Genomic DNA, 144,179 nt, shown 5'->3' with positions numbered 1-144,179 from the left:
AAAATAAGGTGTACCTTTAATTWAAAAAATTGCCGCCAGACTCACTAAAATACATACAGAGAACAGGTTTAAAATATAGCGATCAATGAAAGAAAGCCATTGAAATATATGCATATTCGTCTCCGTTTTATCACCAACTGGTAGATTTAAAAATACTCTGATCTTCTAGATTATTTAGGCACATTTTAGGGTTAGGAATGATTGTATGAATCATAAAAAACAGGGTTGGGGAGCCTTATGAAATATATTGATGAATAAAAAATATAGTGGAAAAGTTGAAAGTTCTATGCATGAAACATTGGAATGTGAAAAGTGTACAACAGGGTTTGAACAATAGTCCTATGAATCTATCCTAATKCTCACTAATCATGGAACTGTATGACAATGTGAACCGCTTTGTGTGAACTGAGTTCTATAATAATTCAAATAGGCTACATGTCCCAAATTAACATTAGCCTAATATGATCCACTATTGCTAACAACAACCCWCAGGAACAACTACACGGACGAGTCAGAGGAAAAAAAGTTTTWAAAAATWATAAATTATGCAAAATGTAGGCTACAAATTGAAGGAAACTAACACTAAAGTGACAGTTATAAATGTGTGTGGGTATTACTGAAGGTGGTTAATATTTAACATGATAAAAAAAAAATCTATAAAACGGAGAAAAGCCAAAGTCTCCAAATTTCATCCCTGCAAATTATAAGGGCATACAATTACATTTCTGAATAATGGCACAGCTATTAATAAAGGGGCTGCTATACATGTCATATTTATATGATTTTCAGTTTGCTTCTACATGACTGGTTTCACGTTCGTCTCCAGGGATCATAAGGACAAATAATCTAAAACTATTGCTATGTGTATTTACAATCCCCTTCAAACAAATTACTAATTTACCTACAGTTGAAGTCAGAAGTTTACATACACCTTAGCTAAATACATTTAAACTCAGTTTTTCACAAATCCTGAGATTTAATCCTCATAAGAATTCCCTGTCTTTAGATCATTTAGGATAACCACTTTATTTGAAGAATGTGAAATGTCAGAATAAGAGTAGAGAGAATGATTTATTTCAGCTTTTATTTCTTTCAACACATTCCCAGTGGTCAGAAGTTTATAAAACTCAATTATTTTCGGTAGCATTGCCTTTAAATTGTTAACTTGGGTCAAACTTTTCGGGTAGCCTTCCACAAGCTTCCCACAATAAGTTGGGTGAATTTTTGGCCCATTCCTCCTGACAGAGCTGATGTAACTGAGTCAGGTTTGTAGACCTGCTTGCTCGCACACGCTTTTTCAGTTCTGCCCACAGATTTTCTATAGGGTTGAGGTCAGGGCTTTGTGATGGCCACTCCAATACCTTGACTTTGCTGTCCTTAAGCCATTTTGCCACAACTTTGGAAGTATGCTTGGGTCAAATCAAATCAAATTTTATTTGTCACATACACATGGTTAGCAGGTGTTAATGCGAGTGTAGCGAAATGCTTGTGCTTCTAGTTCTGACAATGCAGTAATAACCAACGAGTAACCTAACAATTCCACAACTACTACCTTATACACACAAGTGTAAAGGGATAAAGAATATGTACATAAAGATATGAATAAGTGATGGTACAGAACGGCATAGGCAAGATGCAGTAGATGGTATCGAGTACAGTATATACATATGAGATGAGTAATATAGGGTATGTAAAACATAAAAGTGGCATTGTTTAAAGTGGCTAGTTACTTTTTTTGATCAATTCCCATCAATTTCCGTTATTAAAGTGAGCTGGAGTTGAGTCAGTATGTTGGCAGCAGCCACTCAATGTTAGTGGTGGCTGTTTAACAGTCAGATGGCCTTGAGATAGAAGCTGTTTTTCAGTCTCTCGGTCCCTGCTTTGATGCACCTGTACTGACCTCGCCTTCTGGATGATAGCGGGGTGAACAGGCAGTGGCTCGGGTGGTTGTTGTCCTTGATGATCTTTATGGCCTTCCTGTGACATCGGGTAGTGTAGGTGTCCTGGAGGCAGGTAGTTTGCCCCCAATGATGCGTTGTGCAGACCTCACTACCCTCTGGAGAGCCTTCCGGTTGTGGGCGGAGCAGTTGCCGTACCAGGCGGTGATACAGCCCGACAGGATGCTCTCGATTGTGTATCTGTAGAAGTTGAGTGCTTTTTGGTGACACGCCGAATTTCTTCAGCCTCCTGAGGTTGAAGAGGCGCTGCTGCGCCTTCTTCACAACGCTGTTTTGTGGGGTGGACCAATTCAGTTTGTCGGTGATGTGTACGCCGAGGAGCTTAAAACTTACTACCCTCTCCACTACTGTCCCGTCGATGTGGATAGGGGGGTGCTCCTCTACTGTTTCCTGAAGTCCACAACATCTCCTTTGTTTTGTTGACTGTTGAGTGTGAGGTTTATTTTCCGACACCACACTCCGAGGGCTCTCACCTCCTCCCTGTAGGCCGTCTCGTCGTTGTTGGTATTCAAGCCTACCACTGTAGTGTCGTCCGCAAACTTGATGATTGAGTTGGAGGCGTGCATGGCCACGCAGTCGTGGGTGAACAGGGAGTACAGGAGAGAGCTGAGAACGCACCCTTGTGGGGCCCCAGTGTTGAGATCAGCGGGGTGGAGATGTTGTTTCTTACCCTCACCACCTGGGGCGGCCCCGTCAGGAAGTCCAATACCCAGTTGCACAGGGCGGGTCGAGACCCAGGGTCTCGAGCTTGATGACGAGATTGGAGGGTACTATTGTGTTAAATGCTGAGCTGTAGTCGATGAACAGCATTCTCACATAGGTATTCCTCTTGTCCAGATGGGTTAGGGCAGTGTGCAGTGTGGTTGCGATTGCGTCGTCTGTGGACCTATTGGGGCGGTAAGCAAATTGGTGTGGTCTAGGGTGTCAGGTCGGGTGGAGGTGATATGGTCCTTGACTAGACTCTCAAAGCACTTCATGATGACGGAAGTGAGTGCTATGGGGCGGTAGTCGTTTAGCTCAGTTACCTTAGCTTTCTTGGGAACAGGAACAATGGTGGCCCTCTTGAAGCATGTGGGAACAGCAGACTGGGATAAGGTTGATTGAATATGTCCGTAAACACAACAGCCAGCTGGTCTGCTCATGCTCTGAGGACGCGGCTGAGGATGCCGTCTGGGCCTGCAGCCTTGCGAGGGTTAACATGTTTCAATGTTTTACTCACGTCGGCTGCAGTGAAGGAGTCCGCAGGTTTTGGTAGCGGGCCGTGTCAGTGGCACTGTATTGTCCTCAAAGCGAGCAAAGAAGTTATATAGTCTGTCTGGGAGCAAGACATCCTGGTCCGCGACGGGGCTGGTTTTCTTTTTGTAATCCGTGATTGACTGTAGACCCTGCCACATACCTCTTGTGTCTGAGCCGTTGAATTGCAACTCTACTTTYTCTCTACACTGACGCTTAGCTTGTTTGATTGCCTTGGAGGGAATAGCTACACTGTTTGTATTCGGTKATGTTTCCGGTCACCTTGCCCTGGTTAAAAGCAGTGGTTCGTGCTTTCAGTTTCGCGCAAATGCTGCAATCAATCCACGGTTTCTGGTTTGGGAATGTTTTTATAGTTGCTGTGGGTACGACATCGCCGATGCACTTTCTAATGAACTCGCTCACCGAATCAGCGTATTCGTCAATGTTGTTGTTGGACGCAATGCGTAACATATCCCAWWCCACGTGATCAAAGCAGTCTTGAAGCGTGGAATCAGATTGGTCGGACCAGCGTTGAACAGAKCTGAGCGCGGGAGCTTCTTGTTTTAGTTTCTGTCTGTTGGCTGGAAGCAACAAAATGGAGTCATGGTCAGCTTTTCTGAAAGGAGGGTGGGGGAYGGKCTTATATGCYTCGCGGAAGTTAGAATAACAATGATCCAGGGTTTTACCAGCCCTGGTTGCGCAATCGATATGCTGATAGAATTTAGGGAGTCTTGTTTTCAGATTAGCCTTGTTAAAATCCCCACCTACAATGAATGCAGCCTCAGGATATGTGGTTTCCAGTTTACATAGAGTCAAATAAAGTTAATTCAGGGCCATCGATGTGTCTGCTTGGGGGGAATATATACGGCTGTGATTATAATCGTAGATAATTCCCTTGGTAGATAATGCGGTCGACATTTGATTGTGAGGAATTCTAAGTCAGGTGAACAGAAGGACTTGAGTTCCTGTATGTTGTTATGATCACACCACGTCTCGTTAATCATAAGGCATACCCCCCCGCCCCTCTTACCAGAAAGATGCTTGTTTCTGTCGGCGCGATGCGTGAAGAAACCAGCTGGCTGCACCGAATCCGATAGCGTCTCTCGAGTGAGCCATGTTTCCGTGAAGCAAAGACTGTTACAGTCTCTGATGTCTCTCTGGAAGGCAACCCTTGCTCGGATTTCATCAACCTTGTAGTCAAGAGARTGGACATTYGCGAGTAGTATGCTCGAGTGGAGCGCGATGTGCCCGTCTCCGGAGCCTGACGTTGTTTASGTTCGCCGTCTGGGATCAGATCCATTGACCTGGGTGGAAGGCAAAACACAGGATCCGCTTCGGGAAAGTCATATTCCTGGTCGTAATGATGGTGAGTTGACGTTGCTCTTATATTCAGTAGTTCCTCCCGACTGTATYTAATAAAACCTAAGATTACCTGGGGTACCAATGTAAGAAATAACACGTAAAAAAACAAAATACTGCATAGTTTCCTAGGAACGCGAAGCGAGGTGGCCATCTCTGTCGGCGCCGGAGAACTGGGTCTGGGTCATTGTCCATTTTGAAGACCCATTTGCGACCAAGCTTTAACTTCCTAACTGATGTCTTGAGATGCTGCGTCAATATATCCACAATTTTCCTGCCTCATGCCATCTATTTGGTGAAGTGCACGAGTCCCTCCTGCAGCAAAGCACCCCCACAACAAGATGCTGCTACCCCCGTGCTTCACGGTTGGGATGGTGTATTCGGCTTGCAAGCCTCTCCCTTTTCCCTCCAAACGTGACGATGGTTATTAACGCCAAACAGTCCTATTTTTGTTACATCAGACCAGAGGACATTTCTTCAAAAAGTATATATATTTGTCCCCATGCGAGTTGCAAACCGTAGTCTGGCTTTTTTTAAGGCGGTTTTGGAGCAGTGGCTTCTTCCTTGCTGAGCGGCCTTTCAGGTTATATCAATATAGGACTCATTTTACTGTGGATATAGATACTTTTGAACCTGTTTCCTCCAGCATCTTCACAATGTCCTTTGCTGTTGTTCTGGGATAGATTTTTTTCATTTTGAACCAAAGTACGTTCATCTCCAGGAGACAGAACGTGTCTCTTTCCTGAGCAGTATGACGGATGCGTGGTCCCATGGTGTTTATACTTYCGTACTAAGTGGTACCTTCAGGTYTTTGGAAATTGCTCCCAAGGATGAACCAGACTTGTGGTCTATAATTGTTTCTGTGGTCTTGGCTGATTTATTTTAATTTTCCCATGATGTCAAGCAGAGCCARTGAGTTTGAAGGTATGCCTTGAAATACATCCACAAGTACACCTCCATTTAACTCAAATMATGTCAGTTTGCCTATCAGAAGCTTCTAAAGCCATGACATCCTTTTCTGCAATTTCCCAAGCTGTTTAAAGGCACAGTCCACTTAGCGTATGTAAACTTCTGACCCACTGGAATTGTGATACAGTGAATTATAAGCAAAATAATTTGTCTAAACAATTGTTGGAAAAATGACTTGTGTCATGAACAAAGTAGATGTCCTAACCGACTTAAGACATTTGTGGACTAATTGAAAAATGACTTTAATGACTCCAACCTAAGTGTATGTAAACTTCCGACTTCAACTGTAGCTCTTATCAATAGCATTTACTAATTACAGTGCATGGAGATTGAGCCGGTTCGTGACAAAGTTTGTAACAGAAAGGGAGACAACGTGGAGATAAAAAAATAACAAAATATATTTATAAACTAAACTATTAACAATGGTGTGTGTAGTCAGTAGTGTAAGTGAGTGGTTGCATGCATAAATGTAATAATGATGATACATCATCAGTATGCAATCGTCGGGACCAGGAACATCTTCCTCCTCATGCACGGACCTAGCCTGGAGTACAGATAGAAGTTCACGCACCCTATGTCCAAACAAGGTCATTTGGACTGAAACCCGTACTCTCCTGTGAAACCTCCCTAGTGGCTAACAGTAACCAAGGCAACAGTTCCTCTGATGGAAAGCGAATGAACTTGTCTACATTACACACCATAGTCAGAAGTAATTACAACAAAATCTCGGTCTTCCCCTCTGCTGAACACACCAGACCACAAGAGAAGTGACAATCACACTGGGCACCAAAGAAGAGAGATGAGATATATGGAGCTTCCCCAAAACCTACAGTAACTCAACCCTGGTCTTTGTGCAGATCTGCAGTGGGTAATTACACACTGTAGCCAGCTGGCAAGGAAATAAACRACCCAGCACACTGGCAGATTCTCCCTAGCCACGGACGTGCCGCCAAGACAGCTGCTCAGTCCAGACACCACACAAAAATAACAAACAAAATAACCATGCCCAACATATTCCAAAATGCCTAACATCGGAAAAAGGCTATAGCTCCAGGTAGTACGTGTCACTACCTTCCCCAAATCTCCCAKTGAGGTACACAGCCGACTGTACTCACCTCCTCAGACCGATGTCCCAACCGTGAGTAGATCAAGAGTCTCCAGCCTGGGCAAGGGCTTGGAAACTAACCAAACTACGCTCTCCAATGCAGTACACAACCAACTATCCACCACAGTGGTAACTTTACCAAACAAAAAAGGTAACCAATACTGGGCACAAAACATTACAACTCAAACAAGATGTAACAAAAAATGCAAAAAAAGCACCTACAGAGTTGAACATTAACTCCACATTTTCTCCCAAACACAATACCTTCAAGATCCCGGATGAGCCCCCAATTGTTACGAACAGGCTCAAAGTTCATAACAAAAAGGGAGACAACATGGAGATAAGAAATAACAAAATATATTTATTAACTAAAGTAAACTAAATACAATTAACAATGGTGTGTGTAGTCAGTAATGTAAGTGAGTGGTTGCATGCATAAATGTGATAATGATGGTTGTTGAAAGGTGCCAACGAAAACAGCCACGACCAAAATCTATCAGTGTCTGCATGGAGAGAGTCTACCCAATGAATMGGGAAGAGATGCATTTATCCTGGGACACACCCGAGCCCAGGTGTGTCCKWTTTCGCTGACGACCCTCCTGGCTCCGCCCACCGACATCCTATTAAGGAAAACAAGAGCAAAGAGAAAGTATTCGGCAGACAGAGTGGGAGGGTCATCACAGAGATTCTATTGGAAAAAATAAAGTAGATGCTTATTCATGGTTTCCTCGCGCGTAAAGGTGGTCGAATTATGAAGTCAAAGTCCGAATATGCCATAACACCTTCATTTATTCATTTGATCTCCACCCCAAACAAAGAGCGAATGAATATCATGCTATTCTCATGCTTAAAGTCAAGGTCAGAATACGCATAGAGAGAAAAGGGCATAAAAATGCTTAACTCAGGTCGGATTTCCCCCCTATATGATTACATAAGGATACATTTTTTTATTGTATTTATTTAACCTTTATTTAACTAGGCAAGTCAGTTAAGAACAAATTCTTATTTACAATGACGGCCTACCCAGGCCAAACCCTAACCTGGACAACGCTGGGCCAATTGTGCACCGCCCTATGGGACTCCCAGTCACGGCCTGTGGTGATACAGCCTGGAATCGAACCAGGGTCTGTAGTGACGCTTTTAACACTGAGATGCAGTGCCTTAGATCGCTGCGACACTAGGCATATGTCGTGGGTGACTACTTCACAGGAGAGCTGTCTGTCTATTTGAGGTGGTCCGTATGTCTAGGTAATCCTGTCTAATGATGCTTTTTTTATGTATTATGTATTAAAACTACATAAATGTTGCTCTCTACTTTTTGGAGGACTGAGTTTTGAAATCAGTGGAATTCGAGTATGATAGCTAAGCAGATGGAGAAAACACCTGTCTCCGGATTACATCTTCAAACTAAGGGAAACGATGGCATCCGACAGGAGACGCATTCAACCATGAATGATGTATGTGGGTAAGATAGTCTAGCTAGCTACATTTTCAAATAWTACACATTTCAAATTTTGACAGAAAGAGCCATTTGCTTGGCTAGCTATAGCCTAATGTTAGCAAGCTATCATTGAACCTGATYGGTTAGCTACCTGCAGATTCATGCAGGGTAGTAACGTCATGAGTTGTGATTATGGTTCATTGTTTACCTAGCTAGCTTTTGTTAGCTGGCTGGCTCACTAGCTAACGTTACATGTGTGACCTTATTATTCATATCTCAGAGCCATTTGCTTAGCTAGCAATAGCCTAATATTAGCTAGCTAACATTGAAACTGGTTGGTTAGCTACCTGCAGATTCATGCAGGGTAGTAACATGATGAGTTGGGATTATGGTTCATTGTTTAGCTACTTGTCTAGCTACCTAGCTACTTGTCTTAACAAAAGACTCCACTATGCAAGTAACTATTTCCGGTGAATTCGTAAATTCATTCATTCTATTCCGTTTTCAGAGCAKTCTCGTTTTAGTGTGCCAGAGAGCGRAGAATAATTGATGGATTTACGAATCCTCAACACCTGTTGAATATGGCCGTGGAATATGGTCGGTGTTAGTAAACGTCAGTAAACTCATCAGCGTCTGGTGTGCGCTCTGAACACGAAATGCACTGAAGTTACGAACTGACAATCTGACAGCACAGTTGCAGTCAGCAATGCTCTGGATAACWTAACAGCCTAACCAGCTCTGCTAGGGAGAGTAATGTTCAGTGAGCTGTTCTCTCTCACTTAGATGTCTGGAAGTAGCTAGCAAGTTAGCTTGGGTGCTTGACTGCTGTTTTTAGTACATTCAGATCAACCCTTAGGAGGGTGTGAGTATGCTGAATGGGTGTAGAAAAAGAAGGGCTCTCCAATAGTAGGCCCAAAACATTCAAATACTATTTTCTCAAAAGTGAGTTACAAGTTTATCAACTTTCAAAGAAAAATTACTTTTCCATTGTTCCTCAACTGTACAGTCGTGGCCAAAAGTTTTGAGAATGAAACGAATATMAATTTCCACAAAGTTTGCTGCTTKAGTGTCTTWAGATATTTTTGTCAAATGTTACTATGAAATACTGAAGTATAATTACTCTTTGCATCAACATGAGGTTGATGCAAAGAGTCAATATTTTCAGTGTTGACCATTCTTTTTCAAGACCTCTGCAATCCGCCCTGGCATGCTGTCAAGTAACTTCTGGGTCACATCCTGACTGATGGCAGCCCATTCTTGCATAATCAATGCTTGGAGTTTGTCAGAATTTGTGGGTTTTTGTTTGTCCACCCGCCTCTTGTGGATTGACCGCAAGTTTGGCCATGGACCCAAAATATCAATGTTTTGTTCCCTGAGCCACTTAGTTGTCACTTTTTCCTTATGGCAAGGTGCTCCATCATGCTGGAAAGGGCATTTGTCACCAAACTGTTCCTGGATGGTTGGAGAAGTTGCTCTCGGAGGATGTGTTGGTACCATTCTTTATTCATGGCTGTGTTCTTCGGCAAAATTGTGATGGAGCCCACTCCCTTGGCTGAGAAGCAACTCCACACATTAATGTTCTCAGTATGCTTTACTGTTGGCATGACACAGGACTGATGGTAGCGCTCACCTTGTCTCTCCGGACAAGCTGTTTTCCGGATGCCGCAAACAATCGGAAAGTTGATTCATCAGAGAAAATTACCTTACCCCAGTCCTCAGCAGTCCAATCCCTGTACCTTTTGCAGAATATCAGTCTGTCCCTGATGTTTTTCCTGGAGAGAAGTGCATCTTTGCTGCCCTTCTTGACACCAGGCCATCCTCCAAAGTCTTTGCCTCACTGTGCGTGCAGATGCACTCACACCTGCCTGCTGCCATTCCTGAGCAAGCTCTGTACTCGTGGTGCTTCGATCCCGCAGCCGAATCAACTTTAGGAACGGTCCTGGCGCTTGCTGACTTTCTTGGCGGCCTGAAGCCTTCTTCACAACAATTAAACACTCTCCTTGAAGTTCTTATGATCCGATAAATGGTTGATTTAGGTGCAATCTTACTGGCAGCAATATCCTTGCCTGTGAAGCCCTTTTTGTGCAAAGCAATGATGACGGCACATGTTTCCTTGCAGGTAACCATGATTGACAGAGGAAAAACAATGATTCCAAGCACCACCCTCCTTTTGAAGCTTACAGTCTGTTATTCGAACTCAATCAGCATGACAGAGTGATCTCCAGGCTTGTCCTCGTCAACACTCAGACCTTGTAATGTGAGAATCAATGACATGATGTCAGCTGGTCCTTTTGTGGCAGGGCTGAAATGCAGTGGAAATGTTTTTGGGGGATTCAGTTCATTTGCATGGCAAAGAGGGACTTTGCAATTAATCGCAATTAATCTGATCACTCTTCATAACATTCTGGAGTATATGCAAATTGCCATCATACAAACTGAGMCAGCAGACTTTGTGAAAATTAATATTTGTGTCATTCTCAAAACATTTGGCCACGACTGTATGATATACCATTTTGTAGCTCTGAGTCTCTACTTGTATCCAATGTAGAAAACACTATTTCAAATTTTGCTACATGAGACCGATTTGAGCCGGTCGGTCACATATGTGTATTAAAGTTGTAAAAAGTTAAGTATTTGGTCCTAGCACGCAATGACAACAGGCTTGTGGCTGTACACACTTCTTGGATGCGTTTGTTGTTTGCTTTGATTGTMWTTCAGATTATTTTGTGTCCAATAGAAATGAATGGTAAATAATGTATTGTGTCATTTTGGAGTTACTTTTAAGGTAAATAAGAATATCATATGTTTCTAAACACTGCTACATTAATGTGGATGCTAARGTGATTATGAATCGTGAATAATGATGAGTGAGAAAGTTACAGACACAGAAATATCATACCCCAAGACATGCTAACCTCTCATCATCTACTATGCTAACATATGGAATTGTTTTAAGATGGTCATACCAAGGATCATTTAGCTATTTGATTTAGAATTTTAGGTATTATTTTAATTACTGATGAAACATTGAATTTGGCCTTACTGCTATTAGCCCAAAGAAATGCACGGAATAACAGATTCAGACATGGAAAAACAGATTAGTGTATTGCCCAAGTTGTTCGTATGCTACAGACAAAAGTTAATAAACAACGCTTGCAAAAAATTGCAAAAATAGATAAGATTCTGCAACCATGGAGGGGTAAATACTTGTCTATTTATGGAAAAATCACACTGATTAACTCTTTGGTGCTATCACAGTTTACTTACTTACTAATGGTGCTGCCTACTCCAGACAACTCGATTTTTAAATCACATGAGCAAAGAATATTTCATTTTATTGGAATGCTAAACCAGACAKAATTTAATGTGCCAATTTATATAATGAATATGATTTTGGGGGGCTGCAATTATTAAATATGAAAACCTTAAACCTCTCACTTAAAGCTTCACTCATACATAAGTTATACTTAAAATCAAAATGGTTCTCAAGTAGATTATTAAGAAAGGCTCATCCCTTGTTAAGAAATMGCCTTTTTTCCTTTATACAGATTACAACTTCTCGTTTCCGACTAATTGAAAATGACATTTTGTTTAAAGTATGACCCTTTCTTAAACAAGCCATACAAAGCTGGTTACAATATCATTTTTATCCTCCAGAAATATAGAATAATTATTACAACAAAAATGACGGTTAAACTTTTTCTTGTATATTTATTAATGACACTATGAGTAGAAACAGTGGAGTTATATGACATATGCAGCTATGGAAAATATTTGGGAATATCTGCTCAATCCACATTTATATCCAACTGATTGCAGCATTACCATAAAAATGGAGGAGGCATGTGGAAGAGGGAAAAGGTAGGGTTGTTTGTCTGCCATATATTGAAGTAACAAATTGGCTGAAAAGAATTGGCAAAAATAGAAAAATATACCAGTTTCATTTGAAAACAAAAATGTTGAGAGCCACGCCATAAAGGTTGCAAAATAAATTGGAAGAGATGTTCGATGTACCGATTCCATGGCACGTGGTTTATGAACTGATACAAAAAACAAAACTTGATTCAACACCGATTTAAATTATTATACAAATTTCTTACCACAAACATAATGCTATATATATGGGGAATACAACAATCTCAGCTCTGTAGATGTTGCTGCAAAGAGAGAATCACTGGATKATTTTTTCTGATATTGCCCCTATGTAGCTTGTTTCTGGTCACAGGTTCAAAAATGGTTAAAAAAATCACAACATTCATTTAAAATGAACCTTACAAATAGCAGTGTTGGGTGATTTGTAAATTCATGGTCAGTAAATAAATATATATTTTTTAAATATATTTTTTWAAACAACGCTGTACCTTGGATTGGGACGCAGCTCATTAAAAAACTCATATCTTTATCTTAAAAGACAGAAGGGGGACTTTATTATGCTAATTAGATTTCCATGAAGTGCGGACATCGACTCTAGGTTAACAACATTTATAGATCGCTGCCAGCCTGGATGTGCCTGCTGCCTGCAGACTCATACCTCACACTTATGGGAGACTGGAGAGAGAAGAGGAGAGATTGAGAAACAGAGAGAATGAAACAGAGAAACAGAGAGAGAGACAGACAAATATGTCATATCAATAAAACATTTTGAATTTAATTTAAATTGGGGCAGGGGGGACAAGAGAGAAGATGAAAGATAGAAAGGGAGAAAAAAAGACCATATATTTCTGTCCCTTCTTCTCCTCTCATCCCACTGCCCATTGGCTGAACGATGGCTCTCAATAGGTTATGTGATGCTAGAGTTATCACAGTGATTGATAGTGCCCCTGAGGAATCAATAGCATGCATACCTCAGAGAGGAGAATGCTTCATATCTCAGTGACAATAAATCAAATCAAATCAAAGTTTATTGGTCACATACACAGTTTAGTAGGTGTTATAGCGGTACATGCAAAATGCTGATGTTTTTAGCTCCTAACAATGCAGTCAAATGTCAAGCAATTAAAATTTWAAGACAAAACAAAAGACAAGCAATCAAGAATGGTGGGAGGAATCCAATTAGCAACCCAAATAGCATTGTAGCAGTATCAAAATGCAATGTATATATWTGTACACCGGGGGAATTTACAGTGCCTTGTAAAAGTATTCATCCCCCTTGCCGTTTTTCCTATTTTGTTGCATTACAAACTGTAATTGAAAAATATTTTTATTTGGATTRCATGTAATGGACATACACAAAATAGTCCAAATTGATGAAGTGAAACTTAAAAAATAACGTGTTTCAAAGAATAAAAATAAATAATTTTAAAACGGAAAAGCGGTGCGTGCATATGTATTCACCCCCTTTGCTATGAAGTCCCTAAATAAGATCTGGTGCAAGATCTGGTGTGACCTTCAGACGTCACATAATTCGTTAAATAAAGTCCACCTGTGTGCAATCAAAGTGTCACATGATCTGTCACATGATGTCAGTATATATACACCTGTTCTGAAAGGCCCCAGAGTCTGCAACACCACTAAGCAAGGGGCACTGCCAAGCACGTGGCACCATGAAGACCAAGGAGCTCTCCAAACAGGTCAGGGAGAAAGTTGTGGAGAAGTACAGATAAGTGTTGGGTTCAAAAAAATATCCGAAACTTTAAACATCCCACGGAGCACCATTAAATCCATTATAAAAAAAATGAAAGAATATGGCACCACAACGAACCTGCCAAGAGAGTGCTGCCCACCAAAACTCAAGGACCAGGCAAGGATGGCATTAGTCAGAGAGGCAACAAAGAGACCAATGATAAAGAGCTACAAAGCTCCACAGCGGAGTTGGTAGTATCTGTCCATAGGACCACTTTAAGCCGTACACTCCACAGAGTTGGGCTTTACGGAAGAGTGGCCAGAAAAAAGCCATTGCTTAAAGATAAAATAAAGCAAACACGTTTGTTTTCGCCAAAAGGCATGTGGGAGACTCCCCAAATATATGTAAGAAGGTACTCATGTCAGATGAGACAAAAATGTTGATTCTTGTCCGTCAAGGAAAACGTTATGTCTGGGGAAAACCCAACACCTCTCATCACCCAGAGAATACCATCCCCACAGTGAACTATGGTGGTGGCAGTATCATGCTGTGGGGATGTTTTTCATCGGCAGGGACTGGGAAACTGGTCAGAATTGAAGAATAATGGATGGCGCTAAATACAGGGAAATTCTTGAGGGCAACCGTGTTTCAGTCTTCCAGAGATTTAGAATGGGACGGAGGTTTACCTTCCAGCAGGACAACACTCGAGTGGTTTAAGGGAAACCTTTAAATGTCTTGGAATGGCCTAGTCAAAGCCCAGAGCTCAATCCAATGAGAATATGTGGTATGACTTAACGATTGCTGTACACCAGCGGAACCCATCCAACTTGAAGGAGCTGGAGCAGTTTTGCCTTGAAGACTGTAATTGCTGCATAAATAGTTATGCACACTCAAGTTCTCAATTTTTTTTCTTATTTCTTGTTTGTTTCATTATAAAAAATATTTTGCATCTTCAAAGTGGTACATGTTGTATACATCAAATGATACAAACCCACAAAAAATATATTTTAATTCCAGGTTGTAAGGCAACAAAATAGAAAAATGCCAAGGGGGTGAATACTTTTGCAAGCCGTTGTACACAATATAAACTAAGATTGTACAGCAGTAGATAGAATATAGATATAGAATAAGCTATGTCGGGGATATAGTATTTTAAATACACAGTGGACCCAGTGTTTCAATGTCTCTATAACAAGGGACAGCAGCATAGGCTGTGAGTGCATGTGTGAGTGTGTGTCTAAGATGCACCTGTACTGTCGCTGTCTGTCGGACGGTAGCCAAGTGAACAGTCCGTGGCTTGGGTGACAGGTCCTTGATGATCTTCTTGATCATCCTTTGACACCGCTGCACCGGTGCGTAGCCCTGGATTTCTAGCCCTACTATATTATTGTTGGATCTGATTTTAATAGCTAACATTTCAATGGCCATGATGAATAGATWRGCCGACAGTGGACAGCCTTGTTTTATTCTTCTGCGAAGTAGCCATTATTTTACGATACATAACTTTAATGGCCCATTCTATGAGAGATTCTCGTAAATTTAAATAGTTCACTCATTTATATATAATTTCTAGTCATACTTTATCAAAAGCCTTTTCAAAATCTGCTATGAATACCAGATCTGGTGTCCTAGATTTTTCAAAGTGTTCTATTGTTTCAAGTAATTAGATTATCTCCAATATATCTTCCATMTAAAAAATCTGTCTAATCAGGATGAATAATATCCGTTAACACCTTTTAACTCCTATCTGCTATGCATTTCGATAGGATTTTTGCATCAAAACACTGAAGTGTAAGGGGACTCCAGTTTTTTAGGTGGACTGGATCTTTGAACTTACCACCTGGATCCTGTTTTAGTAATAGTAAAATCAGACCTTCTTGCTGAGTACCTGGTTTTTACAGGAGTGGTTAAAACATGCTAATAGTAGACCTTTTAGTACAGCAACAAAAAATATATATACAGTACCAGTCAAAAGTTTAGACATAGCTACTCATACATTGCAGAATAATAGTGAAGACATCAAAACTATGAAATAACATGTTGTAACCAAAAAATAGTTAATCAAATCAAAATATATTTTGAATTTAAGATTCTTCAAAGGAGCCACCCATTGCCTTGATGACAGCTTTGCACACTCTTGGCATTCTCTCAACCACCTTCATGAGGTAATCAGTCAACTGGAACACATTTTGTTCAACAGGTGTMCCTTGTGAAAAGTACATTTGTGAAATTTCTGAGCCAATCAGTTGTGTTGTGACAAGGTAGGGGTGGTATACAGAAGATAGCCCTATTTGGTAAAAGACCAAGTCCATATTATGGCAAGAACAGTTCAAATAATCAAAGAAATGACCAAACCACAGTCCATCATTATTTTAAGACATGAAGGTCAGTCAATCCGGAACATTTCAAGAACTTTGAACATTTCTTCAAGTGCAGTTGCAAAAACGATCAAGCGCTATGATGAAACTGACTCTCCTGAGGACCGCCACAGAAAATGAAGACCCAGAGTTACCTATGCTGCAGAGAATACGTTCATTAGAGTTAACTGCACCTCAGATTGAAGCCCAAATAAATTATTCACAGATTTCAAGTAACAGACACTCAACATTAACTGTTCAGAGGATACTGCGTGAATCAGGCCATCATGGTCGAATTGCTGCAAACAAACCTACCTCTAAAGGACACCAATAATAAGAAGAGACTTGCTTGGGCCAAGAAACACAAACAATGGACATTAGACCAGTAGAAATCTGTCCTTTGGTCTGATGAGTCCAAATTTGAGATTTTTGGTTCCAACTGCTGTGTCTTTGTGAGACGCAGAGTAGGTGAATGGATGATCTCCACATGTGTGGTTCCCACCGTGAGGCATGGAGGAGGAAGTGTGATGGTGTGGGGGTGCTTTTCTGGTGACACTGTCTGTGATTTATTTAGAATTCAAGGCACACTTAACCAGCATGGCTAACACAGCATTCTGTAGCCATACACCATCCAATCTGATTTGCGCTTAGTGGGACTATCATTTGTTTTTCAACAGGACAATTACCCAAAACACACATCCAGGCTGTGTAAGGACTATTTGACCAAGGAGAGTGATGGTGCTGCATTAGATGACCTGGCCTCCACAATCACCCGAACTCAACCCAACTGAGATGGTTTGGGATGAGTTGGACCGCAGAGTGAAGGAAAAGCAGCCAACAAGTGCTCAGCATATGATGAAACTCCTTCAAGACTGTTGGAAAAGCATTCCTCATGAAGCAAAGTGTGGCTACTTCTAAGAATCTCAAATATATTTTGATTTGTTTAACACTTTTTGGTTACATGATTCCAAATGTGTTATTTCATAGTTTTGATGTCTTCACTATWATTCTACAATGTAGAAAATAGTAAAAATAAAGAAAAACCKTTGAATGAGTAGGTATGTCCAAACTTTTGACTGCTACTGTACCCCAGCTGGTATGCCATCTAGCCCTGGAGTTCTCCCTTGCCTKATTGCTTTAATTTCATCAATAAGTGCTGTTAATTTTACACTATTATTAGGAAAACAATTATTGGAGTTAACTTCTGTTAGTGGAAATGGAGGAGACTGAAAAGAGAACATGTGCTTAAAGTATTTGTCTTCCACATATAATATGGTAAACCAAGGTACTGAGCTTAGTGATGAGCTTGGAGGGCACTATGGTGTTAAAAGCTAAGCTGTAGTTGATGAACAGCAGTCTCACATATGTGTTCCTCTTGTCCAGGTGGGATAGGGCAGTGTTCAGTGCAACGGCGATTGCGGCGTCCATGGATTTGTTCGGGTGGTATGCAAATTGTAGTGGATCGGGGGCGTTGGTATGGTGGATGTGAACTACCCACAGTCTCTGACGTCCAACAAGCCATACAGGGTGATGCTTCTCAAACTGCACTGCCTCTTCTGATCAAGAGAGTCAAATCAATCAGTCAAAGGGCTCAAAATACAGTACTTGGACGCATATAAAGTATTGAAGAGTTATGGAAAGGTGGTACAAATTGTCTGCCACACAGAATCCATCTGAGAGATATGGGATCAGGGAGCCACTGCATGTCAATTTGTTTTAATAGCGGTTGAAGGAGATTTTTTATCCATGGCTGGCAATAAGATTTTCACTATCGTTTGAATCATTTGCAGACTGTTAGTGTTTACAGGTCTGATTGAATGATTGATGACCTTGCCTGCCCAACCTGGTCCCTGCCTGAGTAGATCTCTCTTTCCTCTGTAATTGGTGAGATACGGCATGCAAAGCAAAGTCAATTAAATGATTGGGTGACAGGGTGGGTAATCTGCCAGCCAGCAAATGCACATCCAGCCCACTACCTTGGTCACTCATTTGACCTTTTATTTATCTTAACTTCAAAAGTTGCAAAGATAAAAAAATAATTAACACGCTGCTATCTTTCCTTTCAATTATCCACATATTGCATGATGCAGGTTCTCATCATGCTAWCTGATGATGATGATTAATGCCTCCTGAATTAAATAATTACCCTTCCAGCTCCCTGCCGTTTGTTATTGTGTTTATTTTACCAATTTTTTAACCAGGGACTGAATATCATAGTGGTTCTGTAGTCTGTACATTTCCATGTGATGAGAAAGAAAGGGTAGAATGAATGGTGGAATAGTACTCAAGGGGGAAATTCGTAATACCAGGAGAGTGCTAGCCTGAGGTTACTTTAATGATAGCAGTCCTTTTYCCTTTAAGTATCACAGTCCAATGAATAATTTTGTTCAAGAACGGATAACATTTGATGTTTTCGGAGCAATCAGTTGGAGAGTCTCCAAAGTAAAATATAGCTGGTATTCAATGTCTCACAAAAGTTTTTGAAAATGACTTGATTTTCTTCATACCAACAATGGAGGAACCCCTCATAAAAAATGCAATAAAGTAACTAGGTCAACATTTGGTTGGACATTTTATGTGCAAATTGACAGCTTTTCTTATACTTCAAGCTAACTAATTAGATTCAGCCAGACAAAAGTCTTATTTGCTCACAATGCTTCTGAAAACCACCCAACTTCTAGCCGCCACAGACTTTCATAGACAGCCAACAGCAAACAGTGGCAGTGTCAAAAGCCATGATGCCCATATTAATCATACAATTTTTGGAAAGAGAAGGCTGCGTAAACAAAATTAACCAAGCAGCTGAGCTGAGAGGGCCTAGCAAATGTCCGTCCCACTAACATCAAGGCATTAGCATGAAAATAAACAGAACTAGGGGGCAATTTTCCCTCTCTGGCGCTCCATGGCTTTCTGAGGGCTGAGCATCTGAGTCTGTGTTAATTAACTTGGCATTAGCAGCTTTTGGGTTTTGTTTAGCGCTGAGCTCACGGGAGTGTTTTAGAACTGTTAAATCAGGGCTGAGGAACATGGGAACGCTCGTGTCGGATTCAGGAAGAATTAGAGCCTGTGGAACCCCAGGAGAACCAGCCTATCCTGGAACTTCTCTGTAATTTAGTATGGCTGTCAATCAGAGATTCTAAAGGGCTCCTGAAGACGTCGCCTAGCCTCTATCAGGGAGAAAACAACAATGCCGGGGGTCGAGAGTACCTCTGGTGCAGTGCTTTCGCCTACTCTCTAAAGCTTTAAGAAAACCGGTGTCCAACTCATACAAGCTCCAAGTTCTGACGATTTGCTGATAAAACTGGGAGAGGTAGACATAATGTTATTCAAAGATTAGCATTTCAGGCTACCAGTTATACAGGTTATTTCATATTCACAAAATAAGCATTGACAAAATAAGCATGCCTTCCTTTGAATAAGCTTTCACAGCCAAATTGCAAGTTGTTGATTTAACTCCAGAGACAATAGAGGATGAAAATACCAAGGAGTGTGATTGCAATTAGAGTTTCATTATTTGTGTCCTATTCACACTGTATTCACTTAAGATAACTGTTTTTTAATCAAAACTCTGAATGGGGCATGTCTGTTATTCACAGATTGAAAACACAGTAGTGAACAGGGGGAAAAAACAATCCCAGTAATCAGACATAAGTGTACATTAGTGCATAGGACAATGGTGCCCATTTCCATTCTCCCTTTTCAGCCTAACTACTAAGGGCTTCAAAGGTCCAGCTTTTCACATAAACTGTTAAAAGGCATGTGGCTGGGTTATCAGAACCATCTTGCTTTTAATTATTTCAAATTCAATGCCGAATCTTTAAACTACAACTTTCCATTGCAATAGTTAATAGGGAAGGTAGAAGTAGGCATTGCACTCAATGGGAAAGACCCAACACCAAACCCACCATTGCTGAGACAGCTTAAGTAGTGGTAGGTCTAATAAATGGATTGACGGTGCAGAGAAGCTACGTACATTTGTTATGTCTTCTACATGGCCAATCACTGAAGCCTACTGTCACAGATTACTGAGCTAAAGATGTGTCTGAAACTGGCAGTAAATAACATTTTAAGGGGGCAATATATTTTGCTGAGTCATGCTGTTTTATCTCCAGTATGCTCCTCCCAAACCTGTCACAGAGCATTCTTTCTAGCTTGCCTGAATAATCCCTGTCAGCTTGCGGCACATGGAACTGTCACAGGCGTGGCCATGAAAGAAACAAAGTGACAGGGATAACGTGGGCCAGGTCACTTCTCATGCCTTCACATGTCCCCTTCTCTTACTTCTTCAAACCAGAGCTTGTTGGTGAATGATATGTCCAAGACATGGTCCATGCATGACTCAAAGCTTGTCCCCTTTTTGTCTGCTTCTTCAAACCAATATGTAGGGAAGGTGAATCGGTGTAATACAGTGCATTTAGAAAGTATTCAGACAATTTACTTTTTCACATGTTGTTGCCTTACAGCCTTATTCTAAAATTGATTACATTATTATTTTTCCTCATCAATCTGCACAAAATACCCCAAAATGACAAGCAAAAAAAGGTTTGTAGAAATTGTAGCAAATTTACAGAAAATCAAAACAGAAATATCTTATGTACATGAGTATTCAGACCCTTTGCTATGAGACTCGAAATTGACCTCAGGTGCATCGTGTTTCCATTGATCATCCGTGAAATGTTTCCAACATTTACAACTTGATTGGAGTCCACCTGTGGTAAATTCAATTGATTGGATATGATTTGGAAAGGAGCACACCTGTCTATATGGTTCCACAGTTGACAATACATGTCAGAGCAAAAACCAAACCATGAGGTCGAAGGGATTGTCCGTAGAGCTCCGAGATAGGATTGTGTCAAGAAACAGATCTGGGAAAGGGTACCAAAAAAGTTCTGCATAGTTGAAGATCCCCGAGAACACAGTGGCCTATATCATTCATAAATGGAACCACCAAGACTCTTCCTAGAGCTGGCCGCCCGGCCAAACTGAGCAATCGGGGGAGAAGGGCCTTGGTCAGGGAGGTGACTAAGAACCTGATGGTTGTTCTGATAGGGCTCTAGAGTTCCTCTGTGGAGATGGGATAATCTTCCAAAAGGACAACCATCTCCGCAGCACTTCACCAATCAGAACTTGATGGTAGAGTGGCCAGACGGAAGCCAGTCCTCAGTAAAAGCCACGTGACAGCCCGCTTGTAGTTTGCCAAAAGGTACCTAAAGGACTCTCAGACCATGAGAAACAAGATTCTCTGGTCTGATGAAACCAAGATTGAACTCTATGGCCTGAATGCCAAGCATCACGTCTGTAAAAAAAAAAAAAATGTTTTTGCTTTGTCATTATAGGGTATTGTGTGTAGATTGATGAGGGAAAAAATTATTTAATCCATTTAAGACTAAGGCTATAACGTAACAACATTTTGAAAAAGTCAAGGGGTCTGAATACTTTCCGAAATCACTCTATACTCATGTGATGTAACCTTGCTGAGACCTGAAGATTAGCTCTCAGCTTACCTTTTACCTCCCAGCTAGCCTTGAGCTAACACAGTCTTTAGGTGTGCAGACAACCCAGAATTTAACCCTGATCAGTCACAAGTGCTTTCTGTTTGTATGGAACATATCCTTGAGATACAAACACGGTCCTGAAGAATGTCAAAACTAGCTAATTGAAGTGTGAAGCGTTTTCCTTTGTTGCACTTCACAATAACATTAGTCTGCCTTTTTGTAATGGACTACAACAACATATGTTTGTTAGGTTGTGCAAACGCCCACAGTTCCAAAAATGGATTTTATGTGCAACCCCACTAAGACACAAGCTCTAACTGTACTATATGAGTGGTCCGTAGGCAGTCTTCACTTTCATCAGTGTGGTCGGTCAGCCTCAGCCTCCTAGTGCTGTAATAGCTTGTTGCTGCCTTCTACTTTATCTCCTGTATATCACTGATGATGGATTTGTAATGGAAGAGCTGGGCCTCTCTCGCTCACAGCACTACATCACTGTTTACAAATCTCCTGCCTATCTGCTCTGCTAGTATCAATGATGGCACACCTCCCGAGCAGAAAAAGGTACAAAACATACAATGTTCCATTCCCACCTGGGTCTGTCCTTTAGCAGCGTGCCACACAGTGTTGACAGAAGGGTAGAGCCTGATAATATCTAGAAGATACATCCATTCATCTTCTAGGCTTTTGGCACAAATCCTCTCCACAAAACACATTAACAAGGAAAATATGAGAGAGCAAATACACTGTCAAACCTTCCAAATGCACCTGAAAAGATAACCAAAGTACTTTGAATTGTTCTTATTTGTTTGAGTTTCTCAAAATAAGTAAATTCTCAACACACAAAAACTTCAATAAGCTTTGATAAGCCTCACAGAGGTGTGCTTATGAAATGCTAAATGAAAAGGGAGGACAATGCCATGAAAAGGAAAGGACATTATCTCTGTGAGATTCTGAATGTGATCTGTGCATACTGAGGGGTAGACAAAGCAGCTTACCTTTCTCATCCGCTCTGCAGTGGCTTATCAATCCTACAATCCCCCTGAATTAGCAGACATACTGCTAAGCACGGAGTCTCCTCTACCATGAAGATTCCCTCAAGCAAAGACCTTGATCACCGTTATTGTAAATAAGAAGTTGTTCTTAACTAACTTGCCTAATTAAATAAAGGTTAAATAAAATAAAAATATGTATAATTWAAAAAAAATCACTTTCACCACTGTTGTTGTTTCAAATCAAACAGCCAGTTATTAAGCCAGCGAGAAACTGTTTCTAGATACAAGTTCTATTTCTCTTCCCTGTTGTGGTCGTGATCTGGTTTGATAGATGTCGTAATAGGGAACTAGTTTGATGTTTATGGTCTAATAGTTAATGTAATGACAGTTTTGATTGGGACATTGGGGAACACAACTGCAATTTCACAATGAAGAATTGAAGAAAGGTTGTGTTTATTTGAGGCTAAAAAGTATTTTAACATTAAATATAAGAATAGCAACACCTCCAAAATAATGAAAATATCCCATGACACCTCAAATCCATAATGGTGTACTTAAAGGTATTCAAGGGTACTTCCTGATTTTGGCCTCGTTTGGAAGATTGCTCATTAAGAAATGCTAGCGGCCATGACTGAAGCCAAATGAGAGTTGTCTTGGGGGTGTGGTAGCTACTGTTCTTTGTCCCTCCTGAGTCACCGTAGCAACAACATAGCCACTTTCTCAAAATATTCACTTCCTTAGAAGAGTCTGAATTGATCTAAGATAATCAAGAAATCTGTCATTAATTTAGACGTTTTTGCCGAGGTCTTAGTTGCACAATTTTACATCTAGCTAAGGTGTTTCCTGCAGTATTTCTCAAGTAAAACAATGTGAATGAAGAACTAATCAGTGCACTGCAGACTTTCTATCAAGTCGGGAAAGTCTGGCTGCGCACTCAGGACTGATTTCTGAGAACAATAACATGTCTACAACTTCATCATCTGCAAGCTGTCAAACTACCATAAGAAGTTAAAAAAGCACAAGATGCACATGGTTTATCAGTGCCCAAAGTCACTTGCTCGCTAGCTAAGTTCCAACTCTTTGTTTGTCAATGAAGTTAGCAAGTAGTAGCTAGATGGCACATTGAGCAGGAAGACCACAATCAGCTTATCAAGTCATTGGAGACGTGTTTGCTTCGGTGCCGTTGTAGTTTTTTTTACAACTTTCTCACTCTCTATTACGAGAGTGCATCTACAGTTGAATTCGGAAGTTTACATACACTTAGGATGGAGTCATTAAAACTCATTTTTTTACCACTCCACAAATTTCTTGTTAACAAACATAAGTTTTGGCAAGTCGGTTAGGACATCTACTTTGTGCATGACACAAGTAATTTTTCCAACAATTGTTTACAGACYGATTATTTCACTATTAAATCAATGCATCACAATTCCAGTGGGTCAGAAGTTTACATACACTCAGTTGACTGCCTTTAAACAGCTTGGAACATTCCAGAAAATGATGTCATGGCTTTAGAAGCTTCTGATGGGCTAATTGACATCATTTGAGTCAATTGGAGGTGTACATGTGGATGTYTTTCAAGGCCTACTTTCAAACTCAGTGCCTCTTTGCTTGACATCATYGAAAAATAAATCAGCAAAGACCTCAGAAAACAATTGTAGACCTCCACAAGTCTGGTTCATCCTTGGGTGAAATTTCCAAACGCCTGAAGGTACCACGTTCATCTGTACAAACAATAGTACTCAAGTATAAACACCATGGGACCACGCAGCCGTCATACCGCTCAGGAAGGAGACACATTCTGTCTCCTAGAGATGAACGTACTTTGGTGCGAAAATCCCAGAACAACAACAAAGGACCTTGTGAAGATGCTGGAGGAAAATGGTACAAAAGTATCAATATCCACAGTAAAACGAGTCCTAAATGGACATAACTTGAAAGGCCGCTCAGCAAGGAAGAAGCCACTGCTTCAAAACTGCCATAAAAAAAGCCAGACTACAGTTTGCAACTGCACATACTTTTTGGAGAAATGTCCTCTGGTCTGAGGAAAGAAAAATAGAACTGTTTGGCCATAATGACCATCATTATGTTTGGAGGAAAAAGGGGGAGGCTTGCAAGCCAAAGAACACCATCCCAACCGTGAAGCACGGGGGTGGCAGCATCATGTTGTGGGAGTGCATTGCTGCAGGAGGGACTGGTGCACTTCACAAAATAGGTGGCATCATGAGGAAGGAGAATTATGTGGATATATTGAAGCAACATCTCAAGACATCAGTCAGGAAGTTAAAGCTTGGTCGCAAATGGGTCTTCCATATGGACAATGACCCCAAGCATACTTCCAAAGTTGTGGCAAAATGGCTTAAGGACAACAAAGTCAAGGTATTGGAGTGGCCATCAAAGCCCTGACCTCAATCCTATAGAAAKTTTGTGGGCAGAACAMAAAAAGRYTGTGCGAGCAAMGAGGCCTACAAACCTGACTCAGTTACACCAGCTCTGTCAGGAGGAATGGGCCAAAATTCACCCAACTTATTGTGGGAAACTTGTGMAAGGCTATGCGAAATGTTTGACCCAAGGTAAACAATTTAAAGGCAATGCTACCAAATACTAATTGAGTGTATGTAAACTTCTGGAAATGTGATGGAATTGTGAACAACTGAGTTCAAATYTATTTGGCTAAGGTGTATGTAAACCTCCGACTTCAACTGTATCTGGCAGTGTTTCATAGGGAACAATGTTACAAAACTGGTCGCGGGGGGACACAAGATACTCTCAAATGGGTTTTGGAATATTGATCAAGTCTTGTTCAAGTCCGTTCCAGCATTCTCTGTGGCTGTCATCTCATCTAGCAATGAGGTAGCGGTAATAATCCTTTGACCCTCTTCATGTTAATAGGAACAACTTGTTGCCTCTCTGGTAAAATCCATGGTGTGAGTTGTAAAATGTCTCAAACACAAAACAATTACTGTGGAGCTGCTTCCTCTAAGCACTACTGAAGTTCTGTGATTAACTTGTAGAAAAAAAGAAGGAAGGGAGATGCTGCTAAGGTACACAATAGTAGGTTTTGGTAGACAGAAGGTGCTCTTTGGTAAAAGGGGAAATTGGTCATCAAAAAGAAAGTAGGACCAAYGCACTCTTCATATAATTAATGAAAAGGTCTTTATTTGAATGGCATGTTCAATGGAAACAAAGATGAAAAACTTTGACGTGTAAAAACTCTGACGAGTACAAAGATAGGATAATACAATGTCCTCTTTTGAACAGCCTTTTCCAATCAACCCTGGTTTGAAGAGGGAGTGGTTACAGAATTCATTGGACAACAACTAGTAAGCATTACTATACGCATTCAAAAGTGAAATAATGTAGATATGTTATCAAAATGTAAATAAAATCTAGAAGCATCAGAACCCCTAGAAAGATAGTCCCTTGAATATGACTGGGCTGGATGCCACCAGTTGGAACATACCTCGACTCTGGAGCAAATCACAACTTTTTTAACATGCATGGGACTAAGAAGGTACAAGCATTCATTTTCAGAATCTCATTATCTGCTGATGTTTTCCAACACATCATTCAGCAGGTGCTCCATGGAATCCCAGCAGTGAAAAACTTCAGTGATTGCATTCTTGTGTTTGGGACCTCAGCCGAAGCTCACAACTGGAAGCCATCTTCCAAAGGCTTCATGAGATCAACCTGACAATCGACAAAGACACGTGTGAGTATCAAAAAACATCTTTGGAGATCTATGGCTAAAACTTKTCTCAAGATGGCATCTCAGCAGACCCCAAGAAGCTTGAGGCGATAAGCTACATGTCACTTCCTCAAAACCCGAGTGAAGTTCTCAGCTTTAGCTCACACTTTAAGCTTCTGAAACACTGCCCAGAAGTCACCTGCAGATGAAGAGGATGATTAAGAGGATGATGAGAAGGAATCTCAAATTGACCCTCAAGTTCATCACCCACCTCCTGCTCGTCCTGAAGACATCCCACTAGCAGCAAGAAGATATCATCAAAGACAAAATGGAAGAGCTCCTCACAGGCTGATAGCTGATGTTAAAAATAAAAAACWATTAATTGAACTGRTGAGAAATAACATTTTATTTGAATACAGTTTAAAAAGAAAATGTATAWTTATGTTTGTTTAAAGTAACAGAAGAAAACAAATACCGTAAGACATGTTAAGCATTGTGGAATGAAAGTGTATTAATACATGCATAGAGAATGTTTGAAAAAAAGCATGTTTATTTTCTAAAAGAAAAGGAGGGATGTAATGTAACACGACCCCTTTAAGAACGCCACATTCAGTATCCGCGAGTGAAAGTTATAAACAGCCTTCAGTATTCCTACCCCAAAAAATGTGCCCAATGACAAACAACATTGCTGTTCAGATGAATTCATAATACAAATGTAAAGGAGTTAGATGTTGCAGATACCCAGTATTGCAATAGTTCAGAGGTGTGCATTTTCAAAATAGTTGAGAACTTTTTCCTTTTCCCAAAGGTGTGAATCAATGGATAAGCTCACGCCATAATCGATAAAGGGGTAACGGAGGTGACTGCTTACATTTGAATACATTATCTATACCCCACTACTAGATAGAAAAGAAAACAACATGGTAGGCGATAGAATGAATCTCTATGAGGCTTGGTGTGTTCCTCATATAGCCTGTTTTAAATGTAGCAGAGATAACCGCCGGCCTGATAGTATTCTGCAAAGTGATAACCAGAGAAATGGAGCTCAAAAGAAGGAGCTCTTAGTCGAAGCACCCCTGGATTCATCTTCCACCAGGTCCCATGGAATGGAGTTATCTGAATCAACAGTCCTCAACTGTTCGTGGAAGGATATTGAAGGAGGCCGAGGTCAAATTACATGGGGATTCAGGTGGCATTAGACTTCAGAGAGAGTTTCCAGACTCTGGGAGAGACGATCTTCAGGGCCTTTAGTACTCAGAAAGAGGCTGAAGAGACTGACAGCTGTGGCAATGGGAAGGATGAGAGAGAAAAAGATTGAAAATCATAGGGTACATCATAGTTTGCTGCAGTCAAAAAATTGCCAAAAATTGAACAATGTTGTATCTTTTTCCCAGTCCTTAACGTTTTCTACAGCAAACATTAAGACAGAACAGGAAGAGCTGTTCCTGCAGCTGCACGACACTTGGCTAAGATGACTCTCTCCCGACTCTCTTCTGTCCCGACTATTCTGTTCTGTGATTGAGACTGTGGTTAAGGTGTGAATTAGTCACCCACCCCAGCCTGTGCCAGACCCAGACTGTAGAGTAGGAAACACACTGGGCTGTCTTGCCACCGCCACCATGGTCCCTCAGAGGAGATCCATTTCAGGAACACCACTCATTAATATGCTAATGGTGCCCATTTCAGCTTGATGCTAAAATTAATGGAATTACAATATTTAGTGGGTCAGAGATGAGAGAYGATGAGAGTCACATTTAAAATAGAGAGCACTTTATATTTTTGTTATGGTGCAAAGTAATTTTTKCTAGGAAAAAGCATGATTATGTGATTTTCATCTCTACAGTAACAGCACTGTGCAAGGGTAGACTTTTTCAGTTTTCTTCGAATGTATTCTGGGAACTTATTTTCTCTCCAGTACATTGGAGTATATTGTATCCAGATCTAGCATATGGCAAGTAATACAGTCTGCAACAACATTGCACTTGACTATTCTATCATTAGTTACCAGGTACATGCACAGATAGGGGTCTACCTGTGCTGAGCACAAGCTCATTTGCCCTCCCACTTACCAAGTGTCATTTTGGGCGGTGGTATATTTTTTGTATACAGTTTTTGTCATTGTTGTACTGAACCCACTGCCTGCAAGTCGTCCCGATGTCAATTTCACCACCCTCCACCACCACCCCGTCCGTTGGTTGCACATGTTGGTCTGCCCTCTACGGAGAATGCTCACGTTACCCCCGGTATCCAAACATACATGGCTTGAGATGCGGTCGAGTGTGTGTAGCTAGCTACCTAGTTTAAATATCAACAGTACTGCCACAGCAGCATAACATTTGATAAACACTTGAGAAACACTTGATTTACATCATCAATTTTCAGTCTGGTTGGCTGATACAGACAGCAAAGAGAGACAGAAAGACATAGAGAGGAGTGGCTGCATCAATGACCCTCCGACTCAACTCCATCCCTTCTTCAGTCGGGAGTTGTACATGCGTGTCACTGCAGCAGCAACTCAGGTAGTCTAGACTCCAGCTAACCACCATATACTAAAATATCCACACAAGCCACTAACCCGCTAGCCATATATCATGAGTTAGAAGATTATGAATATTAAATTATGAAGTTATAATTTAAGAGCATTGAAGATAAATCACAATCATTGGAGAAAAAAAATCGAACTCAAAGATCAGCTGATAGCCCACCCTCTTTTCCCGATGTAAATCATGTCTTTAAGAGGCGCTGTAATAACGGCTTAGATTCAATCAGATCAACSGGCGATGGCATCGCAGATGTTTTGGCGGTGTTGGAGGTGGAACTGCGCTGGAGCAATCAAATCGGTGAGCAGCTGCTCTTGCGATCATTGTCTTGAAGCCACACCCGCCCCACTCACTTTAGAAGTACAGAACAAGAAAGTGTAGGCTATATAGAAATAATTAGGCTCAAATAGAAAAATCATTAAATGAAATAATGAGGATTTCTATCATCCTAATGGAGGTGTAGATTACATCTCACATTCCAGCGTTTGAACTTGTAAACAGGCTTCATGGGATTTCTGTTAAAGGGCAAATCCACCACTTTTCAACACCATTGTCATTATCTCCAGCACAATAACAGTGTCAACATGTGAAAAGGGCACATTTCTACGTTTTGTAGAAAAAAAATATGAAGTTAAAAAGTTCTACCCGATGACATCATCAAAAGTTAAAACATTTTAAAAACAGTSATTTTCAAACACTATGAGATTCGCGATGATGTGGGGAGCAAGAAAATACACCCCCTTGGCTAGAACCCCGTGGCAGGTTTTGAAAATCACRGTTTTTACTTTTAATCCTACCCTGTGATGTCACAGAGAAGCATTTTTTAGGACCTTTCTTATCTTTTTAACCACGGATCATAGAAATGCGCTGTTCTCACATATGTAGGCACTGTTTTGGTGCTGTATATGATGAATATGAAGTTGAAAAGTGGCGGAATTCACTTTAATGCAACTCTGTGCAGCCAATGGCAATTTCCGCTTTAGGTATAATGCTGGAAGCCATTTGGGGATTTGAGAGCTCTAATGCAGTTCCAACTCAGACACCGTCAAAACAATCACTATGCGGAGGTCGGCTATAGCGTATCTGATTAAATAGAGCCATKGCTTGCTTACAATTTGTGATGAATGTGTTGTTGCAGAAATAAATAGGCCTATGCTCTAAAATGTTAACATTTTCACTACAGAGGCATTTGATATGTTATGAATTTCGAGATATGTATATATTKTTTTAAGCTGGGAAATGGGGGGCTACATCCTTGAAAGGTCTGGCACGGATCTGTTAGTAACCCTATACAAACCATGTAATAACTAAACAACACCCATGGGCCAAGGCATTTTTCTGAGTGGTGTGTAGGCGTGGATCTATATTGTGGAAATGGAAATCAAATTTTATTTGTCACATGCGCCCCGAATACAACAGGTGTAGACCTTAACATGAAATGTTTACTTACAAGGCCTTAACCAACAATGCAGTTTAAGAAATAGAACTAAGATAATATTTACTAAATAAACTAAAGTCAAAATAAAATAAAAAAGTAAATATAAAGTATAATAACATAACGATAACGAGGTTATATACAGYGGGTTCTGGCTAGGGCCGGTCCTGATTGATGAGTTAATTTCCAGGTGAACAAAAGGAGAACAGATGTTGATCAAATCAGTCAAAATAATTTTGATTTTTAATTACAAGTTGCAACAGGGAGACAACCTCCAGCATAGAAGCATAGAAAAGTATAATTTGCCTTCTCTAAGCAGGCTCTTATATTCTGTAAACACCAGCTGAGAGGCATGTATGAAGTCGCAAAATCATCTGCTACAGTGTCACAGAATAAAATAACATAAAGTGTCCTCAGTCCTTGGGCATCCTAATAAAATCGAAATCCAGTCTGGAGTCAGTCACTATAACAGATATGAGAACAGTCCATAACATTCAATATTAAGTCTAGTGACCATCAACCCGTAAACAAATGAGTGCACTTATTTGTGTGTATCCCAAATAGAACACTGGAAATCATATCCCGACTACAATAGTATACCATATTAATAGTGTAAACATTACAATTATCATCATKTGTGGTTACTTCTGTGTATGCCTACAGCATGTGTGTTTCATTGATTTGTATTGTGTTTTTTGTATTGTGTTTTTTGGGGGCCCCAGAAAGAGAGTAACAGCTAATGGAGCAAACAGATGAGTGCCAATTATGTCACATCTGCTCCTGCAACGCCCTCTACTGCTCATCCTGTGTCTCCTTGACCTGCCGCCACTCCCCCAGTGCTCTCTCCATCTCCCTCTTTATCTGTGTGTGTGTGATTGTGTGGGCGGAGACAGGTGTCCGGGAGTCAGAGCAGATCCCCACCGACTGCAACTTGTTCCATAATCAAGACCTCTACAAATACTCAGTCCTGCCACTTCCACACTGCCAGATCGTAATTTCTGCTCCGTCAGTCTACGCTTCTAGCCGTTTGTTACTATTAGATCCTGTTATCCTGTTATGCCTGTTTTCCTTGCCTGAAGCTATTTTCCTCTCCGCTACAGTTCCGCCCGCTCTGACTCTGGTCCCTGTCTCCAGTTCCACGTCTTGTCATCCTGCTACTCTGTCCTGGATTCCCCACTCTACTACTCCCTTGGATTCCTCTCCGGACCTGCTTACCCTGTCCCAACCCCTCTCGCTCCAGCCTCAACCTCCTCACATGGTTTCCTGCAACCCACTCAAGCTTCCCCTGGCCTGCACTCCGTCTGCTCCCTGTGTTTCAATAAATACCTTGGTTACTTCATCCCAGTCCCCTCGTCTGAGTCTGCTCTTGGGATCCCCTGTTCCACTCCACGTAACAAATAATCAGAGTAAAGAGTGCTTTATGTCGGAGTATTATTGATAAGCAACTATACCCTTGATGAAGTCTACTACAGAAAACCCTATGGAAATGATCCAACGGTTATTCGTTAAGGTTTTTAAATATGTTTTTCCTCACCGTGGACACCTCACATGTTATAGCACTGAGGAACAGCTCCCACACTGGGGAAACAACACTAATAGAGCCTTATGGAAATTATGGCAAGTTGAAGAGTTATTCATTGAGGTTGATGGAAATCAAAGATGGAGTCTACAAGTCACTGTAGTCATTGGAGTTACTCATTATTTAGAGGAAATTCAGCACCATGGACAGCTCCCATACCATATAACTGCGGAAACGTCTACTTGTTCCAATACACTACAAACACACTTTCTTTCTTTCTTCCATTGAAGACACCACAAAGCTGACCATATTGGGTGGAGATGGAGACCTTATTATAATAATGTAAGCCATTTAGCAGACGCTTTTATCCAAAGCGACTTAGTCATGCTTGCATACATATTACATTTGGGTGGCCCTGGGAATCGAACCCGTGCTCTACCAWCTGAGCATTGGTATGTTAATTATTCCAACAAGGTTCATGTTGATTGTAGTTGGCACACTATTGCACACAAAGGAAATAATATATATGGACCAAGGGATAGGATGCAGATGAGTTTAGGTTCTTAAACTCAGGTCTCTAAGCTTATGCAGTTGCATATGATCACTGCTAACTGAAATGCTGATGCATGTGTGTTGATGTACTCCTTCATATTCACTGTTAAATGCCAGCATTCATTCATTGTCTGGACTCTCAGTTGGTGCTGTTAGCTGCCTTTGCAGTGTTGTGATGCATGGCTAATGCACAGACATATGGGGGCTGAAGACAAGGGAGAAGAGAAGCAGGCACTGAACCGTCCTTAGCTCCCATCCCCTGCTCAGACAGACAGAGCTAAGTATGACACTAAGACAGGTATGAAAACTAAACTAATGGCTGTCTCACAGACAGTGTGCTTTAGCCTACAGGTATTTATTTTGGTGAGATACATTCGCTTTTTCCTCAAATGTAGCCTATTTATCTGCCCCTCCTGAAAGATCACATCAGTAAAATGAACAATAGATTTAAAACGTCATGAGAAAATAAAGACTTAAATATCCTCAGACAATAAACCTAGAAATCCATAGCTGTAGGCAATTTCACTGTGATAAGGGAGCCGCTGTCTCCAAAGCGCGTGTTACCATTCGCGCCACATCAACGGTGACGGTCTTAAGTATATCCTCCTTTCGTAGCTATTACAGAGGGCTACTTGTGTTTTAAACATGTGACTGGGTGAGAAAGGTGGTAAAAGGGAGAGAGGAGAGCTAAAAAAAAAACGTGTCTGCTGTTTCACCTATTGAAATTTGGCTCTCCCACTCTCAGACGGCGCTGCGGAGTAGGCGGGTCAAGCAGAGCCCGGTGCTGGCGTGGACTTTATAAAATAATATTTAACCACTGGCCAGAGATACTTAAACATCCGGTGAAGCAATACCCAACTGCATTCCTCCGTAGTTGCCTTGCTGCCAGTCGCCCACTGGTGTTTCTAACCCAAGGCGCGCACGCATTACCCACCAAGCGGAATTGCGCCCGCTCTCTCCGTGTATACTTTAATTTAGTAATTATCCCCGGAAAGGTCAAAAGCTCTGCTTCCAGGAAGGTTCAAGTATTCCCGGATAATCGTACCTCTATGAAAAGCTTTTTTCTACCGAACTTCCTCAGTGGATCGAAGCGATAGGAACGAATGCTAAGGCGCAGCGCAGCCAGACTTGTCGAATAATTTTCCTACTATTACTCATCGGATGTTGTGGAGTTTTTGTGGGTCTCGTCCAATTCATAACTCATTCACACCGATGAACGTTTTGGCAGTTCTATGGACATATCCGCTGATTCAGCAAGATAATGGGAGACGCTGAGTTGAACTTTGTCTGCTGTTCTGAATCGCGGTGAGTTGAGATATCCATATTTTATAAGACCTATTGTTAGTAAGCCTGGAAAGAGCTTAGTTTTTTGTTACGTAATGGTTTGCATTTTCCTAAAATTGCATGAACACTGTCACGCAATGTAGGGACAGATTGGTTAGACCTATAACTGAATGCCAGAAGTAGCCAAACCTTGAAAATAGCATGATGTCCTCTCTTTACACACACACACAAACAGTGCCACCTCTGCCTATAGCCAGACTACGTGCTGCACTTAGGGCCCCGGTGGCGATAGTTGGCCACCGGCTAAAACGTTCATAAAAAGAAACTTACCGTTGAGAGATAGCAGAATACACAACGTGCCATTTCAAAAGTCTGTATCTTGTTATGTCAGTCACTGACATAACGAGGTGTCTAGAGATGGTTCTACTCACACACCATCTGTCTCCTTGCACACAGGCGGACATACACAACATTGGTATGCACCTTTACATGCACGCACACTGATCTCCCTTCTATTTTTCACTCCCTCCCTGGCACCAAGTCTATATCCCTGAGGGTGTATTGACTTGCCTGCAGAGCAGAGCAAAGCAGAGCTGGGGATCAGATCTCTAACACTGATGTGGTGTGAGCAAGTCTGCCAAGTGCTAGCCAGTCAGTCAGGCAGAACCAGCAGCTTCCAGTCATGCACAAACAATTTTCCCTCTGATTTCATAATTATACACTTCACCCTCAAGCTTTTCAAAACCTGCCTTGATTCCCATGGCTTTGAAAGCAGGGAAAGAATGTCATGAAAGCCAAGCACCCTCAATCCACAAACAACACTGTAAATGTTGCTCCTAAATCAAAATATAATAACTTGGCATTGATAAATTGAATGAACCCAGTAAAGCACAATGACATAACGTTATACATTTGTGCTGCTCTTGAATAGGGGATATTGTTGTCATTGTGGATTTAAGGGTATTTCAATTTATTTAAATGGTTTATATAGTCAATTTGATCCCTTTCAGATAATTATACTGCATACCAAATACTTTATACTATTGCATATCTAGCTTGCACTAATCCTGACTTGATGTGACATAAATCAATGTTTGGTAAATATACCAAAATAATAGACATTCACTCATCTGGCAGTTGTCAAAAAGACAATGGTCGGCGAATCTTGTTTCAAAGAAATTAAATGATGTATCTTGGCCTGTGGAGAGACTATGAAAATGATGAGTGAACTTGGTTAATGCATGAGTCATATCTGAAGATATTGTAGAGATAGATCTATATGATGGAGATGTATTGATGTCTCTGGTTAAGGCTCCATTGAGTGAACTTATGTCAGCTTTGGTTTATCACTACAATTGGACGGAGTCAGTGCTGTCATAGTCTATGAGTCTCTCACATTAGCTGTTAGCAAAGAGAGCCCCAGAGTCAAAACWTGGGAGGATTTTTAGCACTAAGTGCTAAAGCCTCTGTATGTACAGTATGTGACCTGCAAGGGAATGGACTCTATGAACCATGCCCCCTCTTTAGAACGTACCACGTTAATGTGTTTGTGTGTGTGAGTGCGTATGAATATGTGTTCATATAACTTCTCGTTAAAATTGGTGCAGGCCCAGCTCCCTAAAGGGTTCAATCTCTTGTTCCTTTGTGGAGGCAATGGGGTAATTTATCTCCAGAGACTGTATAAAGAGTGAGTCCATTGCCACGGCCAGACTTAAGAGCTGAATGCTGCATTCATGTCCTGTGGTGTATAGTGAGAGAGCTTGGTGGCCCAGCTGTACCCCGTCAACATTATATACAGTGCCTTGCAAAAGTATTCATCCCCCTGGGCGTTTTTCCTATTATGTTGCATTAAAACCTGTAATTTAAATGTATTTTGGGGGGGGATTTCATGTAATGGACATACACAAAATAGTCCAAATTGGTGAAGTGGTCTGAAAAAKKCCGGAAAAGTGGTGCATGCATGTGGTGTAACCACGCCAGCCCAGGACCTCGACATCCAGCTTCTTCACCTGGGGGATCGTTTGAGGGGGGGTGCTGAGGAGTATTTCTTTCTGTAATAACGCCCTTTTGTGCGGAACAACTCATTCTGATTGGCTGGGCCTGGCTCCCTAGTGGGTGGGCCTGGTTCCCAAGTGGTTGAGCCTATAACCTCCCAGGCCCACCTATGGCTGCAACCCTGCACAGCCATGTGAAATCCATAGATCAGGGCCTACTGAATTTAATTAAATTGGCTGATTTCCTTATATGAACTGCAACTAAGTAAAATCTTTTATATTGTTGCATGTTCATGTTTTTAATTTATGTTTTTGTTCAGTATAGCATTTGCAAAATCAACATTCAATTCAACCTCTGGTTCATCTCAAATGTAATGATATTTAGTGATATTGATTTGTGTTTGGTTGTCAGCACAACCGAATACATTTAAACTCAGTTTTTCTCAATTCTTGACATGTAATCCTAGTAAAAATTCCCTGTCTTAGGTCAGTTAGGATCACCACTTTATTTTAAGAATGTGAAATGTCAGAATAATAGTAGAGTGATTTATTTCAGCTTTTATTTATTTKATCACATTCCCAGTGGGTCAGAGGTTTACATACACTCAATTAGTATTTGGTAGCATTGCCGTTTAAATTGTTTACCTTGGGTCAAACGTTTAGGGTAGCCTTCCACAAGCTTCCCACAATAAGTTGGGTGAATTTTGGCCCATTCCTCCTGACAGAGCTGGTGTAACTGAGTCAGGTTTGTAGGCCTCATTGCTCGCACATGCTTTTTATGTTCTGCCCACAAATTTTCTATAGGGTTGAGGTCAGGGCTTTGATGGCCACTCCAATACCTTGACTTTGTTGTCCTTAAGCCATTTTGCCACAACTTTGGAAGTATGCTTGGGGTCATTGTCCATTTGGAAGACCCATTTGCAACCAAGCTTTAACTTCCTGACTGATGTCTTGAGATGTTGCTTCAAAATATCCACATAATTGTCTCTCTTCATGATGCCATCTATTTTGTGTAGTGCACCAGTCCCTCCTGCAGCAAAGCACCCCCCACAACACGATGCTGCCACTCCCGTGCTGCACGGTTGGGATGGTGTTCTTTGGCTTGCAAGCCTCCCCCTCTTTCCTCCAAACATAATGATGGTCAATATGGCCAAACAGTTCTGTTTTTGTTTCATCAGACCAGAGGACATTTCTCCAAAAAGTATGATTTTTGTCCCCATGTGCAGTTGCAAACCGTAGTCTTGCTTTCATCTCTAGGAGACCGAACACGTCTCCTTCCTGAGCGGTATGACAGCTGTGTGGTCCCATGGTGTTTATACTTGCGTACTATTGTTTGTACAGATGAACGTGGTACCTTCAGGGGTTTGGAAATTCCTCTCAAGGATGAGCCAGACTTGTGGAGGGCTACAATGTTTTTTCTGGGGTCTTGGCTGATTTCTTTTGATTTTCCCATGATGTCAAGCAAAMAGGCACTGGGTGTGAAGGTATGCCTTGTAATACATCCACAGGTACACCTCCAATTGACTCAAATATTGTCAATTAGCCTATTACAAGCTTCTAAAGCCATGACATCATTTTCTGGAATTTTCCAAGCTGTTTAAATGCACAGTCGATTTAGTGTATGTAAACTTCTGATGCACTGGAATTGTGATACAGTGAATRATAAGTTAAATAATCTGTCTGTAAACAATTGTTGAAAAAATTACTTGTGTCATGCACACAGTAGATGTCCTAACTGACTTGCCAAAACTATAGTTTGTTAACAAGACATTTGTGGAGTGGTTGAGAAACGAGTTTTAATGACTCCGTAAGTGTATGTTAAAACTTCTTATGGCTGCAATTCCGTTAACGGGATCTATATGACAACAGCCAGTGAAAGTGCAGGGCGCCAAATTCAAACAACAGAAATCTCATAATTTAAATTCCTCAAACATACATGTATTTTATACKATTTTAAAGGTAATCTTGTTGTTAATCCCACCAAAGTGTCCGATTTTCAAATAGGCTTTTCAGCGAAAGCACCACATACGATTATGTTAGGTGACCGCAAAATCACAGACAAACAGTCATTTTCCCAGCCAAAGACAGAAGTCACAAAAAGCAGAAATAGAAATAAAATTAATCACTAACCTTTGATGATCTTCATCAGATGACACTCATAGGACTTCATGTTACACAATACATATATGTCTTGTTCGATTAAGTTCATATTTTTATCCAAAAACCTCAGTTTACATTGGCGCCATGTTCAGAAATGCCTCCAAAATATCCGGAGAAATTGCAGAGCCACGTCAAATAACAGAAATACTCATCATAAACTTTGATAAAAGATACATGTTTAACATAGAATTAATGATACACTTGTTCTTAATGCAACCGCTGTGTCAGATTTCAAAAAYCTTTACGGCAAAACACAATATTCAATAATCTGAAAACAGCGTTCAGGCACAAAAGCAAGCCATACAGTTGCCCGCCAAATTGTGCAGTCAACAAAACTCATTAAAAGCATTATAAATCTTCACTTACCTTTGCTGATCTTCGTCGGAATGCACTCCCAGGATTCCCACTTCCACAAGAAATGTTAGTTTTGTTCGATAATGTCCATCATTTATGTCCAAATAGCTAGTTTTGTTAGCGTGTTTGGTTAACAAATCCAACGTCWGGAATTKCCCTCTCATTCGGCCCCCCTTCACAGTAGAGGCATCAGACAAGGTTCTACAGACTGTTGACATCTAGTGGAAGCCATAGGAAGTGCAAACTCATCCATATCTCACTGTGAATTCAATAGGATATTGGTTGAAAATCGACCAGCCTCAGAATTCCCACTTCCTGTTTGGATTTTTTCTCAGGATTTTGCCTGCCATATGAGTTCTGTTATACTCACAGACATCATTCAAACAGTTTTAGAAACTTCAGTGTTTTCTATCCAATATGCATATATTAGCAACTGGGACTGGGGAGCAGGCAGTTTACTATGGGCACCTCTGTGCACCTTTCATCCAAGCTACTCAATACTGCCCCTGCAGCCAGAAGAAGTTTTAACTTCCGACTTCAACTGTATTCACCCCATTTCATATAAAGCCCCGAAATAACATCTGGTGCAACCAATGACCTTCTGAAGTCACATAATTAGTTAGATTGCACACAGGTGGACATTATTTAAGTGTCACATGATCTCAGTATATATACACCTGTTCTGAAAGGCCCCAGAGTCTGCAACACAACTAAGCAAGGGGCACCACCAAGCAAGCGMCACCATGAAGACCAAGGAGCTCTCCAAACAGGTCAGGGACAAAGTTGTGGAGAAGTACAGATCGGGGTACTAAAATCCAGGCTGCATCATATCCGGCCATGATTGGGAGTCTCATAGTGCGGCGCACAATTGGCCCAGCTTTGTCCGGGTTTTGCCGGGGTAGACCGTCATTGAAAATAAGAATTTGGTCTTAACTGACCTGCCTAGTTAAATAAAGGTTKAAATAAAATGGTTGGGTTATAAAACAATATCTGAAATATTGAACATCCCACAGAGCACCATTTAAATCCGTTATTAAATAATTGAAAGAATATGGCACCACAACAAACCCACCAAGAGAGGGCCGCTCACCAAAACTCACGGACCAGGCAAGGAGGGCATTAATCAGAGAGGCAACAAAGAGACCAAAGATAACCCTGAAGGAGCTGCAAAGCTCCACAGCGGAGATGGGCGTATCTGTCCATAGGACTACTTTAAGCTGTACACTCCACAGAGCTGGGCTTTATGGAAGAGTGGCCAGAAAAAAAGCCATTGCTTAAAGAAGAAAATAAGAAAACACATCTGGTGTTCGCCAAAAAGCATGTGGGAGACTGCCCAAACATATGGAAGAAGGTACTCTGGTCAGATGAGACTCACATTTAGCTTTTTGGCCATCAAGGAAAACACAATGTCTGGCGCAAACCCAACACCTCCCATCACCCTGAGAACACCATCCCTACAGTGAAGCATGGTGGTGGTAGCATCATGCTGTGGGGATGTTTTTCATCAGCAGGGACTGGGAAACTGGTCAGAATTTAAGGAAATGGATGACGCTAAATACAGGGATATTCTTGAGGGAAACCTGTTTCGGTCTTCCAGAGATTTGAGAATGGGACAGAGGTTCACCTTCCAGCAGGAAAATGACCCTAAGCATACTGCTAAAGCGACACTCGAGTGGTTTAAGGGGAAACATTTAAATGTCTTGGAATGGCCTAGTCAAAGCCCAGACCTCAATACAATTAAGAATCTGTGGTATGACTTACAGATTGCTGTATACCATCAGGAACCTATCCAACTTGAAGGAGCTGGAGAAGTTTTGCCTTGAAGAATGGGCAAAAATCTCAGTGACTAGATGTGCAAAGCTTATAGAGCCATCCCTCATGAGACTTGCGGCTGTAATTGCTGCAAAAGGTGGCTCTACAAAATATTGACTTTGGGGGGGTGAATAGTTATGCACGCTCAAGTTCAGTTCTTGTCCTGTTTCTTGTTTGTTTCACAATAAAACAATATTTTGGATCTTCAAAGTGGTAGGCATGCTGTGCAAATCAAATGATACAAACCCCCCAACAATCTATTTTAATTTCAGGTTGTAAGGCAACAAAATAGGAAAAATGCCAAGGGGGTGAATACTTTCGCAAGCCACTGTAGACTACAGTCTGACCATCTCCTCGCTATTTAGAGGCCTATAATAGAAGCAATGCAGATTGGAGAGAGCATAATAAAGCACACACAAACACTGGCAAACACACACACACACACACATCTTCTCATACAATGATACCTACACACATATGTAATCCCACAAGCCCGTACACAGATTTGCACAGACATGCACACACACACACACACACACACACACACACACACACACACCTGTCTCTTATACACATCTAGATGTGTATAAGAGACAGCACTGGATCCGTTTCGGGAAAGTCATATTCCTGGTAGGAACGATGGTGAGTTGACGTTAATCGTATATTCAGTAGTTCCTCCCGACTGTATGTAATGAAACCTAAGATTACCCGGGGTACCGATGTAAGAAATAACACGTAAAAAAACAAAATACTGCATATTTTCCAAGGAACGCGAAGCGAGGCTGCCATCTCTATCGGCGCCGGAAGTACAGTGAGATGAGACATGTGAGATGCCACTGTGTTCAAATGACCGTGTGATGCTTCAAGGGTGTGTCTTCCTTAAAGAATCCACATCTTCTTTTCTGTACAGCACTTTGATATATCAGCTGATGTAAGAAGGGCTATATAAATACATTTGATTTGATTTCTTTAAGGCCTGCTGCTAACAAGCACACAAATTAATTAATGAATCACACGTGAAACACAGCTGAATCAATTTTATCACATCAAATATTCACAGTGGAGATTTAAAAAAAGAGAAGATGGAGACAGGAGAAGAAAGAGAGAATCGAAGAGGCTTAAAGAGAGAGAGAGAGATACAGGAAGAGACGTTGGACAAACAGGCAGCAGGCAGGCATGTCTTGGCAGGAACATGGGGTTTTGTCAGGGTTGGGTAGGTTACTTTCTAAATGTAATCTGTTACAGTTACTAATTGTAATCAGTAATGTAACTTTTGGATTAACCAAACTCAGTAACGTAATCGGATTTATTTTTTAGATTACTCTTCTCTTAAGAGGCATCAGAGGACACATTTATATTACCAATTGAATAATATCTATTGCAGGATAAATCAATGCATAGCTGGCCATAAATGGATGTTGCATTTTACTCTATGGGTTGGCTTCTTCTAACCCATTTGCTTTCTACTACTAAATCTGTCAGATTTTCAGTCATTCCATTTAATTGAATACCCATTGATCTTCAAGAATATAATTTGGAAATATCGATCAGACAAATTGTTTTACATGAGCATATCCCAAAAACGAAGGACTTATTAGCCTACTCTGTTGTTTATGATTTTGTCATGGAGGACTGGTTGGGCTCATTGCTTCATGATGAAAAATAAATGCTGCTCTCATGGAATGTCATGCTTTGAGCCCTACCGAAAAGTGCTATTTGCATGTGCAAAATGTATGCCATGTGCTGCATTTGTTATAGGCGTATTGTTTACGTTTTTGTTGGTGACACTTTGATATTTCAATAATTTGCCCCTGTTGAAGTCTATCAAAGTGGGCGAGTTTGAGCATGTGTGCGTTTGGCCTATTGAAACACTTTTTTATCAGCACAAATTAGATTGAGCACTAAAAGCCACACTCATGTTCTTCTTAAACTTGCTTTTGACAGTAACTTTACAATACAACGGATGAGTTTAGATGTGAGGAACTTCCTCCAACTTTTATTCCATAGGCACGAATCTGCACTATGCAGCTGTTGCAAGAGCTCATTTTTCACTGACTGTCCACTGGCTGAAAAAATGATTGATTGGCAGCTTAAACGTCTTTGAATTCAACCATATATATAGGGTTAAAATACACATATACATTTGTGAACAGCCATCCACAACAACCACAATCCATAATGCCCAAATAGCCAAATGAGAGAGCAGCAGTGTGATTCACATCAATGCACTATGTAGATCAATCTGATCGTGGACTTCAGGAAACAGCAGAGGGAGCACACCTGCCCTCCTGGACACCTACAGCACCAAATGTCACAGGAATGCCAAAAAGATCATCCAAGGACAATAACCATCTGAGCCACGGCCTGTTCACCCTGCTATCATCCAGAAGGTGAGGTCAGTACAGGTACATCAAAGCTGGGACCGACAGACTGAAAAACAGTTATCTTAAGGCCATCAGACTGTTAAATAGCCATCACTAGCCGGCTTCCACCCGGTTACGCAATCATGCACCTTAGAGGCTGCTGTTCTATATACAGTACATAGACTTGGAATCACTGGCCACTATAATAATGGAACATTAGTCACTTTTTAATAATGTTTGCATACTGCGTTACTCATCTCATATGTATATACTGTATTCTATTCCACTGTATTTTAGTCAATGCCACTCTGACATTGCTCGATCTAATATTGATATATTTCTTAATTCAATTATTTTACTTTTGATGTGTGTATTGTTGTGAATCGTTTTTAGATACTACTGCACTGTTGGAGCTAGGAACACAAGCATGTCGCTACACCTGCAATAAAATCTGCTAAATATGTGTATGTGACCAATAACATTTTATTTGATTTAATAAGTGATATCTGTATCGCTCGTAGGCTACATCACTGCTGTTGTCCTTACGTCCAAGCCTTTATTCACACCATTGGACAGCAGTCACACCATTGGAATACTAACAGTAGATTGTACTGTAGCCTACAAAAACCTTTTCCTGCTCTTTTCCTGCCATTCATCAAACACATTTGGTGTCAGTCATCTTTGAGATGTGGTCAGACTCACTCTGGTGGAAAAAACTTAAACTTGCGCCTTTTTTCAATGCTGATTTGAATGTCATTGAGAAAACAATGTTGTCACAGTTTTTTCATAAACGTCCTTTCTGAATTTAAAAGTAATCCTAGAAGTAATAATTTTATTTGAAAGTATCTGTAATCTGAGTACAATATTTTTGCTGGAAACGGGTTACAGTTTTTTATAATCCGTTTACATGTCACGGATTACATATAAATCGGTTACTCCCCAACCCTGGGCTTTGTGGTGTATACCCACGGCCCGTTATTTTATTATAATGAGCAAACTGGTGGATCAGTGGCGTAGCGGCCCTAACTCGTATCCGAGCCTGACGGAGAGAGAGGAAAACAGAGAGAAAGGAAGACAATAGGAAAGATAGAGAAAATGTGAAGTGGGGAGAGAAGAGAGGATAGTAAAGGAGAGGAGAGCAGGACACAGAGAGATTGACTGATTAGGGCATTAAAACAAAGACGCCTCCAAGAATGCTTGGTAATTGAAAAAAATATGATTCCAGGCAATGATGGGACATGTACAGTCACAAACATTACCTCAATAACACAAACAAAATCATATTAGAAACTTGTGAAAAAGACAGGTAGCATGTGTTCTTGTAAATGCTGTCATTACTGGTCAATCCCCAAATATGTCATGCTCCCTCTCTGACCATCTCATTTTACATTTAAAGTTGAAGTCGGAAGTTTATATACACCTTAGCCAAATACATTTAAACTCAGTTTTTCACAATTCCTGACATTTAATCCTAGTAAAAAAATCCCTGTTTTAGGTCAGTTAGGATCACCACTTTATTTTAAGAATGTGAAATGTCAGGATAATAGTAGAGAAAATGATTTATTTCAGCTTTTATTTCTTTCATCACATTCCCAGTGGGTCAGAAGTTCACATACACTCAATTAGTATTTGGTAGCATTGCCTGTAAATTGTTGAACTTGGGTCAAACGTTTAGGGTAGCCTGCCACAAGCTTCCCACAATAAGTTGGGTGAATTTTGGCCCATTCCTCCTGACAGAGCTGGTGTAASTGAGTCAGGTTTGAAGGCCTCCTTGCTCGCACATGCTTTTTCAGTTGTGCTCACACATTTTCTATGGGATTGAGGTCAGGGCTTTGTGATGGCCACTCCAATASCTTGACTTTGTTGTCCTTAAGCCATTTTGCCACAACTTTAAAAGTTTGCTTGGGGTCATAGTCCATTTGGAAGACCCATTTGCAACCAAGCTTCAACTTCCTGACTGATGTCTTGATGTTGCTTCAATATATCCACATAACTGTCCTTTCTCATGATGCAATCTATTTTTTTTAAGTGCACCAGTCCCTCCTGCAGCAAAGCACCCCCACAACATGATGCTGCCACCCTCGTGCTTCACGGTTGGGATGGTGTATTCGGCTTACAAGCCTCCCCCTTTTTCCTCCAAACATAACGATGGTCATTATGGCCAAACAGTTCTATTTTTGTTTCATCAGACCAGAGGACATTTCTCCAAAAATTACAATCTTTGTCCCCATGTGCAGTTGCAAACCGTAGTCTGGCTTTTTTATGGCGGTTTTGGAGCAGTGGCTTCTTCCTTGCTGAGCGGCCTTTCAGGTTATGTCGAAATAGGACTCATTTTACTGTGGATATACATACTTTTGTACCTGTTTCCTCCAGCATCTTCACCAGGTCCTTTACTTTTGATCTGGGATTGATTTGTACTTTTCGAACCAAAGTACGTTCCTCTCTAGGAGACCGAACGCGTCTCCTTCCTGAGCGGTATGACAGCTGCGTGGTCGCATGGTGTATATACTTGAGTACTATTGGTTGTACAGATGAACGTGGTACCTTTCAGGCGTTTGGAAATTGCTCCCAAGGATGAACCAGACTTGTAGAGGTCTACACTTTTATTTCTGATGTCTTGGCTGATTTCTTGATTGATTTTTTTTTGATTTTCCCATGATGTCAAGCAAAGAGGCACTACATTTGAATGTAGGCCTTGAAATACATCCACATGTGCACCTCCAATTGACTCAAATTATGTCAATTAGCCTATCAGAAGCTTCTAAAGCCATGACATAATTTTCTGGAATTTTCCAAGCTGTTTAAAGGCACTGTCAACTTAGTGTATGTAAACTTCTGACCGAGTTGAATTGTGATACAGTGAGTTATAAGTGAAATAATCTATCTGTTAACAATTGTTAGAAAAATGACTTGTGTCATGCACAAAGTAGATGTCCTAACCGTCTTGCCAAAACTATAGTTTGTTAACAAGAAATTTGTGGAGTGGTTGAAAAACGAGTTTTAATAACTCCAACCTAAGTGTATTTAAACTTCCAACTTCAACTTGACATTTTAGTCAATTAGCGGACTCTCTTATTCAGAGCAACTAGGGTTAAGTGCATTGCTCAAGGACACATTGACAGATTGTACACCTAGTCGGCTAGGGGATTCGAACCACACACACACACACACACAGTAGCCCAAGTCTGTCGCCCGTCACCATACCAAGTACCGTAAAGGGAATACCTATTACCCCATTTTCATCTGTTATATTTACAGCTATTCACTCAGCAGAAATAATGCTTTTATTTAGGAGGAACCTTTTGGTCCTGCTTGTACCCGGCCACTGGCTCTCGTTTTCAGAAGAGGCCTGTGTGCTTTACTGAGATTTATAGARGCTTTTGCCCACTCTTCTCCCAGCCTCCCAGTGATATGCAACCAATTGAGCACTTACGAGCTGGATAGCCATAATTAAGATTGTACCCTCGGTCTAAAATAGTAAATAATGGCTACTTCTCAGAAAGTATTAAACTGTCAAGAGTAGTAAAAGAAGGTTGTCCACTATTGGCATATCTATTAATTATGGCTATCAAAATGTTAGCTATTAAAATCAGATCCAACAATAATATCAAGGGCCTAGAAATACAGGGCTTAAAAACAAAGGTGTCATTGTACACTGATGATTCATGTTTTCTTCTCTGGATTACAACCAAATTATGATAAATGTACTATATTACATATTGGATTACAAAAAAGGAAACTTTTATATCACTGTGTAGTTTAACAATAAAATGGTCTGCAGGTGAAGTGGACACTGTATTCATATCCCGAAAGAAAGAAATGATCTCACTACAATACATTTGAATAGAAAGTTAGCAAAAATAGATAAGATCTTGCTATCGTGGAAAGGAAACACCGGTGGAAAAAAATCCCCATGATTTAACTCTTTAGTCATGCCCTAGTTTACCTATTATCTTATGGCCTTGCCTATACCTAGCGACTTTTTAAAAAATGACATAAGCAAAAAATATTACATTTTATTTGGAACAGCAAGCCAGATCAAATTAAACGTGCCTATTTATATAATGAATATGAATTTGGAAGGCAGAAATTTGAAAAAATTTAAACAGACCTCTCACTAAAGGCTTCCATCATACAAAAGTTATACTTAAATCTAAACTGGTTCTCTGGTGGATTAGTCAGAATATCTCATCCCATGTATAAGCTCGAAGTAGAAGCCTAAGTGTTGTCCATTAGTGTACTCCAATTAGGTGAGAGGTGGTAGGGTTAAGCAAAAATAATGAAGGAAAATGTATTWAAAAAAATATACACTACCAGTCAAAAGTTTGGACACACTTACTCATTCAATGGTTTTTCTTTATTTTTACTATTTTCCACATTTGTATAATAATTGTGAAGACATCAAAATTAAATGACACATATGGAATCATGTAGTAACCAAAAAGTGTTAAACAAAACAAAATGTATTTTAGATTCTTCAAAGTAGCCACCCTTTGCCTTGATGACGGCTTTGCACACTCTTGGCATTCTCTCAACCAGTTTCATGAGGTAGTCACCTGGAATGCAATTAAATTAACACGTGTGCCTTGTTAATTTGTGGAATTTAGTTCCTTCTTAATGCATTTGAACCAATCAGTTGTGTCAAGGTAGGGTTGGTATACAGAAGATAGCACAATTTGGTAAAAGACCAAGTCCATATTATGGCAAGAACCGCTCAAATAAGCAAAGKGAAACAACAGTCCATCATTACTTTAAGACATGAAGGTTTTCCAATGCGAAACATTTCAAGAACTTTGGAAGTGTCTTCAAGTGCAGTCGCAAAAACCGCTATGATGAAACTGGCTCTCATGAGGACCGCCACAGGAAAGGAAGACCCAAAGTTACCTCTGCTACAGAGGATAAGTTCATTAGAGTTACCAGCCTCAGAAATTGCAGCCCAAATAAATGCTTCACAAATCTCAACATCAACTGTTCAGAGGAGACTGCGTGAATCAGGCCTTAATAGTAGAAGACCTCTGAATGTGTGGTTCCCACCGTGTTATTTAATCGTTTTCATGTCTTCACTAATATTSTACAATGTAGAAAATAGTAAAAATATAGAAAAACCATTGAATGAGTAGGTGTGTCCAAACTTTTGACTGGTACTGTATTTCCCCACAAAATATATGGGGGATAGGAAATTATGCAGACAATTACATTGATGGAAGCCACAATCTATTTGCAATTTTTAAAGGTGATCTACCCTCTAGAAAAATCTAATGTATCCCATAACTGCCTATTCAAGTGGTCTTTTTTAATGTGGTTTTAAATCAATTTGGTGTTTTTTATTTAACGTGAAAAGGAAACGAGCTCTACCTCAATGAACCTTTCAGTAGAATACACACACACACTGACTACACAAAACATTACGCTTTCCATGACAGACTGACCAGGTGAATCCAGTTGAAAGCTATGATCCCTTATTGATGTCACTTGTTAAATCCACTTCAATCCTTGTAAATGAAGGGGAGGAGACAGGTTAAATAATGATTTTTTAAGCCTTGAGATAATTGAAAGATGTATTGTTTATGCCATTCAGAGGGTGAATGGGCAAGACAAAATATTTAAGTGCCTTTGAATGAGGTATGGTAGTAGGTGCCAGGCGCACTGGTTTATGTGAATAACTGCAACGCTGCTGGGTTTTTCAAACACAACAGTTTCCCGTGTGTATCAAGAATAGTCAACCACCCAAAGGACTTCCAGCGAATTTGACACAACTGTGGGAAGTATTGGTGTCAACATGGGCCAMCATCCCTGTGGAATGCTTTCGACTGCTGGAATGCTTTTATATGTATGACTATTCACTCAGCAGAACTAATGCTCTTTATTTAGGAGGGTCRTTTTGGGCCTGCTTGTACCTGGCCACTGTCTCTCGTTTTCAGAAGAGGCCTATGTGTGCTTTACTGAGATTTATAGAAGCTTTTGCCCGCTCTGCTCCCAGGCTCCCAGTGATATGCAGGTATATCAGAATTTACAAGTGAGAACTTTACGAGCTGAATGGCCATAATTAAGACTGTTTTTTTTATCATTCCTTTCCCAGAAATGACTATTCAAGTGGAATTTTTGTGGTTTTACATCGATTTGGTGTTTTTTATTCAACGTGGAAAGGAAAAGTACTCTACTTCAATGAACCCTTCAGCAGAACATGCATGCACTCACTCACTCACTCACTCACTCACTCACTCACTCACTCACTCACTCACTCACTCACTCACTCACTCACTCACTTCACTCACTTCACTCACTTCACTCACTTCACTCACTCACTCACTCACTCACTCACTCACTCACTCACATACAAACACACTCCACTAATTGATTAGATCCAATTGAAATCTTTAAGCCCCCACACACTTCTGCATTATACCTCCGGTTGAGCCAATTAAAACCGATGCTCATTTCAAATTGATTTGGGGCTGCAAGAACTGGGAAAAAGCATATTTTAACTGCAGTCAGGTTTTTCCATTTCCAGTGAATTGTGCCTAATGTTTCAAACAGAAAGATAAATCAGTCCTGTGATGTGTAACACACAAGCTAAAGCACTGACCAACATAATGTAGCTTCACATGTTTGTTCAGTTCATTAATTATTCCTTCAAAGCAGTAAATAACAAGCTGTAGTCCATGTTAGCTTACATGTGATAGCATCCACTAGCCTACATGGTGCTCTGATTACATAATGTATTAGACCGCTGGCCAGGCAGTCATCTATCGTCCCCTAAAGCATCAGTCTATACTCAAACAGTCCATTACTCAGTGACAGCCATATTAGAAAGGATATTTCATTCTGTTTTCCACCACCTGACACTGTCTGCCACTGTTTCTAATACCCCAACTGAATCTCTGCTTTTTAATATTGGTTTTGAAATGCTTTCAATGGAAAACCTTCTCTTTGATGTTCTCCCACACCCAGAACCGCCTCATCCTATACGCTGCGCGTAGCTGTGACGCACYGGTTTATTCACCCGCACTCACCCGCAATTGCTAATAGCCCATCCGCAACCGCCCGACTATATGTGATAAAGTGAAAATCTGTGGCCTGCACCCAACCCTAACCCGCAAATATAGAAGATGCGCTGTACAGTCAGAGACAGTGTAACGATTTATTTTACACGATTTTTAACGTCCATTTTAGAAATGTTTCTGCTTATAATTTCTGACATTTTGGTAGGCTATTTGTTAGTCAACTTATTTTGTAGTCTATAATTAGACACATGCAGCTTCTCGTCTGTCATTACTTGTAGTCCTAGGCCTCTAGAAGGCTAAATAAACCCTTGTTCACCAGGATGATGTCATAAATCAATAGAATGAATGCTTCAATCTAGTTGACATTGGTAAACRTTTCTCTTTCATCTCTGCTTACATTTRTTTTCTAATTTTGACCAGTTTTAAGGAAATTAAAAGCTGAGACTACCCAACATATTTCTGATGAGATTTCAGTTCGGCTTGGATGCATATTTTATGTGGTCGTTAAAATACTATCAGCTTTTATGATGCTAATAAAGAGAGAACTTGTTACAGTCCCTAACTGCGCATTCACATTCTCTCAAGATGCTAAAAGGAAGAAATCATGTTTCTCCACTCCTGTTCCCAGGTCAAAATGTACATTTGGTGTTTCATTTTATAGCAATTCTGCAGGAGTTAATATTATATTAGGCTATGTGTGAGAGGTTATAGACATAAGTCAGTGTCCAGAATTCAGTTGCTATTCCATTTAACCCATTTGAACTGTAAAGTTCCCTTGACGTGCCATATTTGAAGTTCTGTCTTGTGACTGTCAAATGTATATAGTCCCAGTATATATGTATATACTCCCAGTTTCATAGCCGGCACTGCTATCATCCGCTTTTACTACTTCACCAAATCATAGAGTTTCTAAACCCAGAGACACTTTWAAAAAATAWAWAWAWATAAACTTGGCAAGTCAATTAAGAACAAATTCTTATTTACAATGACGTCCTACCACGGCCAAACCCGGACAACGCTGGGCCAATTGTGCACAACCCTATGAGACTCCCAATCACAGGCAGAGGTGATGCAGCCTGGATTTGAACCAGGGATACCTCTTGCACTGAGATGCAGTGCCTTAGACCGCTGCGCCACTTGTGAGACTTTGAGAAAAATTGCAAAGCAGATCATGCAGACCAGGCTGGGGTTTGGGATTTGATAAGTCAATGAGAGAAATAAGAGATTCATACAAACTCTTCTTGAATTAGGCATCTCCAAAATGCAGGTATTTCAGCCTAGCTTAGTGCTTTATGTGGTGATGGGGCAGCCAGCGGAATGTGTAATGMTAATGTTCTCTAGTTGCGCTGTGATTGGCTCAGTGTTCTGTCACTCATGGGGACACTATGTCACCGCGAAATCTACAAGTAGAGCTAGAAAATTCAAGCCCCTTGGGTGCTGCCATAGAGTTACATTAGAAGTGCCTTTCCATGAAGGCTCAAGGTCATTGGCCACAGGTAATGAGGTAAAATAACATCTACAGTAGCTTTGATTGGACTTTCAAAATCTTAGTTAGCATGCTAGCAATCTACCGGCTCAATTCGGTCTTATGTAGCAACATTTGAAATGGTGTAATTTACTTTGGATAAAAATAGAGACTCTGAGCTAGAAAATGGCATATCATAAACTACAGTTCAGGAACAATGGGAAAGTAATTTTGAAAGTTGATTAACTTGTAGACTCACTTGAGAAAATGGCCTTTTATATTTTAATACTACTACTGGAGAGCCCTTCTTTGTCTACACCCATTCAGCATTGTTCACGGTGTCCCGTCCACGGGACGGTTGAGCTAACGTAGGCTAGTGCGATTAGCATGAGGTTGTAAGTAACAAGAACATTTCCCAGGACATAGACATATCTGATATTGGCAGAAAGCTTACATTCTTGTTAATCTAACTGCACTGTCCAATTTACAGTAGCTATTACAGTTAAATAATACCATGCTATTGTTTAACTTCTACTTGGTACTCATCCCGGATCCGGMAGCACCCTCATCAGTTAAAAAGCTGACTAGCATAGCCTAGCATAGCGCCACAAGTAAATACTAGCATCTAAATATCATGAAATCACAAGTCCAAGACACCAGATGAAAGATACACATCTTGTGAATCCAGCCATCATTTCCGATTTTAAAATGTTTTACAGGGAAAACACAATATGTATTTCTATTAGCTTACCACGATAGCAAAAGACCCAACCGCATATTTTCACAATTTTTTTACTGCATAGGTAGCTATCACAAATTCGACCAAATAAAGATATAAATAGTCACTAACCAAGAAACAACTTCATCAGATGACAGTCTGATAACATATTTATTGTATAGCATATGTTTTGTTCGAAAAATGTGCATATTTCAGGTATAAATCATAGTTTTACATTGCAGCCACCATCACAAGTCTCACCAAAGCAGCTAGAATAACTACAGAAACCAACGTGAAATACCTAAATACTCATCATAAAACATTTATGAAAAATACACGGTGTACACAAGATGAAAGACAAACATCTTGTGAATCCAGCCAATCGTTCAGATTTTTTAAGTGTTTTACAACGAAAACACAATATGAGTATTAGCTTACTACAAAGCCACCACCACTACCGCATTCATTCAAGGCCAGTTAGCGATAGTGAATAAACCAGCAAAAGATATACATTTTTTCACTAACCTTCTCAAACTTCATCAGATGACAGTCCTATAACATCATATTACACAATACATATATGGTTTGTTCGAAAATGTGCATATTTAGCGGTACAATTCGTGGTTGAACAATGTGAATACTAGCCAAAATGCACAAAATAATCCAGATATATTTCTGACACTCACATCATCTAATCAAATAACTAATCATATACTTTACTAAAAAATACAGATTGGTGTCAGGGTTGTGTGCGGCGAAGTAGCAGAGTCAAATGCAGGACACAGGTGTGAGCGAAAAACAACACGTTTACTCAAAAATCTCAGCAAAATTCCACAACGGGAATAATTACAAAACATATATGAAATAACAACAACCACTAACGTAACAAACAATCACGGACAAAACAGAAATGAAAGCCAGAGGGTTAAATAGGGAACATAATAGGGGAATTGAAACCAGGTGTGTATAATACAGACAAAACAAAACGAACGAAAAAATGGATCGGTGGTGACTAGAAGCCGGTGACGTCGACCGCCGAACCCACCCGAACAAGGAGAAGGGCCGACTTCGGCGGAAGTCGTGACAGTACCCCCCCTTGACGCGCGGCTCCAGCAGCGCGACGACACCAGCCTCGAGGACGACCCGAGGGCGAGGTGCAGGGCGATCTGGGTGGAGACGGTGAAACTCTTGTAACATAGACGGATCTAGAATGTCCTCCACCGGTACCAGCATCTCTCCTCCGGACCGTACCCTCCCACTCCACGAGGTACTGAAGGCCCCTCGCCGACGCCTAGAATCCATGATGGCTCTTAGCTATACGCCGGGACCCCCTCGATGTCAAGAGGGCGGAGGAACCTCCCGCACCTCAGACTGCTGGAGCGGACCAGCCACCACCGGCCTGAGGAGAGACACATGGAACGAGGGGTTAATACGGTAATCAGGGGGGAGTTGTAACCTATAACAAACCTCGTTCAATCTCCTCAGGACTTTAAATGCCCCACAAACCGCGGACCCAGTTTCCGGCAGGGCAGGTGAAGGGTAGGTTTCGGGTCGAGAGCCAGACCCGATCCCCCGGTGCATACACCGGGGCCTCACTGCGGTGGCGGTCGGCACTCGCCTTTTGTCTCCTGATGGCACGTTGTAGCCATACGTGGGCAGCGTTCCAAGTCTCTTCTGAGTGCCGAAACCATTCATCCACCGCAGGAGCCTCAATCTGGCTCTGATGCCATGTGCCAGGACCGGCTGATAACCCAGCACACACTGAAAAGGTGATAGGTTGGTAGAGGAGTGGCAGAGGGAGTTTGGGCCATCTCGGCCCAGGGGATGTAAGCTGCCCACTCCCCCGGCCGGTCCTGGCAATAGGACCTCAGAAACCTACCCACATCCTGGTTTACTCTTTCCACCTGCCCGTTGCTCTCGGGTGGAAACCTGAGGTAAGGCTGACCGAGATCCCCAGGCGTTCCATAAACGCCCTCCAGACTCTAGACGTAAATTGGGGACCCCGATCAGAAACTATATCCTCAGGCACCCCGTAGTGCCGGAATACATGGGTGAACAGAGCCTCCGCAGTTTGTAGAGCCGTAGGGAGACCGGGCAAAGGAAGGAGACGGCAGGACTTAGAAAACCGATCCACAACAACCAGGATCGTGGTGTTACCCCGCGACGGGGGAAGATCCGTCACGAAATCCACCGATAGGTGTGACCATGGTCGCTGTGGAACGGGAAGGGGTTGTAAGCGCTCCTGAGGTCCAATTTTGTGAAGAAGCGCGCCCCGTGTAATGACTCGGTCATACTGGCTATGAGTGGTAGCGGGTAACTGTATTTTACCGTGATCTTATTTAATCCTCGATAATCAATACACGGGCGCAAACCTCCATCCTTCTTCTTCACAAAAAAGAAACTCGAGGAGACAGGTGAGATGGAAGGCCGAATGTATCCCTGTCCCAGAGATTCGGTGACATATGTCTCCATAGCCACCGTCTCCTCTGTGACAGAGGATACACATGACTCCTGGGAAGTGTAGCGTCTACCAAGAATCTATCGCACAAATCCCCCGGTCGATGGGGTGGTAATTGAGTCGCCTTCTTTTTACAGAAGGCGAGTGCCAAATCGGCATATTCGGGAGGAATGTGCATGTTGGAAACCTGGTTTGGACTTTCCACCGTAGTGGCACCTAAGGAAACACCTACACATCTACCTGAACACTGACAGGACCATCCCTTGAGAGTCCTCTGTTGCCACGAAATAATCGGATCATGAGAGGCCAACCAGGGAAGACCCAACACACAGGAAACGCAGGAGAGTCGATCAAAAAGAGACTAATTCTCTCCTCGTGATCCCCCTGCGTTCTCATGCGATGGCGCTGTGACCTCCCCAATCAGCCCCGACCCCAAAGGACGACTATCTAAGGCATGTACAGGGAAGGGAACATCAACAGGAATAATAGGGATCCCTAATCTATGTGCTAAAGAGCGATCAATAAAGTTCCCAGCTGCGCCTGAATCTACAGCGCCTTATGCTGGGGATGCGAGGAAAACTCAGGAAATTATATGTAACCACATGTGCGCAACAGAAGACTCTGGGTGAGTTATGTGCCTACTCACGGCGATGACCCATCAGTGCTCCGCCTGCTACCTCGACTTCCAGGAGAAACACCCCAGCACCGGACAGCAGTGTGTCCTCTGCGTCCACAGTTGGTGCATGGAGTGGTCCTCCTCCGGTCTCCCTACTAGCAGCCCCTCCTAACCCATCGGTGTAGGATCCAAGGGGCTGGGTAATGGAACGGGCGGACCCCGATCTAGACGTCCGCGGAGCCAACAGTTATCCAGCCGGATAGATAAATCCACCAGCTGGTCCAGGTAAGAGTGTGTCCCTGCAGGCTAACCCTACGAACGTCCTCTCGTAGACTACACCTGTAGTGATCGATCAGGGCCCGCTCATTCCATCCCGCACCAGCGCCAGAGTACGGAAGTCCAGGGCGAAATCTTGAGCGCTCCTCATCCCCTGTCTGAGATGGAACAAACGCTCCTCCCGCCGCTCTCCCTTCAGGTGGATGATCAAAGACCGCCCGGAAGCGGCGAGAGAAGTCATCATAGTCATCCAGGTTTGGCCCTCTCTTCCCCAGATGGCGTTGGCCCACTCCAGGGCCTTACCAGTCAGACAGGAGATGAGGGCGCCCACTCTCTCTCGTCCTGAAGGGGTCGGATGAACAGTTGCCAGGTATAACTCCAACTGTAGGAGGAACCCCTGACATCCGGCGGCTGTACCGTCATACGCTCCTGGGAGCGAGAGCCGAATCCCACTGGGTCCTGACGATGGAGGGATGACCGGTGGAGTAGGGAGAGGCGCGGGCGGGCTGATGGGGTATGATTTACCGGGAGACTCCCTCTCCCATCGGCCATTGTCTGCAGCACGCGATCCATGGCGGTCCCTAAACTGTGTAACATGGTCGCGTGCTGTTGAACTTGCTCCTCGACTGGGAGAGAGGGGCTGGCTGCGCCTGCTGACTCCATTTGAAGTTTGGTCCGTGATTCTGTCAGGGTGTGTGCGGCGAAGTAGCAGAGTCAAATGCAGGACACAGGTGTTGAGCGAAACACAAAACGTTTACTCAAAAATCTCAGCAAAATTCCACAACGGGAATAATTACAAAACATATATGAAACAACACCACTAACGTAACAAACAATCACGACAAAACAGAAATGAAAGCCAGAGGGTTAAATAGGGAACATAATAGGGGATTTGAAACCAGATGTGTATAATACAGACAAAACAAAACGAAACAGAAAAATGGATCGGTGGTGACTAGAAAGCCGGTGACGTCGACCGCCGAACACCAACCCGAACAAGGAGAAGGGCCGACTTCGGCGGAAGCGTGACAGTTGGACAGCAAATGAAAGATACACTAGTTCTTAATGCAACCGCTGTGTTAGATTTAAAAAAATAACCTTAGTACGACATACAGCTTACGTTATAGCGAGACAGCGCCCGAAATCTGGGCGGAATATAGTCTAAACATTTTCGACCAGAATACGAAATAATATCATAAATGGTTCCTACTATTTGATGAGCTTCCATCAGAATCTTGTACAAGGTGTCCTTTTTCCAGAATAATCGTTGTTGGTTGTAGAATGTCGTCTTCATCTGTCGATTTAGCTAACAAAGATGGCCATGCGGCACGGAAGTGTCCAACTCACAATAACGCATAAAAAGGAAATACCGAAAATCGCAATATACTGATATAAACTGATATAACTCGGTTTAAAATAACTACCTTATGATGTTTTTAACACATATATCAAATAAAATCAGAGCCGGATATATCTAACTTCTAAAACGAAAGCTTTTCTGAACGCAATGCAGAGGTCCCTCTTGCGTCAAGCCAAACGGTGAAAAGACCAGACCCTCCGGTCCAAGACGTCTTGTTCGGCCTCAGATCTAGCTAGACACCCCATTCCAACTCTCACTGCCTACTGACATCTAGTGGAAGGCGTATGCAGTGCATGTAGACCCATAGATTCCATGCAAAATTGAATAAACTGACCCTGGAACAGAGCCCTCGATTTCAGATTTCTCACTTCCTGACAGGACGTTTGCTGCAAAATGAGTTCTGTTTTACTCACAGATATAATTCAAACGGTTTTAGAAACTAGAGAGTGTTTTCTATCCAATAGTAATAATAATATGCATATTGTACGAGCAAGAATTGAGTACGAGGCAGTTTAATTTGGGAACAATTTTTTACAAAGTGGAAATAGCGCCCCCCCCCTATTGAGAAAAGGTTTTTAAGGAGAGTGCCCAATTTTGAACATGAAAAGTAATTAATAAACAAATTAGGCACATTTGGGCAGTCTTGATACAAAATTTTGAACAATGGTTCCTTGGATCAGTCTAAAACTTTGCACATACACGGCTGCCATCTAGTGGCCAAAATATAAATTTCAACAGGCCTGGAATAGTACATTATGGCCTTTCTATTGCATTTCAAAGATGATGGTACAAAAAACATACAAAAGAACGGTTGGTTTTTCTTTGTATTATCTTTTACCAGATCTATTGTGTTATATTTTCCTACATTCCTTTCAATTTCCACAAACTATAAAATGTTTCCTTTCAAATGGTACCAAGAATATGCATATCCTTGCTTCAGGGCCTGAGCTACAGGCAGTTAGATTTGGGTATGTCATTTTAGGCGAAAATTGAAAAAAGGGGGCCGATCCTTAAGCTTTATCCCCACCCATCTCTTTAAGGGTTGATCTGAGCATTCTGTACTAACAGCAGTCAATCACCCAAGCTAACTTGCTAGCTACTTCCAGAAACAAGTGAGAGAACATTACTCTCCCTAGCAGAGCTGGTTAGGCTGTTATGTTATCCAYAGCATTGGTGACTGCAACTATGCTGTCAGATTGTCCATTCGTAAATTCAGAGCGTTTCACTCTCGGAGCGTTCAGAGTGTACACTGGATGCTCTGGCCGAGGAGTAGGGTTGATCCGAACATTCTGAGCTCACAACGGCAGTCAAGCACCCAAGCTAACTGGCAAACATTGGCTAGCGTGCTTGGTGACTGTAACTGTGCTGCTGGCAACAATTTAATTACGCTAGCTAGCTAGGTAAACATTGAAATTTAGCTAGCATTAGGCTAAACTAGTCAACCAAATGGCTCTGCAATACGAATAATAAGATCACACACGTAACGTTAGCTAACGAGCCCGCCAGCTAACATTAGCTAGCTAACAATACACTTTAACTTACAATGTAACCACTTTCTGTCAATTAGGAACGTGTAATATCTGAAAATGTAGCTTGCTAGACTATCTTACCTGTATACATCATGGATGGACGTGTTTCCTGTCAGATGCCATGGTTTTCCTTGGTTTGAAGATGTAATCTGTAGACAGGTGTTTCTCCATCTCCTTAGCTATCATACTTGAATTCCACTGATTTCAAAACTCAGTCCTCCAGAAAGTGGAGAGCATCACTTATGGAATTTTACTACGCAAACATTATTTTTAAAAGCCGCGTTAGAAAGGATTACCTGGACATAATGACCAGCTCAAATAGACAGAAGTCAGCTACATGGCAGACCAATCCAAACTCATCCCTCGGCATGTCCAGCCCACTCATTATCTCAGCCAATCATGGCTAGCGGGAAGGTTGCTCACTTTTTCTGTGGCTAAATCAACTTGGCTCGTCATCTTTATAATTTTATTCATATTTACAGATGACATACACTTTTGTTATTAAGGCGCATGAAAGTTCACATATTCGAGAAGGCATTTCTGCCAACAAACGCATTTTGATAAAAAATGTAGTTTACGTTCAAACGGCTCTCCTGTGAATTAGTGACCCGCAACAGATACGCCTAATTTCCTGAAACGGGTCACACACACATTATACCTAATAGGGGTCCTAAAAATCCAAATCAAATAGCTAAATGATCCATAGTATGACCYTTGTGCATATATAATAAATCACTGTGTTCATTTAATGAAAATATRTGCCTCTTTTGGGCCTTGAAATGTCTGGTCAAAGATATTTACATACACAGCCCTGAATGGCTGATAAGATAGTGTAGAGKCCACCTCCTTCTACTATTATAATCAGATTACATTGTGACATAATGATGTCGGCCAAATGTTCCATCCTACTTGAAAAGGCTGAAATTCCAGGATTTGTTTTCAAACTGCTCTTACACATAAATGGCATTATCTTTTTCACCATTTCTGAGTGTTATTTCAACCTCATAGTGTGGAAATATCATTAAACAAACAGAAACATCAGGTTCTTAGGTGCAAAATGGGGGACACTAAAACGTTTTCCCCGCGAGGTGGGGTGCCCCCCCAACCAAATCTCGCCCACACCTCTTACTATTCCTTTGCGTAACATAGGAGCTTTTCTTTGGGTGTTGATGTGTAAGACATTCGAATAGGCGAGGAGTTGTGGATCTGCAGACATATTATTATTTCACAAAGGCTTTGCGTCCCCCCGGCGCCTGTATGAAAGCTATTGTTGACAGTCATACCCGTAGGAGGGGCGATACTGTATGTGGGTTAATTAGGGCCAAAAACCTTTTTTTAGTCAGCACCCGAGGGGAGATTGTAAAGTTTATCACTTCGTGCTTCCACACTTTGAAGATGCTTTTGGGGATGGCTCGCAGACAAGTTTCAAAGTGGACCAGTTACTTCCTCCCCTCCTCCTCTCTCCCTCCTTCCCTCACTCCCTCTGCCTTCAAGTGTATTCAAAGTTGGGAGATATCATGAAGTGAGAGCCATCCCTACATTAGCATAGTTGCAGTGCCAGRGAAGGGAAGGCGCATCATCTCTATGGCTCCGGTGTCCTAATGGGTATAGTGGCTGAACAGATGTTCTGAGAAACACTACTCTCTCTTCTCTCTCTCTCTCTCTCTCTCTCTCACTCACTCACTTACTCTCCCCCCGATCCCTCTCTCTCCTCTGAATGGGACTGGTGGAATGCTTAAGACAGATTAGGTTGGGGAGTTCCCAAACCTCATCAAGCATACAACAGTACAGTATCTCCTCTGAGCCGAGAGGGAGAGCGAAGAGACTGTCTAAACACTGCTGTAGGTCTGACACTGTAGGTTAAACAGTCTCTGGATGTAAGTGTCAGTCAACAAGACAGGTGCATTCGAGACAGACCTTAGATCTTTAGAAGTAGCTGTAGTAGTAGTTGCATAGTAATGTCACACTTAGGGCTGGGCGATATATCAAATTAATTATTTTAATTCGATTGTATGTTTTAACACAATATTCCAAATGCCTGTATTGCAAGAATCAAGGTTTATTTTATTTTTWGTTTATGGCCGCTTGTTCTCATGTTGTCTTTTGGTCTCATCTCCTTCGCTCCTTTTGCTGTGACTGTGCACCCTCCCATTTAGACTCACACACCAAGTTCCTCCTCCTGCCACTCAGAATAACAAAAATGTAATATCTCTTCTTTCTCTCTCTTTCAACTTACTATTTGCATTTGAGGTTTGGTCCAACAGCTCATATGGACACCAAAACACATTGAGATGTTATTTTACTGTAATAGAGGAGAACCTACATTGTGTGAAGAGCAGACCCTACTAAAACGGGAGTATCAATTAACATTGATTCTGGAAAATGAATGATCAGTTTCTGTTGCGTGCAGCATTGCGGTACCATGTACCGCTAGCAGCATTTTAGCCACACAGACTGTTATACTAGCTGTATAGTCTGTGTTTGATAATTGTGCAATGACCATTAAAAAAAAACATTATATAAGGATTTGGCAACTCATTCTCGTTCTGAGAAATAAGTTGGGCCACTTGATATAAACATCTGAACAAAGTGGACAGGCTAGCATGCTGTTCAAACCGTTGGAGACGGAKAGGTGTGTTCATAACWARTMAACTTTTAMACCTAGGTCTGTAACAGGTGACTGTAAAGACTCTAGAGCGTGCATAAAGGAAATATATCAAWCATGAGCTCTTTGAGAAATGTTCTGTGAGAATGGAGTAGAGATTARGTGAATGAATGGCATTATTAATAATCAATATGATTATTTAGCATGGATTTAGGGCAATCCTCTGTGGGACATCTAAATGGGTCACAGAGCTATAGAACCAACCATCCCTGGCCCCTTTTCAAGGCTTACAGCACTAGCTACTAGTACACTCTGCTGCATGAACAATGAGAATGAAGACAATAGCAGTTTATTATAGTTCAAATATACTCTAATAATGTTGTCCTGTTGTGTCTTAAACTGAACAGAATAAAACCTAATCAAACTCAAAACATAACATTTTTTTATATGATTGTATATTAAAATCTGTACTTCTGTGCTGATTGCTGGTTAATTCAGTCAGTGTAACTAGGGCTTGGTGATATGGACAAAAAATCATCTAAAAAAGGTTTCTAATGAATGGGTGATTCACYATATACTGTATATGGACTTTTAAAATGTTTTCTCTAAATCAYCTTTGTTATCCTACAGCAAAACAACCGGCATGTTCATGAGATTCTCACCTTTCCATAGAGTGGTCATATTAGTTGGCCATATTGTAGGCCAAACCGTTCGGAAACTACAGACGTTTTCATAAGAAGGCCAATTTTCAGGATGTCTCATGGTCTGACAAACATTGCTGTAGCTTGGCCACCTTCCACCGCAGATGCGGAAGGCCGCTATTGGCAGATGTGGTGGATTGAGAGGCAGCCCATGCAAAATAACAGATATCTCTAGATTAAACAGACTGATTTTGATGGAAATGTTTGTATTACGCTAATTAGATTTTGGAAACACCTCCTCGTTGAATGAGTAGGTGTGTCCAACATTTTGACTGGTACTGTATGTGACTCGTTTCAGGAAACTAGGTGTATGTCACGTGTCACTACTTCACAGGAGAGCTATTTGAACAAACTTATTTTTTATTTTTTGGGGGGCCAGAAATGCCTTCTGGAACATGTGAATTTTAATAACAAATGTTTATGCCATCTGTAAATACTAATAAAATTGTTAAATTACGAGCCTAGTTGGTTTAGCCATGGAAAAAGACAGCAATCTTCTCGCTAGCCATGATTGGCTGAGATAATGAGTGGGCTGGATATGCTGAGATGAGTTCGGATCGGTCTGCCAGGWAACACGCTTCTGTCTATAACATGAGCTGGTCAGTATGTGTGGGTAATCATTTCTAACACAGCTTTTTGAAAGATATCACATAGTAGAACTGCATAAGTGTTGCCCTTCACTTTCTGGAGGAACGAGTTTTGAAATCAGTGGATTTAGAGTATGATAGCTAAGGAGATGGAGAAAATTCTGGTGTTTGATTGAAAATATGCAGACAGATTTTGAAAAGAAAACGCACGCAAGGCTGTTGTATAAAACAGCTGTCTCCGGACTACTGTTACATCTTCAAACTAAGGGCAAGCATAGAATCCATGACAGAGAGGGAGAAGCGTCCATCCATGTATACGGGTAAGATAGTCTAGCTTGCTACATTTGTTGATTTTACACATTTCTAATTTTGTCAAAGTTGTTTTCATTTCAAGTTAAAGTTTACTATTTGCTAGCTAGCTAACATTAGCTTGCTGGCTCGCTAGCTAACGTTATGTGTATGATCTGTGTGGTAATATTATTCCTATCTCCGTCATTTGCATTGCTAGTTATAGGCTAATGTTAGCTAGCTAACATTGAACCTGGTTGGTTAGCTACCTGCAGATTCATGCAGGGTAGTAACATTATGAGTTGGGATTATGGCTCATTGTTTACCTAGCTAGCTACATGTTTAAACAAAAGACTCCACTATGCAAGTAACCATTTCAATAGAATGTTCATGATGTTACTGCGACAACTGTCGATAGACGTAGGTGGTAAATTCACTCTGGCTATCTACTCCGATTTCAAAGCACTCGTGCCAGAGTGCAGAATAACTGACCAATTTACGAACGCTCAACACCCGTTGAATATGACCAGTGTCAGTAAACATTAGCAAAAAAGCGTAATTAAATTGTTGCCAGCAACARAATTCCAGTCACCAACACTCCGGATAACATAAAAAAAGCCTAACAAGCTCTGCTATTCTGAGTAAATTCTCTCATTTGTGTCTGGAAGTACTTAGCAAGCAAGCCAACATTAGCCAGTTAGCTTGGGTGCTTGACTGCAGTTGTTAGGTCAGAACGCTCGGATCAACCCTACTCCTCGGCCAGAGCATCCAGTGTGGGCTCTGAACACTCCGAGAGCAAAACGCTCTGAATTTACAAACGGACAATCTGACATCTTTATGAACGCCCAGAGCACACTCTGGCATTCCAGATTCAATTTACGAACACACTTGTAGTATAAACCAGCCTTTAGCCTTAATCTTTGGTTGTTTAGTACATGGCCTCATATGTGAATCCTTAAAGAGATGGGTGGGGATAAAGCTTAAGAGGGTGTGAAGATGCTGAATGGGTGTCGACAAAGAGCTCTCCAGTAGGTGTACCAAAACATTCAAGGGATATTTTCTCAAAAGTGAGGTTACAAGTTTATCAACATTCAAAGCAGAATTACTTTCCCATTGTTCCTCAACTGTAGTGTATGATATACCCTTTTCTAGCTCTGAGTCTCTACTTTTAGCCAATGTAAAAAAAACTAATTCAAATTTTGCGACATAAGACCGAATTGAGCCAGTCGGTCACATATCATTCACATTATATCCCAAAAGTTGGATTTCGTAAGATAATACATCTGATAATAAGCACCGAGCTCTGTTGACAGAGCGGTGCAACTTTCTCGTAGAAACTTTTGAGAATTTTATGTCGTCGACTTCAAGTTGTTTTTGTTTTTGCAAATAACTAAATAAACCTGACACGAGTTGAATTAATGGTAAAATGCTTTGAAAAAAAAAAAAAWATCTTGCTCAGTGTTCTATTGACATTTCACAGATAAGCTGGTTTGTGTGTTTAGTCTTCGAACAAGAACAGGAACTGCGCATTTACATGTCATATCTCAAAATCAAAATCTATCCTACCTCTGTTTTATGTCCTCCAGATTTGAGAATGTGAGAATTTGAGATGACGAGTTCAATGATAAACCTGTCAGGTATTCTTAATTCTCCCACAGCATCCAGTCTAGCTGACGCAATGCTATTTTCCAGATTTTTAACAACTTTTTTTCTCTGGCCATTGATTTAGTTGACCTAATGTTTACCATCCTACAAGGGTTAATAACTACAATAAGTTTTGAACGGATTATGATAGAGACATGAGGTTGGACCATTGGTTTCCTCAGAGGATTATCTACACATTAACATATTTATTATTTTACCCATTGGTAAAAAAATTCGTTTTTGATTGGACACCCTAATCATTTGCATTCTTTTCACCCAGAGCACTTCACACATACATTGCCTAACATACATACACCCATCTCTGGCCTTTGTGCGGGGGCTACAAACAGCCCTGGGTTAATAGCTGGCCCACGTTGTGTACTGTGTAATAATATTTGAGTGGAGCCACCAGAGCCTTTGTTCTCTCTCTTACGGCTGGTAATAATTAAACTGCCTTTCACTCCCCAGCCACGGCCTCGGCTACGACAATCCTTGTGTTGTTTCTATATATACAGTGGGGAGAACAAGTATTTGATACACTGCCGATTTTGCAGGTTTTCCTACTTACAAAGCATTTAGAGGTCTGTAATTTTTATCATAGGTACACTTCAACTGTGAGAGACGGAATCTAAAACAAAAATCCAGAAAATCACATTGTATGATTTTTAATTAATTAATTTGCATTTTATTGCATGACATAAGTATTTGATACATCAGAAAAGCAGAACTGAATATTTGGTACAGAAACCTTAGTTTGCAATTACAGAGATCATACGTTTCCTGTAGTTCTTGACCAGGTTTGCACACACTGCAGCAGGGTATTTTGGCCCACTCCTCCATACAGACCTTCTCCAGATCCTTCAGGTTTCGCTTCCCTCCAAAGAATTTTATTTTTTGGGTTCAGGTCTGGAGACTGGCTAGGCCACTCCAGGACCTTGAGATGCTTCTTACGGAGCCACTCCTTAGTTGCCCTGGCTGTGTGTTTCGGGTCGTTGTCATGCTGGAAGACCCAGCCACGACCCATCTTCAATGCTCTTACTGAGGGAAGGAGGTTGTGGTCAAGATCTCACGATACATGGCCCCATCCATCCTCCTTCAATACGTGCAGTCGTCCTGTCCCCTTTGCAGAAAAGCATCCCAAAGAATGATGTTTCCACCTCCATGCTTCACGGTTGGGATGGTGTTCTTGGGGTTGTACTCATCCTTCTATTCCTCCAAACACGGCGGTGGAGTTTAGAGCAAAAAGCTCTATTTTTGTCTCATCAGACCACATGACCTTCTCCATTCCTCCTCTGGATCATCCAGATGGTCATTGGCAAACTTCAGACGGGCCTGGACATGCGCTGGCTTGAGCAGGGGGACCTTGCGTGCGCTGCAGGATTTTAATCCATGACGGCGTAGTGTGTTACTAATGGTTTCTTTGAGACTGTGGTCCCAGCTCTCTTCAGGTCATTGACCAGGTCCTGCCGTGTAGTTCTGGGCTGATCCCTCACATTCCTCATGATCATTGATGCCCCACGAGGTGAGATCTTGCATGGAGCCCAGACCGAGGGTTATGACCGTCATCTTGAACTTCTTCCATTTTCTAATAATTGTGCCAACAGTTGTTGCCTTCTCACCAAGCTGCTTGGCTATTGTCCTGTAGCCCATCCCAGCCTGTACAGGTCTACAATTTATCCCTGATGTCCTTACACAGCTCTCTGGTCTTGGCCATTGTGGAGAGGTTGGAGTCCGTTTGATTGAGTGTGTGGACAGGTGTCTTTTATACAGGTAACGAGTTCAAACAGGTGCAGTTAATACAGGTAATGAGTGGAGAACAGGAGGGCTTCTTAAAAAAACTAACAGGTCTGTGAGAGCCGGAATTCTTACTGGTTGGTAGGTGATCAAATACTTATGTCATGCAATAAAATGCAAATTAATTACTTAAAAATCATACAATGTGATTTTCTGGATTTTTGTTTTAGATTCCGTCTCTCACAGTTGAAGTGTACCTATGATAAAAATGACAGGACCATCTACATGCTTTGTAAGTAGGAAAACCTGCAAAATCGGCAGTGTATCAAATACTTGTTCTCCCCACTGTATATGGTGGTGTTCCAGGTCACCTACATTGCAGTCACGCTGTGCAGAGCAGTAGATTGCTATACTGATGTTGTTCCTGAGATAAATACTTCTCCAGGCATTATGACATCCCAAACAGGGAGTATTCTTGCAATAGGCCTAGTATCTACATAATATAAAGAATGTGAACAACAATCTCACTTCCTATTGAATGCAGAACGAGGGAGAGCTCAGGTTTTTGTTTTGAAAGTCTCTGAAAAGTGTTTTATTGATCAAGTTTGGTTACTAGCTACCTTTGAGTTTGGATCCTGCAACATGGTTGGCATCAGTTGCTGGGACCACTGCCATATCCAGGGATCCTGCTGACTACGGTTCTGAGCTGCTTGCCATAGCCTAGCTGCCACTGTAAGCTGCCTATCTGCTATCAAGCTGGCGGGGTTTCCTTGAGGGCTTGAACGCGGCTTGTGACTGTCTATATCCCTGCTGTTTGTTGCTGTTTCCATATTCCTTGCTARTTGCACTGTCTGGAACTGTGAGGAGTAACAGCATAGCTTACATTTTTACCATGACAAAGACCATGGTTGTTACAACAACAACAAGAAAATAGCTTTAAGTGTTGTGTCCACATACTGGTGGAGTCATCTAATAAAATAATAGATTACTTTACCAGAGAGGTCCAGGACCTGAAAAACAGTTTGCAGTTCTCCCAGGGTCAACTCGATTGAGTTTCAACAGGAAAACGGCAAGATGACAGCAATCTGTAAGTCACTGAGGGAGGACATACGTTCTGTATGTGAATTCATGATAACAATGACAGAGAAATCAGACTCAAGGGACAATTAATGCGGAAAAACATTGTTTTGGACGGAATTGAAAAATCTCCACATGAAACCTGGACGGAATTTGAGGACAACGTGAGGGAAATGATCTCGGAGAAACTGAAGATGGACCACAGGAAGATTGAGGTGGAGCACTCCCACAGGATTGAAAAACCCACCTCCGGCCCAGGTGACCGGCCCAGGCCGATCGCGCTCAGGTTCAAGGACAAGGTAGTTGTTCTGGAAAGAGCCAAGAACTTGAGAGGAACGAGGACTATCCTGAAGTTGTGCACCTGAAGAGAAAATAACTAATCTCAGCCATGAAAGCTGCCAGAGTGCTTGGGGACATGGCTTACATCCACTATGACAGGCTCATTACCCACCCTCCCTCCCAAAAGCCTGGAAGGGATGAGAGGCAAGCCTATAGGTTCAAAGCTTCAACCCCGCAGCGCGCACACACACACACACCAACTGATTAATGGGCTGCTGAAGTTTTTTTTTCCCCTGATGCTTTGTTTGTTATTTTCCGTATGTGACCGACCAACTTGATTCGGTCTTATGTAGAACCATTTGAAATTGTGTGTTTTACATTGGATAAAAGCAGAGAAACAGAACTACAAAATGGTATATCATACACTGCATTTGAGGAACAATGGGAAAGGAATTCTGCTTTGAAAGTTGATAGTTTAAAGTAACCTCAGTTTTGAGAAAATTGCCTTTGAATGTTTTGGTACCTCCTGGAGAGCTCTCCTTTGTCTACACCCATTCAGCATTGTTCACACCCTCTTAAGCCAACACCACCCATCTCTTTAAGGATTCACATGTGAGGTCATGTTTATTTTATTTTATTTTTTATTTCACCTTTATTTCACCAGGTAGGCTAGTCGAGAACAAGTTCTCATTTACAACTGRGACCTGGCGGTCAGCTGGTTGGGCTGTTTTGTGCTAAACAGTCAGTAGTGTAGTAAAGATTAAGACTAAAAGTGGTAAAAGTAATAGCGTAAAATAAGGGAAGGTTCAAGGTAAACAAAATATCCAGATAAAAATATGTTATAAATATTAGATGACGCTTACCCAGAAATAAATGCTATAACCTCCAGCCACATCTTGCTAAGTGGATGGGTCTCTACAGAAGGTTTAAACGGTATAGTGAAATGATTTCTTGCATAGTACCAATATCAAAAACAGAGTGCCAATATGAAGAAAATAATATACAGTATGTACAAGAGCATACAATCAGGGGTAAAGTGGCTGAGCAGCAGGATAAAGTGTTTTAATAAATAGCAGCAACGTATGGCATGTGTGTGTGTGTTAGGAGAGAGTCATVTGAATAGAGGCACTGCAGAGAGTGCTGATGACTGTGAACTCACCCCCAGTGATGAACTGGTCCGTCCGAACCACGCATAAACAAGATAATCTATAATCGGAGAGCCTGTTTCTGTCCTGCCCTTGACTTTGGTGCAGGGCATGTGACGTCCATAGCCTCTTCGTCGCAAAACTCCCTGATCTTCTCAAAGATATTTGTCTAGCTGTGTTCTGTCCAGGTGGTGCTTGTACAGAAACACCATCTTTGGGAGAAAGGATGTCAGCGTTGCGCAGCAGCTGAAACCTGGTTCCGACTTGAGTCCAAACGCTCCTTGTCGACAACGACACCAGGCTCCAGAGCATCGAAGTTGTAAAACAGGAAATAACAAAAAAATTATGTGAGATCAATAAAAGTAGCGCCACTCATGTTGGAGGTAAATTAAATAATCAAAATGTGTTGTTTATGCTTTACATATAGAGTTTTGTCATAGATTCCTTGTAGAGACGCCACACTGCTGCTTTTCTCATATGGGATGGTAGCAGCTTTCCACCAAGTGTTTGTATCCTGGGTGGCATCCTCGTAATACCATTGCATTWTCCTTTGCGTAGTTGTTGATGAAGATCACAACTTGCTGCAAGTCCTCATGCTTCAGGTGTAACCTGACCATTCTCCTTGTATGACTGGTGAAGAAGTGTCAGGCGTGTTCTACTGATGCTGAAAGACAAATTCCAGATACAAATATTTTGGCATTACTATACAATAAATACACCTGGCTAACTTGATGGGTCATGTAATCATAGCTAAACAACAAACCATAATCCTAATGCATAAAGTACTAGCAATACAAACCGATTGTCATAGCTAGCTAAAGTTAACCAAATGGGTTCGATGTTAGGTAGTTAGCTAGCTAACATTAGGCTATAACTGGCAATGCGAAATTGTATTCTGAGAACATTACTACACACAGATCATAAACGTAATGTTAGCTAACGGGCCAGCCAGCTAACATCCACTTGGTAGCTAATAGTAACCTTTTAACTTGCAATGAAAAAACTTTATGACAAAATTAGAAATGTATAATATATGAAAATGTAGCTAGACACTTACCCGTATACTTGGAGGAACGCTTCACAGCAGACTGCAACCCCTTTCATTAAATAAGACGTCGTTCCGTTTTTTTTGTATAGCTTGCTTGGCCCGTTGTGTCAAGTCAATCTGGTTCACACTGACCATGTACAATGCCATGAGAATCATCTTAAGCTTTAGCCCCGACCCAAACTCTGACCATTTTGCTCTCTCTAGCAGAGTTGATTAAGATGTTTTCATGTTATCCAGAGCATTGGTGACTAACTGTGCTCCTGGCAACAATTTAATTGTGCTTTTTTGCCAAAATATACTGACACCGGCCATATTCAACCMGTGTTGAACGTTTGTAAATTCATCAGTTATTCTGCACTCTGGCACACTCAGACGAGAGTGCTCTGAAARAGTTGTTGCAGTGACATTCTATTGAAATGGATACTTGCATAGTGGAGTCTTTTTTAAAGWMTTACTACGCAATATTTATATATATTTTTAAAGCCGCGTTGGACAGGATTACCTACACATACTGATATGGCAGACCAATTCAAACTCGGCATCTCCAGCCCACACATTCTCAGTCAATCTTGGCTAGTAGGAAGGTTGTTGCCTTTTCTGTGGTTTAACCAACTATGCTCATAATTTAACCATTTTATTCGTATTTACAGATGGCATACAAGTTTGTTATTAAGGCACATTAAAGTTTACGTTCAAACGGCTCTCCTGTGAAGTAGTGACCCACGACATACCATACACCTAGTTTCCTGAAAAGGGTCACACATTATGTCTATCTCTGAAAAGCTACCCAGGAAAGGGCTGAAAATAGCCCATATTAATATATGTAACATCAGATAACATTCATATATTATTAGCCATCACTTAGATAATTCCTTTGACGATACAGCGATAGCAATACAAGGATATAACATCTATAGAAGAGACAGGAACGCTTAAATGGGAGTGTGCTACAGTGTATATTTACAGTACCAGTCAAAAGTTTGGACACCTACTCAAACTATGAAGTAACAAATATGGATTCATGTAGTAACCCAACAAATCAAAATATATTTGAGATTCTTCAAAGTAGCCACACTTTGCCTTAACAGCTTTGCCTACTCTTGGCAATCTAATTCATGTTAATAACAAAAAAACTTTTGATAGACTTAACGGGGAAATCTGTAGTTGCTACATCCATTTTTGGACTTATAAATTATATATATATTTCCATTGATTCTTGAAGAATATGATATAATAAATGCCTCATGAGTTTAGTTCAACTGTCACACTCCATGAGAACCCAAAATATAAGGATTGTCAGTCCTTGCATCCATAGCTCTGTCTATTAATCTGAGAGTGATTACATTTCTCCAAGCCCATCCCTCTGCTTTTTGCCAAAACAGAGGCGGGGCGACCGTTATTATTTAATCTGTGGATTTGCCCTTTAATTAAACAGCTGCATATTATCGAGATATCAAAGTGTCACCAACAAAAAGGTATACAATAGGCCTATAGCAAATGCAGCATATGGCATTCATTTTACACATGTAAATAGCACTTTTCAGTTGTGCTCAAAGCATGCCATTCAGTGATGAACTCGAATCCATGAGCCCAATCAGTTACCCATGACAACAGTGTAGGGCTGGCTAATAAGTCATTCGTTTTGGGGTCATGCTCAGGTAAAATATTTTGGCTAATCTATATTTCCATATTTCCAAGTACTKTTTTTAATTGGCAAAGTGGGCAAATTTAGGCAGGAAATGCGAACAGTGAGCCATCATATTCATGCATAAAACAAATTAAATAATGAAAGGCATTGTAAGTTTCAATTTTTTAAAGTTAATGTGGGAGAGGTGAATCTTTTTTTTTGTCGTTCAATGATGACAAACCTTCTGGCATTGACGACTTAGATGGAAAGCTACTGAGGATGATGGATGACTCTATGGCCACTCCTATCTGTCATATATTTAATCTGAGTCCAGAGGAAGGTGTTTGTCCTCAGTCCTGGAGGAAAGCCAAAGTCATGCTGCTACCCAAGAGTGGTAGAGCGGCCTTTACTAACAGCATACCTTGCCAGCTCTTAGTAAGCTGTTGGAAAAAATGGTGTTTGACCAAATACAATGCTATTTCTCTGTCAACAAATTGACAACAGACTTTCAGCATGCTTATAGAGAAGTGCACTCAACATCTACTGCACTGACATAAAGGACTGATGATTGGTTTAAATAAATTGATAATAAGATGATTGTGGGAGCTGTACTGTTATATTTCAGTGCAGACTTCGATATTATAAACCATAAACTGTTGCTGAGAACTAACATCTTATGGCTTTTCAACCTCTGCCCTATTGTGGATTCCGAGCTATCTATCTAATAGAACTCAGAGGGGTTTTCGTTCATGGAAGCCTATCTAATGTTAAACATATAGGGTGTGGTGTGCCGGAGGGCAGCTCTCTAGGCCCTCTACTCTTTTTTTTATTTTTACCAATGACCTGCCACTAGCATTAAACAAAGCCTGTGTGTCCATGTATGCAGATGATTCAACCATATGCAGTTGAAGTCGGAAGTTTACATACACTTAGTTTGGAGTCAATAAAGCTCGTTTTTCAACCACTCCACAAATTTCTTGTTAACAAACTATGGTTTTAGCATGTCGGCTCGGACATCTACTTTGTGCATGACACAACATTTTTCCAACAATACAGACAGATTATTTCACTTAAATCACTGTATAACAATTCCAGTGGGTCAGAAGTTTACATACACTGTGCTTTTAAACAGCTTGGAACATTCCAGACAATGATGTCATGGCTTTAGAAGCTTCTGATAGGCTAATTGACATAATTTGAGTCAATTGGAGGTGTACCTGTGGATGTATTTCAAGGCCAACCTTCAAACTCAGTGCCTCTTTGCTTGACATCATAGGAAAATCAAAAGAAATCAGCCAAGACCTCAGAATTTTTTTTGTAGACCTCCACAAGTCCGGTTCATCATTGGGAGCAATTTCCAAACGACTGAAGGTGGGACCATGCACCATGGGACCACGCAGCCGTCATAGCGATCAGGAAGGAGCCGCGTTCTGTCTCCTAGTGATGAACGTACTTTGGTGCGAAAAGTACAAATCAATCTCAGAACAACAGCAACGGACCTTGTGAAGATGCTGGAGGAAACAGGTACACAAGTATCTATATCAACAATAAAATGAGTCCTATATCAACATAACCTGTATCGACATAACCTGAAAGGCCGCTCAGCAAAGAAGAAGCTACTGCTACAAAACTGCCATAAAAATGCCAGACTACAGTTTGCAACTGCACATGGGGACAAAGATCATACTTTTGGAGAAATGTCCTCTGGTCTGATGAAACAAATAGAACTGTTTGGCCATAATGACCATCGTTATGTTTGGAGYAAAATGGGGGAGGCTTGCAAGCTGAAGAACACAATACCAACCGTGAAGCACGGGGGTGGCAGCATCATGTTGTGGGGGTGCATTGCTAAAGGAGGGACTGGTGCACTTCACAAAATAGATGGCATCATGAGGGAGGCAACTGATGTGGATATATTGAAGCAACATCTCAAGACATCAGTCAGGAAGTTAAAGCTTGGTTGCAAATTGGTCTTCCAAATGAACAATGACCGCAAGCATACTTCCAAAGTTGTGYCAAGACAACAAAGTCAAGGACAACAAAGTCAAGGTATTGGAGTGGCCATCACAAAGCCCTGACCTCAATTCTATAGAAAATGTGTGGGCAGAACTGAAAAAGTGTGTGCAAGCAAGGAGGCTTACAATCCTGACTCAGTTACACCAGCTCTGTCAGGCGGAATGGGACAAAATTCACCCAACTTATTGTGGGAAGCTTGTGGAAGCCTACCCAAAACGTTTGACCCAAGTTAAACAATTTAAAGGCAATGCTACCAAATACTAATTGAGTGTATGTAAGCTTCTGACCCACTGGGAATGTGATGAAAGAAATAAAAGCTGAAATAAATCATTCTCTCTACTATTATCTTGACATTTCACATTCTTAATAAAGTGGTGATCCTAACTGAACTAAGACAGGGATTTTTTGCTTGGATTAAATGTCAGGAATTGTGAAAAACGTAGTTAAATATATTTGGCTAAGGTGTATGTAAACTTCCGACTTCAACTGTACGTGTCAGCAAACACAGATAATGAAGTCACTGAAACCCTTGACAAGGAGTTTCAGTCAGTTTTGGAATGGGTGGCTTGTAGTAAACTGGTCTCTACAACTAAGAGCATTGTATTTGGTACAAATCATTCCATAAGCTCTTGACCTCAGCTGAATCTAGTAATGAATGGTGTGGCTGCTGAAGTTGGGACTCAATTACTTGATGTTACCTTAGATTGTAAACTGTCATGGTCAAAACATATAGATTCTATGGGTATAAAGATGGGGAGAGGTCTGTCCATGATAAAGAAATGCTCTGCTTTTTTTGGCACCACATTAAAAAAAAAGCAAGTACTGCAGGCTCTAGTTTTGTTTTATCGTGATTATTGTCCAGTCAAGTGCTGCAAKGAATGACCTAGTTAATCTGCCTCTGGCCCAGAACAGAGTGGCACATCTTCGTTCTTCATTCATTGTAATCATTACGAATCTGGGAGCATCATAGCACCATTAGGTGCYAAAACTCGACTTACCCAGTTGCGGCCCACTTTGTGCAAGCAAACCACTCGATTTCGTCCCTACGTTATATCGGCATCGAACATGTCACCCTCGCTAGGAAAGGGGGTGACCTCGACAATTTGTTAAAATGAGAGGCTTTCTTCATCTTTAATTTAAAGACCCTTGCTCCCTTTGGTCTCGACGTAGACTATAATCTGAAGCCATTCTTGTGKTTTTGCTATTGTAAATGTTTGTTGGCCTATGTAGCCAAATTGTATCTATGATCGTATGCTATCCTTTAATGTTTTTGGTATGTTATTTTTATATCTGAGAATTAACCAATGATATCAGGCCACACCCGGCCATGATTACAGACACCTGTGTGTGTCCTTTGACACTATAAACTAGTCACCCTGTAGTGTTTGTCATTATACCCTGATGAAGACAGCTTGTCTTTCGAAACGTTGGTTATTAGGTAGCCTGCACCTCGCCTAAATAGATGTGCATTTCTTTCGCCTCTAGTGCAAAAACCAAGACATGAGGTCGAAGGAATTGTATGTTGAGCTCCGAGACAGGATTGTGTCGAGGCACAGATCTGGGAAGGGTACAAAAAAATGTCTGCAGCATTAAAGGTCCCCAAGAACACAGTGGSCAACATAATTTTAAATGGAAGAAATTTGGAACCACCAAGACTCTTCCTGGAGCTGGCCGCAAAGCCAAACTGAGCAATCGGGGAAGAAGGGCCTTGGTCAGGGAGATTACCAAGAACCCAATGGTCACTCTGACAGACCTCCAGAATTTCTCTGTTGAGATAGGAGAACCTTCCAGAAGGCCAAACATCTCTGCATCACTCCACCAATCAGGCCTTTATGGTAGAGTGGCCAGACAGAAGCCACTCCTCAGTAAAAGGCACATGACAGCCCGCTTGGAGATTGCCAAAAGGAACCTAGAGGACTCTCAGACCATAAGAAACAAGATTTTCTGGTCTGATGAAAACAAGKTTGAACTCTTTGGCCTGAATGCCAAGCATCACGTCTGGAGGAAACTTGGCACCATCCCTACGGTAAAGCATGGTGGTGACAGCATCGTGCTGTGGGGATGTTTTTCAGTGGCAAGGACTGGGAGACTAGTCAGAATCGAGGGAAAGATGAGCGGAGAAAAGTAGAGAGATCCTTGATGAAAACCTGCTCCATATCGCTCAGGACCTAAGACTGGCGGTGAAGGTTCACCTTCCAACAGGACAACAACCCTAAGCACACAGCCAACACAGTGCAGGAGTGGCTTCGGGACAAGTCTCTGAATGTCCTTGAGTGGACCAGCTAGAGCCTGGACTTGAACCCGATCGAACATCTCCGGAAAGACTGGAAAATAGCTATCCATCGACACTCCCCATCCAACCTGAGAGCTTGAGAGGATCACCAAGCTTGTAGCGTCATACCCACAAAGAGACAAGGCTGTAATCGCTGCCAAAGGTGCTTCAACAAGGTAAAGGGTCTGAATACTTATGTAAATGAGATATTTACGTTTTATTGCAAAACATTTTAAAAACTGTTTTTGCTTTGTCATTATGGTTTATTGTGTGTAAATTGATGAGGAAAAAATATATATTTGGTCAATTTTAAAATATGACTAACGTAACAAAGTGAAGGGGTCTGAATACTTTCCGAATGCACTGTAAATGAAAATATCAATGAAAATATTGTATTTCTACCGGTAAATGTGTGCTTATCACATGAGGTTGGTGGCACCTTAATTGGGGAGTACAGGCTCGTGTTAAAAGCTGGAGTGGAATATTGGAATGGTATCAAATAAATTGGTTCCATGTGTTTGATGACATTCCATTCACTCCTTCCCAGCCATTATTATGAGCAGTCCTCCCGTCAGCAGCTTTCACTGGTGCTTATAGTATTGTTTTCTTTGGCAACTGTGGTATAAGCAGGATAAACAGCTTATACAAACTAGAGGTCGACAGATTATGATTTTTCAACACCGATACCGATTATTGGAGGACCAAAAAAAGCCGATACCGATTAATCGGATGATTTTTATTTATTTGTAATAATGACAATTACAACAATACTGGATGAACACATATTTTAACATAATATAATACATCAATAAAATCTATTTAGCCTCCAATAAATAAAAAAACATGTTCAATTTGGTTTAAATAATGCAAAAACAAAGTGTTGGAGAAGAAAGTAAAATTGCAATATGTGCCATGTAAGAAAGCTAACGTTTAAGTTCCTTGCGCAGAACATGAGAACATATGAAAGCTGGTGGTTTCTTTTAACATGAATCTTCAATATTCCCAGGTAAGAAGTTTTAGGTTGTAGTTATTATAGGACTATTTCTCTCTATACCATTTGTATTTCATTAACCTTTGACTATTGGATGTTCTTATAGCTGTCTCTTATACACATCTAGATGTGTATAAGAGACAGCTTCAATGTTATGTCATAATTACGTAAAATTCTGGCAAATTAGACGGCCCAAACTGAGGCGGACCAAACTGTTGCATATACACTGACTCTGCGTGCAATGAACGCAAGAGAAGTGACACAATTTCACCTGGTTAATATTGCCTGCTAACCTGGATTTCTTTTAGCTAAATATGCAGGTTTAAAAATATATACTTCTGTGTATTGATTTTAAGAAAGGCATTGATGTTTATGGTTAGGTACATATTGGAGCAACGATACGCACTGCATCGATTATATGCAACGCAGGACGCGCAAGATAAACTAGTAATATCATCAACCATTTGTAGGTAACTAGTGATTATGATTGATTGATTGTTTTTTATAAGATAAGTGTAATGCTAGCTAGCAACTTACCTTGGCTTCTACTGCATTCGCGTAACAGGCAGGCTCCTCGTGGAGTGCAATGTAATCAGGTGGTTAGAGCGTTGGACTAGTTAACTTTAAGGTTGCAAGATTGAATCCCCCGAGCTGACAAGGTAAAAATCTGCCATTGAACGAGGCAGTTAACCCACCGTTCCTAGGCCGTCATTGAAAATAAGAATGTGTTCTTAACTGGCTTGCCTAGTTAAATAAAGATCGGCCAAACCGGTGTCCAAAAATACCGATTTACGATTGTTATGAAAACTTGAAATCGGCCCTAATTAATCGGCCATTCCGATGAATCGGTCGACCTCTAATACAAACGCAACAAAATAAAATTAGTGACTGTGTAGCAATAGTTAGTTGGTTAGCTAGCAGCAAGGAATGGATAAGAACGTTGCCACTGAGCAGGGCAATGGAACATAAAGAACGAACGACTGGGTCGTGTCCATAAATATGGAACTAATCAAATGAACGATTAGTTCTCTAGCAACCAAAAGGTGAGAAAGTATGAATTTGCTTATACAATTTTTAATATTAATGTAAAAAAAGTATTTATACTTCAAAATGTGTACTTTCATATTGTTTATTTGGCCATGGTGGTATAAGTGGGATAAATGCCTCGATTCTGTATGTTACCTTGGAAAAATGAACTCCACAAAGGGACTCGGCTCTGCCTCATCCTGCGCCATCGTCCATTATTTCCAAGGTAATGTACAGAAAGTCAGTTTATCCCTTATGAGTATTATGTCATGTTTTGTGTGGACCCCAGGAAGAGAAGCTGCTGCTTTCGCAACAGCAAATGGGTATCCTAATAAAATACAAAAATAACACCAAAATATGATATTTATTGCAGCTCAAGGATGGCATTTTAACCATGTTTGAAAATGTAATGTTTATGTTTGCATATGCAAGCACATATGTGATCCAGTAATGCCCTTGTAAAGTTGTAATGGTGTGTACCTGATATGATTCAGACAGATAATAATGTGGTTAGTTGTGTCTGTGTTGTCTGTTAATGTGATTATAGAGCTGGTGTTGTCTGAATCTGTGGACAGATAAATGTTTACATACTGGATTTTCACATTGAGCAGGTAGAGAGAATAGAGATGATGATGATGATGAGTGAGAGAGAAAGTCAGCTAGAAAGAGAGAGACTAAATAGTTTTCCTTTCTGCATCAGTGTTTGTTTGGCCCCATGCCTGTTGGATGATAAAATAAAGCGTCTTTAAACATGACCCCTGTACTCTTTTCTAATATTAACAGGTTAGACAGTCCCCTCGCTACAAGCGAAGGTCACTTTTACACAATGTTTACAAAAAGCCATGTAAACCCTACGTGCTGCAGGGGGTCCAATTGACGGAAATAGTGTTGCTGTTGCATGAATGTTGTAAAAGCTGAAAGGCTAACTCACTGTTTAACATTAACAACAGCCACAAAAACAAAGTTAAAAGGGAATTACTAAGGATAGCAATGGTTGCAGTGTTCCATAGCTCCCCTACCTCCCTCACTATGTGGAACACCACTGTGCTAAAATGAACTGCGCTCCATTGTTGGCTCCCTGCTGTGTACTTACTCAGATCTAACCCCCCCGCCCCTAACACACACACACACACACACATGCATACGGACATGCACATACACATCTCATCAATATGTATTGCCATACACAGATGTCTGCACTGAGGAATTAAATGTCATGCAGCAAAACCAGAGCATTTGAATCTGGTGTAATCACAGGAAAAAGCATTGTGAACCAGATAAAGCCTGTGTTTGCATCGGTTAGGGATATTCACTTTTCTGTGAATAACACCCAGTCTGCAATTCATTATAGTCACACACACGTGCGCGCACACACCTTCTATCACACTTCTCTCTTTTTCTCTCTCTCCTCTCTTTCTAGCTCTCTTTTTCTCCATATTTCACTCTTTCTCCCAGTCTTTCTCTCTCTCCATACCGCTCTTTCTCTCATCTCCTTGCACCTGCTCCCATGTCCACCCCGCACCCCCTGGAGTCTTGTGCTATTGTTTGAGAATAATGATTTCTGAAACACTCCCACACACATGGTCACATGGCTGAGTTCACTTGACAGATTGTCATCAGAATACAGTAATGGGACTTAAAAAAAAAAAAAGCATCTGGTTTGGTCACGGCTGCAGGGATAAATTGACAACTCTTAGGAAGGAAGATGGGAGGCTTGGACTAGAGATGGAACAGCAGGCTAGTCTTAAAACAGATGTCTAGTGACGTACTCCATAACAGCTAAAGAGATCAGATTTTTTTTGTTACTTGTCAGTATGGGATCTCTAAAATTATGAAAGTGCTTGATGATTATAAGAGCATTCATTTCTCAAGTGACAATGATGTCTCTTACTCCCAGGTCATCCGGGGGAGGTGAGGGAATGCAGATCCACCTGTCATCCCAGAGGAGGTGTAAGCTCACGTGTGGGAATCCCTTCCACTGCTGATCCCTTCCCTCTTTCCCTCCCTCCCTCCCTCAACCTCTGATGGCTCTATGGGGCTTTCTGATCCTGCACTGCTGGGTCTGGTTCTGGCTCTTGACCGGGGCCCCTACATTGGCCAGCCTGCCCCACGACCGCCCTGGGGGGCCCCTGGACTGGCTGCTGTCCGACAAGGGCCCCTTCCACCACTCCCAGGAATACACAGACTTTGTCGAGAGGAACCGACAGGGCTTCTCCACCCGCTACAAGATATACAGGTGAGTCTTATAGCAGGGTTTATACGTAAGGGGTTTACAGGTAAAGGGGTGAGTCTCCATAGCAGAGTTCTCTTCAGAGATATACAGGAGAGTCAGACCACAGGTGGTCTAGATGAGGTGTTGGGAGAGTCAATAGTTAAATCAAATTGTCGCATATTTGGCAGGTGTTATTGAAGGTGTAGTGAAATGCTTGTGTTTCTAMCTCCAGKAATATCTAACAATACACCACAATAAACACATCTAAAAAGTAAAATAATGGAATTAAGAAATTTAGAAATATTGTACCATGACACATTAATATAAATCAAATGTGTGTGTGATGGTACAGTATGTATAGACACTATGTACAGTATATGGATAGAATATGTAGTATATCTGAATAATACTATATGTACAGCAATAGTTAAATAGGATAGGTCTTGACTAGAATGCAGTATATACAGTGCATTCAGAAAGGATTCAGACCCCTTGAATTTATCCACATTTTGTTAAGTTACAGCTTTATTCTAAAATTGATTCAATTGTTTTTTCCCCCTCAATCTACACACAATACCCCATAATGACAAAGCAGAAACTAGTTTATAGAAATGTTTGCACATTTATTAAAAATAAAAAACTGATATCACATTCACATAACTATTCAGACAATTTACTCAGGACTTTGTTGAAGCACCTTTGGTAGCGATTACAGCCTCGAGTCTTCTTGGGTATGATGCTACAAGCTTGGCACACCTGTATTTGGGGAGTTTCTTCCACTCTTCTCTGCAGATCATCTCAAGRTCTGTCAGGTTGGATGGAGAGCGRTGCTGCTCAGCTATTTTCAGGTCTCTCCAGAGATGTTTGATCGGGTTCAAGTCCGGCTCTGGCTGGGCCACTCATGGACATTCAGAGATTTTTCCCGAAGCCARTCCTGCGTTGTCTTGACTGTATGCTTAGGGTCATTGTCCTGTTGGAAGGTGAACCTTTGCCCCAGTTTGGGGTCCTGAGCACTCTGGAGCAAGGTTTTCATCAAGSATCTCTCTGTACTTTGCTCTGTTCATCTTTCCCTCGATCCTTACTTGTGTCCCAGTCCCTGCCGCTGAAAAACATCCCCACAGCATGATMTTGCCACCATACTTCACCGTAGGGATAGTGRCAGCTTTCCTCCAGACATGYCGCTTTGCATGTAGGCCAAATAGTTCAAACTTGGTTTCATCAGACCAGAGAATCTTGAGTCCTTTAGGTACCTTTTGGCAAACTTCAAGTGGGCTGTCATGTAACTTTTACTGAGGAGTGCCTTCCGTCTGGCCATTCTACCGTAAAGGCCTGATTGGTGGAGTGCTGCAGAGATGGTTGACCTTCTAGAAGGTTCTCCCATCTCTACAGAGGAACTCTGGAGCTCTGTCAGAGTGAACATTGMGTTCTTCGTCACCTAACTTACCAAGGCCCTTCTCCCCCGATTGCTCAGTTTGGCCAGGCACCCAGCTCTAGGAAGAGTCTTGGTTGTTCCAAACTTCTTCCATATTCTTGGAGTTCTTCAATGCTGCAGAAATGTTTTTGTACCCTTCCCCAGATCTGTGCCTCGGCACAATCGTGTCTTGGAGCTCTGCGGACAATTCCTTCGACCTCATGGCTTGGTTTTTGCTCTGACATGCACTGTCAACTGTGGGACCTTATATAGACAGGTGTGTGCCTTTCCAAATCATGTCCAATCAATTTAATTTACCACAGGTGGACTCCAATCAAGTTGTAGAAACATCTCAAGGATAATCCATGAAAACAGAGGCTACTTAGGTAAATAAGGTATTTCTGTTTTTATTTAGCAAAAATCTCAAAACATGTTTTCACTTCGTCATTATCTGGTATTGTGTGTGGATTGATGAGGATATTTTTTTAATTTAATCCATTTTAGAATAAGGCTGTAACGTAACAAAATGTGGAAAAAGGGAAGAGGTCTGACTACTTTACGAATGTACTGTAGATATGAAGTGGGTAAAACAGGCTGTAAACATTATCAGAGACCAGTGTTCCTTGARTATAGGGCAGAAAACTCTAAGGTGCATGGTAGAGTAACCGGGTAGTAGCCAGCTAGTGACAATGACTAAAGTTCAGAGTGGGGTATTGGGTGGAGGCTGGCTAGTATTGACTATTTTACAGTCTGATAGGCTTGCGATAGAAGCTGTTTTTCAGTCTCTCGGCCCCAGCTTTGATGCACCTGTACCGACCTTGCCTTCTGGTTGGTAGCGGGGTTAACAGGGCGTGGCTTAGGTGGCTGAGGTCCTTGATGATCTTCTTGGCCTTCCTGTGATAACGGGTGCTGTAGATGTCCAGGAGGGCAGGCAGTGTGCCCCGTGTGATGCGTTGGGCAGAACGTAACCACCCTCTGGAGAGCCCTGCGGTTGCGGACGGTGCAGTTGCCCTAGCAGGCGCTGGTACAGCCCGACAGGATGCTCTGAATGGTGCATCTGGAAAAGTTTGTGAGGGTCTTAGGTCCCAAGCCGAATTTCTTCAACCTCCTGAAGTTGAAAAGGTGCTGTTGCGCCTTTTTCACCACACTGTCTGTGGGGCCCCTATGTTGAGGATCAGCGTAGTGGAGGTGTCGTTGTCAACCTTCACAACTTGGGAGGGGCCCATCAGGAAGTCCGGGACCCAGTTGCACAGGGCAGCGTTCAGACCCAGGGCCCGAGCTTAGTGATGAGCTTGGAGGGTACTTTGGTTGAAGGCTGAGCTGTAGTCAATGAAATGCATTCTTACATATCCTCTTGACCAGATGGGTTGGGGCAGTGCGATGGCAATTGCGTCGTCCATGGATCTTTTGGGGCAGTATGCAAATTACAATGGGTATAGTGTGTCGGGTAAAGTTTCGGTGATATGATCCCTCACTAGCCTCTCAAAGCCCTTCATGATGACAGAAGTGAGTGCTACGGGGCAATAGTAATTTAGTTCAGTTACCTACTTTTTTGTTTGGGTACAGGAACAATGGTGGACATCTTGAAGTAAGTGGGGGCAAAAGACTGAGATAGGGAGAAATGGAATATGTCCTTAAACATTCCAGCCAGCTGGTGGTCTGTGCATGCTCTGAGGATTCGACTAGGGATCCCGTCTGGGCCGGCAGCCTTGCGAGGGTTAACACGCTTAAATGTCTCTCACGTCGACTACGGAGAACGACAGCTCACATTCAACGGGAGCAGTGTTTTCCTCGACGCGGGCAAAGAAAAGGTGTTTCTCTTGTCTGGGAGCAAGACTTCTGTGTCCGCGGCGTAGCTGGTTTTCCCTTTATAATCCGTGATTGTCTGGAGTCCCTGCCACATACGTCTTGTGTCTGAGCCATTGAATTGCGACACTTTCTCTGTACTGATGTTTTGCCTGTTTGCTTGCCTTATGAAGTGCATAATTAGACTGTTTGTACTCAAGCATATTCCCAGTCACCTTGCCGTGGTTCGCGCTTTCAGTTTTCCACGAATGCTGGCATCTATCCACGGTTTTTGGTTTGGATAGGTTTTAATCGTCACAGTGGGAACAACATCTCCTATGCACTTCATGATGAATTTAGTCACTGTGTCAGTGTATACATCAATGTTATTCCCAGAGGCAACCCGAAACATATCCCAGTCCGCGCGATCAAAACAATCTTGAAGCATGGATTCCGATTTGTCAGACCAGCGTTGAACAGTCCTTACCATGGGTTCTTCCTGTTTGAGTTTCTGCCTATAGGAAGGGAGGAGCAGATTGGAGGTGTGATCTGATTTGCCTAAGGGAGGGCGGGGGAGGGCATAGATGGACATAGTGGACCACAAGGGCCATATGCATATTCTGAAATGCATCAAAGCCAGATTCATGTTTAGTCTCGTGGGGTTTCAAGGTGTGAAGTAAATACCACTGGAAGGAAGGCCTTGAACACTTATGTGGAAAGACCTCACCTCACCCCTTTTATAATGATCTAGTGGAAACATTATTCACTTAACCTCATTTGACTTCATTGCAGTTCCTTCAGTTCAATAAAGGCCCTTGGAGAGGAGTGAAGAACTTTCATTTCTCTAGCAAGTAAACTAGAATGACAAAATGGCACCTACTTGTGTAGCTATTGTGGAAATGTTTTTTTATCTATGTAAATACTATTTTTTTTTATCTATGCACCTAGACACATAAATAATATAGCTATTGTGGGTGATTTAAAAAAACATGTAAAAAAAAAAAAGTGGATCAAGGTTATTACAAGCAAGGGCCCATATGCATATTCTGAAATCTGATCAGGTAAAATATGTTGATTACTTTAGTGTAGGGGAAATAACTGATGATTTGTCACGCTAAACACAATTTCATAAATTGGCTTGTTATATCAAATTAGTGGCAATTATGCCATAAATACCATTCATCATGGCTTGGAAGGTTATTGAAATCTATGGATTTGTGTTGGGTGTTTTATGGGCTATGGTGATCGGCTTCCTGCGTTGAAGTTTTTAAAATATATTTCTCCTCTGGCTAGTGCGGCCCAACCTAGCTCTGTGGCCTGAGCATCATGGGTGGTAAGATTAATAGTCTTATCATGTGGCCAAGTGATTAGTAGGCTCTTAATACTTATTACTCTGCGTTATCAGACAGTCCCCTGAGAGGCTACTGTCAGCCTCAAGGTTGTGTCTGAGGCACGCTAAATTACAACCAGCTCATGTTTAACGGGGGGGATTTCCTGTAATTCTACAGCAAAATCTGTTGAATTACATGAAATGAACATTAAAAGTGCAACATTTCCTCTCTGCCAAAAAATGGAGTGTGAACAGTTTGGGATCGCATGGGATGCGAGGTGGGGGTTTGTTACTACGCCGATAAGTGACAATATCCATTCGGACCATTGCCACCTAGGCGATTTTGTGTGACCGGACCTTCTCAAATAGTACTTGACTAGACTACCCCTGCCGTGTAGACATTGCTTTGCCGACTTTGCCAGACAACTTTTGGTTTTATTGTGGAATATTGTGGTGGCCATTTTGTATTAAAGTGCATGCAGGTGGTACTAATTGCCTCTGTCTCTGTTAATATAAGTTATGTGGCATGCTGACAAGCATACATCCAATATGTCCATTCTGTTGCCAATTCCCAGCGATTGCAGCATAGCCAAACAGTCCACCACACCGTTTGTTGGTTTTCAAATGACCTCTCATATCTGACAATCTATTCCCTTGCCCATAACACATAATTTCACAGCAAAAGAGACTTGAGGAGATGGAAAGTGACACTATTATTTTCCTGCCCAGTTCTGCTCCTGCAGAGTTTTGGATCTCTGCTAAATTCTCATAATCCTCACTGACAGAGAGAAGATGAATTACCACAACTGGGTACTTCTAGTTACAGTGGCGGCGTGTTTCTACGCTGCAGTAATGAAATCACACCATCTTCTCCTGATTGAATTTGAAATAATTTTAATGAGTCCTATAACAGGTAAATGAAGGCTGTTTTCCTGTTTGGGGAATCACTCAGTGATTTAGCGAGTGAAACAGTGTTTCCCTCAGTCAACATGAGTAGAGACGGGGTTCCGCTGCACCACCTGTCCTAGGCATCCATTGCCAAGTGACAGTTGCCATAGACACCAGGGTGTAGGCAACCGTAGGCTATGCGTGTGTATCTCTTGTGTTTTTGACATATTGCATTTGAATAACATAAGTGGGTGTGTTGGCGCCAAATTTCATAGAGAAGGTCACAGAGTGAATGACATATTTAGTTAAGGCTGCAATGCGTCAAATTTTAAACTGTCTTTTGGAAACCTGAAAAATACCTTGGTTTTTGATTTCATACCCATACACTCTTACAAAAAGGGGTTTCCAAAAGGGTTCTTTGGCTGTCCCCATAGGAGAACCCTTTTTGGTTTCAGGTAGAACCCTCTGTGGAAAGGGTTCTTCATGGAACCCAAAAGTGTTATACCTGGAACCAAAAAAGGGTTATTCAAAGGGTTCTCCTATGGGGACAGTTGAAGAACCATTTTAGGTTCRAGATAGCACCTTTTTGTCTAAGGGTGTTAGTGAGAAGGCTCAGTGCATATGTGTTGCTTTGAAATGAAAACCAAGGTAGATGCAGTATGCAGGCCAAGATACAGTATCCCAGTTCTCAGAAATCTCAGCTCTCATAATCTCCACTCCCAGAAATAGTCCAACAATGAGATATGTGAAAATGAATTAACGGTATCGCAAATGAAACCAAGGTAGCTACGTACAGTACAGTGATGAGAGAAAGATATAAATAATAACTGCATGGTCTAGTATAAGGAAAGACGGCAGAACGCCGAAAACTGCACCATGGTGAAATCCATTTCATCTCACTTCCCGGTGGACATGCCATTAGGCCTATGGGGGGTTTAAGATAAGACAAGCCCAGCTTATCACAGTCAACGATAACTGCAGAAACGAGCAACAGAGGGGATTTGAGGCTACACTTTCCTTACCTGTTCCTTCGCTCCCTTTCTTTTCTCACTCCTCACTCTCTCCCCTCTCTTGTTCCTCTCTTGCTTCTTACGTGCGATACCTTTGAACTGGCGAGTTCAGCTCTAACATAGAATACGATAGTATCCCAGTTGAAGAGGAATGTATATGTATGGAGTGAAAAGAGGTCAGGATTAATGGTTATGCTTGGTGTAACTGACTGACAAATTACTCAAGGGCTAAAATTAGAAGTATATGAGTGTGCATACTGTATATTTATTACACTGTATGATTCATGTATGTATTTCAGAAAGCTTTTCCATAAATGGACACATGCAAATGTATATTATACAAAGTAAATGTATTGCTACATTACTGACTATACAAGAGCAGCTTGAAATTCTTTGACATAATTCCACATTGCCCCATAAGACTGTATAGAAAGAAGCAGGTTGCACTCAGGGTTTTTACCATGATTGAATCCATCAAACATCTGGGTGTGATGCTTTCCCTCATTACTCTTGCTTTAATGTGATATATCTTCCATCAAAAGGCCATCCTCTCTCCATCCATCACCTACAGRCCAGGATGGCCAACCTATTCTGATTATAGCAGACAAGCCTCCACTTCACACCGCAGTGCATCATTTAGTGCTAACCCGTACCTGTGAGAGTAGTTAGGGAGGGTGTCTGTGTGTATTTTGTGTTTGTGTGGTGGAGGAGGAGAGAGAAATACATTGAAGTATAGCAATTCAAGACAGAGGGATGGACAGAAGAGGAAAAACAACTGGCAATAAGGCCTATGCTTTCCTACATGACATAGCTTTTACTGTAGCCTCCAGCTAACTGACACAGCCCATGTTCATTTCAACCTGACTCACAGAAATATTATCTGAACCTGTCAGAGCCAATTAAAATACTAGATACTATGACTATTTAAACACAGCAGATTAACGCAAACAAAGTCTGTCAAGGTGTAACGGCATACAAAGTTCCCATCTTTAAGGTTGCATTCAAAATAATTTAGTAATGTTTGTCAATGTAAACAGGGGAGGATGTCACATCTACAGACTAATATTTCATGAGAAATATTTTGTTCAGCCGGCTTTCAGAACTTTACAGCCGCCTCCAGCATTTCCTTTGCGGCGCTTTTCTTTCTTCCCTCATTATGAGTTGTATTGAGTGTTAGAGATGGGCTGATGTCTATGGGTTTCACTGTCACTACACATTTCTGTCATGATGTGGTTATTAAGGAGAGCACCTGTCAGCTGCTCACTTTGAGAGCAGTCTCCTCCCCAGCTACATTCATCTTCCAAATGGTACCTGCTTTGGAATATCTCTCTATTCTCTATTCTCTCGCTCTCTTTTGCTCTCTCCTTTCTCTCTCTCTCTCTCTCTCTCCCCCATCGCTCTGTCAGAACTTAAAGCTAATGATGCAGTGAGGCGAGGCAATGTGGTTGATGGCTGCCCCTGTAGATTCACCTCTCCCCTACCCTTCTGCCAGACAGACAGGACAGACTGACAGAAAATCATTAATACCATCATGTAATTAGTGAGTCTTATTTACCGAACAGCAACTTCAATGGTGTCTTATCCTCCCTGTCGTCTCCTTTCCAGGGAGTTTGGGAGGTGGAAGGTGAACAACCTGGCTGTGGAGAGGAGAGATTTCCTGGAGTCGCCGTTGCCCCTGACGCCAGAGTTCATCCGTAACATCCGTCTACTAGGTCGGCGACCCACCACCCAGCTTATCACTGACAACCTGATCAGGAAGTATGGGACTCACTTTCTGCTGTCGGCCACACTGGGAGGTAAACAAACCACTGTGGGAATTCTGTGGGAATGCAGGAGGAGGTATAACTGTAGAAGTTGACCCCTATCAACTGATACAGGGTCATATTTTTCATCCCCCTAATAGTGAGGATAGGGGGTACGGTAATCTGATAATCTTTGTGTAATCTGTGAGTAAATTCCCAGTACCACAAAAATGCTGATGTTTAACAGATCTGTATCTAGATCAATTCCACTGACGGCAGGACATGTACAATATTGGTACAGCAGCCTATACGAATTCAGAAGAAGACCTTTCAAGAATGTGTTATCTACATAAATAAAGCCCATTTTAAAAACCTCAATACATGTACACTATAACCCTCAGCGACACTGCATTGTTGTGTTTTGATAGACATGTGGACAACGCCGTGAGGGTGGTTGCTCTTTACAGGAGAACAGCTTATTTCAGCTACAAAGCAATGGGGATGTCGGGGCAGCCAGGGGAATGGGTTTCCTGTTGGAAAGCAACACTTGTCGATTACCTCAGCCGGGCTCCTGGAAAGGTCGTAGTTATGAGTGGCTCCGTAAAATGCCCKCACACACAAACACATACACTGCTGTGCTGGCTGATGCGATGTAACCTCCATGCTCTGGCACACAACCAATTCAGACTAGTATGAGGAGAGGAAGACGAGGAGCTAGTGCTTGGCCATGAGCCAGAGATGTGCTGCTGGCTGCTGAATGGGGTTATAAATGGATTGCCTGTCCGTGTTCTGGAACATGGGTTATTAAGGGCACCTTTCTGCAGCGGAGGAAGAACACATAATACGGATTACGTCCTGCCTTATCTCTGAATCTGAATGTATATTTAAGCAATAAGGCCAGAGGGGGTGTGGTATATTTAAGTAATAAGGCACGAAGGAGTGTGGTGTATATGGCCAATATACCACGGCTAAGGGCTGTTCTTAAGAATGATGAAACACAGAGTGCCTGGATACAGCCCTTAGCCGTGGTATATTGGCCATATACCACAAACCTCCGAGGGACCTTATTACTATTTTAAACTGGTTACCAATGTAATTACAAAAGTAAAAATAAACATTTTGTCATACCCGTTGCATTCAGGGCTTGAACCACCCAGTTTATAATTTCCTACTATTCCACAGCATTGTTGAATACTAGTTTCTGATTGGCTAGAAGGGCYCTCTAGAGTGGGCATTAAAACCAGATACTGTATACGTAACAGTTGGAAAAGATACAGGACACCTGTCACATGTGCTCCTTCTCCGACCTCTAGGTCACCAGGCTGCTCGTTATGGCGCACACTTGTCACCATTACGCGCACCTGCGGTTCATTAGACTCACCTGGACTCATCACTTCCCTGATTACCTTCCCTATATGTCACTCTCTTTGGTTCCTTCCCCAGGCGTCATTGTTTCTGTTCCTGTGTCAGTTCTGTACGTTGTTCGTGTTTCTGATTAGTGTTTATTTATTAACCCTGAACTTGCTTCCCGACTCTCAGCGCACATCGTTACAACACCTCTGAAGTAGTTCCAACAATAGGAGCCTTTTTATCTTTCTTACGCACTACACCATGCAGACCATACTTGCTACAAAGTTACAGAAAGCTAAACTAACAAGCACACAAACTGAAATTAGATACATTGTCAATGCATGTCCAACAAGGAAAAACTTAGCTAAATAGCAATAATTTGTTTCCACGGAGACTTAGGTTGTGTTTGTAAATTTCCACCAGTGTGTCAGAGTGTGTTCTGGGTTGTTTGTTAATTCAGTGTTGTCAGATTGTCTGTTCGTAAATCCAGAGCGTTCAGAGCACACACTGACCCTCTGGCCGAGGTGAAGGGTTGATCCGAGCGTTCTGACCTCGCAACGGCAGTCAAACACTCAAGCTAACTGGCTAAAGTTGGCAAGCTCGCTAGCTACTTCCAGACACAAATGTGAGAACACCTCACTCTGATCATTTTACTTACCCTAGCATAGCTGGTTTGGATGTTTTCAATTTATCTAGAGCCTAAGTGACTAACTGTGGTGCTGGCAACAATTTTATTAAATGTTTTTTTCCGACATTTATTTACACTGGTCATATTCAACGAGGGTTCCGTGTTAGTAAATACATTTTTTATTCTGCGCTCTGGCACACAGACGAGAGTGCTCTGAGAACAGAGTAGATGGCCATAGTGAATTTACGAACYCACTGTTATTATTTTGCAGCAGCATCTGATGACTTAACGTGGKGAGTGATGAACCTATATTTCTCCGGACCTTCAATGTTACAGTCATGACGCAAGTGGCGCTATGCTATCAAATCCTCTCATGTCTCTAGTTTGACCAGCTGTTTTTGGCAACTGGTATTGTTGAATTGGGTTGTTAACCAACTTTTCTATGCCAGTATGAATTTATATAAATGAAAACATGGCATTTCTGTTCTATACAGGTAAATATTTGCTTTAGTATTGTTTTCTTTGACTGTGGTATAAGTGGGATAAATTTCTCCACTCTGTACATTACCTTGGAACGAATGAAGTCTGCAGAGGGACTCTGCGTATGCATCGGTCGTCCCACTGAGTTTCCAAGGTAATGTACAGATCGGGAGCATTTATCACTTATATATACCACGGCTAAGGGCTGTGATGTGAAGCAGGGTGCCTGTATGCAGTTCTTAGCCATGGTACAGTATATTGTCTATATTTCACAAACCCTTGAGGTGCCTTATTGCTATTAATAACTGGTTACCAACAGAAAAAGAACAGGAAACAAGTGTTTTTGAGCCGTACTTGTGGTATATTGTCTGATCTACACACTGCTGAAATGTTGTTTCTCCCAATCAACATCCAGGACCCAAACTTCCTGCTTTATAATTGTTCATATACTACCAAATAGAACCTGGTTAATAGTTATAATCACTGGCAGTGAATAATACATTGATATGACATTTTATTGCCATTACTACTAACAGTTGGTTATGTAGTTCAGACTGTCTAAATAACATCAGCTGACATTTGTATAAACTATTTCAACCATGTTAGCCAGCAAACTTTTTCCCAACCAGTTTAAACAAAGCCTGTTTAAACACCGTCAGCAAACATTGTCCCAACGCTGTCTTTCTGTTTGCAGGGGAAGAGGCCTTAGCGATATTTGTGGACAAGAGGAAGCTGAGTAAGAAGGCCGAGGTGAGCGACTACTCTGGCAACTCGTCCAGTGTTACTCTGGAGACTCTGCACCAGTTGGCTGCCTCCTACTTCATTGACAGAGAGAGCACTTTGCGCAAGCTGCACCACATCCAGATAGCATCCACAGCCATCAAGGTAAACCTACAAGTTGCACTACATCCAGATAGCATCAGACATGCACACACAAACATACAGTACACCCCCTGACCTTCGGACAGACTCATAACTGCAATCAGACTTGTTCAAGTAGAGCAACGCAGTTTTTTGTCTGATTAGAGATCCTGGAATGTCCCTTGTAAGAAGTGTCAGCTTCAGGTTGTGAAAAAACAGGAAGTTTCAAAGTTTATTCGCCATGTGCACAAGATGCATGTGTAAAACAGTACAGTGAAATGCATACCTTGAGAGCTATTTCCCAACAATGCAGTAATATGCAGTAATTATAATAATATAGATAATAAATACATTGAAAATAATAAAATAAAATAAAAATATATTAAACAAATCAAAAACACATATGGGTTGAAAAACACGAGAATGTGGGTATACACTGAGTATTAGAAACATTAGGAACACCTTCCTAATATTGAGTTGCACCCCCCCCTTTTTCCCCTCAGAACAGCATCAATTCGTCAGGGCAAGGACTCAAGGTGTTGAAAGCATTCCACAGGGATGCTGGCCCCTGTTGACTCCAATGCTTCCCACAGTTGTCAAGTTGGCTAGATGTCCTTTGGGTGGTGGACCTTGATACAGACGGGAAAATGTTGAGCGTGAAAAACCCAGCAGCGTTGCAGTTCTTGACTCAAACCAGCCTGGCACCTACTTCCATACCTAGTTCAAAGGCACAGTGTTTGTCAAAATGCTACACCTACATAATCCATGTCAACTATCTCAAAGCTTAAACATCCTTCTTTAACCTGTCTCTTCCCCTTCATCTACACTGATTACAGTGGATTTACCAAGTAACCTCAATCAGGGATCATAGCTTTCACCTGCATTCACTTGGTAAGTCTGTGTCATGAAAAGAGCAGATGTTCTTAATGTTTTGTATACTCAGTGTATACAGGTCAGTACCAGTACCTTAGTGCAGTGGTTGAGATGGGTTAATACATAAAAAGTGACTGGTAGTAGGATATACATGTAAACAGGGCTGAAAAGTGACTGGTAACAGGAATGTATCAATACTACTGATAATATATACAGTATCAATCAAAAGTTTGGACACCTACTCATTCAATGGTTTTCCTTTATTTTTACTATTTTCTACATTGTAGAATAATAGTGAAGACATCAAAACTATGAAATAACACATATGGAATCATATATTGACCCCAATATTTTTTTTTAAGTAGCCACCCTTTGCCTTGATGACAGCTTTAAACACTCTTGGCATTCTCTCAAACAGCTTCACCTGGAATGCTTTTCCAACAGTCTTGAAGGAGTTCCCACATATGCTGAGCACTTGTTGGCTGCTTTTCCTTCACTCTGCGGTCCAACTCATCCCAAACCATCTCAATTGGGTTGAGGTCAGGTGATTGTGGAGGCCAGGTCATCTGATGCAGCACTCTATCACTCTCCTTCTTGGTCAAATAGCCCTTAAACAGCCTGGAGATGTGTTGGGTCATTGTCTTGTTGAAAAACAAATGATAGTCCCACTAAGCGCAAACCAGATGGGATGGCGTATCGCTGCAGAATGCTGTGGTAGCCATGCTGGTTAAGTGTGCCTTGAATTCTAAATAAATCACAGACAGTGTCACCAGCAAAGCACCCCAACACCATCACACCATCACACCTCCTCCTCCATACTTCACAGTGGGAACCACACGTGGAGATCATCCGTTTACTCTGCGTCCCAAAAATCGTAAATCTGGACTCATCAGACCAAAGGACAAATTTTCACCGATCTAATGCCTAATTGCATGTGTTTCTTGGCCCAATCAAGTCTCTTCTTCATATTGGTGTCTTTTAGTAGTGGTTTCTTTGCAGAAATTCTACCATTAAGGCCTGATTCACGCAGTCTCTTCTAAGCAGTTGATGTTGTGATGTGTCTGTTACTTGAACTCTGTGAAGCATTTATTTGGCCTGCAATTTCTGAGGCTGCTAAGTCTCTTCTTATTATGGATAGTCTGTGGGAAAAGGAGAGGAGTTGTTAGCCATTAAACAGTCTTATGGCCAGGGGATAGAAGCTGTTTAGGAGTTTAGGAGCTTTGATGTGCCAGTACCGCCTGCTAGACGGGAGCATGGAGAACAGTTCATATCTCGGGTGACTGGAGTCTTTGGCAATTTTCCGGGCCTTTCTCAGATACCGCCTGGCATGTACGTCCTGGATGGCTAGAAGCTTGCGGAATGTTGATCAGTAGGTGATGTATTTCCAGAGCCAGGTGTTGAACTCATCTGCACTGAGTAGCTGATGAGATGAATGTTGTGACATGCATGCCATACCGGTAGGTCACTGAAAAGGAATTGTGTTACTACCTTGCTTTCCAACCAAGGTACATGAATAGACATGTGAAAGATATTCAGCAACAATAGAAAAAACACAGAAAAAACTAAACCTGATGTGGAGGTATATATGTGCCAAAACATGTCGGATGGGAATGAGGAAAGTGATATAAATACCTCTAAATTGATAGGAAGGATTTCGTTAGGCTGAACTATAGTGCGTAGGTATTTACAGGGCATTCAGAAAATATACTTGACTTTTTCCACATTTTGTTACAAAGCAAAAACAGGGTTTTAGAAATTTGGGCAAATGTATAAAAAAAATTAAATGGAAATATAACATTTTATTTGTCACATGCGCCGTGAAATGCTTACTTACGAGGCCTTAACCAACAATGCAGTTCAAGAAATAGTTAGGAAAATATATACTATATAAACTAAACCAAAAATGTAAATAAATAGTAACACAAAAAAATAACAATAACGAGGCTATATACAGGGGGTACCTGTACCGAGTCAATGTGCATGGGTACAGGTTAGTCAAGGTAAATAGTACATGTAGGTAGGGGTAAAGTGACTATGCATAGATAGTAAACAGTGAGTAGCAGCAGTGTAAAAATAGGGGGGTGTTAATGTACAGTAAATAGTTCAGCAGTCTTATGACTTGGTGGTAGAAACTGTTAAGGAGCCTTTTGACCTAGACTTGGCGCTCTGGTACTGCTTGCCGTGCGGTAGCAGAGAGAACAGTCTATGACTTGGTTGACTAGAGTCTTTGACACTTTTTTGGCCCTTCCTCTGACAGTATATAGGTCCTGGATGGCAGGAAGCTTGGCTCCAGTGATGTACTGGGCTGTACACACTACCCTCTGTAGCGCCTTACGGTCGGATGCCACACAGTTGCCATACCAGACGGTGATGCAACCGGTCAGGATGCTCTCGATTGTGCAGCTGTAGAACTTTTTGAGGATCTGGGGACCCATGCCAAATCTTTTCAATCTCATGAGGGGGAAAATGGGTTGTCATGCCCTCTTCACTACTGTTTTGGTGTGTTTGGAACATGTTAGTTTGTTGGTGATGTGGACACCAAGGAGCTTGAAACTCTTGACTCGCTCCACAACAGCTCCGTCAATGCTAATGGGGGCCTGTTCGGCCCTCCTTTTTCTGTAGTCCACGATCAGCTCCTTTGTCTTGCTCACGCTGACGGAGAGGTTGTTTTCCTGGCAGGAAAACCAGGTGACCAGGTGGGAAAGGGCAGTGTGGAGTTCGATTGAGATTGCGTCATCTGTGGATCTGTTGGGGCAGTATGCAAATTGTAGTGGGTCTAGGGTTTCCGGGATGATGGTGTTGATGTGAGCCATGACCAGATCTTCAAAGCACTTCATGGCTGCTGACATGAGTGCTACGGGGCGGTAGTCATTTAGGCTGGTTAACTTCGCTTTCTTGGGCACAGGGACTATGGTGGTCTGCTTGAAACATGTTGGTATTACAAACTCGGTCAGGAAGAGGTTGAAAATGTCTGAAGACACTTGCCAGTTGGTCCGCGCATGCTCTGAGTACACGTCCTGGTAATCTGTCTGGCACCGCGTCCTTGTGAATGTTGACCTGTTTAAAGGTCTTGCTGAAAACTTCGGCTACAGAGAGCGTGACCACTCAGTTGTCCAGAACAGCTGGTGCTCTCATGCATGCTTTAGTCTTGCTTGCCTCGAAGCATGCATAAAAGACATTTAGCTCATCTGGTAAGCTTGCGTCACTGGACTGCCCACAGGCTGGGTTTCCCTTTGTAGTCCGTAAAAGTTTGCAAGCCCTGCCACATCCGATGAGCGTCAGAGCCGGTGTATTAGGATTCGGTATTGACTCTTTGCCTTTTTAATGGTTCGTCTGAGGGCAGCGAGATGTCTTATAAGCGTCTGGATTAGTGTCCCTTTCCTTGAAACTGGTGCGGTTGTTGCCTGTAATCCATGGCTTCTGGTTAGGATATACAGTTGAAGTCGGTAGTTTACATACACCTTAGCCAAATACATTTAAACTCAGTTTTTCACAATTCCTGACTTGGGTCAAGCGTTTCGGGTAGCCTTCCACAAGCTTCCCACAATAAGTTGGGTGAATGTTCCAATTTCAAATTTTCCATTCCTCCTGACAGATCTGGTGTAACTGAGTCAGGTTTGAAGGCTTCCTTGCTCGTAAACACTTTTTCAGTTCTGTCAACAAATGTTCTACAGGATTGAGGTCAGGGCTTTGTGATGACCACCCCAATACCTTGAATTTGTTGTCCTTAACCTCTCTAGGGTATGTGGGACGGTAGCGTCTCACCTCGTCAACAGCCAGTGAAACTGCAGTGCACCAAATTCAAAACAACAGAAATCCCATAATTAAAATTCCTCAAACATACATGTATTTTACACAATTTTAAAGATACACTTGTTGTAAATCCAGCCACAGTGTCCGATTTCAAAAAGGCTTTACGACGATAGCAAACCAAACGATTATGTTAGGTCAGAGCCAAGTCAGAGAAAAACACAGCCATTTTTCCAGCCAAAGAGAGGAGTCACAAAAAGCAGAAATATAGATCAAATTAATCACTAACCTTTGATGATCTTCATCAGATGACACTCATAGGACTTCATGTTACACAATACATGTATGTTTTCTTCGGGTAAAGTTCAAATTTATATCCAAAAATCTGAGTTTACATTGGCGCGTTATGTTCAGTAGTTCCAAAACATCCGGTGATTTTGCAGAGAGCCACATCAATTTACAGAAATACTTATAATAAACATTGCTAAACGATACAACTGTTATGCATGGAATGTTAGATCCACTTCTCCTTAATGCAACCGCTATGTCAGATTTAAAAAAAACTTTACGGAAAAAGCAAACCATGCAATAATCTGAGTACAGCGCTCAGACGACAAATCAACCCAAAGAGATGACCGCCATATTCTGCAGTCAACAGAAGTCAGAAATAACATTATAAACATTCCCTTACCTTTGATGATCTTCATCAGAATGCACTCCCAGGAATCCCAGTTCCACAATAAATGTGAGTTTTGTTCGATAATGTCCATTTATGTTCAAGTTCCTCCTTGTTGTTCGCGCGTTCAGTACACAATCTAAACTCACGAGTCCAGCGGAAAGTACGGACGAAAAGTCCAAAAAGTTCCGTTACAGTCCGTAGAAACATGTCAAACGATGTATAGAATCAATCTTTAGGATGTTTTTAACATGAATCTTCAATAATGTTCCAATCGGAGAATTCCTTTGTCTTCAGAAATGCGATGTAACGCAGCTAACTCTCACATGAACGCGCATGGTCAGCACATGTTCAACTCGTGGCACTCTGGGAGAGACCTTACTCAATCTCCTCTCATTCGCCCCCACTTCACAGTAGAAGCATCAAACAAGGTTCTAAAGACTGTTGACATCTAGTGGAAGCCTTATGAAGTGCAACATGACCCCATTTCCACTGTATCTTGGATAAGCAAATAGTTGAAAACCTACAAACCTCAGAATTCCCACTTCCTGGTGGATTCTGTCTCAGGTTTTTGCCTGCCATATGAGTTCTGTTATACTCACATACGTCATTCAAACAATTTTAGAAACTTCAGACTGTTTTCTATCCAAATCTACTAATAATATGCATATCCTAGGATCTGGGCCAGAATAGCAGGCAGTTTACTCTGGGCACGCTTTTCAACAATGCAGGGGAAAAAATAGCACAGTTGGTTTGGAGCCCGTGAATCGAAATTGAATTGTACTGATTTACAAGTATTCAGACCCTTTACTCAGTACTTTATTGAAGCACCTTTGACAGAGATTACAGCCTCAAGTCTTCTTGGGTATGACACTATAAGATTGGCACACCTGTATTTGGGGAGTTTCTCCCATTCTTCTCTGCAGATCCTCTCAAGCTCTGTCAGGTTGGATGGGGAGCATCACTGCACAGCTATTTTCAGGTCAGTTGAATCTTGGTTTCATTAGACCAGAGAATCTTGCTAGTATTTTACGTGGCTTTTGGCAATCTCCAAGCAGGCTGTCATGTGCCTTTTTACTGAGAAGTGGCTTCCATCTGGCCACTCTACCATAAAGGCCTGCTTGGTGGAGTGCTGCAGAGATGGTTGTCCTTCTGGAAGGTTCTCCCATCTCCACAGAGGAACTCTGGAGCTCTGTCAGAGTGACCATTGGGTTCTTGGGCACATCTCTAACCAAGGCCCTTCTCCCCCAATTGCTCAGTTTGGCAAGGTGGCCAGCTCTAGGAAGAGTCTTGGTGGTTCCAAACTTCTTCCATTTAAGAATGATGGAGGCCACTGTGTTCTTGGGGACCTTCCATTCTGCAGACATTATTTGACACCCTTCTCCAGATCTGTGCCTCGATACAATCCTGTCTCTGAGCTCTACGGACAATTCCTTCAACATCATGGCTTGGTTTTTGCTCTCACATGCACTGTTGACTGTGGCACCTTATATAGACACGTGTGTGCCTTTTCCAAATCATGTCCAATCAATTTAATTTACCACAGGTAGACTCCAATCAAGTTGTAGAAACATTTCAAGGATGATCAATGGAAACATGATCCACCAATTTCGAGTCTCATAGCAAAGGGTCTGAATACATATGTAAATAAGTTATCTTTTATTTTTTATGAATTTGCTAATATTTCTAAAAACCTGGTTTTGCTTTTTCGTTATTGGATATTGGGTGCAGATTGATGAGGGGGAAAAAACATATTGTATACATTTTAGAATAAGGCTGTAACGTAACAAAATTTGGGAAAGGAAGTGGTCTGAATACTTTCCGAATGCACTGTATATTCATTTATTTTTAAATGTTTCTTACCCTACACCCGAAAATGTGCATACACATTTTGAAAATAGGAAAGAAAAACCTTCCCTATCCTTCATGTTGCTATATAGTGACAGTCACAGCTGTTTCTGACAGAGCAAACTATGAATAACTACTATTTAGGCGCTCTACTACCTCAACCATAGAGCTTGTTGGGAGGTCAGACATTTTGTATCACAGCAGAGGTAGTCACTCCTCATATAGCAAGACGCGCTGCTTTGTCTGTTCTGTTGGGAGTAACTTTAGTAGTGTGTATGTATGTGTGAGCGCCGGATTTCATTTTTCAAAGGCAGAGATTAGTTCAGAGTGTTAGGTGAGAGCAGAGCGGCAGTGAGGTTGAGCAGAGGGAATGATTGACAATTTCCCTGACTAAATCAATGGTGATATCCCCACCTGACCCAGACCATGGTTGGCAGTGTGTCTGCAGAATGATGAACAATGAGAAAACGTTTCTCGGCAGCGGGGCTCTCACAACACCGTGAGGATTCATATTTATTTCCACTCAGAACAGTATTGCATTATGTTACCATTATGGCAGCATTGAATTTTTTATGTTTCCGCCCTGCTACTCAATCGATTGCTGTCTTTTTTGTCACAGGTGCACTGCATCCCAGCAGTCTTAAAGCTACAATCTGTACCTTGCATTTTCAGTCTAAAGTCCTGCCCCTGCACTTGCCTGTAAGTCTTGGGCAATTGTAAAGGTGCTTACCACATCATTTAAATAACTACCTTTCCTCATGTCTTCCTCATCTTTGCTTCATCAAGCTACTGTATCATAGACCTATCTATCTCCTTACCCTCTAGTGGTCATGAAGAAAAGCAGAGAAAGAGAAAAATAAGCTCAGCAGACTGTACTGGAATACAGCCCCTCTGTGCTACATGTGAAACACCTCCAGCAGCAACACAGAGATACAGCTCACCAATAATGTGCATTAAGCATCTAGTAATATACCAGAATGTATCTGCAATAAAAAGCAGCTGCTATCCATAGAGTAAATGGATTGCAGTGCTCATCAGTCAGCATTATGCCATATGGGCTATCATATATGTCATTTCAAGTAATGCTCTTAATAGATTAAATATTCAAGTGTCCCAAAACGTTGTTCCTCATTTCTACAGTCTTATCAGCAGTAAAATCCCATATGAAGGAAATTTGTGATTTACAATGTGCTGTAAATAATAATGGCAAATTCATTCCACACAGATTCTCCCCTTTCTCTGATTAGCATATTCTATTCATTTTCCTAGACACCCAGGTTTTGCTGGGTTCAAGGTTTGATTTAATAGCTCCAGAAGTTACCCTGTATATACTATTATCATCGGGTCTCTCTCTAGTTTTTCTCTCTGTCAGCACTCTGGGATTGTGTTTGATTGTGTAACTGATGGACTGCCCTTGTTTTCTCGCCACATCAATCTGTCTCTCTGCCACCAACTGTCCTGTGACAGGCCAAACCTGGTCATGTCTCTGGGCTGACAACGCTGTCCCTCTACTACAAAGGGAGAAAAATTGCAATCAGTTAGGTGCTCTCCACCATAACCTCAAACAGAAAGAGAAAAGATATCTCATGTTGCAAATGAGGGAGAAAGGATGATCAGGTCTGGCAGATATGTTTTGCCATGAAAAGGTCAGGGGAGATGTCTCAGTCAATACGACAGAAAAGACCTGCCATGGCTGAGTTGTTAGAGGCCCTCCTTCAACACCACTCTGATGTTTCTCTTTTCTTTGAGTGGGAGAGAATAAGAACAGCAACGCTGCCATTTTCTCTGTGGGTGCATAAGAATGCATGTAATGAAGGAATGCATGTAATCAATTCAGTGTCGTCTGTGGGTGGAAGGAAGGAGAAGGAGAGCAGAGGAGAGGAGAAGGCGTACTGTAAATGTGCTCTACCACTGTGCAATGTTCAGTGTCTCTCTGCTAGCTGTGATTCAGTATCTACTCAGAGCTGTGGGTGATGGTTATTAAGGGGCCTGTGTAATGTGTGTAATAGGGGCTTGGCTATAGGGGCACAGGAAGAAGGGGCACAAGAAGCGGTAAACCATGGCTGAACACTCATCTCACCGGGGAACTCACATTCTCATCACTTCATTGCATTTTCCCAGCAGAGAGCAACCTCTCTCAGAAGTGTTTCCTTTGTCACATAAGTACTGTAGAAGTAGTGTTTTTCTTTCCTCCATATTTTTTGTTGGATATTTCATTTGGGCATACTGATGTAATAGTACGGCAAAGCATACAAATGTTGCTGTGATGTTATAAGGAATGTGTATTAAAAGCTTTGTATGTTTGTTGTTGCCTAGGTAACGGAGACCCGGACAGGCCCTCTCGGATGCAGTAACTATGACAACCTTGATTCTGTCAGCTCTGTTCTGGTTCAGAGTCCGGAAAACAAAGTCCACTTGCAAGGTCTGTATTATATATATTTTTGATTACGTATTCCTAGAATGCAAATCCTGTACACCATTGTCACGCTCCACACCAGTGCTTTGGAATCAACCACAAAAAAGCAACCAAAAAAATATGAAATATGGTTTATAGCATATCCTATCATAAATTCCCATACAATAGCATCTTCAAAGAGATCCACACATCCCATTACAACGATTGTATAGAGTAAAATACAGTTATTGGTATGCTCTTACATTGTTAGTATACCAAGGCTAACAACTACACTTGCACTGTCTTGCAATTCACTCACTATAGATCACAAATTGTTGTCCTCTTATACAGTATCATAACAGTACACCTTAATGGTGGTTTTACATCCTGGCTATGTTGTGTTGTTTTACAGGCCTACAGGTTATCCTGCCAGACTACCTGCGGGACAGTTTTGTCCAGGCTGCTCTCAGCTACATCGCGTGTAACGTGGAAGGGGGCTTCATCTGTAAGGACAATGACTGCTGGTGCAAGTGTGAACCCAAGTTCCCAGAATGCAACTGTCCCTACATGGACATCCAAGCCATGGAGGACAGCCTGCAGAGGATCACTGAGACATGGGGGACACTTTACAAGGAGTTTGAGGACTCAGGTGAAGATAAACGTTTTGGATCGTCTTTGATCTTTAGATGCTGAAACGATTAAACTTTTAATTTGATATATGAAGTGTCCAGTGCCACTCAGTTGTCATGCAGCATTTACGAAAAGTCTTCAGCTAGCTTCGCTCTAAACTTAGTCGTTGTGCATGCAGTTGATTGTCCACATATGAATTTTAAAACTATGTGAGCTGACTAAAAGTGTTTTATCATATGCCACGCAATTAAAGGTGGAGGGCCGTTCCTTGGTGTGTACCCCAGACATTATGATTTACAGTGTAAACTGTAATGAGTCAGTGAAACATGGGGGACTTGGCACACGGTCTGTGTACAGCAAATCACAACCTGATAGGATTGGATAATTCTTTCATAGGTAGTTTACAATATGTCTCGAGCAGATTAATCATCCATGAAACACATTTATTACCATTCTAGCATTTTCACCTCGGTGTAGTAACAACGTATGAATGAGAGCACTTAGCATAAGGTTGGGATATTATTGCCTCTCTAGGTCACCCTGTACTGGCCACTATTTCTGAGGTGAATTCCGAATGGATGGGCCTTTTTTTTTTTTTTTTTTTTTTTGGTTTGTGAAATATCAATAAGTGCAATTACTTTCAAAGTTGATGTTTTAAGAGCAGGGAGGAGAGGAGAGTGCAGGCGAGTGCCAGGAATAAAGAGTTTCTCGGGTGAGGTCGTAAACGTGTCCTTCGGTAAAGGATATCAAAGACGTTTCAACGTTCAGCGGAATGGGATGCCAGCAGGAAGAAAATAAACCAGGAAACATGGAGCATGGCAGTACTGGAACCAATGACATTGTTCTCCTTTAGCCTTGAGGAATGTGGCAACATGCATGAAGTGATCTTATGCTCTTTCTTTTCAAACATACAGAAAACATTTTTCCAAAAGGGTTCTTTGGCCATCCCCATAGGAGAACCCTTTTTGGATCCTATTACCCACTGGGCACGCTCTGGTTGAATCAACTTTGTTTCCATGTCATTTCAATTTAATGACGTAGATCCAAAGTGGAATAGACGTTGACTGGACGTCTGTGCCTAGTGGGTAGCCTTTCTTGACGGCCTATTTTGTTTCAATCAAAGCATATATACTGCCTAATGGCGCACGCTGTAGAGTTTTAGCCACATGAGGGAGAAGAAATGTGACTCCTCAGCCTCAGATTAGAAATGACTGAGGAGGTGTTTTTGGTGTAACATATTATACTGTAGGTGTCTATGCTACAGTATGCTATCATATTCGGTTCTGCTAGGCTATGTAAAATACTAATTCATCATTGTGTGATCTTGCAAGACATTGATTCAGCTTTTATCTAACTTTAGGCTACTAAATGAACACTATTGTGAGAAGTGATAATAATCATAAGTGATGAGAAGGACTATTAGGCGTAGGCAACAGATCTTGATTAAGGTTACTTTAAGCGATTTGAGCGCCTTTGAATCATGGTGCTGAAAGGACAGCACCATAACCAAGTGGTCGTTCTGGGTTCCATTGCGCAGGAGGGGGTCTGTGGAGTTTTATGAACATCAGGGCAGACATGCTGTGAATTTGGATCCTAGATCTTGTTGATGTGATAAGGTTCATGCAGTGGATGAGTTTGTCTGCATACGCAATTGAGGTGGTGCATTTCTGTAAGCTAAGCACATGGACTGTAGGGCGAGTTCAAGTGAGTTGTACATGAACCCCAAGTCCATAACACAATGTTTTGAGGACAAATGTTTTAGCAACCCCTGGTAGAGTTTTCTGTCTGTGGCTGTTCTTGTCATGGTGGATTTGGCCTGCTCAAAGTTGTCAAGCCTCTGACCGTTGGGCCTCTGCACACACGCCTATAGTTATTCATCATTTGCGCCACCTCCAGAGAGAGAGAGTACAGGGAAGAAACCACAATTGTCCTACCTGTAGGCTGCTATAGCCTACATATCTATTTAGTTTGTCATTCTTTTGTTTTCATGGAATTTTTGGGGTGTTACATATTATTTATTTAGAATTAACCAGAATACTTTTTTTACGTTACCAACTCCATGTATTCTCAAATTGAAAAGTGATGGAGCACGGTTCCCCCATGCTACGGCAGCACTAGATCCCTATTCACCTGGCCATATTCATGGCATGTTAATTTCAAAACAATCACCTTTTAATTTTCACTCTCTTTCTGCCAGATGAGTTCAAGACCTTCCTGACGAGGCTCCCGCAGAACTTCTTCCTGAACGTGACGACAATCCAGCACCTGTGGTCGTTGGACGGCGTGTTCCAGTGGCGGTACGAGCAGCTGGAGAACAGCATGAGTGTGCTCTTCAGACGAGCCCAGAGAGTGGTGTTCAAGCTCTTCAGCCTCAGCAAGAGGTGTCAGAGGCAGCCTCACATCCGTCTACCCAGAGAACTGTGAGAGTCCCACTCTGCTTCCACATTACACCTCTTACCACTGAGCCCCAATTACACTTTAATCACCCATCCAGGAAGCTGATAGCAATCCTCTCCATCTCCCCCTGTGTGAGTGGGAGAAACAGGAAGCAAGCCAAGCAGTGTTTATCTACGTTATTACTGCCGCTGTGAGGAAAATGTAAAGCACTATACTTATTTTGTGACTATAGACTGTGGAGAGAGGGAGTGGAATGTTGGTCATTTTGACTGGGAGGCTCCCCTACATCCCTTTAGTTCGCAGTGCTTCACACAGACGAGAGATGCGTGATTGATATAACTTCCAGGGGCCAGTTCCACTGCTGACAATTATGAAGGAATAATCTGCAGGAAGACGGCGGCTCAGTTTTATACAGCGAGTAATAATACGACTTCGGAATTGGTTTAAACTACACTTTGTGTTCAGACAGGCAGCCCAATTTTGATATTTGTTTCACTAATTGGTCTTTTGACAAATCAGATCAGCTCTGAAAAAAATCTGATGTGAAAAAATCTGATGTGATTGGTCAAAAGACCAATTACTGGAAAAAATAGTTGTGCGATCGCAGCCTTTGTGCTCAAACTTTGACCATTAGTCCAAATTATGCAGTTTTACTTTCTGCATGTCTATTTCACAGATGAAGCAATATGTTTGTCTCTTTGTAAAGATTTTTTACAATACTACAAACAAAAAATATTGCAGAATGCATTAATGGTATACTCTAACATGCATTATTAGTTCCTAGTAGGAGTAACTGTTACTAAGTACAATTGCTCAGATTTTTTTTATTTATACTATAAACCAATTAAATTAACATCCATTTACATTCACCTACTGTATTGCCATCCTATGTTATATTCCATTGTGTCTCTCCGTCTCCGTCCCAGGCCCCAGTCCTACTGGCTGAGCCACTTCCAGTCTCTCCTCTACTGTTCTGAGAACAACCAGCTGGGTTCGTTCTCTGAAGAGCTCCACAGCTGTACCTGCAGCTACGAGCACAGCCCTTGCCAGCTGTCCCCGCCATGTGCCATCGGAGAGGGCCCCACCTGCGCAGCCTGCGCCCTAGACAACCACACCCGCTGTGGAAGCTGCAACCCTGGATACGGCCTAACCCAGGGGGTCTGCAGACCCATGGTGGCTGACTCTACAGAGAACTACCTGGGCTTTGAGACAGACCTACAGGACCTGGAGCTGAGATACCTGCTACAGAGGGCTGACCGTAGGCTGGAGGTAAATACAGTGCCTTCAGAAAGTATTTATACCCCTTGACTTATTCCACATTTTGCTGTTACAGCCTGAATTTATTAAATTAATGTTTCACGCACATCTACACACAATACCCCATAATGACAAAGTGAAACATGTAAACAATTTTTTTTTGCAAATGTATTGAAAATGAAAAACAGAAATATCTAATTTACATAAATATTCACACCCCCYAGTCAATACTTTGTAGAAGCACCTTTGGGAGTGATTACAGCTGTGAGTTTTTCTGGGTAAGTCTCTAAGAGCTTTCCACACCTGGATTGTGCAGAATTTGCCCATTATTGTTTTCAACATTCTTCAAGCTTTGTCAAATGAGTTGTTGTTTATTGCTAGACAACCATTTTCAGGTCTTGTCATAGACTTTCAAGTAGAGTTAACTCAATACAATAACTCGGCCACTCAGGAAAATTCACTGTCTTCTTGGTAAGCAACTCCGTTGTAGATTTGGCCTGTGTTTTAGGTTATTGTCCTGCTGAAAGGTACATTTGTATTCCAATGTCTGGTAGAACGAAGACCAGGTTTTCCTCTAGGATTTTTCCTGTGCTCAGCTCCATTCTGTTTATTTTTTATCCTGAAAAACTCCCCAGTCCTTAACGATTACAAGCAAACTTAACACTTTGTATTCAGGACATAAAGTAAATTGCTTTGTCAAATATTTTGCAGTATTACTTTAGTGCCTTATTGCATACAGGATGCATGTTTTGTAATATTCCGTACGATCTTGAGAAAGTAGATAGACATATTGTCCTAACAACTTAAACAACCATGAATATGTCCATCCAGGTCCACGCCATCTTCATCAGTAATGACATGCGTCTGAACAGCTGGTTCGACCCGTCCTGGAGGAAGAGGATGCTGCTGACTCTGAAGAGCAACAAGTACAAGTCCAACCTGGTCCACATGCTGCTGGGCGTGTCTCTCCAGATCTGCCTGACCAAGAACAGCACCCTGGAGCCCGTCCTCACCCTCTACATCAACCCCTTTGGAGGCAGCCACTCTGAGAGCTGGTACATTCCCGTCAGTGAGAACAGCTTCCCAGACTGGACAYCCACCAAACTGGACCTGCCCCTGGAGTGCTTTAACTGGACCCTGACGCTGGGCAACAAGTGGAAGACCTTCTTCGAGACTATCCACATCTACCTGCGGAGCCGGATAAAGACGCAAGGCGGTGGAGGCCCGGCAGGGGCAGTGAACGACAGCCTCTACTATGAGCCATTAGAAATGCTGGATTCTTCTCGGAATCTGGGCTACATGAAGATCAACAGCATCCAGGTGTTTGGCTACAGTATGCACTTTGACCCAGAAGCGATCCGCGACCTGATCCTGCAGCTGGACTACCCGCACACCCAGGGTTCCCAGGACACGGCCTTGCTGCAGCTGCTGGAGATCAGGGACCGGGTCAACCGACTGTCCCCTCCAGGTCAGCAGAGACTGGACCTGTTCTCCTGTCTGCTCAGACACCGGCTCAAACTGACCGCCAGCGAGGTGGTCCGCATACATGCCTCACTGCAGGCCTTCAGCAACCGCCTGCCCAACTCTCTGGAATACGAGACAACCAAGCTGTGTAGTTAACAGTTACTAGGGGACGACTGGGGGACGTTAAAGATAAACGGCTACAAGGGGAACTATTGGACAGCTGAATGGTGTACTGGTACAGTATTTTGGCTTTCAGTGGTTTGTTGATTCTCTGGATTACAAGACTGTAAAACTATGTACTAAATGGAGCAGTTGGATGAGAAGGAAAACTGAATAATGTTGTTTGGCTTTCAGTTGTGTGGCGACTCAATGACTTGGGAGGTGCTGATAGCCGGTGCTTTTTGGTCGAAAGAAGTCACACGCAAACTCTGACATATGTAACAGAAGCAGATCTAGAAATTGATATATTTAACACTCTCCACATCCATTTGACCAGCTTGTTTAAATTCAACCCTTCTCATTTATACAGTATATACTGAAGCCAACTGGAGGAACTTTTTAAGAAACATGGTACAGTCTGTTTGTTTGTAACTCTTTTATATGTTATTTTGCTTATGTGACCGTGCACTTTCCATAACGACCAGAATACAGTGGTGTCAGTCAGTTTTGTAGTTGACTTGTTATTAAAACATAATGGATTAACACCTGGGGATATTTTTTGTCAAACTTACTTAGAGCCGAGGAACAGCTGTTATCACATCTCATTGTAAGACATTCAACACATTAATCGCAGGAATTGAAACCACTTAAACTGAGTGAATGAAATTAAACATGATAGAGGAGTTTGATCAAATCATCAGGAATCTCTATTACTCTCATTTATGTGGTTCGTGTTATGGCTTGTGATCAAGCTTCTTTATCCTAATGGATTAGTAGACTTTGTTAAAGGAACAATTGAACCCCTAATTATTTTACAAAAATGTATAGTTTTGTACAGTGAATGTGCGCACACACACGAACACACATACTACAGATGCTGAAAGAAGTGAACAAGGCTGAGTTTGTCATAAGACTGGTTCCATTTGGGTCATGGCTAGAAACACACAGGGTGAATGTTTGTATTTATTTATTTGAAACAGATTGAATTGGAGCAGATCAGTAGACACTCCAACTGCCCTCTAGAACCAGGAGTGATGCCCCTCTACTTTACTGGGCCACAGATCCATACCTGCAGTATTAAATGTCAGGACTATAAGGTGTCAGATCTCATTTACTAACGTGGCCTGTGTCTCATGGCTTGTCTGTTCAGGGGAGCAGATCAGGGAGAGGTCACACACCTATGAAGGTCAATGGCTGTAACCTCCATTTGTCTGCTCCTCTTATCAAATCCTTCTCATGTCATAAGATAAACTCCAAGGAGGGTAACACGGATGAACATGGATTGATGCTGAGGTGTGTGCTGGATGTATAACTGAGTTTCAGGCTGTCCTTTGGATGCAGGAGTGTCAGAACATGGCCACTGTGAAGAGATGGAAAAAGTAAGGTCCTGATTGTCTTTTTGGTCTTTACAAGTTAATTATTTCCCCGAAAATCATCAGAACACTTTACCCACCTACTCCTGGTTAACATGTCCCATTAGAGGTGAGACAGAGAACAGACGAAAACTTTACATCCCATCATCTCACATCAACCCGCCAACAACTTAAACCTTTTCCTCTCACAGTAAGTGAGCTAGGGACGCTGGAGTAAAAAGGAAAAACGGAGGAAAATAAATTCTGTCTGCCCATTTATTCTTTCTGAGGTAAAAATGAAAAGATTACCAGGTAGGTGACTATAATTATGATGTTTAACAGCCCTCTGCTCGTTCTGCAATTACCAGGCTCAGTTCTATAGCCCATCCTGGTGAGGCTAGCCATAATTCATTATTGTGAGCTTGTAAATTGTTTTTATCTGTACTGTGGAGTCCCGCCATGTCCCTTATGAGACACTGAGTGGGCAGAGGAGAGACAAGGCTTTGATGAAGGAAGGTCTGACCTTTACTGAGATGTCAATCAAAAGTGTCAGATATAATAACTTAGCTCATGTACTGTATGACTGTCCTGTTGCAACTAGATTGCATACTTTTATGCTTTTACTGTTCACAACGCAGTTCTTTTTCTAAACTGAACGCCTTAATAAGACATGGCTGCCCATAGAAGAGAGACATTTAATTATTCTGAAATAGGTCATTATGATGTTATGATAAATGTAAAAGAAAGACGTGTTGTCAGAGACACAATCATAACATTTGCTACACTGACCAATTTTCTTGCACTCCACATTATACCATGTTGGAAATGCATTCACACATTCAAGTAATTTAGCATAGTTGAAGTTCTTATGGAAGATCAAAGAGTGTAATAATGACGTGAACGGTGCTGCTTGGTCTGTTAAATTGAACATATTTTAGTATTTCTTTTAATTGGTCTATGTAATTATGATGGTGCCACATCATCCACATCCCCATTATGAGGCAAAATGCATTTAGCCTCATCATGATGATGTGGCCAGAGACACTTAGCTTCTTGAAAGTCCAATATCTTGACAACTTGACTGCTGACATGCAAAACATTTTGGGACTGTATCAACAGTGGACAAAAGAAAAACATATTAAAACCATTGTACTGTGACACAGGAAGTAAGATCCCAGGTGTCTCTTTGAAAAAAATGTCCCCACGTGGGGACTTTACAGTTAACTGGGAACAGCAAACCCAAGAGGAGGCAAAAGGTAACCGTCACCGGCCGATAAATCAATAGTCTGCTTCATTACCTGGGAGAACAAAAGGCTCTGCAAAGAGATCGATAATTCTTCTGAGGAGGCTCCTCTGGCATTTCGTCCCCCCTCCGATCCTCCTTCCCGCCACCTGTCCCCCGGACGAGACTAGATCAGCACCCATTACTGAGAGGGCAGTTTCCGCCCGGCATGGTTTGTATAATCACAAATCAATGCTGACTTTTAGTTCCAACGATGATGCATTGTAAAATGACATTAGTTCAGGTGTCTGGCTAGCAAACGCCATTGCTTAGCCACTCAGGCCTTGAACACAAAACCCTCAACCGTGAGGAGAACATCAAATGACATAACTCAGGGATTCTTGAAAGTTGGGACAATCATTTTCCAGCAGGGAATTTTTTTTTTTAATAGTTGAACATTTTGTTGCATTTCGTAGCATTATTTGAGAAAAATATGAATTAGGGGAATTTTATAAGGGGAAAGATTTGTTTTCGGAATGTTCTACTGTTCAACATTATTCATTTCCATTTCCATGATTCATTTCCTCTGTGAAATGTCTGGAGCAAAGGATCACAATTTCAAACTCTCCCCCCAAAAAATGTAAATTCTAAAAACTGGCAAGAATGAATATGAACTTAAACAAGGATATTATGTAGCATCTTGCAGTAGCCCTTTCTGACTTAAAGGAATATTTCTCTCAAAACTGTGATTCCTAAAAAAAAATGGTGGTTTGTGGTTACTCTGTCAGATTTGTCTAAACTCCTGAATGAATCAAGATTGAGCAGTGTCAGATACAGCATCAGGGCCACTTCTACATGTCCTCATTACATGTAGTGCAACAAAACCGCTCATGGTCTGTAAAGTTCTCTACTTTTGATAGATTTAAACAAACAATGTTGAAATCACTATCGTCACATCCATAAACTGTCAAATCTATCTCCCTGACAGATTAAGATAGGATTAGAATTTTGATTAGGTTTTAGTCATAAAGCAACTGAGGAAAAACTAAATTGCAACTGTTTATACCACTTGAATGAAGAAAAACATAATAATATTCAATTCTGACTGATTTTTGTCAAACATCAACTCCGAGTGCTGTAAGATCTAACAGAATTGTTGTTTTTATTGGGAATTTTCAAATAAATCATTTTCTATTTAGAGGCAAAATATGTCTGTTTTGTGTATTTGTTGTCAACTCCGTCAGTGGCTTGTCAACTGTAGTGGAGCGGGTCAAGAGCTTCAAGTTCCTCAGGGTCCAGATCACTAAGGAATTATCATGGTCCACACACACTGACACAGTCGTGAAGAGGGCACGACAATGCCTCTTCCCCCTCAGGAGGCTGGAAAGATTTGTCATGTGCCTTCAGATTCTAAAATATTTCTACAGCTGCATCAAGAGCATCTTCAGCTTCTACCCCCAAGCTATAAGATTGCTGAATAGTTAACCAATGGCTACCCGCATTGACCCCTTTTGCACTAATTCTTTTGACTCATTACATACGCTGCTGCTACTGTTTATCTGTCCTGACGCCTAGACACTTTATCCCCACTTACAGTTCCTTCAGAAAGCATTAATGACCCATGACTTATTCCACATTTTGTTGTTACAGTCTGAATTAAAAATGGATTCAATTTATTTTCTCTCACCCACACAATATCCAATAATGACAATTTTACTAATTGATCGAAAGTTAAATACAGAAATATCTCATTTACATAAGTACTCAAACAATACATGTTAGAATCACGTTTGGCAGTCATTCTGGGTAATTCTCTAAGAGCTTTGCACACCTGAATTGTATAATATTTGCATATTTATTATAAAAAAATTATTCAAGTTTGTTGTTGATCATTGCTAGACAGCTACTTCCAAGTCTTGCCATAGATTTTCCAGCCAATGTAAGTCAACTGTAACTAGACCTCTCAGGAACATTCAATGTCGTCTTCGCAAGCAAATCCAGTGTATATTTGGCCTTTGGGTTTTAGGTTGTTGTCCTGTTGAAAGGCGAATTTGTCTCCCAGTGTCTGTTGGAAAGCAGACTGAACCAGGTTTTTCTATAGGATTTTCCCTGTGCTTAGCTCTATTCCGTTTCCTTTTATTTAAAAAACTCCCCAGTCCTTGCCGATGACAAGCATAGCCATAACATGATGCAGCCACCACCATGTTTGAAAATATGGAGAGTGGTATTCAGTAATGTGTTGTTTTGGATTTGCCCCAAACATAACACTTTTTATTCAGGACATACATTTAATTTCTTTGCCACATCTTTTGCAGTTTTACTTTAGTGCCTTATTGCAAACAGAATTCATGTTTTGGATTATTATTTTTTGTACAGTCTTCCTTCTTTTCACTCTCATTTAGGTTAGTATTGTGGAGTAACTACAATGTTGTTGATCCATCTTTCAATCTACTATCACAGCCATTAAACTCTGTAACTATTTTAAAGTCACCATTGGCCTCATGGTGAAATCCCTGAGCAGTTTCCTCCTCTGGCAACTGAGTTAAGGACTCCTGTATCTTTGCAGTGACTGGGTGTATTGATACACCATCCAATGTTATTAATAACTTCACCATGCTCAAAGGGATATTCAATATCTGCTTATTTTTTTACCCGTCTATCAATAGGTGCCATTCTTTGTGAGGCATTGGAAAACATTCCTGGTCTTTGTAGTTGAATCTGTGTTTGAATTTTAGTGCTCGACTGAGGGACCTTACGTCATAGAAAAATCATGTTAAACGCTATTATTGCCCACAAAGTGAGTCCATGCAGCTTATTATGTGACTTATTTAGGACATTTCTACTACTGAAATTATTTAGGCTTGCCATAACAAAGAGTTTGAATACTTATTGACTCAATACATTTAATATTTTCATTTTTAATACATTTGTAAAAACATCTAAAAACAAAATTACATTTTGACATTATGGTGTATTATGTGTAGGCCAGTGACACAAAGTCTCAATTGTATCCATTTTAAATTCAGGCTGTAACACAACAAAATATGGAAAACGTCAAGGGATGTGAATACTTTCTGAACACAATGTATATGTGCATATCTACCTCAATTACCTCGTACCCCTGCACATCGACTCGGTACTGGTAACCCATGTATATAGCCAAGTTATCGTTACTTATTTTGTATTTATTCCTCATGTAAATATTTTTCTATTTATCTTTTTTTTCTCTCTTTATTCTTGGGAAGGGCGCGTAAGTAAGCTTTTTACTGTTAGTCTACACCCGTTGTTTACAAAGCATGTGACAAATTCGATTTGATTTGATTTAGAATTGAACTGCGTCACTGATGGCTAATCATCTTAAAATAGATTTTTTTTGTAAGTAATCTGAAGTAATATTTTAATCACTGTTCTGCGACATATGCTTCAACTATTTAGGTATTGCTGTGCTAGAACTAAGGGATAATGTTTTATTTATACATTTTGTTCTATGTTCTGAATCTAAAAAAACATGCCAAAATGCTAACAAAATTAGCCCTGGAGCATTATATAAGTTATAAATAACCAATCAAGGCATTTGAACACTTATTGGACAATAAATGTACAAATGAAATCCCTATTATGGTGTCCTTACACGGTATGACGTGATTAATCCATTGTAAAATGGTTTCAGTTGGGCTCTGGTGGGTTAATAGTTTTTCTAATCAGGTCACATGGTTTTAAAAACTCCAGGAAAAACTCCTGGCCTTGGGGAGGATGAAAACATTGTCAAACTGCAGCAACCTTGTACTTGTTCATATTAATTATATTTTAATGAAGGACTAGAGGGTTTCCTATACACAGACACAGAGACGCTAATGTTTAGGTGTATAGGCTGCTATATTTATGTAAGAGCTTTTGCTTGTATCTGTCGGGAGTGATGTGTTATCACGCTTGCTAAATAAATACCGGAGGAAAGTGGAGAGCACACCTTGAGCTTTTTGTGTTGTGCCTGACCTGCATGACCTGCGATTTCCGTGAATCTGATTGGTCAAGATACGCAAAGAGCCTGCAGCAGCACACCGATGTGAAGGACAGAGAAATTGTGCGCAAGTTCACAAATCATGAGGCAAATCAGAAAAAGAAACCGCACTTTGCCCCTCTTTTTAACAATTTACTTCAATATGTTTTATTAAACTAAATCAAAAGTGGTGTGGAGCTGCAACATCTGATTTAAGAATGTTGTGGCAAATGCCGCCTCACAACACTTTTTCCAGTGGTCCTGCTAACGAAGTTGACATAAATCCAGTTAGTTGCATTTTATGAAATGTAAGAATTAGGTTGTTCCTTTGCATGGTCTGATAGCTGATACTTTGGTCTATCAAAATATATATTTCAAATGTTGTTAATATTAAGAATAGTATTTGTGAAAAAAATGGATTGTTCTGTCTTTCAAGAATCCCTGAGCTACAGGTAACTTCCAAAAGAATGGAAACAAATGATTAAATGAGGAATACAAAGTATATTGAAAGCAGGTGCTTCCACACAGGTATGGTTCCTGAGTTAATTAAGAAATGAACATCCCATCATGCATAGGGTCCTGTATAAAAATATTTGTCAGGCCATTTGGCCATTATTTTGGGTACCATAGCTATGCCCCCATAGGATGATAACGCTCCAATCCACAGGGCACGAGTGGTCACTAAATGGTTTGATGAGCATGAAAACGATGTAAACCATATGGCACGGCCGTCTCAGTCACCAGAGACGGCCGTGGCATTTGAATACTTATGGGAGATTCCGGAGCGGCGCCTGAAACATCGTTTTCCACTACCATTAACAAAACACCAAATGATGGAATTTCTAGGCATTCCTCCAATAGAGTTCCAGACACTTGTAGAATCTATTCCAAGGTGCATTGAAGCTGTTCCGACTCGTGGTGGCCAAACGCCCTATTAACACACTTTATGTTGGTGTTTCCTTTATTTTGGCAGTTACTTGTACATAGCTTGACAATGCTGTGAGAAAAATAAAACTCCAACTAGAATATAAAGTTTCGGACAAGAGAAGTACTGAGTATTTCTGATTCGAGAATATGATAATCATAGTAACTTCTAAGTGAGAAGTTCAAAGAATATCCCTTCATAGTTTCTGCCTGTGGGGGGAAGGTGTCTTGGGACCCAGAGCAAAGTGCCCTTCAAAATCAAACCTCAGTGAGGGGGAGAGCAGCATGGGGTCAGTAATGCAGATAAAAGGATGACATTGACACCTCTAATGCCTTCATCACCAGAAAATAATTACACCACTACATCCAGACCTCTTACAAAAGAGTTACACAATAACAAATACATAGCCTATAACTCTTCAACATCAAATAACACCCAAACTGTTATTGTTGATCTCTACATTTGCATTAAAAAAACGAAAATGAAAGAAAAATGCAAAGAAAACAAAGTTAACCCTCTAGAGTCGATTGACACACCGGTGAATCAATCTACACTATATATGCAAAAGTATGTGGACACCCGTAAAAATTGGTGGATTTGGCTATTTCAGCCACACCTGTTGCTGACACCTGTATAAAATCGAGCACATAGCCATGCAATCTCCACAGACAAGCATTGGCAGTAGAATGGCCTTACTGAGGAGCTCATTGGCATTCAACGTGGTACCGTCATAGAATGCCACCTTTCCAACAAGTCAGTTCCGCCATGCTAGAGCTTCCCCGGTCAACTGTAAGTGCTGTTTTTGTGAAAACATCCAGGAAGAAACAATGGCTCAGCCGCCAAGTGCTAGGCCACACAAGCTCACAGAACGGGACCACCGAGTGCTGAAGCACGTAGCGCGTAAAAATCGTATGTCCTCGGGTTGCAATGACTACCGAGTTCCAAACTGCTCCTGGAAGCAATATCAGCACAAGAACTGTTCGAACGGGATCTTCATGAAAAGGGTTTCCATGGCCAAGCAGCGGGACACAAGCCTAAGATCACCATGCACAATGCCAAGCGTCAGCTGGAGTGGTGTACAGCTCGCCACCATTGGACTCTGGAGCAGTGGAAACGCATTCTCTGGAATGATAAATCCCGCATCACCATCTGGCAGTCCGATGAACGAATCTGGGTTTTGCGGTTGCAAAAGGAGAACGCTACCTGCCTCAATGCATAGTGCCAACTGTAAAGTTTGGTAGAGGAAGAATAATGTTTTGGGGCTGTTTGTCATGGTTCGGACTAGGTCACTTAGTTCCAGTGAAGGGAAATCTTAACGCTACAGCATACAATGACAATCTAGATGATTCTGTGCTTCCAAATTTGTGGCAACAGTTTGGGGAAGGCCCTTTCCTGTTACAGCATGACAATGCCCCCTTGCACAAAGCAAGGTCCATACTGAAACGGTTTGTCAAGATCGGTGTGGAAGAACTTTGACTGGCCTGCACAGAGTCCTGACCTCAAGCCCATCGAACACCTTTGGGATGAATTGGAACGTCAACTGCGAGACAGGCCTAATTGCCCAACATCAGTGCACAACCTCACTAATGCTCTTGTGGTTGAATGAGGACCGCCACTGGAAAGGAAGACCCAGAGTTACCTCTGCTGTAGAGGATAAGTTCATTAGAGTTAACTGCACCTCAGATTGCAGCCCAAATAAATTCTTCACAGAGTTCAAGTAACAGAAACATCTCACCATCAACTATTCAGAGGAGACTGCATGAATCAGGCCTTCATGGTCAAAATGCTGCAAAGAAATCACTACTAAAGGACACCAATTAGAAGAAGAGACTTGAGAATTTTGAGATTTTTGATTCCAACCACCGTGTCTTTGTGAGACGCAGAGCAGGTGAACGGATAATCTCCGCATATGTGGTTCCCACCGTGAAGCATTGAGGAGGAGGTGTGATGGTGGTGGGGGTGCTTTGCTGGTGACACTGTCAGGGATTTTTGGGGGATTTAAAGCACACTTAACCAGCATGGATACCACAGCATTCTGCAGCGATACGCCATCCCATCTGGTTTGCACTTAGTGGGACTATCATCTGTTTTTCAACAGGACAATGACACAAAACACACCTCCAGGCTGTGTTAGGGCTATTTGACCAAGAAGGAGAGTGATGGTGCTGCATCAGATGACCTGGCCTCCACAATCACCCGACCTGAGTTGGACTGCAGAGTGAAGAAAAAGCAGCCAACAAGTGCTCAGCATATGTGGGAACTCCTTCAAGACTGTTGGAAAAGCATTCCTCATGAAACTTTCCTAGTTAAATAAATGTTAAATAAAAATAAATAAATAAAAAGCTGGTTGAGAGAATGCCAAGAGTGTGCAAAGCTGTCATCAAAGCAAAGGCTTGATACTTTTGGTCACTACATGATTCCATATGTGTTAATTCATAGTTTTGATGTCTTCACTTTTATTTTACAATACAGAAAATAGTAAAAATATAGAAAAACCCTTGAATGAGTAGGTGTGTCCAAACTTTTGACTGGTACTGTTTATTTCCTGAGTTTTTCATATCTCCTAGATTTAGGACAGACACTTCAAAACCTTGTTTCTTATGATTAATTTTTTTAACTGTAATTTGTGCCAATTATGAATTTGTTATTCAATGTGTTTCTATGGGCTTTAGTAGTTAAGGCCAAATTCTATATTTTATCCAAAAACATTTTCATATATTTTTGTTACACCTAAAGGAGTGCTAAAATTCAAAATCAAATAGTTAAATGATCCATATTATAACCGTCTTAAAACAATATTCGATATGTCAGCTTAGTTTCCCCCCTCCCCCCAACATCTTAGACTCTAAAGAAGTAAAAGAACATGCAGAAATCTCATGAAGCTAACAAGCAGAGGCATTCCTACAGGAGGATAAACACCTGTTCAGAGGCAGACTGTAAGTTGAGCCTGGCTGTAACCAAGAGTCACTGGAACCGCATTAGCATTCTATTCCTAGAGCGCACCCAGCAAACTACTTTATAAATGAACAAAGTTAGGGAAGAGAGAGAAAAGGAAGAGAGAGAGAAAGAGAGAGTGCTCCAAGCTGCTATTTAACTGTGACTCCTGCATTTTTTTTAAAGGTTGAGGGAGAGGTAAAGGGAATATGCTTGTCCATGTACAGTACCTTTCCTCAGTTCATTAGAATGCATTACAATGCATTCAATATACTGTATATAGAAGTTGTTTGATATTGAAAGCAGTGTATGGATAATGGGCTTAAAGGTCTAGTTCACCAAAAATTACAAAATGACTCAAATGTTTCCTTACATAAAAACCAGAGTATAGACGATAGGATCATTTAATATGAAGCTGTAACTCTTTCTGGTGAGTTGAGTGTTTGCGATGCAGACAGAAACAAAGCCAACCTAATAATCCCAGGCCTACCGAGAGCCATTTTATGTAATACATATTACAAAAGAATTGCTTTGGGGATCTTCAGGCCAGATTTTCAATGCACCTCTAATTAGACAATCCTTTGCTGCGGCATGTACTCATCAGGGGATAGTGTCTTGTGACAGGTCTGGACTAAGTCATTTATGAACTGTTTGGATTCCCAGCACATTTTACAAATATTCTCAGTCAACAGAGACTGCCTCAGATGATGAGTGGAGGCTGGTCGGTGCAAACAGGCCTCAACTGTCACCGTAGATGTTTGTCGTAATGCTGTGTTATTTAGTCTGATGTATAATTTACCTGGTATCTCCAGTATTTTCTCAATTATTTGAAGTAAGAAAGGACACCTGTATCTTTGTAGTGACTAGGTGTATTGATGCACCATCCAAACTGTAATTAATAACTTCACCATGCTGAAAGGAATATTACTTATATATATTTTACCCATCTACCAATAGGTGCCCTTCTTTACAAGGCATTGGAAAACCTCCCTGGTCTTGGTGGTTGAATCTGTGTTTGAAATTCATTGCTCGACTGAGGGACCACAGATACTTGTATGTGTGGGTGTACAGAGACGAGATAGTCATTCAAAAATCACGTTTAACACTATTATCGCACACAGAGTGAGTCCATGCAACTTATGTGACTTGTTAAGCAAATATTTACTGCTGAACTTGTTTAGGCTTGCCATAATAAAAGGGTTGAATTCTTATTGAGTCAAGACATTTCAGCTTTTCATTTTTGTTAATTTGTAAAAATGTGTACAAACATAATTCCACTTTGACATTATGGGGTATTGTGTGTTGACCAGTGACATACAATCTCATTTTAATCAATTTTAAATGCAGACTTTAACACAGCAAAATGTAGCAAAAGGCAAGGGGTGTGAATACTTTCTGAAGTCACTGTATACAGTACCATGCAGTCAACATTAATTAACAAGTGATAGTGTCAACCAATATATCACAACCGCAGGTGAGATTGAACTTCTCGGTAAAACTGCATAATTCAAATAAATAATTATAAATATTATGGATTTTAAACATTTAGGTACGTATAAGTGTCTTATTTTTTTATTTTTTTTTCATAATGGCTGAAAGCTTACATTCTTGTTAATCTAACTGCACTGTTCGATTTACAGTAGCTATTACAGTGAAAGCATGCCATGCGATTGTTTGAGGACGGAGCCTCACATCAAAATATTTTTCCACCGGCACAGGTTTCATACATTCACATATAATGATTAAATATTCACTTACTTTTTGAAAATATTCCTCTGATTTGTCATCCAAAGGGTCCCAGCTATAACAGGTACAGTCGTGGCCAAAAGTTTTGAGAATGACACAAATATTAATTTTCACAGTCTGCTGCCTCAGTGTCTTTAGATATTTTTGTCAGATGTTACTATGGGATACTGAAGAATAATTACTTGCATTTCATAAGTGTCAAAGGCTTGTATTGACAATTACATGAAGTTGATGCAAAGAGTAAATTTTTGCAGTGTTGACCCTTCTTTTTCAAGACCACTGCAATCCACCCGGGCATGCTGTCAATTAACTTCTGGGCCACAACCTGACTGATGGCAGCCCATTCTTGCATAATCAATGCTTGGAGTTTGTCAGAATTTGTGGGTTTTGTTTGTCCACCCGCCTCTTGGGGATTGACCACAAGTTTTCAATGGGCTTAAGGTCTGGGGAGCTTCCTGGCCGTGGACCAAAAATATCGATGTTTTGTTCCCCGAGCCACTTAGTTATCACTTTTGCCTTATGGCAAGGTGCTCCATCATGCTGGAAAAGGCAAACTGTTCCTGGATGGTTGGGAGAAGTTGCTCTCGGAGGATGTGTTGGTACCATTCTTTATTCATGGCTGTGTTCTTAGGCAAAATTGTGACTGAGCCCACTCCCTTGGCTGAGAAGCAACCCCACACATGAATGGTCTCAGGATGCTTTACTGTTGGCATGACACAGGACTGATGGTAGCGCTCACCTTGTCTTCTCCGGACAAGCTGTTTTCCGGATGCCCCAAACAGTCGGAAAGGGGATTCATCAGAGAAAATGACTTTACCCCAATCCTCAGCCGTCCAATCCCTGTACCTTTTGCAGAATATCAGTCTGTCCCTGATGTTTTTCCTGGAGAGAAGTGGCTTCTTTGCTGCCCTTCTTGACACCAGGCCATCCTCCAAAAGTCTTCACCTCACTGTGCGTGCAGATGCACTCACACCTGCCTGCTGCCATTCCCGAGCAAGTTCTGTACTGGTGGTGCCCCGATCTTGCAGCTGAATCAACTTTAGGAGACGGTCCTTGTGCTTGCTGGACTTTCTTGGGCGCCCTGAAGCCTTCACAACAATTGACCCGCTCTCCTTGAAGTTCTTGATGATCCGATAAATGGTTGATTTAGGTGCAATCTTACTGGCAGCAATATCCTTGCCTGTGAAGCCCTTTTTGTGCAAAGCAATGATGACGGCACATGTTTCCTTGCAGGTAACCATGGTTTACAGAGTAAGAACAATGATTCCAAGCACCACCATCCTTTTGAAGCTTCCAGTCTGTTATTCGTCTCAATCTGCATGACAGAGTGATCTCCAGCCTTGTCCTCGTCAACACTCACATCTGTGTTAACTAGAGAATCACTGACATTATGTCAGCTGGTCCTTTTGTGGCAGGGCTGAAATACAGTGGAAATGTTTTTGGGGGATTCAGTTAATTTGCATGGCAAAGAGGGACTTTGCAATTAATTGCAATTCATCTGATCACTCTTCATAACATTCTGGAGTATATGCAAATTGCCATCATACAAACTGAGGCAGCAGACTTTGTGACAATTCATATTTGTGTCATTCTAAAAAAAATTGGCCACGACTGCAGTGTCGTTTTGTTAGATAAAATCCATCTTTATATCCTAAAAAGTCTGTTTAGTTGGTGCCATCGATTTGACCAATCCAATCGTTCAACTTGCAGAGAAAGYAATTTGTTTCAACAAGTCAAAATATGTTTATATTTACTCCTCAGATACCCTAAAATTTAATCAAACTATAATATTTATTTCGGAAAGAAGTATGTTCAATAGGAAACCGATTTTAGCAGGTTCGTAATATTAAGCAAACCAGATGGCACCATTTTTAAAAATGTATTTACGGAAAGCCAGGGGCACACTCCAACACTCAGACATCATTTACAAACAAAGCGTGTGTGTTTAGTGAGTCCCTCAGATCTGAAGCAGTAGGGATGACCAGGGATGTTCTGTTGATAAGTGCATGAATTTGATTATTTTCCTGTCCTGCTAAGCATTCAAAATGTAGCATATGCTTTTGGGTGTCAAGGAAAATGTATGGAGTCAAAAAGTACAATATTTTCTTAAAGAATGTAGTGAATTTAAAGTAAAAGTAGTCAAAAATCTAAATAGTAAAGTAAAGTACAGATACCCCCAAAAAACTACTTAAGTAGTACTTTAAAGTATTTTTACTTAAGTACTTTACACCACTGGGAAATGTGCATGTAGATCCTGGCCTATTTACTGTTGCTTGCCCCAATTCTGACTTGTGCTCTGATATATACTTCACTGATTTCTGCTCTTAAAAGCCATTTTTTTTCTGCACGTTAACACTAGAAACGTATTACCTAAAATGTATCAATTGAAAGTGTGGGTTCACAGCTCCAATCCAGATGTGTTGGTCATTACTGAGATGTGGTTAACTTTTACTTGGTACTCATCCCGGATCCGGGAGCACCCCCATCAGTAAAAAAGCTGACTAGCATAGCCTAGCATAGCGCCACAAGTAAATACTAGCATCTAAATATCATTAAATCACAAGTCCAAGACACCAGATGAAAGATACACATCTTGTGAATCCAGCCATCATTTCTGATTTTTTAAATGTTTTACAGGGAAGACACAATATGTAAATCTATTAGCTAACCACGATAGCAAAAGACACAACTTTTTTTCCCACCATTTTTTTCCTGCATAGGTAGCTATCCCCAAACCAATGTCGACCAAATAAAGATATAAATAGTCACTAACCAAGAAATAACTTCATCAGATGACAGTCTGATAACATATTTATTGTATAGCATATGTTTTGTTAGAAAAATTTGCATATTTCAGGTATAAATCACAGTTCTACATTGCAGCTGCAATCTGAAATAGCGTCGATGCAGCCAGAATAATTACAGAGACCAACGTCAAATACCTAATTACTCATCATAAAACATTTCTTAAAAATACACAGCATACAGCAAATGAAAGCCCAACATCTTGTGAATCCAGCCAATATGTCAGATTTTTAAGTGTTTACAGCGAAAACACAATAATAGCATTATATTAGCTTACCACAATAGCCAGAAACACAACCGCATTTACCAGCAGCAAAGGTTAGCGATCGTAACAATCCAGCAAAAGATATATAATTTGACTAACCTTGATAAACTTCATCAGATGACAGTCCTGTAACATCATATTACACAATGCATATAGGTTTTGTTCGAAAATGTGCATATTTAGCAGCACAAATCGTGGTTATACAATGTGATCAGTAGCAACATTTCAGGCATTCTGGCCCGCGCCATCTTGGAGAGGCACCTAATCTAATCGATAAATAATCGTAAACTTGACAAAAAAATACAGGTTGGACAGCAAATGAAAGATGCATTAGTTATTAATGCAACCGCTGTGTTAGATTTTTAAAATTAACGTTACTAGACATACAGTGTGCGTTACAGCCAGACCAGTGCCGAAATTAATGGCGGACAAATCCTTTTACATTTTTCCACATAAATACGAATTAAATCATAAATAGCTCTTACTTTTGGACGAGCTTCCATCAGAATCTTGGGCAAGTTGTCCTTTGTCCAAAAGAATCGTTGCTCGGTTGTAAAACGTCCTCTTCAACTTTGGAAATAGCAGCTAACGTTAGCTATGTGGCGCAGACATGCTCAAATCTTCAAAACGCAATACTAAGGAAATTCCGAAAATCGCAATATACTCGCATAAACTGATATAACTCGGTTTAAAATATCTTTGTTATGATGTTTCTAACACCTATATCGAATTAAATCACAGACGGATATATCTAAGGCCGATAACTTGAGCTTTTCCGAACGCCATGCTGAGGTCCTGCTCTGCGCAATGACGAACAATGAAAAGACTGCACCCCCCATGCCATGGCCTTTTATAAGGTCTGAGATCTGCCTAGAAACTCCATTCCAATTCTTATTGGTTACTGACATCCAGGGGAAGGCGCGTGCAGTTCATGTCGACCCATAGGATACATACAGAGTTTTAAACTGATCCTAGAACAGGGTCAYCATTTTCAGATTTTGCAGTACCCGTCAGGAATTTCGCTGCCAAACGAGTTCTGTTTCACTCAGAGAAATAATTCAAACGGTTTTAGAAACTAGAGAGTGTTTTCTATCCAATAGTAATAATAATATGCATATTGTACGAGCAAGAATTGAGTACGAGGCAGTTTAATTTGGGAACGATAAATGGTAACGTTGAAACAGCACCCCCTATATTGAGAAAAGGTTTTAAGAAAGAGTGTTTTGAACACTGATGTTAACCTTTATGGTTATAACCTTTCTTGGCAAGACAGATATTCCAAAGGTGGTGGAATGGCAATCTTTACCATGGAACATGTTCAGTGCTCGGTTGTCTCCAAGTCTGTCCCCAAACAATATGATTTGCTTGTTTTAAGCATTAAAATTCAAATAGTTCTTTGTTGACTGTTGTTGGGTGTTATTGTCCACCATCAGCACCGGCCTGTACCCTAAATGCCCTTAGTTCACTCCTGGACCCTTACACTAAGTCTGAATTTTTCCTGATAGCTGACCTAAACTGGGACATGATTAAACCACCTGACCAAGGCCTAAAGAAATGGGACTCCCTAAATCTTTCTCAGATTATTACCAATCCCACAAGGTATGACTCCAAACACCCAGAAAAGGCTACTCTCATTGATGTTATCCTCACAAATAATCCCGATAGGTATCAGTCTGGTGTTTTCTGTAATGACCTTAGTGATCACTTTTTAACAGCCTGTGTTCGTAATGGCTGCTCAGTGAAACGGCCTGTCCTGGTTTCTCATTGACGCTAGCTAAAAAACTTGAAAGTTTGATTTTTATAGTAATTTATTTGAATTTGGCGCTCTGCATTTTTACTGGATATGGACAGCAACCTTAAAGAAGAAAGGGTCTAAACAATCTGACCCAGATGTTTTTTTGGGGTCAAGTTTCACTTCTCTGGGATATGTGGGACGCTAACGTCCCACTTTGCCAAAAGCCAGTAAAAATGCAGAGCGCCAAATTCAAATAAATTACTGTAAAAATCAAACTTTCATGAAATCACACATGCAATACACCAAATGAAAGTTACACTGGTTGTGAATCCAGCCAACAACTCAGAATTCAAATAGGCTTTTCGGCGAAAGCAAACGATGCTATTATCTGAGTTAGCACCATTGTAATGGTGTCCATTTATTTGGCGTGTTTGATCCAGAAAAACACTGCTTCCAACTTGCTCAAACGTGACTACAAAATATCTCAAAGGTTACCTGTAAACTTTACCAAAACATTTCAAACTACTTTTGTAACACAACTTTAGGTATTTTTTAACGTTAATAATCGATAAAATTGAGGACGGGATGATCTGTGTTCAATACAGGATTAAAACAATCTGTAGCATGCTTTCTGGTCATGTGTCACTATCTAACAGGACACTTCAAGTGACTTTGATTCAAAAGGGCCGTACTTCTTCATTACACAAAGGAAAAACCCTCAACTAATTTCTGAAGACTGTTGACATCCAGTGGAAGCGGTAGGAACTGCAAGAAGGTCAATCAGAAATCTGTATTCCCAATGAAAATCCATTGAAAAGAGAGTGACCTCAAAAAAAAAATCTGAATGGTTTGTCCTTGGGGTTTCGCCTGCTAAATAAGTTCTGTTATACTCACAGACATGATTCAAACCGTTTTTGAAACTTCAGAGTGTATTCTATCCAAATATACTAACAATATGCATATCTTATCTTCTGGGGATGAGTAGCTGGCAGTTGAATTTGGGTATGCTTTTCATCCAAACGTGAAAATGCTGCCCCCTATCCTAGAGAAGTTAAAGGTCCCCAAAGCACACACATCCCTGGGTCGCTTCTCTTTTCAGTTCGCTGCAGCTAGCGACTGGAATGAGCTGCAACAAATACTCAAACTGGACAGTTTTATTTCCATCTCTTCATTCAAAGACTCAATCATGGATACTCTTTTACTGACTGTTGTGACTGCTTTGTGTGATGTATTGTTGTCTCTACCTTCTTGCCCTTTGTGCTGTTCTCTGTGCCCAATAATGTTTGTACCATGTTTTGTGCTGCTACCATGTTGTGCTAATGCCATGTTGTGTTGCTACCATGTTGTTGTCAGGTTGTGTTGCTACCATGCTGTGTTGTCATGTGTTGCTGCCATGCTATGTTGTTGTCTTAGGTCTCTCTTTATGTAGTGTTGAAGTGTCTCTCTTGTCGTGATGTGTGTTTTGTCCTATATTTTTAAATCTCAGCCCTGTCCCCGCAGCAGGCCTTTTGCCTTTTGGTAGGCCGTCATTGTAAATAAGAATTTGTTCTTAACTGACTTGCCTAGTTAAATATAGGTTAAATAAATAAAAATTATAAGTAAAGTACGATTTTCACATGGTGCTGTTTTACATGTAATTTACATTTGACATTCATTTAAAAATTCCAAGATTTGAAAGTGAGATTTTCACCTGTGAATGTTTTTCACATGTGAAACTGCATATTAGATTCTCACGTTAACATTTTTAACATGTGAAACTGCAAATTTCACATGTTAAACTGCAATTCACATGTGAGGTGAAAACATGCTATTCTCCTCACATGTGGAAATGTGGTGATAACGTAAAATCTACATTCAAGATGTGGTTTCACATGTGAAATTTAAGCTCCACATTTGAAACAGCTATTTCACATGTGGAAATGCGATTTCACGTGCAAATACAATTTTCACATGTGAAACTACATATTTGACATGTGTTTTTTTGTAAGGGTAGACCTGGATGATGGATGATTGCACATTGTATTCAGTTCCAAATTGGACCATCGAGCCCTCAGCCCCACTCATATGAAGTGGACTGGTGCGGATTGGCCATCTGGCAAATACCACATGGGCCAGACCATCTTTTAGTTTGGTAGTATTAAACAAATCTACTTTGAAACAAAAAAGTATACATGTCACCTACATGGTTATGTGCTTAAAAAAGAAGGAGCCTGCCATGTCAGACATAGAGTTGAAATGTATTCAATTTTGAGTTTGCTTCCCAATATTACAGAAGTCTATAATATTACAAAACTGTTTCACATAGAAAGACAGGATTTTCTGCAGTTTTTCCTTTACATTTTGAATTGTAATTATGAAATTATTTAAAATATTAATAATATTCCACTCATGAGGCCACTAGGTCATTTGACTGCAGGAGATGTTTTTAATTAGGGAAAGGGGGATTCGGAGGAACACATACGACAGGCACTTACATGCAATAACCTACATTTATTCAGTGATTTTCTCTGAAAAATGTGTTTTTATTCAAACAAGGAGAGTTATGGTGGTGAGATGTATCGCTAGTGATGTTTTTACAATTTGTATTTGTTTTAAATGAAACATGAGCTGGTTAAAAAGAGCTAGTTAAAAAACGAGGAAGACCATGTTTCGCCGGTCACTGGAAAAATAAAGGTTGTGAAATGCTGTACTATACACTCTTATTATTAGTGTTGACTCGAGGAACCCTGGAGCTCCTCAATGACCCCCTGGAGTTCCTCAAGGAAACATAGCTAGTCGATAACTACGTTTCCATCCATGCATTTCATGCGGATGAATTACCTGATGCATGAAGAAAGTCACATGAAATGTCAGTACAATTTTATAAATTATGCAAGAAATGGTGGTGAAAACATCTTTACGTGCAAATATTGATATAATAACCATTATATTGAAGTAAATTTGAAGTCACCCGATTATATGTTGTGTGGTCCTCCTACTATGACTTGGTTAAGCATGTAGTTTATTAGGCTACAGATTGAATAAATTATGATGACCTTCACAGTATGATGAATGTGCAAGGTGATAAGCTTGATGGTCCTTTCCAATAAATATTGAGGGTCTTATTTTGGTGAAATGATGATCAAGGCAGAGTATGTGAGAGGAGAGGAGTGGAGCTGGAGCAGAGCGTGCCCAATTTGACTGGAGCGCGAAGGTTGGAGCGTCGGCCTTCTCACCCCTCCAATTTCACTCCAGTACCGCTCCATTACTGCTCACTTCACGAGCTCAGCACATGACCAACCCAGAATGCATTTGTTGTCTACTTGTGCGCTGCTATAGCCCCTTGCTTTAGCTACTGTCATGGAGTTCGCTAAATATTTTCATATAGAAACTGATAAAACACACAGGTGCAAAATCAAGGTGACTTAGAAAGATGAGAAGTACCAAGAGCAAGAGAGGGAGTGATGTAGTGTCCACAACCAAATAATCATTGTGGAATCTGAAAAGACACGTATCCCGAAAGGATGAGGGTGTACATATTACTTGCACATACTGACAGAAAGGAATGAGGTGGGTAGTTAGCTAAATGTGTCATTGTAGCAAAGTATTTATAACCCCAGGAGGTTCACTACATGGAACAACAGATAGTCCCCCTCAAAAAATCTAAAGGAAGTTTGTTTAGGTAGTAGAGCAAAAAGGAGAACACCATTGTGTTCATGAGGGTCTCCACTTTCCATAGAGTGGTCGTAATAGTTTGTAGCCAAACCGTTTGGACGCTACTGAATTGTTTTTGTGAGAAGACAGATTTTCTGGATGTCTCATGGTCTGACAAACACTGTTGTAGCTCGGCTAACTTTCACCGCAGATGTGGAAGGCTGCCTTAGTCGGACGTGGTGGATTGTCTCACAGGCCACGCAAAAGAAATGCTGACTCTTTCTTAAATTGGCAGATTTTGATGGGAATTTTTTATTTTTTTATTTTTTTATTCATCAATTAGATTGATGCACCGGTGCGTCAATGGACTCTTAAGGATTAAAAGTTATATTATCTATACAATAGGCTATCATTTATAATTCCCCAATAGGTCTGACATACACTGAACAAAAATATAAACACACCATGCAACAATTTCAAAGATTTTACTGAGTTACAGTTCATAAAAGGAAATCAGTTGAAATTAATTAATTAGGCCCTACCTAATCTATTGATTTCACATGACTAGACATGGGTGGGCCTGGGAGGGCAAAGGTCTACTCACTTGGGAGCCAGGCCCTCCCACTGGGGGGCCAGGCCCAGCCAATCAGAATTAGTTTTTCCCCACAAAAAGGCTTTATTAAAGACAGAAAACCTCCTCAGCACATGATGCATCTGTGGCATTGTGTTGTGTGACAAAACTGCACATTTCAGAGTGGCCTTTTATTGTCCCCAGCACAAGGCGCACCTGTGTATATGATCATGCTGTTTAATCAGCTTCTTGATATGCCACGCCTGTCAGGTGGATGGATTATGTTGGCAAAGGAGAAATGCTTATGAACAGGGATATAAACACATTTGTGCACAACATTTGAGAGAAATAAGCTTTTTGTGCATATGGAACAGTTCTGGGATGCTTTATTTCAGCTCATGAAACATGGAATCAGCACTTTTCATGTCGCGTTCATATTTTTGTTCAATATATCTTACAAGGAGCTTTCTGCTTTGATAGGGTTATGAAAAAACTTTAGGCCTACTTATTGAAAAATAAAAAAGCAACTCTGCATCCCTGCCCTGGCAAGAGTGGCATGAATGGTGTTTAGCATACCCAGTGGTTCTGCAAGTCCGGAGACAGTATTCTCCGCTGATGGCCTGCTCTCCAGGCACCATCGCATGAGTCTGAAACCAGACTCTGGCCAAATTCGTGTTTCTAAAAATGAATTCAAAGTCGCTGAGCCTAATAAGTCATTTTTCGATTAATTTGTATTTAATTCTAAGTAAGTCAGAGCCTATATACGCAATTTATTGACTATAAAGTTTTAATAAAAGGAAATGTTGTTTAAATGCTGAGCGCTTAATGTCCCTGCCAGCCTAGTGTGTCACACAAACAAATGCTTCACAATGTATTTCTTTGTAGGCTATTACCTTGAAATAATTGAAATAATAGGCTAATAATATAATCTAAATAATAATTCCTTCTTTGGCTATCTGTCTGGCTCCTAACCTATTTAGAGTGTTCATATGCTGTAGCATGTAGCCTATTTCAAATTATAGGCGCTTCTTAAAGTCACATTTTCATGTTGTTTATTAAAATACTTTTCATTCAAATCATATGGTTTGGTTTCAATACTTCTAAACTAATTAGTAGGTCCAGGTATTCACAAAAAAATAGGTGGGTGATGGTTAAATGGTGATTTTAATGAATGGAGTGAATTTGGAGTGGCAGTTTTTTTTCCTGTGAGCGAGGAGCGTTTATTAGCGGAGTGGTTGGAAAAGAAGTGGGGCTCCGGAGCGGTGCAACCAGGGCCTTTATAGAACTTACAGACCAGGAGAGATAATTGCTCCATGACTTAGGAGATGCTGATTCTTCTAGGGCCACTACACTTTATCCATGTGAGTGTGTCTCTGAGATGGTAGGGGAAAAAACCTGAAATCATTCAGAATTTACAGAGCAGGGAACTGTTTCAGAGCAGCTGCAGTGTGAAATTGATATTAATTTAAATTGATTGCACAATCTGGGATACATGGATCATTAATTTCTAATCTCTTCTCAATAAATACTATATCCTTTTCTCCAACGCCGCTTTTGGTAACTTTTGTTTATGAATAAAAATGAGAACAACAATGGTGTTCGTTGATTAATTAAAACAACGGTTCCCTCAGCTCTTCCACAGCAAAATCATTACTATCCTCTCAGTCTGGGGTGGTTTTACATTGGAGGGAAAGTACTGGCTTCTGTCACACTCACATTTCTCAAGTTAGGGTTATTTTCTCAATATTTTTGTCGACGGAAGCAAGAGTGACATTTCATTACACACTGTATACCCATCATTTGATGACATATGAAACTGGAGGACTCAAATGCTGAAAGTGCCTGTAAAATGCGTTCCTTTTTCCACCCACTTCTCGCCTCTTGCTTCAGGAAACAAAGACAAACCCTCTTCAGACATCCTCCTAAGTTTATTATTAGAATATGCAGGGGTACTTGAGTGAATGAGGTAGGTATATACATGTAAACAGGGGTAAAAAGTTACTGGTAGCAGGATAAATAGTTATTTTTTTGTAAGGGTGAAATGAGACGACAATGAAGAGGCGCCCTCGTGTGTGTGTGTGTGTGTGTGTGTGTGTGTGTTTGTGTGTGCACCAATGTCTGTGTGGGTGTTCGCGTGCATATGGTACATTTAGTATGTATCCATCTGTCTTGAGAGCTCTAGAATTGATATGTTGAAACCAAATTTAATGGATGAGGTGGTTGCCCAGCGAGAGCAGCATTGTGACATCTCAATGGATATGCCCTTATCAGGAAATAAAAATGTTCTTTCCAATACCCAAATTAAACCTGCATAGCTCACCAATCAGAACAACATTTTTGAACCGAATCGTATCAAAGAGGATTCTCATTAGTGAAGTGAAATTTGCATATATTGCTTGTCAAGAATATATCAACAAGAAATGTCAAAAGTAGGTCAAAATAACCTTTCYATAGATATGATGAAAGTGTTCCTTGATCAGTCTGACTGAATGTGACAGAATTGTGACAAGAACTGTTAACCTGTAGACATACATCACCGTCAAGACATACAGTATATCAGACATAGCACCACTAACTTTCTCTTCCCAATTGGTTTCACTCGGACTAGCATAAGGGAGTAATTGACAGACATATGCCATTCCATGATTATCCATTTTTTCCTGTTTGAAAAGATATGATCTTTTTGAGAAATTAAACAAAACCGCTCATAAAATTTTTGAAAATCACTCTTTGCTCAACTCAAATAATTTTTAAGCCAAAAGAATATACTGTATACTGAACAAAAATGTAAACGCAACAATGAACCATTTTTTTTTTAGATTTCACTGAGTTAGATTATATAAGGAAATCAGTCAATTGAAATAAATAAATTAGGCTGTAATTTATGGATTTCACATGACTGGGAATACAGACATGCATCTGTCGGTCGCAGATATCTTAAAAAAAGGTTGGGGCATGGATCAGAAAACAAGTCAGCATCTGGTGTGACCACAAAAAGCCTCATACAGTGCAACACGTCTCCTTGTGGCCTGTGGAATTTTGTCCCACTCATCTTCAATGGCTGTGCGAAGTTGCTGGATATTGGCAGGGAACTGGAACACCCTGTCGTACACGTTGTTCCAGAGCATCCCAAACATGCTCAATGGATGACTTGTGTGCAGGCCATTGAAGAATTGGGAAATGTTCAGTTTCCAGGAATTGTGTACAGATCCTTGCGACATGGGGGCTGTGCATTATCATGCTGAAACATGAGGTGATGGCAGCGGATGAATGACACAACAATGAGCCTCAGGATCTCATCACAGTATCTCTGTGTATTCAAAGTGCCATAGAAAAAATGCATTTGTGTTTGTTGTCAGTAGCTTATGCCTACCCATACCATAACCCCACCATAACCCCACCGCCATCATGGGGCACTGTTCACAACATTGACATCAGCAAACTGCTTGCCTACACGACGCCATACATGCGGTCTGCTGTTGTGAGGCCAAATTCTCTAAAACAAAGTTGGAGACGCCTTATGGTAGAGAAATTAACATTTAACTATCTGGCAACAGCTCTCGTGGACATTCCTGCTGTCATTATGCCATTTGCACTCTCGCTCAAAACTTGAGACATCAGTGGCATTGTTGTGTTATAAAACTGGACATTTTAGAGTGGCCTTTTATTGTTCCCAGCACAAGGTGCACCTGTGTAATGATCATGCTGTTTAATCAGCTTCTTGATATGCCACACCTGTCAGGTGATGGATTATCTTGGCAAAGGTTAAATGCTTACTAAAAAGGATGTAAACAAATGTGTGCACAAAAGTAGAAAGAAATACGATTTTTGTGCGTATGGAACATTTCTGTGTTCTTTTATTTCAGCTCATGAAACATGGGACCAGCACTTGACATGTTGCATTTATATTTTTGCTCAGTGTACATTTCATAAAATATGTAGGTCTACAGATGTAGGATCTTAATTTTAGCCAGTTCGCAGCAGCAGGAAAATAATTCTGCAGCAACAGGAAATTATTATGTGGATTATAATTAATGGATATTTTTTGTAGGGGTTGATACATTTCTTTTCAGGGAATATCAAGTCTGAAATTTCTAAGTGGAAATTATAATTATAATAAATGTTAATTATAATAAGCCTTTTTAAACATCAAATACGCTACTAGTTTTACATTTCCTGCACTGCAGGAAACAACTCCTGCAACAGGGTGATTAAATTATCATTCGATTCTATACACCATTCTTAAAATGCTTCAATGAAGGTCAGAACTACTGAAACCTCACATTTTTTATTTGGTTTTCTACTGGTAATGTTTTGATTGCTGGCTTCTCCTGGATCTGTGGTGATTAATAAAGCTCTTTCCACCACCTCCATGTTTCTGATGACTCTGAACTCTCCACCATATTGTTGCCTATCCATGGTGACGATATTCCAAGGCTTGAGTTTCCCAATACTCTCTTCCATCCATGGGGAATGTATTGATGCAGATGTTCTTTCAGCAGATACACTTTCGGGTTGAATCAAGTTTCTCAAAGTCATCTAGACTGTAACTTTAAATACAGCAAGTGTGGCTCCAGACAGATCAGCATCATGCAAGTGGCTCAGATAGCAGCAGAGGGAGCCCTGTCAGCCCCTCTCTCTGCTCTCTCAGCCGGATGGTCTTTAATGTCAAGTGCCTTTGACACTTAAGACAAATGATGCTCTCAGCCCGATGGGGAGAATATGAGAACCATACAGAGGATGGATGAATGGATGTCAGACAGAGCAGAGCAGAGCTGAAATCTGAGTAGAGCTGTTATCATCACCATCATCAACATCATCATCAGCATTATTATCGTTGTCATCAAGGGCCCAATGCCATCTGAAAACTTACAAGCATTAATTATAAATCCATTAAAAGAACAGATTAATTAGAAATGTAGTCATTACCCAATGACATTCCATTATTTTACCCTCGGTAGTGCTCTGTATGCGAGGGCGGTAGCTGGCGTTTCCTTGGGCCTTATGTAAAGACAGCACGAACAGCCATCTGCTTGTGGCAGTTTATGGCTGAATTTTTATCAGGCCTATCAGTGTCCTATGTAATGCTAGGGTGTCAACTCACTGCTCATAGCAATGGGCTCTGCCAGTAGGGTGCCATGTTCCACACACAATGTCAGTCTTACACAAACAGCCAGACAACAGAGTTGTCTGCAGGCTGGTAAAATCATGAATACTGACATAACCAAATGTGTTTGCTCTTTGTATTATGCCTTAAGGATAGAATTAATATTATATAGCGGAAATGGGGTGTGTTTTATGGATCGTGTCTCATCCATGGTGATGCATGGTATGAAAAGATTAAAGTGTGGATGTAATGTTTAATGATATTGAAGTGAAATGCTTGACATTCTCACCAAGGCTGAAAAGGGATTATGCTATCCTCACAATACACTGAGTGCATTGATTTTCGGATATCTGTATGGCATAAAACTCACATTTGGGCACCGGTCAATGAAAGTTACATATCGAAAAGTGAACCCCTGACTACAGGTAGCCATTCATAGACCAATTATTTTGGATTTCAATAGGGCATATTTCTGGCTCCCCTCCAATAATGCCTCTCTGTATTATAAAGTCTGCCCTGAGCAATAGCAAGGTTATTTTGAATGTGAAAGATGTTGGCTGCACATTGTGAACTTGTTCAGGTTTTTCTTTTGACCTAATGATTTTCTCTCGAGGTGATTGCTGGTCTGTCTATTCAATACATGAGTCTCTCTGTCTGGTAGGATCATCTTGAATGGAGGACCATTGGGACATTTACAGAAGCCATCAAGGTCTTAATGCCACTGTCCTGTTGAAGAACAAGTTAATTTGGAGTCAATATGGATACATCACCTTTGAGTCCCGGCCGTCAAAAGGTCAGAGTAATAAATAAGTCAGCTGATAGGTCAAATACTAGACAGTGGTCCACAGTGGATTGTAACACATTGTTTAAAGGTAATACCAGCTCTTCTGATCCCTCCCCAGCCGCTCATTAAGAAATGAAAGTGGGAGAAGAAAAGCAGAGCAACAAGATTCAGCTGAAATCGGTTAAACCAGGGATCGAAATTAACCAATCTCTCTGGAATGGACCTTCCGTGTAGCCACTCTTAACACACAACAGCAACAAATAGTTATAGTTAGGTCCCAATTCAACCAACTGTCGATAAAGGAAAACCGTACTGCTGGTTCATTCAGAAAGTTTACTCTGGTTTGGTTTCCCGTCAATATCCAACAACAATTCCATGGAGAGGAACACATTGTTGGATGTGTTGGTTTTAACATGGTTAACTCCAATACAGCATGAAGATTCTGAGTGAACCCGCAGTCCAGTTAACCTTCATGTGCAATGGATTAAACCGGGGCACTACACTCAAAACTTTGTTTAATTGTGACTTATCATGTTTTCAGTTTTCATATTTTCACAAAAGCAGGTAAGAGAGAGATTTAGGCTTAGCTTCAATCAGTTATTCCCATTAACCCCTGATACCCGACAACTGCATAGCAGTATTCTTGTTTTTACTTAGACGATGTGAGAGGTGTAACTGCGTTGGAGCTGTCCAATCAATGAGTGGCTGTTCACAAAAACACACATGTCCTTTAATCCCACCCACGTTAGAAGTTCAGAATGTAACAAGGCTGCATATGATTTATAGTTCATTTGGAAAGTATTCAAACCCCTTGATTTTTCCACATTCTGTTACTTTACAGCCTTATTCTAAAATGTATTAAAAGTATTATGTTTTCTCATCAGTCTACACACAATACCCCATAATAACGATGCAAAAGCAGAATTTTTGAAATGTTTGCAAATGTATAAAAAAAACTACAGAAATATAACATTTGCATAAATATTCAGAACCTTTACTCAGTACTTTGTTGAAGCACATTTGGCAGCAATTACAGCCACAAGTCTTCTTGGGTGTGAAGCTACAAGCTTGGCACACATGTATTTGGGGAGATTCTCTGTTTCTTCTCTACAGATCCTCTTAAACTCTGTCAGGATGGATGGGGAGCGTCGCTGCACAGCCATGTTCAGGTCTCTCCAGAGATGTTCGATCGGGTTCAAGTCCGGACTCTGGCTGGGCCACTGAAGGACATTCAAAGACTTGACCCGAAGCCACTCTTGCGTTGTCTTGGCTGTTAGAAGGTAAACCTTCGCCCCAGTCTGAGGTCCTGAATGCTCTGGAGTAGGTTTTCATCAAGGATCTCTCTGTACTGTACTTTGCTTTGTTCATCTTTCCCTCCATCRTGACGAGTATCCCAGTCCCTGCCACTGAAAAATATCACCATGCTTCACCGTAGGGATGGTGCCAGGTTTTCTCCAGTTGTGACACTTTGCATTCAGGCTAAAGGTTTCAATCTTGTTTCTCATGGTCTGAGAGTCTTTAGGTGCATTTGGCAAACTCCAAGAGGGCTGTCATTTGCCTTTTACTGAGGAGTGGCTTTTGTCTGTCCACTCTATCATAAAGGCCTGATTGGTGGAGTGCTGCAGAGATGGTTGTCCTTCTGGAAGTTTCTCCCATCTCCACAGAGGAACTCTGGAGGTCTGTCAGAGTGACCATTGGGTCCTTGGTCACATCCTTGACCAAGGCCCTTCTCTCCCGATTGCTCAGTTTGGCTGGGTGGCCAGCTCCAGTAAAAGTCTTAGCGGTTCCAAACTTCTTCCATGTATGAATGATGGAAGCCACTGTTTTCTTGGGAACCTTAAATGCTACAAAAATTCTTTGGTACCCTTCCCCAGATCTGTGCCTCGACACAATCCTGTCTCAGAGCTCTACAGACTATTCCTTTGACCTCATGCAATGTCAACTGTGGGACCTTATATAGACTGGTGTGTGCCTTTCCAAATCATGTCCAATCAATTGAAATACCACAAGGTGGACTCCAATCAGGTTGTAGAAACATCTCAAGTATGATCAATGGAAACAGGATGCACCTGAGCTCAATTTCGAGTCTCATAGCAAAGGGTCTGAATACTTATCTAAATAAGGTTTTTCTGTTTATATTTTTAATACATTTGCAAACATTTCTAAAAACCTTTTTTCACTTTGTCATTATGGAGTATTGTGTGTTGATCGATGACAGGTAAAAAAAAATATATATATTTGTGTTATATTTTACTGACTGTTGAACGCAAATGGGAGTACAGTAGAAAGGGTGGATATGGGGATTGAAACTTGGTCTCCGGTGGGAGTTAGACTGTATGTGATTGGCCAGGAGTGTTACGACTAGACTGTGGCTCTGCATGGGTTAAGGCAGATCTGATTGAATCTAGCCCTTAAATGACATTGGGGCTATAATTGTGAACATTCTTAAAATGCGCATCAGCCAATTAAAATTGTTGATGTAGTTGCACGTGATAGAACTACATTTTAGCTGGTCCCATCATATAACCTGGCACACGTTAATCCTATGCTAACCTCACCAGCTGACGGTGATTATTACCTGTAACAAATTCCTGTAACGGCGTTCCTCCTCCTCTTCATCCGAAGAGGAGGAGCAGGGATTGAACCAAAATGCAGGTTCTTGAGTTGACATGATTTATTTAAAGAAAAGACGACAAACACGAACTTCACTTGAATCTAAACAAAACAACAAACGGAGTAGACAAACCTGAACGTAAGAACTTACATGTAACTCGAAGAACGCACGAACAGGAAAAATGACTACATAAAACYAAACGAACAAACAAACCGAAAACAGTCCCGTATGGTGCAACATAGACACAGACACAGGAGACAACCACCCACAAACAAACAGTGTGAAAACACCTACCTTAATATGGCTCTCAATCAGAGGAAATGAAAACCACCTGCCTCTAATTGAGAGCCATATCAGGTCACCCTTTAAACCAACATAGAAACAGAAAACATAGACTGCCCACCCAAACTCACGTCCTGACCAACTAACACATACAAAACTAACAGAAAACAGGTCAGGAACGTGACAATTCCGCATCAGACTATAAAAAATCTTAGACTTTATATCCACCAACCAATGGCATTTCTTAAAATATGTCCACCAGAGGGATATTTGAAACCTTCAAATTCAATGTTTACTTTTGTTCCACCAGGTCTGTAAAGTGTAGTTTCCCAATAATATTACATGATGTATCCTTGACTAGGCTAGTAGCTACTAAATTCAAAAGGCATGTTTTCGCATATATGACAAAATCCCACGTTTTTGCCTGTCCATTTCACACACATTAATTTGCTTTCACAGCAATAAAGATGTAGGAGGATTATACTCCATGTAAGTTTATATTCGTGCATTGTATAAAAAAAAGTAGTTGTGGTAATGTCAAATAGCTCTAATTTACCCCTTACTGCTATCACTAATTGGTGGCGTGATCCACTAAAGGCATCCGCATGCTTCCTAGCCGAAACAATTCGGAAGAGTTTGTTCATATATTATCATGACATTTTGTGACGTTTTTGTTTGGGTTTTTTCAGCTGTTCGGGCAGATAAATATTTTTCTGGAGGCAACCTGAAGTCGGTAACGGAATACTGCATCAAACATTGTCACGTCCTGACCATAGTTCTTGTGTGTTTTGCTTGTTTAGTGTTGGTCAGGACGTGAGCTGGGTGGGCATTCTATGTTGTGTGTCTAGTTTGTCTGTTTCTGTGTTCAGCCTAATATGGTTCTCAATCAGAGGCAGCTGTCAATCGTTGTCCCTGATTGAGAATCATATATAGGTGGCTTGTTTTGTGTTGGGGATTGTGGGTGGTTGTCTTCTGTCTTTGTGTTCCGCACCAGATAGGACTGTCTCGGTTTTCACATTTGTTATTTTGTATTTTGTATAGTGTTCACGTTATTGTCTCTTCTTTATTAAATCATGTTGAACATTAGCTGCGCTGCATTTTGGTCCTCTCCTTCACCCCAGGAAGAAAGCCGTTACAAACATTAGTTAGATGTAAAATTGCATGACTAAGATCTCCTCTGCAAAAAAGTCTAAATTAATGACAGATTTATTGAGTTATCTTAGATGATTCTGACTATTTTGAGGAAGTTTAAACTGGCTATGGCGTCTCAAAATGGACAAAAGCTAATATTGACACTTTTCTCTCATTTTTCAAGCCAAGGTCTTATAAGGGAGCTGTGCATATCTGGGCTTACCTAAAGGCGATAAACCCAGATATGGTGAGATATGATGGCTGCGAGTTCAAATCCTCATCGGGCAAGGTTTTTATATGAGGAAATAACATGACAAAGTAAATTATAATAAAAATGCATATAAAACGTTGTAGGCCTACATTTAGGTGTACACATCCATGTAATATAGCCTTTGCAATATGACTATTAGCCAATATACAATAGGTGGGTCTAATCATGAATGCTGATTGGTTAAAACCACATTTTAGCCAGTGCCTATAACACTGTTTAAATCTATGACGTTAAACTGCCTATTTACTCTGTTCCATCTGACTGTGCCATCCACTGTTTCATCAGCCCAGCCAGGCAATTTATAAACTTGATATCCACTATAAAAAGCATCTTGACATTATCTCACATTTCTTTTAGACGAACGTTTAGTTTCCAACGGAGGAGATTTGTATAAACCTTGCTGTCTGTCTCCCCGACATTTGCAACATTGTTTCATTATTCAAATTTGATCTCCAGCTGTCACTTAGCAATGCACGTGTCGGGACAGACAAGCACCTTTTCTCAACCAGTCAGAATCATGAATCAGCTGGCATAAATTTTATGGACATATCAAAATAAATGTCAATTGAAATGTCAAGTGAAAATAGTTTGCAGTCTTTACAGCTTCAGTTGGAAGTGATTGTGTTTGCTGTGTTGTTGGCTATGTCCTCTGAACAACGGTGTCCTGATGAGAGAGCACATTTTCTATGCCAGGCAAAATCGTGCCTCATTAGCTCATTGTTATGGAGGCATCCAAATAAATGTCACTCGAAAACAGCTTAAATGCAATTGCTGCTACTGTTGTTAGTCTGGCTGCACTGTTTGACATGACTGTAAGTTAGCCGTAGGTGCCTAGCCCTTGTGTAGTCTTAACATTCTGTATACTCCCCTTGTCCTAAGGGTCAAAAATGACCCGCCTTCACTAAACCCCTAAAATAAAACAGCTTAATTGAATTGTATTCTATTTTGCATGAAAAAACAACCTGTTGTTCATCACAAACTTTGTGAATATCTGGGTTTTCCCTCTTCACAATGCAGAATGACTGCATTTAATCAGAGGACACCACCCGTTTTTAATACAACACAACATAATTGTTTATTTGACTAAAGTAGAGGTTTATTATTATTATTATTGCTAAAGGTACTACATAGGTGTAAACATACATTTTTTAGCAAGAGATAGCACTTGTAGAGCATAAGAAAATAGCAGAAATGTGCAGAAAGTAGTTTTGAATGCATTTCATTGAAGGGAAACAATAACAGTATTGAACTTTTTTGGCAACATAGTGACATTCTTATATACTGTACAATGAGGAATTACACTACAAAATACTAGTCTTCTCCCATTTTTTTTAACCATTGCCCCCACTCACAAGGTGTAAAAYCAACAACAATAAATAATAATAATAATAAAATAAGATAATAGATACAAAACAAAAACGTGAAGAACATAAACCAATCAACTCTAATTAGCGCATGTAGGACAGTATGCAAGTGTGTGTGCACGGATTTTGCAGATGTATTTCTCACATATGCAGCACATTGTATTTGTTTTATAGACCTTCTTTGGGGGCCTGAATTGGCATCTCCTCTTACCTGCCCCAGCTGCAGCCTCAGGTGGATCAGGACAAGATTCTGCCCCCTGAACAGCTTTCACAAGCGCTGTAGAGGCTGCTGTGAGGGGGAGGCACTCCCTTCTTTGAATGTGTGGCGTTACAAGTGCCTTTCCCTGCTGCTCCAGGAATACCTTCCTCTTGTTCCGCTTATCAGGCATCCAGGTAGGGTTGATCTTGTTCCATATCACAAAGGCATTGTATGAGGACACATCAATGTTGTTATGGTTGATAACCAGGAGCCAGCGGGCAGTCATCCTCCTGCAGCTGTAAGTTCCAATCACCTTGTCCAGGTTTTCCAAGCCTCCTTTGTTGTGGTTGTAGTCCAGGATGATGGCTGGTTTTCTGTCCTCACGATCACTGTCACTGCTGTTTTGTGCAGTGTGCTCAGGAGGACCACATTTTTGTTCCTCTTTGGGAGGTAAGAAACTAGAGTGGTGGAGGGGGTGATGGCAAACTTTCATGAGAAGGCCCCTTGTTGCGAGGAGTGCAGGGGGGAGCTCAGGCTTGTTCTTTCTAACTGTGCCAACCATGGTGATCTTCCTTTTCTGGAGCTGCTGAGTTCAATCAGTAGCACACATAATCTCAATGTCTCATTGTGTGTGTGCGTGTGTTTGTGTGTGTGTCTTTGTGGTTTTTGTGGTGTGTAAATGACTTTATAACTGCCGGGTCAAAATGAACCTAAGACGATTTTGTACCCTGGTGGTGTACAGCAGTAACATGGAAATATGAACAAATGCGATGTTTCACTTTTTCTAATGTTGGGGTCACTCTAGGAAAAGCAATCAAATTTAAAGTTGAAAAAACGTATGGGTTTTCTCTGCTGGTAAACATAGTGGAGGGTCAATTTTGACCCTTAAGACAACACATGGGGTAGCTAGCAAGCAAGGGATAAGAACGTTGCCAGCCAGTATGCTAATGGTACATTTAGAATGAACGATTGGGTCGTGTCCATAGATACAAAGCAAAAAGGCTGAAGGACTGGGTTGCATCTCTGGCAAACAAACAGATAGAACGAACCAGCCGTTTTGGGTAGAAACCCTAGATTTGTGTCTGGACTATATTTTGTGGAAGGATGAAATATAATGAATAAATTCATCAAAGTAAAGTTTTTAATGAAAATGTCAATCATTATTTGAATATGTTGATAACCCGTTGTATAAGAGTGATAATGTCCTCAAAGCCGGTGTTTGGAGGATAAAGTATATTGGCACGGTTTGCCAGCCCTTGACTTTGTCTCGGGCCTAACAACATCCGTGCCAATATATCCTCCAAACACCGGCTTCTCTGGCATTATCACTTAATTAGGCCATAGCAGTGTGTTTGTCTGCAAGACTGAAGAAAGACGTAGCTCCTCATTGAATTAATTCTTAATATTCATTTTCAAGCTGTTGGCTGCACTTCCCTTCTCAACACAATATATGTAATTCTACATTTCAAAGAGAAAAAAACAGAATGTGTTAAGTATGCATTCATGAACAAGTGTTGGATCACATTCAGCTACGTCAATAATTTTAATTGGGATGGTATTGCGGAAGTTCAGCATTACAGTGTGATTGATATTTAAAGGCAATGTACCCACGTTAAATGAGACTGCATTCAGGGTAAACGCTGCATATAATTGTCTCAATCGTAAATTACACTTACATTGCTATCGCACGCTTCAGCGATCCAGATTGAATAGAGCACTAAATCTGCCAGGTTATCTGATGGGAACAGCTAACAAAGTGTTTGATCACGTGCACCTACGTCAACTAAATAGACTGATGTGCATTTTGAGATGGAGGTCCAGGTTAAAATGGAACTTTTTCTAATGTTGGCAAGTATGGCCCAATTATGTTTACGTATGGCTATAATGGCCTCCAAAACAAATATTAAGTTGTCAACCGGGGAAAACAAGCTGAGCGTAAAGTCTATCTTTAATGTCATAAATGCCTGGTGCATTGTGATTGCTTTCGGAGTTATTGACCCAGACGAAAGTTAATTACTCCCTGATGTGTTATGGCCAAGCATGACAGATTGCATGGCTATTTACATCCATATTTGCAGGCCATATCACTAAAGTGTGATTGAATGCCTGGGGGTCTAATGCCAAAAGGGATATGGGGGGGTATTATTATTATAATAAAAGCAACTAGCAATGTCCAACAAGAGACCCCAGAGTCCCCAAGAGATATGAGTAATATAATATCAATCAAATAGTTCTGGCCACAGAGCAAATATTGTTCAGATCAATATGTCTACTTTGTGCAGCTCTATACAGTACAGTGTTCTTTTGGGAACAGTAGCCAATTGTGTTCTCTTAACTGTTTCAGACATTTCAGGAACATTGTTTGCCCTTGCATGGCTTAGAAAAGAATGCTGTCTGTAACAATAGCCAGAAGGGACTGGCTTGCCAATAAAACATCATGCTGATGTCAGGAATGCATGGAACCCACTAGCAGATCAGCTTGGATGGGAGTTAGAAAAGCAAGCATAGTTACAGAGAATGAAGGAGACTAGAACTTGAACTGAGGTTCTAGATGAGAGCCTGATGTCACGTTCTGACCTTAGTTCCTTTTTTATGTCTTTGTGTTAGGTTGGTCCTTGCAGAACTGTTTCGTTTTCTCCTCGTTGTTATTTTGTGTAGTGTTCCGTTTTCAATTAAATTATGACGAACACTTACCACGCTGCATTTTGGTCCTCTTCTCCTTCACCAGACGAGAATCGTTACACCTGAACAGTCTTTTTGCATATTACATTACTAGCCTTAAGATTCAGAATACTGCATGGATCAAAAAAACATACTGGCATGTTTCTGGAAACTCTTTCCTCTAAAGCAGCTTACTAAAATGAAATACTCTATCTTATACAGTAAGTGTGGAAAACAAAAATAGAAAACATACAAAGAGCAAAGGAATAGATGTCCCTCCTACGGAACAAGAAACAACAATGGTTCTTAGATGGTTCTAACAGATAGCACAGAACAATGCCTTTTTATAGTTCACAATTTACACGGTCAATTTACTAACTATTGTGATACATTTCCTGATCTGACACATATGGAAACATTATAGAAGCAATATTTTCTTATTTTATATTCACAAAACATTACAAGCGTTATCAACTCAGTTAATTCCTAGGCTTACAGCCTTACTGTGCCATGAATTCCCAGTATCTATCTCATGTATCATTACATTACAAAAGCGATACAAATACACATAGACAGATACATATCACCATACACACTAGCATCCTTGCTCAAACATCCACACATACACACACATGTCCTGAAATATTTTGATTGACAAGTTCCTTTCAGCAAAAGTGGAAAAGGAATTTTGCAGTAGAAAGAGTCTTGGAGGAATATGTTTTTTTTTTTTATCCTCATACTATCTCAAAAGCCCTGCTTTGCCATCCCTCTTAACACCCTTGATGGCCAAGGACTCAAGAGAGAAGTACTATGAAATACCAATAATGGCAGTTTGGAAATAGACAGCTATTACTAAAGGCCTCCATGTACTATCATCTTTTCAGAACAGTTCTACATACTGCATAAATGGGAGCCACAGAGTACATGAATTGGTGCCTCCATTTTATCGATTGTGCTATCATAATGAGAGAGGCAGCCTTTAGACTGACATGTTCCCTCTCCTAGGAACCGTCGGGGTGTTATACGCTCTCTCTCATTCCCTCTCTCTCCTCTGCTCTCCTTCTCTGAGGAGATGGAAGTGGCATTTCCCAGGCGTCCAGACGGAATGGAAATAACACCCCATTAAAAGTATGAATCACAACTCTGCCAGAAAATGAAATAAAAATACAGCGAAAAAAACATTTACCCTCCCTGCCTTTCCCCCATGTAATGAAATCACTGTCATTGAAGATTTCGGAGAATGTCATTTTCATTACGAATTCAGGAAATAGAGCATAAAAAAGCTGCCACGGTCTGCCACTCTTAAGGTTACCAGTCTCTGCAAGTATAATTTTTCAGAGAAAAAAATATAGAAATCCACTGGGCTCTTATTGGAATAAATGCTTCCCTTCAAGGTTACACATAACATACACTGTTAGAATTATGTGCTTTTTGTAACACCCAAAAGTAGTGGCAACTGAGCTGCCACCACCTTAAAGGCTGGGCTGCTAAATKATTTTTTTTGTGAAGCACGTGTGCTGCATGATGCAGCCTGTGAGTTGGCCTGTGACGTTCATTCTGGCGAAGCTAATACTAGTAATAATAGCTAATACTCTTCGGCCTGAAATCTTAGAATACAAATAAAATGATCTGCTTGAGGGTAGTTGTCTCTTTTATACCTGTACAGGATTTTTGTTGTTGATTGATTGATTGATTACATTTATTAGACCATTTTTTTAAAATACATACAGCCGGTGACACCTCCACATGCAATTTAAGAAAATCATCAACGATAACACAATAAAGCTTAAAAGCTTGTTTCCATTGTGGTCCTTTTGAAGAGGGAAGGTGGAATGCAACAAGGTTAAGCGGCAATTGTAATGACAACAGACAATGACAGACAAAATTGCTGTTTGATGCATATAACATGAGATAATTAGTACAATTTCCTTTCCTAATAAACAACTATGGACAGGTACATCTCCCTTGTCTCACACCTTAATATATAAAATAATAAATCACTAAAATATACAAGACAATCACAATATGATAAACAACAGGCACCAAATGACAGACCATATGCCATCCTGGGTATTTTCCTTCTCAGCCACGTACTATAATCTTACGACTCACTTTTGAGACATGGGCGGCAGGTAGCCTAGTGGTCAGAGCATTGGGGTAGTAACCAAGAGGTTGCCAGATCAAATCCCAGACCTGACAAGGCAAAAAAATGTAGTTCTGCCCTTGAGCAAGGCAGTTAGCACACTGTTCACTGGGTGAGGAAGATGTGGATTTTGATTAAGACAGCCCCCCATACCTCTCTGATTCAGAGGGGTTGGGTTAAATGCAGGAAACACAGTTGAAGGCATTCAGTTGTACAACTGACTAAGTATCCCATTCCTACTATTTAGCAATTTTTTCAGTGTGAACATGAAACTAGATTTGGAGGTTATAAATTTCAAATTCTTAGGAAGACTATTCCAAAGAATGGCAGCTGAGCATACATTTTTTTCTTTCTCCATACCATTTTTAAATCTAAAAGGAACAACGTCAGTTTCACTCCTTCTAGTGGATAGTTATGGTTATCCCGTACCCCGTTAAAGTACTTACATAGGTTCCTGGGGACCATACTGTAGACATTCTTATGTACAACATACAATTTAATCTGAGAGAATCTCTCCTCCACTTTGAGCCATCTAAGGCTTTCAAAGTGGGAATTGCCAAGATGTGTAAGTGCTGGAGGTTTAAGAATAATCCTGAAAAACAATGTCTGCGATGTCTGCAATTTAGTTTTTTATTATCTTGGGGGCACTATTG

At 41.0% G+C, this 144,179-nt stretch overlaps 1 protein-coding gene across 1 annotated transcript; it reads left to right on the top strand.

Annotated features, from left to right (window-relative positions):
* The first annotated feature begins 32,880 nt into the window (after positions 1-32,880).
* Positions 32,881-106,335, top strand: brinp3a.2 (bone morphogenetic protein/retinoic acid inducible neural-specific 3a, tandem duplicate 2). Its single transcript, XM_023999371.2, has 9 exons — positions 32,881-33,511; positions 78,537-78,875; positions 86,881-87,071; positions 90,170-90,360; positions 99,800-99,905; positions 100,291-100,527; positions 102,706-102,928; positions 103,832-104,174; positions 104,994-106,335. The coding sequence occupies exons 2-9, from the start codon at positions 78,664-78,666 to the stop codon at positions 105,780-105,782; spliced, it is 2,292 nt and encodes a 763-aa protein (XP_023855139.1). The 5' UTR covers positions 32,881-33,511; positions 78,537-78,663; the 3' UTR covers positions 105,783-106,335.
* The last annotated feature ends 37,844 nt before the right edge of the window (positions 106,336-144,179 follow it).

The sequence above is a fragment of the Salvelinus sp. IW2-2015 genome, linkage group LG13 (genome assembly GCF_002910315.2).
Source record: "Salvelinus sp. IW2-2015 linkage group LG13, ASM291031v2, whole genome shotgun sequence".
Lineage (NCBI taxonomy): Eukaryota > Metazoa > Chordata > Actinopteri > Salmoniformes > Salmonidae > Salvelinus > Salvelinus sp. IW2-2015.
This window is presented reverse-complemented; position numbering and strand designations above follow the sequence as displayed.